The sequence below is a fragment of the Podarcis liolepis genome (genome assembly GCF_965112155.1).
Source record: "Podarcis liolepis genome assembly, chromosome: 1".
NCBI classification, from domain to species: Eukaryota; Metazoa; Chordata; class Lepidosauria; order Squamata; family Lacertidae; genus Podarcis; species Podarcis liolepis.
The window spans coordinates 112,692,613-112,815,727 of record NC_139554.1 but is presented as its reverse complement, the minus strand read 5'-3'; the positions used below and the strand labels follow the sequence as shown (position 1 = coordinate 112,815,727).

At 43.3% G+C, this 123,115-nt stretch overlaps 2 protein-coding genes across 2 annotated transcripts; one reads left to right on the top strand and one right to left on the bottom strand.

Moving 5' to 3' along the window:
• Positions 1 to 16,226: 16,226 nt before the first annotated feature.
• ITGA4 (integrin subunit alpha 4) lies at positions 16,227 to 78,704 on the top strand. The gene is made up of 28 exons (XM_083496006.1): positions 16,227 to 16,728; positions 17,853 to 17,974; positions 32,777 to 32,883; positions 33,161 to 33,287; positions 34,720 to 34,787; positions 36,509 to 36,638; positions 38,389 to 38,474; positions 39,969 to 40,031; positions 40,138 to 40,275; positions 41,952 to 42,063; positions 47,101 to 47,195; positions 49,379 to 49,469; positions 50,503 to 50,548; positions 50,962 to 51,116; positions 57,331 to 57,488; positions 59,687 to 59,836; positions 62,198 to 62,274; positions 64,503 to 64,653; positions 64,885 to 64,983; positions 66,892 to 66,971; positions 67,339 to 67,428; positions 69,369 to 69,459; positions 70,764 to 70,871; positions 71,730 to 71,849; positions 74,530 to 74,649; positions 74,959 to 75,057; positions 75,466 to 75,585; positions 76,740 to 78,704. The coding sequence occupies exons 1-28, from the start codon at positions 16,529 to 16,531 to the stop codon at positions 76,845 to 76,847; spliced, it is 3,111 nt and encodes a 1,036-aa protein (XP_083352132.1). The 5' UTR covers positions 16,227 to 16,528; the 3' UTR covers positions 76,848 to 78,704.
• On the bottom strand, positions 78,314 to 118,482 carry CERKL (CERK like autophagy regulator). The gene is made up of 14 exons (XM_083496600.1): positions 117,951 to 118,482; positions 103,396 to 103,638; positions 98,107 to 98,238; positions 93,510 to 93,573; positions 91,098 to 91,240; positions 87,925 to 87,999; positions 85,778 to 85,955; positions 85,165 to 85,224; positions 84,664 to 84,689; positions 84,479 to 84,587; positions 82,983 to 83,079; positions 81,483 to 81,655; positions 79,515 to 79,963; positions 78,314 to 79,183 (listed from the first exon to the last, which is right to left on the bottom strand). Exons 1-13 carry the CDS (start codon positions 118,261 to 118,263, stop codon positions 79,882 to 79,884), a joined length of 1,695 nt encoding a protein of 564 aa, XP_083352726.1. The 5' UTR covers positions 118,264 to 118,482; the 3' UTR covers positions 78,314 to 79,183; positions 79,515 to 79,881.
• Positions 118,483 to 123,115: the final 4,633 nt, after the last annotated feature.

Here is a 123,115-nt window from a genome sequence, read left to right as displayed (position 1 = left end):
GGTTATATATGTTGGAAGCTGCCCAGATTGTTGGGGCAACTTAGTCAGATGGGTGGGGAATGAATATTATTATTATTATTATTATTATTATTATTATTATTATTATTATTTAGGGCGTCCCTATTTTCCTCAGCGAAATGTTAGAGGGTATGCATGCTGATACCCTTTGGACCATAGGAGCCAACTCCTGTGGTCCAAAGCTTGAGGTCCATTCAGCCCCCTCAAAATAAAATATTTGAGGGGGCCAGCCCCCCACGTTACTAAGCATTGCCATTCAAATGGTGTGTGTGCTATGCATCTTGTGATCGATTATGCAGGGTGGGGCTTACCTGTTCCCCCCACAAATATTTTATTCAAGTTGCACCCCTGCTTTGGACCAGCATTCCAAATAAGGGACTTAAAATACTTCCAGGTAAGGAAATTAGATCTTCATCTTTGGGACATAGCAGAATGCCTTAATGTGTACCCAATGAAGAAAAATTACCCCCCCCCCTCCAAATTCTCTGAGCAATATAATAACTCAGTTTGAATTTGAGAAATGAAAGCACCTCAACCCCTCTCCCCCGGTGCCCTTTTCCGCCCTTGAACGCATGCAGACGGATTCCAAATGCTCCAGAGACGATGATTGAGCAAAAGAAATCTGACTTGATGGTACATGTTGAGGGATGAAATGGACAATGAAGTTTCCATATGTTCTTTTTGCACAGTAATTAGAAACTGTCACACACCGTTTCATTTTTAAGTTTCCCCAGGCTTATTTGCATGGATGAGGCTTCCCTTGGAGCAAAATCGCAAGCATCAGACTGGCACCCCGTTAAAAATCTGAGGCCCCGACACGTGGGCCTCTTCCACTGCATGGGCAAGAAGCCGGCGGCAGGTACCGCAAGAGCCCTGAGCACTGCTCAGCAGTAGCCAGATGCAGACAGGCTTTGTCCCTTTTCTAGGACGATATTCTTCTTGTCTACAATAAAATAAGATATGGCAACTATTGCACTAGGCATCTGGGTATCTTCAGAGCTAGCCCTGCTGAGCATAGACCTATTGAAATTAATGAACCTGTTAGTTACGTCCGTTCATTTCAATGGATCTACTCTGAGTAAAGGTAAAGGACCCCTGGATGGCTAAGTCCAGTCAAAGGTGACTATGGGGTTGCGGCGTTCATCTCGCTTTCAGGCCAAGGTAGCCACCGTTTGTCCACAGATAGCTTTCCAGGTCACGTGGCTAGCATGACTAAACTGCTTCTGGCACACAGAACACCGTGACAGAAGCCAGAGCGCACAGAAATGCCGTTTACCTTCCCGCCACAGCGGTACCTATTTATCTACTTGCACTGGCATGCTTTCGAACTGCTAGGTTGGCAGGAGCTGGGACCGAGCAATGGGAGCTCACTCCGTCGCGGGGATTTGAACTGCCGACCTTCCGACCAGCAAGCCCAAGAGGCTTAGTGGTTTAGACCACAGCACCACTCATGTCCCTGTCTAAATGGGTCTAAATGGGATCTGGTCTACTTAGGTGACCATGGGTCCTACTTTATATATTTATTTTAGAACATTTATAAAGCATTTTTTAAAAACCCCAGCTGTAAATGGCATGCACCAAAATAACTGTAACCAATATAACTAAAAGAAAAATATGACATAAAAACAGTAGTACAAAACTATGCAAAAGCAGGGTCTGGTCTTACGCGTTAAGGAAAGCAACGACAAAATGATATGTCTTTAGAAATAGTCCTTTATTTGAAGGACCATCCGGTTTAAAGCTAAAGAACCATAAGAAGGGAGACCAGGAACAACAGACAATGCAGGCACACAGGTCACCTGATGACCGCCCTCCCTCAGATGGTGGGATATGTTGTATACAGTGGTACCTCAGGTTACATACGCTTCAGGTTACAGACTCCACTAACCCAGAAATAGTGCTTCAGGTTAAGAACTTTGCTTCCGGATGAGAACAGAAATCGTACTCCGGCGGTGCGGCGGCAGCAGGAGGCCCCATAAGCTAAAGTGGTGCTTCAGGTTAAGAACAGTTTCAGGTTAAGAACGGACCTCCGGAACGAATTAAGTACTTAACCCGAGGTACCACTGTACAGGATTCTCCCCCCCCCCCAAAAAAATGTTTCTATACCCAGGTATGTGTGCTGTGTCCCACTGGTGTAGTGGTGGCTCTCATTCTTTTTCTGATAAGAAATGTTCTGTGGAGAGGGCAAAAAATGGGGGGGGGTCAAAGAGGGGTGGGGCGGGGAGTAAGAAAAGTCTCTTTTGTCATCTGAAGAATGCTAGAGGGTATGCCTTTGTGCAAGTACAGTGTTGACTTGAAGAGCCTATAGGTCCTTGGTTCAAGCTGCATGGTATCTCCATTGATGCTTTGGCTTGTTACAAGAGCTTTTCGTTTTTATATAAAAATCAACATGTCACTTTCTATCAGAAGTGGCCAACCCCCAATTTGTTTGGAAATATACCACCTTTTTGGAGTAATACCATAAAATTATATATCAATGGAAAGATAATTTAATGAAGAATGTAATGCAACAAAGTTTGTTCAGTTATCTGTATTCTATCAAAAGTTATGGCCAAATAACCAGAAAAAGGAAGCACAACTTGCTTAGGTTGAGATGCAGTAGCTTTCCTTCATTTGAATGTACCCAACGAGCAAGAGTGTTTAGAGAGCCAATCAGGTGTTAAAGGTAAAGGTAAAGGGACCCCTGACCATTAGGTCCAGTCATGACCGACTCTGGGGTTGTGGCGCTCATCTCGCTTTATTAGCTGAGGGAGCCGGTGTGTAGCTTCTGGGTCATGTGGCCAGCATGACTAAGCCACTTCTGGCAAACCAGAGCAGCGCACAGAAACGCCGTTTACCTTCCCGCCAGAGCGGTATCTATTTATCTACTTGCACTTTGACGTGCTTTCAAACTGCTAGGTTGGCAGGAGCAGGGACTGAGCAACAGGAGCTCACCCCATCGCCGGGATTCGAACCACCGACCTTCTGATCGGTAAGTCCTAGGCTCTGTGGTTTAACCCACAGTGCCACCATCAAACCTCAGAAATACACTTTTCCCAAAAGGTTTCCACAATTTTGGCCACTAGTGTATGCAGGAATCCCGGAATGTTGTATAAAGCACAGATGAAGTTCTGGGATTCCCTCTGAAGCCTTGGTGGGATTTGTATCCATGTAAACCTGCTTGGGACCATGCTGTTAAAGCTACGAATGAATGAAGCACTTTATAGAGAGACTAACGTTCGGCTCCGAGTGTGTTAAGGGAGATTATTGGTCAGCACAGGGGGACGGCATTGTCATTGTTTATGGCGCAGCTGTTGGAGGTGGCTGTGTCGGTATCTGTAGCATGTTGATGTGCAGAGTGCAAAAATGAATCTTATTTCTCAGGAGAGCCCTGCATATGTCAAGTATATTGTCTCATTAAGCCAATCCATTTATCAACCCACTGAATGCCAATTAAATTGCACAGGATGGTGCAGGTATATGGTGGGCCGTTGGTGCCAAACTTGATTACAGCGGAGATTTTTTGGCTCAGCACATGGAGGCGCAGCAAAATGGCTGTTCCTCCTCACCAGCCAAACGAGACATTCCCGAAACCGACCCTTTAAAATAGGAGGACAAGGAAAGGAGCCTTGTTGAAAGAGATGGGAGTGCAACGTCGCCGTTCTCGGTGTGCATTTCATTCCGATGAAGATGTCAAGGCTCGCATGCAGCCCATGCCAAATGGCTTCACAGCGTGCAAATTAGATCAGTGTAATTTCATCAGGCCCAGCGCCGGAGTTGCCTGTAGCTCTGCGGCTAGTTTTTTCACAGCTCCTGCTGCAGACAGCCATCACACAGCTGAGCTAATGTTGTCCTCCGCTGAAAGGGACAGACATTGGTTTTATATTGCTCTCTCCATGCCAAGGTTAAAAAAAAAGAAAGACATTGCCAAGTCCACTGCCTTAAATGTCTGCGTTCTTAATGCCAGCTCTATAAACCAGATAGTTCCATCCGTGGAACATCAATCCAGAGTCTACAACAACAGTACAATTTGTTAAAAAAAAGTTTCTGTGCCTCATTTTGTATTGGCATACTTCATTTGAAGTAGAGGGACTCTCAGTGCCAGAAAACATTATGCAGGAAAGGGGGATGTGCCTGTACTCTCTGTCCAAGCTCATCCAAACACGCAATTGCGACACAGCAGATGTTGCAGGACAGTCCAGCAAACCCAAGTTCAAAGGCAATAGAATTATGTCTCCACTTCCAGTAGTAGATGGCAGGGTATATGGAAGAGGCAGGTCAGTCGCTGCTGTTTACTAGGAGAGGCAGAGGGGCCTGGCAACTGGGAGGGTGCTGTGGTGCAAACACTCCAGCAGGAGTGCCAGATCGGCTTGGGAAATGGGAAGTGACATCACCAAATTTTGCCACTCATGATCAACCCCATTGGGCTGCCGCTTGGGGCTTGTAGCAGAGAAACTCTTGGGGGTGAGGATGGCATTACCATTACTGTAATATATTTATTATACATATTATGTGGAACACCCTCCCATTAGATGTCAAGGAGATAAGCAGGGCTGGATTTAGGTTTGATGAAGCCTTAAACTACTGAAGGTAATAGGGCCCTTTATATGTCCAGCTGTCCTTTGTCAACAACAAATTGTTGCTGGTTTTTTTGTTGAATATATGCTACGTATTATGGTAATTTATGGACCTAACAGGTATCATAGGAGCCCACACAACACAAAACACTTTTGCTGTATGCAGGTTTTATTTTGTTTTTTTATCTTATATTTTGGAAATTGACATCCAAGTGTTTTTTTCCCTTTAATTTTTTTGGGGGCCCCCAAGAGAGTGGGGCCCTAAGCTATAGCTTGTTTAGCTTATACATAAATCTGGCACTAGAGATAAGTAACTGCAACTTTTAGAAGACATCTGAAGGCAGCCCTGTATAGGGAAGTTCATAATTGATGTTTTGTTGTGTTCTTATATCTGTTGGAATCTGCCCAGAGTGGCTGGGGCAATCCAGTCAGATGGGTGGGGTATTATTATTATTATTATTATTATTATTATTATTATTATTATTAATTTCCTATGTGATACCTGGGGGGGGGGGAGAAAGGAGAGTGAAGCAGTTTCCTGGTTCCAGCAATTGTGCTGTATCATAGTGTCGTGGCAGCATCTTCTGCTGACAAGCTCAGCCCAAGAAACCACATTTCAAGGGTAATAATCACCATTGTAAAATATCAGAGTGGCAACAAAACACACTCACCTTTTCCCCCCTGACTCTCTGCACTAAAGTAGCTTGATTGCGTTGACAAGCAGACAAGCATTTGTCAAGGACTGTTTTACACTGGCAACATTTATTTCACTGGCTTCATCCCAGGTTTATTTATTTAGTTATTTACTTAACCCTTCCCAGTTAAAGAGCCGGCACCTCACGTAAGGGATGCTTTCAGATGCAGCTATTGGAAAGGAGTCAGTTTTCTCCGTCTGCATCTCTCCTCCTGCACCTCTCTCCGACAATGGGGTTAGCACCTAAGGCCTTTCTTCAGGCACGCTGGACCCCAGATGCCAAGCTCTGGAAGACTCCAGCAACAACATCTGGTTACTTTCTGAGCTGCATAGGCAGTTGTGCTCATAGATCTGGAATTGCCTCAGGGCATGTCACATGAGGAGACTGCTAATCTGATATTTGGTGAGGGGGGGGCACTCCCTTTCTCCTTTTGGAAATGTCTTTCTTCTGCTCACCTTCTGATTAGTCAAATGGGCATTTTGCCTGGCAAGTTAGGGGCAGTCCAGAAGAAATCCTTTGTTTGCAATGGACATTCTTACACAATAGCTATTGCCTTTATCACTAAAAGAAGCAACAGTTGCAAGCCTTGCTTTTAGTGTGTAGTGTTATTTTTTATTAGGGTTTGGGTGCGGGGAAGGCAAAACATTATTCTAAATTGCTTTTTTCCAGGTAACTGTTGTTCTAGCATGTTTGATGTTTGTGGCAGGGCGTAACAAAGGCAAAATTGTTATTTTCAAGTGCTTGGTATTATGATGACAAAAGCAGCTGAGAGTGGCATTCATTTTTTACTCAAAGCGAACCCACTGAAATTAATGAACATGACTAAGTTAGGCCCGTTAATTTCAGTAGATCAACTCTGAGTAAATCTTAGTTGAGTAAACTTAGATTTACAGCACAAGAGACATGTAGAAATAAATAACCTGCACTTTTTGATTTTCCTGCGTTTTCTGATTTCTGTGTGGACATGCATGGCAAAATGTTCTCAGCCTCATCAGCTGAGCAACTGCTTTCATGCTCCCTGATCAGTTTACTGCTAAGTCAGGTGAGGGAAGCCACTGGGTCTCAAACCCTCAGTGTGTTAGGGACTTACTCTGCATATGAAGACAGGCTCTGGCGAATGAGACCAATAGTGAGTCCAAGGTCAAGAAGGCGGTTTCTGCATGTGTTGTAGAGGGAAATGAGGAGCAGATGGGGCTCATCAATCTAGAAAGGTAACCCTTCAAGGAGAAGGAAAACTCTGATCATAAGTCTCGGCTGCCTTGCAGGATATCTTCAGAAGAAGAAAAGACTAAGAAGCAAACTCTACACAAATCTGGAGTGGAGTCCCTAAGATGGTTGGATGGAGCCTTGTACACCTCCTTCTAGCAATTCCTGCAGCCAAACTGGTTCCAAACACATTGCTCTGCTTTCCTTTGGACCACATCAGTGAGCAATACATTTGGCATCAGCTTGGCCACCCCCAGGAAAAGGTCCCACTGTACAAACCTGGGATTCACCAGGCAAAAAGTTTTGAAGTCAGGGTGAAACTGGCTTTTGAGAAACTGCAGAAACCAGTAGATTGTGGGTAACGCCACGTGTACACAGATTCAAAGAACATGGGTGAAAACTTTGTTTTCATTGTCAAATTAAAAAAATTCCTTCCTGTAGCACCTTAAAGACCAACTAAGTTAGTTCTTGGTATAAGCTTTCATTTGCATGCACACGAAAGCTTATACCAAGAACTAACTTAGTTGGTCTTTAAGGTGCTACAGGAAGGAATTTTTTTATTTTGACTATGGCAGACCAACACGGCTACCTATCTGTAACATTGTCAAATTAATTAATCTATTCCCTTTGAGGACTTATGTCAACTGCCTGATTAATAATGTTTTGTATTTCTTCTGGATATTCTGTCTCAGAAGATAGCCACCTTAGAACAGTTCCACCACATATGATGACACTCCCCAATATTTTTTTTGAAACCTCTGCAACAAAGTGGAGAAATATCATGTGCAATATGGTACGACTGGCATTACACAATGTGCCACCTCTTCAGCATAATTGGCTTCTTCCTCATTTCATGCAGTAGTTTAAGAGTAAACATCAGAGCACGTATCCCAAAAAGTATTTATTTTTATCCATAAGAAGTCTAATTAATTGCAGTACTTTTGAAACATAGTTCAACACATGCCATCTTTATAGCACAGATCTCTTGCAATATTTAGCACATTTTTTAGCACGCTGGCACATTTATTTTCCCTGTTGGATTTCTTTCCAATCATTTGCTTGCCTGTTTTGAAGCAACAGGCCCTATTCAAATATACTTCCTTAGTGGTCTTGATCAATTGTTTAAACCAATTCACTGTATCTCCTGGATGATTTTGGCAAGGTCAATTGCCAATTCTGCAGCCTGGATGTCTCCATAAGATGTGGTGATGGCCAAGGATCAAGAGAGAAGAATTTGACAAATTAATGGGAGACCATTCCATCAAAGGCTGCTCGCCATAACAGCTCAATTTGTCCTCCATGTTGAAAGGCAATATACCCCTCTGAGCAGTGGAGAAGACATGAGAAACACTTGATGTCCTCACCAATGTACCTTTCTTATGAATTTCCACAAGAATCTGTCTGGCCACCAGAGGTAACAGAATAGGTGGGGAACCTGTGGCAGCCTAGATGTTGTTGGATTCCAGCTCTCTTCATCCCTGACTGCTCATCTAGAACTGATGAGAATCAGAGTCCAACAACAAATAGAAAGCCACAGGTTTTCCATCCCTGGTCTTAACAGATCCTGTGCTGACCTAGCAAGACAGTTCTTAGGTTGTATGGCTATGGTGTGCTATGCTCCTAGGTGTGATAAGACCATATATAAAAATCTAGTAAAAACTGACAAGTGTGTGCAATGCTTTGAAAGAGAAGGGACATTTACTCTGTTGGGTATATTTTCATAAGTGAATGAGAACAGCCGTCTTGAATGCAGGAACAACTACCTCCAGCTTATACCAACGGGGTGATTTTCATTGACCTGGGCAGGCTCTACTGAAAAGAACCTGCATGCTTAATAAGGCAAACTTTTTGGCAGGCTGGGAAGTACAAGACAGCTCAGCAAACAGCAGGTGGGAAGAGTGCCTTGGTAAATGCGGCTTAAATCCAAGGAACTATTGTAGCCTTGATCAACGTAATGCCCTCTTTTTAATTAATACCATCTGTAGAGCACAGCTAACTAATTAGGCTCTGGGGCATTTGGTGGAGGAGATCTAGTATGCCCCATTTTGCGTGTGCCTTGAGTTGGCGTATCTTCCTATACTAGGGGTACCGGAAAAGAAAAACAACAGCAGCAAAACCATGCTTTAAAACAAAGAGAAAGGGGGAACAAATGTCTGGAGCAAACCTCCAGTCTTTACTGACTAACCCTTCCAATAATATAAATCAGAGCACCTAAGGACAGCCCCATCAAATGCTTTATGAAATAATCTATTTCCCCCAAGCTGAACTAGCGTCCTCTGTCTTGCCTTGTCTCATTAAAGTATAATCTCACTGAGACTGGGAGTTTGTCCTCACTGTAATTTGTTCCAGGTTGGGTTGTTGTGGCTTCGCAAAAAATGTTTGGGAAGAATCCACGTGTCCTTGTAGCATCCGAAAGGAGTCAGGGATCAGGCCATAATTCAAGGCTGCACACGAAGGCAATTTATTCTAGAATCAATCGAGATTGGGTACTTGTCTTTTTCTATGTAGCCCACACATATTCAAGATCAGTTGCATATATATTTTTTGCCCCTAAAGGCGTTTCTTGAGAAACTAGTTTGATTGTGGGTCAAGGCTGACAGACCAGCCCCTTGTTGAAATAAATTCACACGGACACAGAATATTTAGTTTAAGGTTATTGGCAAAAAATTAGGCCACAACTTTATTGAATTACAGAAATGTGAGCGGTATTGGCTTAGGCACTGGCATAAACTATATCGGACTCCTGCCTGCTTTGCAGGTAGTCAATAAGGGTAAACCAACCCCACAGGAAGCCACATCGGGGGAACCCGCCTGTAGCTTTCCTCAGTGTTCACAGAGGCCTGGTATGGCCCTAGCCCCTCAAGCGGACTTCAGACAGGAACCAGGCCCTGGCTTCCTTTAATGGAATGCCCTTGGTCAATGGAGGAGCAGGTGATGGCTGACCTCCCCTCCCCCACAATTCAATGAGCCAATGCCTAACTGCCAAACCTTACAGAGTTGTGATGATTGCTAAGAGGTAGGCAAAAACCAAGTGGCCCATCCAATTTGCCAAGTGGAAAACAGGCGACCAACCAACGTCCAAAGCAAGGCCAGAGAACACATAAAACACAGGGCGGGCGGGCGGGTGGGTGGGTGTCTGGCAGTGCGAAGCAGGTGCATAGCCATGTTGCGCTGCCACTTTTAAACTCCTCACAATCCCCCCTCTCAAAACCGATTGGCCAATAGGTCTGGGGTGATTGCGATGCCACCCTGGCATGGAAGCTTTACTCCACCCATGCCAGGGTGGGGGGAGGAACCGGGCTGGGGGCCTGCCCACAACCAGGACCATAATAAAGATTATCCCACTTCTGAAAATAAAAGCTAATTGCGAATTGATTATGTACAGTGTGTCCGTTTGGAAACAGATGAAAACAGATATAGGTCATCCTGGCAATGGGGTATGTGTGTGCCTCCATACCTGACCAATGATGTTGCGAGTTGGCATGTACCAAGATCGCAATCACAATTTCCTTCTTTGTTCACCTGGTGCATGTGGAGGGAGGGAAAGGTGTGGATAACCTAATCAAGGGAAGGCTTTCCAAATGTGTATCAGGTAACTACAAGCACCCTTGTGGACAGCGGAACCTAGAATGTCTAAACTGAAAACAGCATGTTGAGACTCCCTTCTATTGAAGGCCAAAAGAGGTGGGGGGGGGGGGTTGATTCTCTTATTATGGATGCCTTATTAGGATAAGGTTACCAGACGTCCCCGTTTCCCAGGGACAGTCCCCAGATTTACAAATCAGTCCCCTCACAAAATCCATCTATTTAGTAGGAAGTTGAAAAGTGTCCCCGGATTCATTGAAAAGAATCTGGTAACCTTATATTAAGAGAGTATTTAGTATATGGATCACCTCATTCATACTGCTGTCACAAGGAAAAAGTGTCGTCAGGAAAAAATGTCAGCAGAATTTCCCTTCCCCTAGAGAACAACATCTTCTCAGCTATGAAGACGTACTGCTATTTCCTTTCTGAAATAAATTTATGAAACCGTCTTTGCTTAGCGCTTTTGACAAAATTGTATCCACACTGGGAAATTACCCAGTTTCACAAGCATTGTGGTTTGAGGCAGTGCTGAATGAAGTTCAAGCATGCCATGCAGGACGTCGCTGGAACAATGGGAATTGCATGTTGCATCTATAGTAAAATATACGTGAATAGTTTCTTGTGCACTTCCCCTTCAATGAAAGCAGAAGTAAAAGGACGAAAAGCCACACTGTGTTTCTTTCCAAATTTGGAAAATACCAGCAGCCTCTTCACTGCTGTTTCATTTTTCAGCTTAACCCTTCTTAAACCTCAGCTCTTGCAAATGTGTTGATTATACATGCTAGTTCAGAAAATTTCATACTGGGATTAGTTTCCCAAACCATAGGGGGACATCAGAGAAGACAGAAGAAACTTAATGCCCACAGCTGGAGATGCATAGACTGAATAGATGATAGATAGATAGATAGATAGATAGATAGATAGATAGATAGATAGATAGAGATATAGAGCCAATATAGTTTGTTGATTATATTTGGTAAATATTGCTTAAGAGGGAGGCAGGGGACAGATCTCAAACATTTGATTCATGGTAAATTGGGATAAGAGAGTATCATTTACATAGTCCCTTGCTTGGAGGTATATAGGTTACATTTGCAAATCCACTTTGCAGAGATAAGTAAAGGACTGAACAAATGATGAGAATGTAGGGATGAAAGAATGCATAATTTTCCATTCTGCTCTGTATTTGTCACATGCAGCATTGTTTCCATTCTGCTGCAGTTTGTTTGCTGTATTTATTGTTTTAGTTTTATTTACAGATTTGACATCCAATATTGTTGCAGAATGTTGAAGGCTTCCTAAAATATTCTTCCTCTGTTACTAGGATCTTTAGGTCCTGCTCCCAAACCTCACTAAAACCTGTGGAATGGACAGTAAATACTTCTTACCTGCTGCAGGAAAAAGAATGGGTTGCCTTTCTGTCTGTCACTCCCCACTGATTCATTTAAGTAGCTACAGCCTTCTCCGCCCCAGGATCATCCAGGTAATCTGCAGTAATAAAAATAATATTAATAATAATTTTATAGGCAACAGAAAGAGCTTCTTAACACAGCACATAATTAGTATATGGAATTTGCTGCCACAAAGTTGGGTGATAGTTATCGACCGCTGTGTTCAGAGACAGCATCCTGCTAAATATTAGTTGCACCAGCAGCCTGAAATTGCCACTGCTTTACCCCAGTCACAGTGCCATGCAGGAAATCTGCAGCAATACTAGTGTTGCTATAAGGATAATCTAATTCTAGCCCAACCCCCTGCGATGCTGGAATCTTTCAGGGTTGTGGGGCTCAAACCCACAACCCTGAAATTAAGATTTTCATGCTCTGGTCTAGCAGCTCCTATGCAGCTGGAAGAATATTTCATTGAACCAAGCACTGGCGATGGGGCACATAGGTGTGTGTGGAGAATACTGAGGTATTTCCCAAACTTTCACAGACTTTGAAGGCTCTGGACTTTGAAGAATAGTTTTGCAGAAGATCTTCACGAGCAGTCCTTTTTATTATGCAACGGATCTCACCCCAAACACACTGATGAATGAGGTGGCAAATCTCAATTTTATGACTAAAAAGAAGAAGAAAGAGCTAAATCCAATAACTGGCAATTTCTTGCCTTTTATCTGCATTCCTATTCACTCTGATTTATTATATTATATTCTCAGGCCTGTTACACATTTTATCACGTCTGTAAAATACCTGTAAGTTTAAAATAAAAGAGCATGCATCTTGGAAAGGCAGCTAAAGGAGAGCATATAAATGAGGGGGTTGGAATCATACTGGGGGAAAATGTTGCTTTCATTAGGAAACCACAGAATAGAGTATTAGTGTGTGGATGTTAAAATCCAATAACCCAGAAGAGAATTGAAAATGCATTTTTCAATCATGTGTACAGAAGTGTTTGCTGTTTTCCCCATCACGTTCCGCAATCTGCAAAGCTTCTCTCTTGTCTTTAATAATCCCATCTTCTAGTATCTGATGTTGCCATTTACTTTTCATCATAGGAACCAACTCCTAGGGGCCAAAGTCCCTTCAGCCCCCCCATAAAATATTTTAGGGGCCACCCCCCAAAAAAATTGGTGGATGTTGCCATTCAAATGGTCTGCGTGTTCTACATCTTCTGATCAATTATGCAAGGCAGGGCTTACCTGCCCTCCCCCAATATTTTATTTAAGTTGGCACCCCTGCTTCTCATGAGACAGTCAGGACCAAGTATCCTTCATCTTCATCATCATCAGTATTATGGAACAACGTATATGAAAACTCCATTCTGCAGACCCCCTGATTCATGTGAACAGTGTTAATACAAATAAGTCACACTAACAGGTTGATGCCAGTAGAAAAGAGCTAGCTCCCCACCCCCATTTCACAAACCACAGACACATTTTAAAAACTCATTGTTTGGTTAAATACCATGGCTAAAGTTTCTGGGTGTGTTTGTATCAGAAATGTAGAAATGAAAGAGGAAGTGAAGCATCACTGAAGGTTACTGTGTAAGCACTTTCAGAAAGGATCACTGCTCAAACATGCCTTTTTCCTTTCCTTTCTAAAAATTGCATAACTCAGATTCATCTATGAAATTAAATCCCTACAAGCTAGTTTCAAACTTTTACTATGCACACTGAGAGCAGGGAGGGGGGAAAGGCATATAACATCATACAAATATGAGCATTATCACCTAATATTCACGTTGGTGGTTTAGCATGATATATGGCAGCCTTTCCAAACCTGGGGTCCCCTGATGTTGTTAGATTACAACTCCCATCATCCCTAGCTAGCAGGACCGGTGCTCAGGGATGATGGGAGCTGTAGTCCAAAAACACCTGGGAACCCAAGGCTGAGCAAAGCTGATATATGCTATAAGCTTTTTTAGCGCAGGGATAGAGAATTTGGGCCTTCCAGATGTTGCTAGACTGCTACTCCCATTGCCCAGTAGTGTAACATGGGTTGCCAGTGCCTGGGGCCATGTGGAAGGGAAACAAATGGAGTACGCATGTGCATTCAACTGCCTAACAGCATCCGTATTACAGCTGCAGAGATAAGAAGAGTTGTTCCGTTGTCTGGAGAGGTCACTTCCTGGTTTGCAGGGAGAAGCTGTTTTCAATGGAACCCAGTGCCAGAAGCACACAGGTGTATTAAGGCAGCACCAGACATTGAAATTTGGTGCCCCTTACAATTTTACACCCGGGACAACCACCCCTGTGTCCGTCTAATGCCACACCACTACCATTGCCCCTGACCATTGCCCATGCTTGCTGGAGGTAGATGAAAGTTTGACTCCAGCAAAATATGGAGGACGTCACATTGGCCGGCCCTAGCTTGGTGTTACACCAATAGTCTTTCCTTAAGGGATTCCTTCATACTGGCAGCTGGCCGCTTCCCATGCAGCAGCAGTGTGTCTGTGAATGCCACAACCACACAAGTGATGGATCTGGGTTGCCGCTTGGTCCCCCACCCACCGTTTCTCAGTTTGCACATTTACCGCAGCCACATGAGGCAACATCACAGGGAAGCAGTTGCAATGCAGATGGGTGGATGTGTGAAGGGTGGGGAACATTTCCTCACCTGGGCTGTGCATTGACAGCTATGCATATGGCAAGAACTACTGAACTCAAGTTAGGGCCGTGGGAACCTTACAGCAATTTCCCCTTTGATGGTGGCCTGCTGGGTGAATTCAGATGATGCATTGATTGATTGATTGATTACTGTATTTTAATATTTTGTTGGAAGCTGCCCAGAGTGGCTGGGGAGGCCCAGCCAGATGGGCAGGGTATTAATAATAATAGCAATAATAATAGTAGTAGTAGTAGTAGTAATAATAATAATAATAATAATAATAATAATAATAATAATTGATTGCATTTCTATTCTGCCTCTCCTCAAGGATCTCAAGGTGGCATGCATGGTTCTTGCCCGCTGTATCCTCACAGCAACCCTGTGAGGTACGTCAGGCTGAGAAATAGCGACTGGCTCAAGGTCACATGGTGAGATTCATAGCAGAGTGGGGATTTTAACCTGAGTCTGTCCTCATCCTAATTCAGCACCCACAGGAGCCAATTTATGGGTGTGTGTGTGTGAAAGCTGTGGCTCAGCTGAGGAGGCTGCAAACATTTTGCCATGCATCTACACAGAGAGATCAGAAGATGCAGGAGAATTTTAAAAATGCTTCTCACTTCTTGGCAGCCTACTGCCGCTTTTATCTAGTTGTTAGATTACAGGTCCTCTGTGCTAAATTACTGCTTGGTGATGGTAAGGTTGGTTCTCAGGCACTATAAATCCTGAATTCTCCATTTCAGATTTGTTCCTTTTCATGAAAGCGATCTCACGTTTAGTTCTGTGATGCCACCCCAACTTTCCTTATTTGCTGTATATGAAGCCCAACATCTTTGAAAATTAGACAGGACTTGTGCAAAACACATGCAGTTAAGACGAATGTAAATAAAGATGCAATGGGGGTTCTGTGTGTCTGCCTTTTTTCAAAGCATAAAAGGTAAAGAGACCCCTGACCATTAGGTCCAGTCGTGGACGACTCTGGGTGTTGCGGCGCTCATCTCGCTTTACTGGCCGAGGGAGCCGGCGTACAGCTTCCGGGTCATGTGGCCAGCATGACTAGGCTGCTTCTGGTGAACCAGAGCAGCACACAGAAACACTGTTTACCTTCCTGCCGGAGCGGTACCTATTTATCTACTTGCACTTTGACGTGCTTGCAAACTGCTAGGTTGCCAGGAGCAGGGACCAAGCAACCGGAGGTCACCCCGTCGCGGGGATTCGAACCGCCGGCCTTCTGATCGGCAAGTCCTAGGCCCTGTGGTTTAGACCCCAGCTGTTTTTAGGATAGTTCAGTAGTAGCACACTCATACTCCAGAATATGTGATAGATTACATCTCAGCAAAATGCCCCCACCTCAAAAACAAAACAAAAGTTGGCTAACTTTTTATGCATTGTCTTGATACAGTAACTTAAAAAAAAATGCTTCTGCTAGCATCAGAAATAGACAGCATTGGCCACAATTTTTTATCACTAAGAACTGGGGTTGAGGCTCTTGTTACCCTGATATCACAGTGCCTCCTGTTGGGAGAGAATATCCTTTACCTTTCTACAGTACTTCTTGTAAGATTCTTTTCGCTATAGATGCAGCACTAAAAGAACCATCTACCATTGCGCCTTCATGCTTCATCATGGGAACTGGGAGCTGTTGAACGGGAGTCTCTGACACAGCTGCTGCAGTGTCAAAAGGTTGTGGAAAGCAGTGCTAAATTGCTGGGTCCCTTCCAGCTCAGCTGGTAAGAGCCTGAGACTCTTAACCTCAGAGTTGCGGTTCGAGGCCCAGGTCGGTCAGAAGATCCCTGAATTGCAAGGGGTCTACAATTCTATATGAAACTTTGAGAGCGTTCGTCTTACGTGGGTTTCCCTCCGCCCCTTCCCTTATTTCCCACGCTTCTTCCCCCCAGTGTCGTCGTCGTCTTCTTCTGCGGGGCTATTTCCTGCAGATCCCCCCCCCCCGCGCGCCCCACTCCTCGTTTCAGCTAATGACTGCCCCTTCCTTCGGGTCGTCCGCCTGTCTCCCAAGCCCCGTCTGCGGCCAAGCTCCCCTCTCACCACCCCCCCCCCCCGGACTCGCATCCGCATTCCGAGCATCTGCTAATTGGTCGCAGCTGGCGGGACAACACCCCAGCCACTCTCGGGTTGACTCCGCCAGCGCCCCCTACAGCATTTCGCAGGTAGCCGCGCTCCCACGCCCCCCCATCCCCATATCAGCTGCAATAGCGACAGGCAGGCCGCCCTGCGCGCTCCGCTTAACTTTTCCCGCCTCGCCCATATACATAGCCCGTCGAGCAGCGCCGAGGAGAGTTCCCGCCCCGTTTTTGACTTTGAGGGAGTTTTTCCCAGTTTGCTAGGGGGGGGAAGCAAGCCCACTCTCTTGTCCTGCCTCAGCTGCCTCCCCTCCAAATATATATTTTTTAAAAAAACTGTGATGATGGTTGCTCGGAGAGAGTCGGAAGAGGGCTTTCTTTCCTCGACGGGGGCTGCCCGGTTGCTTCTGCTCCTGGGCTGCTGCGCGATGGGCGGGCAGCCCTACAACCTGGACCCGCGGAGCGCGCTCGTCTTCCCGGGTCAGAACGGGACACTGTTCGGTTATTCGGTGCTGCTGCACAGCGTGGGAAGCAGCAGATGGTGAGTTAGGGAGGGTGGGCGTGGGAGGGTCTCTCCCTCCCTCTTCTTACGACGACCATCCTCGACGTGTCTCCTCGGAAGCTTAGGACTTCTGAATCCAGCAGGGTTTTACTCCCAGGTTCATAGAACTGTGGGAGTTGGAAGGGGGTGCCGAGGGTCATCTAGTCTGACCCCGCGCAATGCAGGGGTCTTTCTGCCCCTATGTGGGACTTGAACTCGCAACCCTGAGGTTAAGAGTCTCCTGCTCTATACTCTGAGCTGTCCAGGGTTAAGGACGGCACCGTTTCTTGGGGAGAAGTTTCTTCCATGGACTTCTGTTGTTGCATTTCACCGATTTAAAATAACCGCTCGTGACCAGGTCGGAAAGTTTTAGGAATGCAGCGGTGGATTACCAAATAAGCAGGGGGGTCCTTTGGGGGGGGCCCCACAACAAACGGATTGTGTAATAAAATTGGTTTATTCAAATGGTTAGCCGGTAAAATAAAATAAGTATTAGGAGTTAATTTGAAAAGGGGCCCCTGATATTTCAACTGCGCAGGGTTTGTGATCTGGCACTGAGCAAATGTTGCACCCCTTCTCCTCTCGCACCTTGTACTGAGGAGCCAAGAGCGTGTCTTGGTTGTGTTTTTCTCATAGGTCTCAAGCATGGACGTAGGCGGGGGGGGGGGAGGCAGCTGCCCCTCCAAAAAAAAATCAAGTAAATGAATAAAAATGCTTAACTAAAAGTAGAAATTATAGAAAGGTTTTGACAGGTTTTTGCTGAGCAGTTGGAGTCAAAAGAGAATAATTTAAAACAACTGTTGTTGAGACATTGCATTCAGAATCTGCTAGACAGAGCCAGGCAGAGAAGGATGGTGGGTGGGTCACCCACCCCCCAAAATAAATCCTGGTCTCAAGCTATCCTTTGAGGTGCAGAATTTTTTCTGGCTTGCCCCCCCCCCCCCAAATATAGGATCCCGGGAGACAGAGACGCTTCAGTGTTTCTCTGCACCATGTGGACTAGAGGCGCTAATTTTAAACTCGTACCTCCGTTGGTCCCCAAGGGGATTGTCACTGAGTCTGCAGTAGGTATGATCCACTTGACGTTGGTTTAGCTTTTCTTTTCTTTTGCTTCCTTCCCCCAGGCTTGTAGTGGGAGCCCCGAAAGCCAGCTGGCTTACAAACAGCTCCGTGGTGAATCCAGGAGCGGTTTTCCGATGCCAAATTGGGAATAATCCTGGGAGAGATTGCGAAATACTCCAATTGGGTGAGTGGAGGTGACCCTTTCAGTGACTTGGCCATTGTTGGCAGCCAAACGGGATGACCCCAGCTTTGGTGAAGCTCTTTGGAAATCCTTCCCGTATAACGCTGTTTCTTATTCCCATCTGTCCTCGCTCAGTAACGTCTCCAAAGTCCTGAAATGATAAAGGAGTTATTGAAGACTCATTTCTTTTTCTTTCTTCTCCTCCTCCCTGCTCCCAAGAAGGTAGGATGTCCGCTTGCCAGTTGTAATAGCGAGATCGGCACAAGATGAGTTTACTTTTCCACCTTAATTTATTTCATCAGTATTCAAAGATGATGGCTTTCCTTGCTGAATATGCAGAGAATGATGTGTCTCCCTTTTATGACACATCAGCTCTCAGTTTGTTTATATTCCTCTACATCCTTTTTTTTTTAAAAAAAAGAAATAATTGCAGCTGATTAATTTAATGTTTGCATGCCACTTCCCCCAAGAAGGTGCCCAATGCCAATTAAAAATGGAGCTCAAGTAAGAGTGAAAGAACAACAAGCGGTGAAATCCTAAACATGTTTAATTGCAAGGCAGTCTCACCACAATCGATGGGACTTGCTCTCTAGTTGTGTTCTTAAAAACCTTGAAAATGAAATAAAAGCCAGCAAGTCAAAACGCAGGTAATTATTTTGAATCAAGCAGCTGGGCATAACAGCATTCACAGGAAAAACAACAACATGCTATGGCCCGTGAAGAAGTATAGAATTTGGCGTGCTTAAGCCCATTGAAATCAAAGGGGTTATGTTTACCTAGTTGCCTTTTAATGTGTCTGTTCTTAGAAGGGCTGACTCATTTAAAATTGCCAACCACCAAAATATCGTTTTTGTCTGTTTGCAGATGGAAAGTGAGTTTGCTGTTTTAAGACCGAGTTAGCTGTCCAGACTAAAAATGATACTTGAAAACCTAATGCATTGTGTGTTTCCCGCCTTTTGCTCCCAACACTCACGGAGCGCTTATTCATAATCTTGTGGAAGCCTAGCCTTTTAAGGCATTGTAGCAACAAGAGTCCAAGAACTTTGGAGCCAATGCCGTTTATAATGACAGTCACAGACGAGAGAAATGGGGAAACCCCATGTACTTCAAAGTGTGTGGGAAGAAGTGTTTAGATTGGAGAAAAATTCTCTTGCATAAATACATCCCATTCCTTGTGGATAGATTAGCTGAGGAATGCTGTCACATTGTAGTTTTGTAGAAAATGGAGTCATTCAAGAAAAAGGGTCACAGGGAGTGTTTTGGCTCCAGGCTTTTTACTGAATACAGTGCACTGTTGCAAACTTGCATGCTGATGATTTGAAGACTATGGTAGCTGAAAGGTCTACTCTTCTTCTCCAGTTAAGGATTCCTTAACATCTCATGGCCACGACATCGAGTGGTAACATGCATGTGTGAAGGAACCCGTACAGAGAGAGAGAGAGAGAGAGAGAGAGAGAGAGCTCAGGTGCAGTCCTTTTCAGTGGAGCTGGTTCACAGATTTGCACAGCTTCCAATTTATGAAGCAAATAAGTTATATAAGTGGGGCGATTGGCCATAGCTCATGCAGAAGTTCTTGGGTTCAATCGCCAACATCTTCAGCTAGGATTTGGAAGCCCAGAGGGTCCGAGTAAGCAATACTGAGCCAGATGGACCAATTATCTGACTTTGTATAAGGTCGGTTGCTATGATCCTGTGATGTGTGAAGCATTCCCAGAAAAAGACCATTTACTGAGGTAGGTTGAGGCACTGAGAGAATGCGCAAGCTTCTTAAGCATGGTGGTACTCTCTTTCCAAATGCTGCGCCCTTGACATCAATTTTTGTTATAACAGTAAAAGAGACCACCTTGAAATCCATGCGGCTGGAACCAAACCTTAACAGGTTATCCAGTGAAGGATAATCTTGTGATGTGTTGTGCCATGTATCCATGCAAGCAGATTTCTCTTCCACTTAAAATAAATCCCTGGGGACATTTTCGCTGCACTGCTGAGCAACAGCTCTCGTTTCTGTTTCTTGTTACTTGATGAATGGCAGCTGGGTGTGTGAATGGACTTCATACCATTCCTCTTGTCCAGATTCACCCTTGTATTGTTCTTCTGCACGTGCTGCCCACATGTGCAAAGTGCAGCGTTTTGATCCCTACTGACAGCCTCAGCCTGCCATGCTTACTCATGACTAGATCAGTTGTCAGTGGAAGGATGTTGTCCCACGTCACGTTAAGCAAGTTCCTTCTCCATACATATAATAATAATAATAGTTTATTATTTATACCCCACCCATATGGCTGGGTTTCCCCAGCCACTCTGGGCGGCTTCCAACAAAATAGTAAAATACAGTGGTCTGTTAAACATTAAAAGCTTCCCTAAACAGGCTGGATTTCAAGATAGATTTCCCAGCCTGACGTCTTAAGGGTCAGACTAAGGTGTTCATATGTAAGCAGCAGAGACTTGTGTAAGCTGATCTAACTTGCCACTTGAACATAAAAGGCTGGGGAGAATACTCATATCCCTACTGCTTACAGGGCGCGCTCTCTTGCTCAAGCTCCTGGTGACATGCTTCTTTGCGATGCCTGTCCAGGGATGGTAGGGAAGCTGGTACTTCATTTTTTGCAGGATCAAACTGAGAAACGTAGTGCTAGTCAGGGTCGCCACTGTGGATGTGGGGCTTCATTCCCTTTTGTTGTGTTCATGTCTCGTCAATTCAGGCCCTGGGCTTCAGCAAGCCTCTGGACACAATGCTTTCGGTATGCCACCTTACTGAGTGAGCCTCCCTCCACATCTATGCTTTTGCAACCAACTATTCATTTTTCAATAGACGATGTTGGACTCACCATTCCCCATCAGCTCCAACCAGTGGGAACAAGAATGACGGACATTGTGTTGGCTATACCCCCGACTTGGCATCTTTGGGGTCCAGTCCACACAGCTGCCCAGAGTGGAAGAGGAGTCTGTCGTTCCTGCTACTTGCTCCTGTTCCTGTTTACTTGGCTTTTCAGTGGAGACAAGTGAGCAGGCAGCATTAGCAAGGAGGTCCATGGCCAGGGGTTGGTGATAAGCTCCCTGCTAATCCCACCCTGTGGGATGGGCCTTGATGCCAACCCCTGATCGCCATGGCAGGGTTAACGGTCTCTCAACACATTCACTTCTTTCAAAAAGCAGCAAAAACCTAGTTCTTGACCCAGCGAGGATCCAAATACTGGGGCTGTACTAGCAATGGATTTGATCTGTCATGAAGCATGTTTGAGTTGGAACTGTTCTCTGATCGGCAATGTAATAACGAGCTTCAAACATCGTTCATGAAAACTGCTTTCCCCAAGAATAATTCATAAGAATAAGCTCATGGTGCTGAAGAACTTGCACTTGTAAGTGTTCTGTCGTGCCTTAGCTCAAATGGATGAATACAGAGTTCTGTGTTCTGGTGATTGCTGTTTACTAGGAAGTTGGTGTACCTGCAGGCTGTGGATCCCAGGCACTTTCAGATAACTGAATTGAGCACTGAACTATTTTAACCATGCCTGTGAAATGCGGAATTTATCTTTGTGGGGACAAAAAAGGGACCATGGTATACCCAACTGTCTAGTGGTGCCGCGATAAAACTGCTAGCACGTTTGGGAAGCTAAGCAGGGTCTGGTATGGTTTCAAACTGGATGGGGAACAAAGTGTTGACATTCCTGCATTGTAGGGGGGGTTTACTAGATGACTCTTGGGGTCCCTTTCCAAATAATCATGCAAATTCAGAACTAACAACTAGAGAACCCATAAAGGCCAGTGATGGAGGAGAGCCCCCTAACACCCCTAAGTCCTTGGGACCTGATTTGGTTGGTCCTCAGGGGCCACCTCATTTGCTGAGCTTCCTGAGGTCACATGGCAAGCTGCCATTCCATGGAGAGGAATTCCAGCTTACCGTATTTTTCGTCCTATAGGGCAAACCGGCCCATAGGACGCACCTCGGGGTTTTTTTAGGGGGGGGGAATGAATAAAAAAAATTACCCCCCCCAGCCGCAGCTGCCGCCCCAAGCCTTGCGCACACCTGCCCGAAGCACGGGGCGCCCTCCGGAGGGCTCCCCGTGCTTCAGGCTGCAGGCTGCCGCCCCAAGCCTCGCGCGCCCGGCAGGACCTCCCGCCGGGCGCACAAGGCTTGCGGACACCTGCCCGAAGCACGGGGCGCCCTCCGGAGGGCGCTGCATGATTCGGGCTGCAGGCTGCTGCCCGCAAGCCTTGTGAGCCCGCGGGAACTCCCACCGGGCTTGCAAGGCTTGCGGATGTCTTCCTGAAGCCTGGAGAGCGAGAGGGTTCAGTGCGCACTAATGCCTCTCGCTCTCCAGGCTTCAGCGAAAGCCTGCATTCACCCCATAGGACGCACACACATTTCCCCTACATTTTTGGAGGGGGAAAAGTGCGTCCTATGGGGCAAAAAATATGGTAAATTGTGCCAACCAGACCAAGCAATCAGGCTAGCTATCCCTCCATCCACGTCTGTCTACATGTCAGCTATCATTATGTCCCTAAATGATGCCAAATTATGTTGCCCATCAACTTTGGATAGTGATGAAATAAAAACAGCAAATTTTGACCAGTTAGAATGTTTGTAAGCCATCCTGACCCTAAAGCAATAGGGAAGGGATTGTTAGCATACTCAACACGCCCAGTTGTGCCAAATCTGCCTTCCTGGGTCTGAAGATTTGATTTATTAGATTTCAAATGAATCACAAAATGGCTTACAAACAACAGATAACGAAAAGAAAATAGAATGTCACAAATGCAGCACAAATCATTTAGAAGAATTAACAAATCGCTGGTAAAACCGTTACAACCTGTAAAACATCATCGACTGAACAACTAAAGCAGTACAATTGCAACAAAGTTCATATTGTAGGATTCGCAAAGTACTACAGCATTCATTAATAAATAAAATAACAGCAACAACATTAACAAAATAGCACCCAGAAATAAACAAAGCACTGCAAAATTCATACACTCTCTCTCTCCCCACCCCCATGACTCATAACCTTTCACTCTATTCATTCAGTTTATTATTGATGACCCCAAATTGGGGCTTAAGGTGCAGAAACAGGATAGGTGGGTAACCGTCTGATGCCAAAATGCTCCACAGCCCTGAAATGACCTGCGTGGGGTTGTTTAAATACTCAAGCCTCTCACCCTTTCAAAGTCACCAGTCCCAGAGCAACAGGATCCTTTTAACCAATTGTAGCTTCCCCATTGGCCATGTCTCACATGCTGCCCCCACCTGGCAACAAGTGCTTGGATGAAGGGCCCCTTTGAGCATAAAAATCTGTCCATTTCCCCAAACATTTCACAGTCTTTATCTTGCATGCACCTAATTGCTACCTCCCAAACCAAGCTTCCAAAGAATTAGGCAGTTAAACTGTTACGTTATTTTTAATCACTAGGAGCAGGGAGAGAGACTGAGAGAAAAGTTGTTTCCATTTTATAGTTCTGAATTCCTTTGTGATCTTAGAAACAACTTTGAAGGTGACTCGGAAACTACAGCTAATCCAGAATGCGGCAGCTAGACTGGTGACTGGGGGCGGCCGCCGAGACCACATAACACCGGTCTTGAAAGACCTACATTGGCTCCCAGTACGTTTCTGAGCCCAATTCAAAGTGCTGGTGTTGACCTTTAAAGCCCTAAACGGCCTCGGTCCAGTATACCTGAAGGAGCGTCTCCACCCCCATCATTCTGCCCAGACGCTGAGGTCCAGCGCCGAGGGCCTTCTGGCGGTTCCCTCATTGCGAGAAGCAAAGCTACAGGGAACCAGGCAGAGGGCCTTTTCGGTAGTGGCGCCCGCCCTGTGGAATGCCCTCCCATCAGATGTCAAAACGATAAACAACTACCTGACATTCAGAAGACATCTTAAGGCAGCCCTGTTCAGGGAAGTTTTTAATGTATGATATTTTAGTGTTTTTTGGTTTCTATGGAAGCCGCCCAGAGTGGCTGGGGAAACCTAGCCAGATGGGCGGGGTACAAATAATAAATAAGTCATCCAGAAACCAACGGGCAGGCGGAAAGAGCAAATGGGGTTCTCCAACAATATTTGCGGTGTTATGTTAATGACAGAGAGAATGATTGGGTGGAGAAGCTGGCGTTGGCAGAATTTGCCTACAACAATGCAGAGAACGTGTCCACGGGGATGAGCCCCTTTTTGGCTAATCACGGGTGCCATCCCAGAGCCTTCCCAGGGGGGGAGGGGGAGAACTGGAGCGTTCCAGCTGCAGAACAGTTCGTTGAAGAAATGGAAGCGATCCATCGCCAGCTCCAACTCAACTTAAACAGGGCTAAGGAGGAATATAAGAGGCAGGCAGACAAAAACAGAAGGGAAGGTGAAAGCATCAGGGTGGGGGACCAGGTGTGGCTGTCAACCCAAGGGTTGCCGTTCAAAGGAGGTTGTAAGAAATTACGACCCAAAAGGCTGGGTCCGTTTGAAGTCATGCAGCAGGTCAATCCAGTGGCTTTCAGGCTCCGGTTACCGAACCACATGAAGCTGCACCCAGTTTTTCACAGGTCGTTGCTGTCACCGTATAGAGGAGACAGTGAAGGGAGGGTCACTAGGGGACCAGCAATGGAGGAGAAGGAACACAGCTACCATGTAGCGGAGATCCTCGATTCCAGGTGGAAGGGAGATCAAGTAGAGTATTTGGTAATGTGGGAAGGGGAACCGGAGACGGAAAACACCTGGGTTAGGGCAGAGGATGTCAATGACGAAGTTTTAATAGAGACTTTTCATCAGAGGTTCCCACGTAAACCTCAGCCTGTAGCGAGGTTCCGAAGGGAATACTTTGCCACCACCGACGAGGAAGAGGAGTTGGAGGGGTTCCCAGATTCTGAAGAGGAAGAGGATTCAGCGAGCCAGGACGACGATCGATGGAGGGAATTGTTCGAGACGTCGGAAGATGAGGAAGATTCTTTTCGGGGTTTTAGCCCTTCACCTCCCAGGGGAGAGGAAATGGGAGGGGGTGAGGGGGGCCCTGGAGGGGAGGTGGATGTCAGGGAACTGCCATCGGAGCATCAGGTGGTGGAGGGGCTCAGGGAGGAAGAAAGAGACTCAACAGCTGAAGCAGGGACCAGCAGGGGGAGGAGTGGATCTCTGAGGGAATGCGAGCAGGAGGGAGGGCTCAGGGACGCTTCCAGCGAGAACAGTGGGGAGGTATCTGAGTCTCCCATAGGGAGACCCACACCTCGCCGGAAACTGTCACGCCGTGAGTCCAGGAGACGCGTTTCCGTTAAGGAGCTCCTTTGCTGGAAACGCTTCCGCAGACAGCCACTGTCGGACTCTACTAGTGACTAGAGCAGACATGTCTGAGGAGCTCCGTCACACACGGAGGTTTGTGGGGTCGCACAAACTCTGAGGGAGCACGTTTTACGCACAAGCAGCTAATCAATCCCTAACAGCAGTCCGACAGTCTCTGTACGCTGCCTGTGCAAGAGAAAGCATCATGAGCGAACCAACCGGAACCGGAGGAGCGGGGGCTGGAGCTGGTCCAAGCTTGGAAGATAGATACCGAGCGTTGGAGGTCCAACTGGTGCTGCAGACGGCGAGGCTGGAGGAGAGAAGGGCTCAGGATGCAGACAAGAAGGGGAGAGCCACTCAGTTCCCCAGAAAGGTACCAGGATTGGTGCAGAAATTTGGGGGGGACCCCAAGGATTACCATGCCTTTAGGACAGAGATGCAATATGCCATTAATGTGCAGTTTGATGAGTTCCCTGATGAGGAATCGCGAGTTGCTTTCGTAATTGGGCATCTTGAGAAGGGGGCGAGAGACTGGGTTCGACCCCTAATGGCAACGCACAATGACGTACTAAAGGACACGATGAAGTTCTTTCGTGCAATGGATATCATGTTTTCCAGCGATATTGAGGAAGGGGTGGTGCGCAGACAGCTAATGGCTTGCAAGCAGGGAAGTCGATCTGTCCGTGAGTACTGGACTGAGTTTACCATGCTGATTCACAGACTGGGTTGGGATTTATCGGCGCCACCCATTCAGATGCTATTTGAAGAAGGTCTTTCTTCGGCGGTGAAAGACGAGCTGTCACGGAGCCCCAGGGCGGGGTCTATGGATCAGCTGACCAAATCTGCGCTGACCATAGGAGCGCGGCAGGAGGCAAGAGCCTTGGAGAGGCGGGAAGGGAGAGGGGAACGTTGGAAGGAGTTCCGCATTCCAGACATTCCTGAGCCAGCTTTCCCGCCGGCAGAGCCGATGGAAATCGGAACAGCGCGCGCGCGCGCATTTTCAAAAACCAGCGAGGGGGCTAAGAAGGAGGGAAAGGGCGCCCGGAAATGCTATCTCTGCCAACAGCCAGGCCACTTTGCCAGAGTCTGCCCCCAGAGGAAGGAATGGCAAGGGATGGTGGGAGCTGTTGAGGGGGGAGAACAAGGGGGAACGGAGCAGGTAAAAGCCAACGCCTGGTTGCCACAATCGGGGCACTGCAGCCAGGCCAAAGAGCAGTGAAAGTGCCCGTGCCAGAAGCTCCTCGACCTGCTCTAGTGATTGAAGTGTCGCTAGAGCTGCAAAATGGGCACCCCCTAAAAATAAAGGCGCTATTGGACTCAGGCAGCTCCTGCAATTTTATGAGCAAGGAGTTTGCTGCTGAACACCAGATACAGACTATCCCTTTAAGCAACCCCCTGCAGGTGACCACGATTGATGGCAGGGAGTTGTTGGGAGGAGGAGTCAGCTTGCAGACTGTCCCAATGATAATGAGGGTGGCAAGGCACACAGAACTGATAGCGTTTAATGTGGCCACCCTGGGAGGCGCTCCCATTATTTTGGGAATGAGCTGGCTAGCTCTACATGATCCGCTGGTTGGCTGGCATCAAAGAGTGGTGTCCTTTGGTTCAGCACATTGCTTAGAACACTGCAAAGGGGAAAAGGGTTCAGCAGGGGCCCAAGCCACCCTAGCAGGGACTGAAGTAATGGAGAAGGTGAAGGTACCACCACAGTATGCAGATCTCAGCGACGTGTTCAGCGAGAAGGAAGCTGACCAACTACCACCTCATAGGCCCTTTGATTGCCAGATCAATTTACTCCCTGGAGCACAGCTTCCCGTGGGCAAGTTGTATGCCATGTCAGACAGAGAAATGCAGGAGTTGCGAGGGTTTATTGACAAGAACCTGAAGAGAGGCTTCATCAGAGAGTCCAAAGCAGCAGGGGGTAGCCCAGTGTTTTTTGTGGACAAAAAAAACGGGGACAAGCCGAGACTTGTATGTGATTTTAGGAGGTTAAATGCAGTGACTGAACCAGTGGCTTTCCCTATGCCCAGGATTGATGATATTTTGACCAGGGTGAGGAAGGGAAAGATTTTTACAAAGCTGGATCTAAGGGGGGCGTACAACCTGATACGCATAAGGAAAGGGGATGAATGGAAAACCACCATGTTTACCCCTTTGGGGGCATTTGAATACCTCGTTATGCCATTTGGATTACAAGCAGGCTCAGCGTGTTTTCAATCTTTTATGAACCACGTACTGGGCCCTTTGCTCTACAAGAATTGCGTTGCTTTCCTAGATGATGTGTTGGTGTATTCGGAGAATGAGGAGCAACATGTGAGAGACGTCAGAGAAGTGTTGAGCAGACTGCAAGCCAACAGGCTGTGGGTGAAACTGGAGAAGTGTCGGTTCCATACCAAGGAGGTGGAATTCCTGGGGTACCGCCTGTCAGACAAGGGATTGGCCATGGATCCCGGCAAGGTACAGGCAGTGCTGGAATGGAAAACACCCAAAACCAAGAAGGATGTGCAGAGGTTCCTAGGGTTTGGAAACTTTTATCGTAAGTTCATCCGCAACTTCGCCCATCTGACGGCGCCCATCACTGACTGTCTCAGCAGTAAAAAGAAGTTTGTATGGACGGCGGAGGCGGAGCGAGCGTTTGAGGAGCTGAAAAGGGCCTTCGCCTCTGAAGAACAACTTCTGCATGTGGATTTACGAAAGAAGCTAAGGGTTGAAACAGACGCATCTGACAGAGCCATAGGGGCGGTGCTTCTTCTGCAGCCGGGGAAGGAGGAGTCAGAGTGGCGACCGTGTGCCTTCTTTTCGCGAAAGCTGAACAAATCCGAGAGGAACTACACGGTGTACGACCGAGAACTTCTTGCTATTCATGAGGCGTTCCGGAGATGGAGGCATCTGCTAGTTGGTGCACAACATAAGGTGCAAGTGTGCACGGACCATAAAAATCTAGAGTACTGGAGAACTGCGCGAGTGCTCAACCAAAGGCAGTTGAGATGGGCCCAGGAGTTCTCCAAATTTAACTTTGAGATTTGTTACGTACCAGGCCCAGAGAATGTTAGGGCGGACGCTCTCTCACGCAAACCTGAATATTTGGAGGGGGAGGGAGCACCCGAAGAAACCCATATCATTCCAGAGGACCGCTGGGTGTGTGGGGCGACTTTGGTGGGGCAAAGGGAATTGGTAGAGGGTACGGTGCATGATGCATACGCCCAGGACAAACTCAGGGGTCTCAGGAGGGAGGAAGACAAATCCGGTGGTTTTGAGGAGAGAAACGGGGCATTGTATTATAAGGGAGCGTTATATATACCTGAAGGGGAATTGAGGGAGAAGGTACTCAAGCAGCTGCACTATAGCCCCACAGCAGGGCATTTTGGGCAACACAAGACCATGTGGCTGGTTACCAGGGAATTTTGGTGGCCCAAGGTCAGGGAAGATGTGCGGGAGTATGTGAGAGGGTGTGAACAATGCCAAAGAGCCAAGGGGGAGAGGCGGGCACCGGCTGGTTTATTAGAACCACTGCCCACACCTGAAAGACCGTGGGAAGCAGTGGCAATAGATTTCATGACTGATCTGCCAAGGTCTAGAGGGAAAACAGCCATCATGGTTGTAGTAGACCTGTTAACTAAAATGGCCCACTTTATAGCCTGCTCACATGCGGTCACAGCAGAAGAAACAGCCAAATTGTTTGTAGAGAATGTGTTTCGGTTGCATGGCGCCCACTTGAGGGTGGTCTCAGACCGAGGGAAACAATTTACTTCCAGGTTCTGGAGGAAGCTCATGAGCTTACTGCATGTAGAGGTTAATTTTTCAACGGCCCGTCATCCAGAAACCAACGGGCAGGCGGAAAGAGCAAATGGGGTTCTCCAACAATATTTGCGGTGTTATGTTAATGACAGAGAGAATGATTGGGTGGAGAAGCTGGCGTTGGCAGAATTTGCCTACAACAATGCAGAGAACGTGTCCACGGGGATGAGCCCCTTTTTGGCTAATCACGGGTGCCATCCCAGAGCCTTCCCAGGGGGGGAGGGGGAGAACTGGAGCGTTCCAGCTGCAGAACAGTTCGTTGAAGAAATGGAAGCGATCCATCGCCAGCTCCAACTCAACTTAAACAGGGCTAAGGAGGAATATAAGAGGCAGGCAGACAAAAACAGAAGGGAAGGTGAAAGCATCAGGGTGGGGGACCAGGTGTGGCTGTCAACCCAAGGGTTGCCGTTCAAAGGAGGTTGTAAGAAATTACGACCCAAAAGGCTGGGTCCGTTTGAAGTCATGCAGCAGGTCAATCCAGTGGCTTTCAGGCTCCGGTTACCGAACCACATGAAGCTGCACCCAGTTTTTCACAGGTCGTTGCTGTCACCGTATAGAGGAGACAGTGAAGGGAGGGTCACTAGGGGACCAGCAATGGAGGAGAAGGAACACAGCTACCATGTAGCGGAGATCCTCGATTCCAGGTGGAAGGGAGATCAAGTAGAGTATTTGGTAATGTGGGAAGGGGAACCGGAGACGGAAAACACCTGGGTTAGGGCAGAGGATGTCAATGACGAAGTTTTAATAGAGACTTTTCATCAGAGGTTCCCACGTAAACCTCAGCCTGTAGCGAGGTTCCGAAGGGAATACTTTGCCACCACCGACGAGGAAGAGGAGTTGGAGGGGTTCCCAGATTCTGAAGAGGAAGAGGATTCAGCGAGCCAGGACGACGATCGATGGAGGGAATTGTTCGAGACGTCGGAAGATGAGGAAGATTCTTTTCGGGGTTTTAGCCCTTCACCTCCCAGGGGAGAGGAAATGGGAGGGGGTGAGGGGGGCCCTGGAGGGGAGGTGGATGTCAGGGAACTGCCATCGGAGCATCAGGTGGTGGAGGGGCTCAGGGAGGAAGAAAGAGACTCAACAGCTGAAGCAGGGACCAGCAGGGGGAGGAGTGGATCTCTGAGGGAATGCGAGCAGGAGGGAGGGCTCAGGGACGCTTCCAGCGAGAACAGTGGGGAGGTATCTGAGTCTCCCATAGGGAGACCCACACCTCGCCGGAAACTGTCACGCCGTGAGTCCAGGAGATGCGTTTCCGTTAAGGAGCTCCTTTGCTGGAAACGCTTCCGCAGACAGCCACTGTCGGACTCTACTAGTGACTAGAGCAGACATGTCTGAGGAGCTCCGTCACACACGGAGGTTTGTGGGGTCGCACAAACTCTGAGGGAGCACGTTTTACGCACAAGCAGCTAATCAATCCCTAACAGAATGTTACTGCTATGAGCAATGAATTTTTATTTTTTTAAAAAGCCTGACAGCTTGAAACTGGAACACCAAGAGTGCAGCTGAGATCTTAATACCTTATTTTTTGGATGGTTCCATTTTGTTTGCAAACAGATAGGCATATAACTACCCAAGTTCACTAGTGGATATACTCATACTCCCTCAGCATAGGCAATTTTACCCGCAAAATGTGGTATCCCACAGAAGTGAATCACAAGTAGGGGAACGCACTGTTGTGCTCAAGTCCTGCTTCCATAGCCATCTAGCTGGCCACTTATGAGAACAGGATGCTGGGTCAATGGGCTTTGGGCCTGATCCAGTACGGTGCTTCTTAAGTTCTTACAGTTCCTTACCTGTCAAGTGTTTTTATGTTGGAGGCAGCTGCATGCCCTTCCTGTTTTGTCTTTCTGTGCTACTTTGTTCTGTAAACTTACTCTGAAAATGATAGGTACTTTGGAATATGTTTTCTACAAGCAGTTGATTGTATTGGTATAAAAAAATGGGGAGAGGGCAACCCCGTAAATTTGCCTCACATTTCATTAGAGAAGTCATTGTGTCCCATGTAAAGGTAAAGGTAAAGGGACCCCTGACCATTAGGTCCAGTTGTGACCGACTCTGGAGTTGCAGTGCTCATCTCGCTTTATTGGCCAAGGGAGCCGGCGTACAGCTTCCGGGTCATGTGGCCAGCAGGACTAAGCCACTTCTGGCGAACCAGAGCAGCGCACGGAAATGCCGTTTACCTTCCCGCCGGAGCAGTACCTATTTATCTACTTGCACTTTGACGTGCTTTTGAACTGCTAGGATGGCAGGAGCAGGGACCGAGCAACGGGAGCTCACCCTGTCACGGGGATTCGAACGGCCAACCTTCTGATTGGCAAGTCCTAGGCTCTGTGGTTTAACCCGCAGCGCCACCCGCATCCCCTGTAGTTGCCACCAAAAACATTTGTACATTTCTCTAGAAATCCAAGAAACCCAGTTCTTGTTTTCTGTTAGTTTTGTCCAGAGGATGTTTTTTTGTTATGCAGGCTGTGAACTTGCTGGGTTTTTGCACACAGTTAATGAACTAAGGTGGTAAAGATACATCTGTAATGGCTTTGCCATGAACACAAGTGAAATGATATCCACATGCCGTTTGTTCTTTGTTAGCCTCACCTCTCTGTTTACAAAAAAGGGTTTCCTTTCATCAAAGTTCTCACCGGTACTTTTCTAGACAGTAGAGCAGAGTAATATAGCCCCATGCTGCACATCTCAATATGTGAGTTTGTAAAACTCTTCCAACAAGCCTTCTGAGTTGAGATCTTTTCCAGATCTGCATTGAAATTGTTTGAATGTGTTTTATTGTTTTATCGCTTATTGTTTCCTGCCCTGGGGTGCTTTGAGAGGAATGGTGGGGTATAAATTCAATAAATAAAAATATATAAAATAAAACTGTTCTAGACTGGCTGATCAAACCAGCTGGTAGGTGAGTTTCTACCTGTAGCTAAAGCTCTAGATGGGTGGGTGTGTCTCTGGTCTCCGGTGGTAGGAGAGCCCCATGATGATGGAGTAAGTTCCTTCATAGACTACTATGGGGCTTGTTGCCATGTTTTTATCCTGGGATCTCTTTCAGTAGTGAACTAAGAGTTTCCCTCCTTTTTGTGCTATTGCACTCTTATCACGTGTTTTCCTTTGAGTATAGAGGTTTTCTAAAAACGTGAATCATCACAGCAATGTAGAATGCTTTTGTTCAACCAGGCAGCCACGTCCTTTCCCAGAATATTACCCTGGTTTTCCATTTCCCTCTACACTCCCTCTGCAACAGTTCAGGCATCATTCTGTGGTGAGCAGATTGTGCTTGGCCTTCATTGGGTTATTTTTCTCTCCCCTCAGAAGCATTTATTTTGTACTTATGCAGGTTTTGGGTGTTTCCATGGGCCTGCTGATACCTCCTCCTTGTGAGTGGATGGTACAATGATTTTCCTATTGTAATACGGGAAAATAAATCCTTTCCTCTACCACCCCTGTTGCCTCCAATAGGAGTGTGTTTGCTTATGCCATTCGTTTTGTAAGTGTGACTTAGGAAGCTGGAACAAACTAAGCAAGAAGCAGCTCACTTCATTGCTCATCTCTCACCGTGGCCTGAGACCACCCCTGCTTACGTTGGCTTGCAATCACCTTAAAAGTTATCTAGTGCAATGTGAATGTTGCACTGTCATAACATCGCTATGCTGGCTGAACTTTGAATTATGCCCATTAAGGGTAGGAAGGCAGTGGACATGTGGTTCATAAGTTCTGAAAGATGGCTATGCGTGTGCTAATTTTTCTCTCTTTCTGGTTTAAGGTGACCCAAAAGGAGAGAAGTGTGGGAAAACCTGTATAGAAGAAAGAGATGATCAGTGGTTCGGGGTGAGCTTGTCAAGACAGCCAGGAGAAAATGGATCCATTGTTGTAAGTACTGCCTTACATTCCCCAATATTTGGGGGAAGGATAATATCTCAGTGCTTTTCGTGCAGATGTTTCCTGGTTCGATTCCTGACATCTCCAGGGAGGTCTGGGTAAGAAGCTTAGTCTGAGATTTTGGTGAGCTGCTTGCCAGGTTGTCTAGATGACATGGAGCCAGATGAGTTAATGGTCCCATTCAGTGAAAGGCAGTTTCTTGTGTCTTAAGTGCTTTCTCTTCAGGCGACCTTCGTGATCATCACACTTTCTTTTTGTCTTTAATTAGGCCTGTGGACACCGATGGAAAAATGTATATTATATCTCAGCGCACAAATTTCCCTACGGCATTTGTTATGAGATACCTTCCAATTTTCGGACTCTGCTGAGTCGAAGAATATGTCCTTGCTATATGGGTAAGTGTCGGTGCGGCTGGACAGATAGAAGTAAATGATGCTTTATGAGAAACACTCATTTGCAGCAAGCAAATGCTCAACATTCTATAACTGGGAAAGCCAAATGCTGGCCTCCAGCTTTTAAAAGCTTTTTTGAGGCTGCCATGATTGCTATGAAAAACAAAAAAAAAAATCTTTAACAAAAATGAGGCAAGGTCTTTTAAATGCACTGTTATAATGGGTGTTGATTATGATTATGATTACAAACATGGCTTTATCGTTGTTATTTTTTAAAAAATCCTCTTACCCAATGATTCAGGCATCATCTATATAGGAGGCCATGTTGGAACCTTTAGGGAGATTGAGGGAGAGAGAAGCAACCCAGCTATTCTCCCCCTGGAGTGGTTTCCTGCATGATATCCCCAAGGCAGGACAGGCAACAGCCTCAGAGACTTGGTCAACAGAGTCTGATTCTCCCTGAAAAAAATACTTGCCCTGAACTTTGGTCCAAAGTGGAGTTGAGCTGTTGACAATACTAGACCACCATTGCTTTAGATACAGCACATGCCCTGGAGAAATCATGTCCTACCAGTTCATTGTGCAGGATGGAAGGAAATTGATTCCTTCTATTCTGCTTCCCACATTTGACTCTAGACCAGCCTCCAGATATTTTGAACTATATCTTTCATCATCCCTAACCGACATGGCTACTGGCCAAGAATGACAGGAGCAACATTTGGAAGGCACCAGGTTCAGGAAGGGTTGTGACTAGGAATGAGCAAAGTGTTTCTCACTGGGACATGTGGTGGCTTGCCAAGGCACTCCTTGACTTTCTTTAGATCAGTGTTGGGTCTCCAGCTGTTTTGGACTACAACTCCCATCAGCCCTAGCTAGTAAGACCAGTGGTCAGGGGTGATGGGAATTGTAGTCCCAAAGCAGCTGGAGACCCAAGTTTGGGAAACACTGCTTTAGATCCATACTTTGACATTGTGCCATCACTTCGCATAAAGTTCTCTAGTTCTTCCTGCCAGCGATTTCCTGAAATTATAGATGGGAGGGGAAGAAACAGCAGTGCTACCAACACATCTTATCTGCGAAGCCTGTTAAAAACAGTGACATTGGCATTCTAGCTGATTAGAACGAACTGTGTCAAAAATGAGTTTGCCAGTTTTATTGGAATCCTTTAAACCAGAGCTTTGAAAGCAAGGTTGAGCAATGACAATACATTTCGAATAGGACCCTTTTCAAATCCCTTATTCTTCTGATATCATTAAGTGGGATATTGCCTTGCAATGTTGGATGCCAGGAGTTCTAGTTAATCCCAAACTCCTTTATCAAACAGCTGTGGAGAATTTGTGATATTATTCATGGAGGATTATTGTTTTCAGTTGCTTGTTGTTTATACATACTCTCCGTCCCCACCCCCACCCTATATTTTGTTGTGAATATTCAGATTACTGGAGCAAATACGGAGACAAATACGGATCATGCCAGGCTGGGATAATGTCATTTTACACAGAGGTGTGTGTTTTAAAAATATTGCTTTTCTGTTAAAGCTTTGGATATGTGTGTGTTTTATCCTTTCATTGTATATTAGTCTCCTTGTAGACTGAGGGCCACATTGCCTTCTGAGGAGGCATCCAGGGTCCAGAGGCAAAAGGAAGTGGAACAACACACTCCTCTCTGTCCAGGCAAGCAAGAGGCTTTGTCTGAGTTCAAAGGCAAATTTCAGCCTGGCAAAAACACCCAATGAAGGAGTGAAGCAGGGCCAATGAGGGCTATGCCCGGGGAGATTTCTGTATGTGGGGAGCACCACATACCGAGGCCAGGAGGGCTGCCTTTGGGCTCTAAACTGAGATTCCGCACAACTGCATGTCAGGAGTGAGCTGGCAGTAAACAACACCGTTCAAGTTGTTGGCAAAAACACAATCTGCACATACTTGGTGGAGTGTCTGTGCAAAGCACAGTTGCCGAGACTGAAAGTCCCCTCCTCCCCATAGCCATTTGCTCCTTTCCTTTCCCCAAGCAATTGGAGACTGCGCCTATGTGAAACCAACCTCTCCTCCACCCTTTTCATGCCTCTTCTGGTTCTGGGAGATGAGGAAGGGGGCTCATCGCAACAGGAGACACCCACGACTCTACACCAGCCTGACTCAACTTTGCCTCTTGGCTGCCCTCATCCTACTCTCCTGCTTCAGCTTCTGCCTCTGATTCTGGACTTCTCTCTGCCACAGACTCTCCCAGCTCACTCAACCCTGTTACCCCTTCAGCTTCTGACACCACCTCCTCCAAAGACCTATCCAACCAATAATCCCCCAGCTCTGAGCCTTCTTCCTTTGGGGGTTCCCCAGCTGGAAACTCCCACCATTCCTCTGTATCCAATCAGTCTGTGACACTGCACTATTGTCATGTTGCTATGCCAAAGCTCTCCCCCACTCACACACACACACCTTGTGTTCAACACACAGGTCATTGTGTCACATGGCTGGGGCCCTTATTATGCAGCAGCTACAGCTGCTATTTTATTATTTTTTTGGTCCCATAGCTTCACCTTGTAATTGCAAGGGAGTCAGGGTTGACCTATGAGCTGGCTCTGCTCCATTTCTGAAGAATGCAGTCATGCTTCAGGTGCAGTCGTATAAATGACTACTTGCGTCATTGCCAGTGTAAGCCAAACTACAGACCACTGTTCCAAAGGCAATGTATTTTGGAGCAGAATGAGTACTCCACAGCACAATTTTTAACACACACCATGAGCTGTATTTTTTTTTTAATATAGTCTTACCTTCTTTATTTCAAAAAAGATATAAATAATATAATGGAACATAAGATTTTATTGCCTGATTCAGATTTAACCTATCCATAGCAGTAATAAGTTCTGAAAGCATTCCCTTTGGGGTTGTAAAGATCACTGTACCTCACTGCGCATCTTTATGTTCTGTATAAGAACTATGAGTTCTTAAATAATCTGCAGAGGAGGGCGGTTTTTCATTAGCTTGTAGCCCATTTGGAGTTGCTTGCAGACTTAATCTTTAGCAGAGGAAGAGCTGGTATATTTTCAAATATAGAAAAAGAAAGATAATGGGCTTTGACTTGATTGTACCTACTGAATGACGTTACCAGTTGAACAAATGTGTCTAGGGCTAGGTAATGCTGCAGGCTTTAAAGCAGAGCAGGAATAAATATGAATCACTCTGATTATCTTTAAGAACTTAAGACTTAAGCTTTTTGTTTTCTTCCAGGATTTAATTATTATGGGAGCTCCAGGATCATATTATTGGACTGGATCCATCTTTGTATACAATAAAACAGCAAATACCTTCCTTTCGTATGTAGACGACAATAATCAAGTAAAGTCTGGGAGTTATCTAGGTAACTGAAATATGTTTTGTCAATATGCTTTCATATGAAACTTTGGCTTAATACAGTTTCTGAAAGCATGCTATCTATGATTGTTTTTGCTATTCATGATAGAAATGCTAGGGGGGAAACCTATTAGCACTTGTTTGTGAGAACAGAAACAAGGGCTCATCCAGACTTCTTTTTATTCTGGGGTTCTAGACAGAGGAAATATAAAATATAAATATATTGTGATTGTTCTGACATGAAGGCTTTGAGTAAGTTTCACTTTTGTAGTCAGAGATGGTTGTGCATCATGAGGTGTTGACCACAACTAGCAGGCCCAAGAGGGCAAACTGAGAGGATGTTAACATCCATACTGCAGGAAGGGCAGGAAAGGTCATCCCAGTCTGCTCTGTGGAGGGAAAATGGGGATTGCATTTGGAAACCTTGCATCCCAATGCATGTCTGACCTGATCCAGGAGAAAGAGAGAGAGAGAAATGCCCACATGCATCTTCCCTACTGGATTACAGCATGTATCTTCGAGATGAGCAAACGTGCCTTGACCCTTCTGAATATGCTTAGTGTATCTTAATAAATCTCAGTGATATTCTTCTCTCCCTTTCGTTCTGTATAAGCACATGCCCAATTCATTTCACTGCATTTAGGCTTGTTGTTGTTTAGTCGTTTAGTCATGTCCGACTCTTCATGACCCCATGGACCAGAGCACACCAGGCACTCCTGGCTTCCACTGCCTCCCACAGTTTGGTCAACCTCATGCTGGTAGCTTCGAGAACACTGTCCAACCATCTCGTCCTCTGTCGTCCCCTTCTCCTTGTGCCCTCCATGTTTCCCAACATCAGGGTCTTTTCCAGGGAGTCTTCTCTTCTCATGACGTGGCCAAAGTATTGGAGCCTCAGCTTCAGGATCTGTCCTTCCAGTGAGCACTCAGGGCTGAATTCCTTCAGAATGGATAGGTTTGATCTTCTTGCAGTCCATGGGACTCTCAAGAGTCTCCTCCAGCACCATAATTCAAAAGCATCAATTCTTCGGTAATCAGCCTTCTTTATGGTCCAGCTCTCACTTCCATACATCACTACTGGGAAAACCATAGCTTTAACTATACGGACCTTTGTTGGCAAAGTGATGACTCTGCTTTTTAAGATGCTGTCTAGGTTTGTCATTGCTTTTCTCCCAAGAAGTAGGCGTCTCTTAATTTCATGGTTGCTGTCACCATTTGCAGTGATCATGGAACCCAAGAAAGTAAAATCTCTCACTGCCTCCATTTCTTCCCCTTCTATTTGCCAGGGGGTGGTGGAATAACCTCCTTATAGCAGTCCTAATAGGAAAGTAGTTCCCATTTTACAGCTGGAGAAATAAAACTGAGGCATGAACTTGCAGCTTTTTTGACAAGTGTTTTTAAAGGATATGTGCCTGTTAGCTTTCAATAGGTAAGGGCCAGTATGTGCCTTTACCCCCAGCCACCGTGTCGAGCTTTCAGCAGAGCAGCTTGCAAAATGGCATTAATGGTGACATGCCAAAAGCTGGATTTTCCACAGAGTGTTGGGTGTGCACAACCAGATATCTAGTGATACACAGCTGAGCCTGCTTTGGCTTTTTCAAGCCATTGTCTTGATCCAAGATAGCTGTGTGAATCAACACTGAAGTATTTATTAAATGAAATAATTTCCTTAACTTCATTCATTTATTGGGGATTGGGTGGAATGTTGCATAGAACCCGGGACCTTTACCGCGATCTCTCACTGCTCTCTTAATGGACAGGCTACTCTGTTGGAGCTGGTCATTTCCTGTCGTGGAATAGTTCTGAAGTAATTGGCGGTGCACCCCAGCAGGAGCAGACTGGTAAAGTAAGAATTAATATATACATGTATACACATCTCTCACAATGATGAGAAAGGAATTTGCACTTTGCAGCGGCAAAAGAGAGTTGGCTGTCAGAGCTTCCATGACAGCCAAGTAACAAGAACCAGATTGATATGTATGACTTGTTTGTCCCTATGACCACAGCTCTCAATGTTGCATTTGAGCTGGGAAGTGGATGATGGCATTCAAAACTGTGTTCACTTAACAACAGAAGTTGCAGGAGCTGACACCTCTGAGCTGTCAGCCATGTGCTGCTTTGCTGCAGTAAAGGAAGGCAGTGGATGGAGGCACACCTGCAGGGCTATACATTTAGCCCTGCCTCTACTGTCATGCTGAGAATAACTTCTGTGCTGCAAGTCTCCCTCCACTTTCCCAGGCAAGGAAGAACCTTGGGCAGCATTACTTGCTGCCCTGTTGGCCCCACAGCTGCTTCCTCCACACTTGTCCCTCACCTGTGCATAACACATGAAGAGAGCTGTAGTTAACCCAAGGTGGAGGGAGGCTTTTGCTGAGCTGCAAAGCAAATCTGATAAGGGACAGCAGGGAATGGTGCAGTCTGTGAACAATCGTACCTTGGAAGTCGAACGGAATCCGTTCCGGACGTCCATTCAACTTCCAAAATGTTCAGAAACCAACGCTCGGCTTCTGATTGGCTGCAGGAAGCTTCTGCAGCCAATCGGAAGCCACAGGAACCTCGTTGGACATTCGGGTTCCACGGAACATTCACAAACCGGAACACTCATTTCCGGGTTTGCGGCATTCAGGAGCCAAAATGTCCACCAAGTCGTTCGGGATCCAAGGTACGACTACTGTATTCCGTGGTGGGGGTGGATAACTTTTTTTAAAAAAAACAAATTCAGCTTAAAAGTCCAAGCTCTGGACATAGCTGACCTTGCAACAAAGCCCAGCATCAAGAGCAAAAAGACGCAGTATGAAAACACTGGTCTTGTGGGCAGAGTTGCCTTGTGGGCAGCTTTCTGGGGAATGTGTACCAATGATAAATGGAGCCTATCAGAGGCAAAAATGGGCAGAGCAATTAATGCAAATTTGTACAGCAGGCTAGTTTCTACGCGTGCTCACACATCCCTCCACCCAGGCAAGCAAGGGGGCATCGCCGGATTTCAAGGACACATTCCAGCCTGGTAAACAAACATATTCAAGGATGGTGCAAAGTAGGGCTGGTGAGAGGTGTGACCTAGAGACAGTGGGTGTGGGTGAGGAGAATCAAGAGGCCGTGTGGGGAGGCCAGGAGGGCCACATTTGGTGCCCTGGCCTGAGGTTTCCCATCCCTGCTATTGGAGGTGACCAGATGTTGCCATTGCCAAAGGGAGGGTATTGAGTTGATAGCTCCTTGAGCTTGAATGCAGAGTTGAAGTGCTGTTCTTGGCCAGCTGGTTTTGGTTTGCCTCTTTCTACTGCATGCTGAATGCTTCCCCCTCACCCCACATACCCAGTTAACTTCCTTATCTTTATTTTAGGCATACATTTTTAAAATCGAACGGAAAAAGCTTTCGATTTTGTCTGAATTGAAGGGCAAAAAGGTAATGCATTGTTTAAACGTTGAGACTGTTGCCTGCAGCGGTTTCACCTTGAGGACTAGCTAATTATTTCTCTCTCTCTCTCTCTCTCTCTCTTGTGTATGGCCAGCTTGGTTCTTATTTTGGAGCTACTGTCTGCGCTGTGGATCTCAATGGGGATGGGCTCTCAGACTTACTGGTTGGCGCCCCAATGCACAGTAAAGTCCGGGAAGAAGGAAGAGTGTATGTTTACATCAACTCAGGCTCCGTAAGTATTGCTTTGTTGGTAGTTTGATTCCAAGGGGTGGCTGATGTTCTGTTCATAGGACCAGCTTTTCTCCACAGGGCTCTTGAGCCTTTGACAACTTCCTATAGGGGGAAATGTAATGAGCAAAGGTTTTTCTGGCATCGGGATGTGGTGATGGGGAAAGCGTCCCCTGATGAATTTCACTCATTTTATCACAGAAAACCTACCAGAAAAAATAGCAACACTTGTGCATTCATTGTCCCATCATATGTTACGAGTAAACACTTTATCTCATTGATACCTGCATGTATTGAAAAGACTAGGACCAATTTAAGCAAGGGCAAGGAACTGAAGCCTGTCTGGAATATGGAGTCACACGCGAGTAAAATGCGTGTGAGTGGGGGGGATTACCTGTATGACAGGGGGAAGTGTGAATAAAAATACTTTATGTTAAGGAAAATTGCTGGAAAACCATTTTAAGCAAAATTGCATACAAAAATTGCATGAGGCAAAATTTGTCCTGAAATGCTGACAAGCTTTTATGATACCTTTCTAGAAAATACTAAGTTGAAAACTGATTCAGAAATGTGGAGAACTCAAAAAAGACCATAGAAATGAGAAACAGAAATTCATAGATTTGTTCATCCCTACCTGCAGCCCCTCCCACCCCAAAAACAAATATATTAGGTGTTGAATGTCTGTAGTGGTGAACTTCTCTGTTAAAGTTGACTCTCCCCATGATTATTGTTATACCCCGCCCATCTGGCTGGGTTTCCCCAGCCACTCTGGGCAGCTTACAGCATATCTAAAAACATAATGAAAACATCAAGCATTAAATACCTCCTGATACTGTAGAAGATGAGCATTGTAAGTTGCACAGGAAGCTTGCTTTTATAGAACAAGTTCCCTGATGCAGACATTCTTCCCCCACCATACAAAGAGGGACTAATGACAGGGACATTCAGGAAGTAACAGGGCTAAAGACTTGCCCCTGCTCTCCCCCTCACACAGTACAGGTATGGAAGGGAGAGGGATTGAGTGAATAAGGCTGTTGTGTACCATATAGTGCAAACAAAACAAAACAAAAAAACCCAGTTAACCTGGCTTTGGTAGAACAATATATGAAGAGTAGCAGGTTTTCATATGAATCTGTCAAAATGAGTCAAATAAAGGCTTTATGCTGATGGCAATACAGTGGTACCTCGGGTTACATACGCTTCAGGTTACACACTCCACTAAGCCAGGAATAGTGCTTCAAGTTAAGAACTTTGCTTCAGGATAAGAACAGAAATCGGGCTCCGGCGGCACAGCAGCAGCAGGAGGCCCCATTAGCTAAAGTGGTGCTTCAGGTTAAGAACAGTTTCAGGTTAAGAACGGACCTCCGGAACGAATTATGTACTTAACCCGAGGTACCACTGTACAGAAACAATAATATATTGCTCTATTAATTTGAAGTATGCAATTAATTCTCTTGCTCCAAGTTTCACTGGTTTCCAAGTAGTTAACTTCGGCTCACGTTCCACACGGAAACACTCTTGTGGAGGTAATGTGTTGTTCTTGTGTGTGTAGCATGTTGGTCTCCCATATGCTGAAGATTTCAACATGGACTGTTTCTCTTCTGAAGTGTTTTCCTTAATTGTATCCCCATACAATAGGAGCCCTGCTACAAAGTAGAATTATTATTTCTTTTCCTCTAGGGAGGAAATATGCTGGAGCTGGAGACGGCACTGGCTGGGAGTGATTTGTACGCAGCAAGGTTTGGAGATGCCATTGCCAATTTAGGAGACATGGATAACGATGGCTTTGAAGGTATAATGTCCTAATGATTTAAAACTAGGTATTATGGAACTTAAAATGATTTGTGTGTGTGTTTATGTCATACAGAGTTCAGTATAGATTACCAAAGTTTGTATATGATTGCAGCCTCCTTTAAACTTAACCTCCCTTTGCCTGGCTTGTGTCGTGGGCTGTGGGATGTTCACTTGTTTAATTGCTAAATATTTTCAGTTTCTGCATTTTGTGTGCATAATGCACCATTCTGGAGATTGAAAAAATTCTTTCGTAAATAAAAGCCCTGTTTCTGCTTTGTTTTAAAAAGCGCGATGCATTTTGAAGCAACACATTCCAGTTCTCTTTCTGCTTGGATCATTTACTTTAGCTATTCGAACAACAATCTTGGAGATTTAGGTAATCGTGAAGACTATTATTCTTATGTCTCTGAATTTTCTGTAGGAATAAAACTGCTCAGGCGCATAAATAAGTTTCAATTTACTTAAAACTAGTTACCTTCATTTACCTTTTAAGTGCCCTACTCATAACAAAAGTTCTAATTGGTTGCTTAGAGATTTTTAAAGGAGAAAAGAAGTGCCAGGTGTAAAATGAATGCTAACTAAGTATCCTGTCTCATACTAATGAGAGCGGAATCCACCAGAATTGTCACAGAGATTCCACTGACCATTTTTCAATCATTTCTGTGGACTTCAGGTATCCATATATGAAGAACAAATTCTGAAAGTTCATTCAGAAATGGAGTTTTGGAAGACCTGAAACCATACTTGTGATTATAACACTGCTTATTTTGGAATCATAGGTTATAGATCAGCAGTGGACAGTCCTCCCAAAACTTGTGGGGTACTACTATACTTGAAGCAAGCTTCCTGTGGCTTCACCTGTTAACCTCATCCAGAGTTCCTCTGGGCATGTATGGAAGGTTTAAATTCAGAGAGCGGTGGCAAACTTGGGTTCAGCTGGTGCCACCAAGCAGCTGGCCTACAGGGGCTACATACAGCTCTTAACGTTCTCCAGTTTTAAGTAGGCTGCAGAGCTGATGGCCATTAAAACATTAAAACACCCAATCCTACTTGTGGAAGCTAAGCAGTCCCTGGATGGGAGATAGCCTAGGAATCCTTGGAATGTTGAAGAGGTGGAGATGCCTTAGAACAGAAAGCAAGGGGGACTTCAGTATGCCAGCATGCATTCCTGAAGGGGGCAGCAGGCAAGGCACTTGGGGAATCTAGCTTGGTGGGCAGGGATGGGTGGCCAGCGATTAACCTAAGCAGCATGCAGGGTTGCCAAAGAAATCCTGTTTTTATTTTAAGAAGGAAAACTTGATGGTTCTCCCGATTTTGGGGTGGGGGTGGGGTGGTAACCACCAAGGCATAAAGATTGAGACCTACTTTCCCTTACTTTTTAATAGCTCAGCTGAAGAGCTTAGATCATGCGTAGGCAAACTAAGGCCTGGGGGCAGGATCCGGCCCAATTGCCTTCTAAATTTGGTCCGCAGACGGTCCAGGAATCAGTGTGTTTTTACATGAGTAGAGTGTGTCCTTTTATTTAAAATACATCTCTGGGTTATTTGTGGGGCATAGGAATTCGTTATTGTTGTTTTCCCCCCAAAAATATAGTCTGGGCCCCCCACAAGGTCTGAGGGACAGTGGACCTGCCCCCTGCTGAAAAAGTTTGCTGACCCCTGGCTTAGATGAATAAAGGCTAGGGGTGGAAGAGAACTTTATTCAGTCTGCACTGATCTCTTCACATCCTCTTTATGTTAGACTCTTCTTCCAGCTGCCCCCAGAACATTCAAGACACCTTTTTAATTAACCCCCCCCCCAAAAAAAAGCAGGGAAGATAAGTAAAATTTGTTAAATCAAGTTCAAGCGAATCTTTTGCTCTAGAGAGAGGCTGCTGTCTTCCCTGGGCTTGCCTTAGGATATACCTGCATTGATTGTACTGCCGCAGTCAAAGTCCTTCATCTATCACTCTCTTCAGAGCCCCATTGTTGTTAATAGTTCTTGATAGGCCCGTCATCCATGCATCTGCCTAATTCTGTAAAAGCGTATCTAAGCTAGGGGGAAGCACAGCGCTTACATGACTATCGAATTCAATAACTCATGGACATTTCCAACAAGTCTGGTTTTTCAGTAACTGTGCTTCATTCAGCTGGTGGTGATGCTTCAGCCTCTGCTAAATAAATGTGTTTTTGTTTGACATTGTTTTTAATTTGCTTTAATCTGTACTACTTGCCATTTTGATTTAATCATATCCCTTAGGCATCACTTGCATAATGACTTTCATTCTCAGCCATTAATGTTTCTTATCGTCTTCAGGTTTCATGCACATTAATGTACTGAATATCTAAATTTATTTGCTAGGCAACTCAAACAACATTTACATTTCACACTCTCCTCTGGATCTGCTTAATTAACATTTGTTTTGTAGGTAAAACTGCGTGATATTGAACTAGAGCTACTTCCTGGAAATTATTGCCCTCTTCTCTTTTTTCTACCAAACCTTAGTCAAGTTAGAAATGTCTATACACACCTCCTTTCACCACCTCTTGCAGGCTTTTTAAAGTGGAATGATAAACTATGCACATGTGTTACTTTTAATATTTTAGGTTCCCCACTTTCAGATTTTATTGAAATAATGGAAGCAGAAAAAAAATGAACTATATGTTAAGGAACATGCCAAAAACCCAGTGAATTTTTTACAATATACAGTAATCCTTAATATTTAAAGATACCCGTGGGAAACATGAGTAAACTTAGAAACTTTGGGATGTTAACTGCAATATGTACTGGAAAGAAATCCACATACCATCATCCATAGGCATGAGAAGGTGTCTGCATGGTTTGTACGTATGGTGGAAGGGAACCATGAAGGAAGTAGCAAATTATTTGGGGGATGGGGCTTTAGAGAGAATAAGGAGAAACTGAAGCTCAGTGATGGATCATCTGCTTTGCATGCAGAAGTCCCAGATTCAGTGCCCAGCATATTCAGGTAGGGCACAGAGAGTCTGCTGTTGGAAATTCTGGAGAGTTGTCACCAGCAACGTAAGCCAGGCAGACCAACAGTCTGATTCTGTATAAATCAGCTTCTTAACATTCCTGTGAGAATGCAGCATTTGCAGCCCTATTTGCTCTTATTACTGATAATCACTGACATAGACACCAATAAGATACATTTCAGTTAGTGGCCAGCACTGTCAAGCTAAGACTAGGAAGGGAAGGACTTGTACATGTGATATACGTATATGCACTGCAAAGTTGGGCTTATGAGAAGTGACCTATAGTGGACATCACTTGGTCTGCACAGGCTGTTGGAGGTGTGCGCCTGCCCTGTGCAAACTGACCCCTTTCACCAGGGACCACTTAGTGGTGGAGGGCAGGGGTTTCAATTTGCAGCATGCATTTGTCTCTCATCCATTTGGTCCATGTGGCGACTTGATAAATAGATGCACAATTCTGAAGGCCTGTACGATTGGCCCTCCCATGCTATACCATGTGATTTCAAGAGCCAACCATGTAAAGGAGGATTTTTCAGAAGCTGCAGTAGCCTTTAGGCAATATTTGAATTGGGCTCTAACTAGATAAGTGGGAAGCTTTTAATGTGAAACATTGTACTTGAAGATGGCAGGGAGCATTTGTTGTTGTTTAGTCATTTAGTCGTGTCCGACTCCTCGTGACCCCATGGACCAGAGCATGCCAGGCACTGCTGTCTTCCCAGCCGCTTCATCAGCTCTGAATCTACTTGTACGTGTCCTCCGCTCTTCCTGAGTAGCATGTTGGACGCCTTCTGACCTGAGGGGCTCATCTTCCGGCGTCATAACTTTTATATGCCTGTTGTCTTTGTCCATGGAGTTATCTTGGCAGGGATACTTGAGTGGCTTGCCGGTTCCTGCTCCAGGTGGATCACATTTGGTCAAAACTCTCCACTATGACCTGTCCATCTTGGGTGCCCTGCTCGGCATAGTTCATAGCTTCTCTGAGTTATTCAAGCCCCTTCGCCACGGCAAGGCAGTGATCCACGAAGGGGGCAGGGAGCATAGGCAGAGATTTTTATCAAGGAAGGGGGAATGAGAAAGTTGAAGGCAAAAGTAAGTTTTTGTCTGACTGATGATAACGATGTCTAAGTTGCTAGTTATCCTGTTTTAACCTGGAGACTTGGGACAGGTTGCAGCATTAAACTAGAAAAACACAATTTTGGGGGCTTGTGGGTAAAGAAATAGAATTACATTCTACAGAAAACCACAGTGGCTTTGACCACAAATGACTTGCAGAAGTCTAAGCAAGAAATGGCTGTGGTGTTCTGTTTTTGAAGATTGCATGGCTAAAGATGCTGGCCTCGTCCAGGGGTCATGAGGAGTGTAGCTGAGCTGATGATTCTATTGGGGGGGTGTTGGCATGGCTCCTGCGAAGCCTTTATACAAAGATAGCTCTAGCTATCTAGATAGCTCAGTTATGAGACCATAAAGAGCTATTGCAAATTTTGTGTGTGTGTGTGTGTGTGTGTGTGTTGTAATCCCCAGCTGCATTTACAACTGATATAAGACTAGGAATGTTTCCTGAATAGAAATGTAGTGTTTTCAAGAGAGGCAGCTACTCTCTTCATCACTTTCCCTTCATTACAGGCCAATAAGATCAAATTGTGAAAGCAAAGCTGTGCTTCTTAGAGAGAAACAGAGCAAACGAGAAGTGTGTCCTGAAATCCTGTCCTTACACGAAACTACAGGGAGAAGATGGCAATACAAAGCAAGACAAACAGAAACTGAAGCATGCTATGTGCTTCCTCCACCACCCTGGAGCTTCTTTGTCCAATGTTGCTTTCCCTCACTCCCACCCTGTCAAGCAACTATCCTTGCACTAATTTATGCCACTGTTCTGTGAACAGCTAATAGTGATGAGATATTGCCATCTTTCCACTTGGTGTGAGCAAATCTTTACTTTCCTGTCAAGAAATCCAAACAAACCATGCATTGGAGTAAACGTTATTAAAATGAGTATGTAGCTAATATGCTAATGCGTCTTCATAACGTTGCATTGAAGTATGTCACATCTATTTTAACAGATGTAGCCATTGGGGCTCCACAGGAAAACGATTTGGAGGGCGCAATTTACATATATAATGGCAGGAAAGATGGGATATCACCAACCTTCTCACAGGTAGGTCTGTTTTAGCCACTACTACGACTGTTTTAAGGGACGCGGGTGGCGCTGTGGGTTAAACCACAGAGCCTAGGACTTGCTGATCAGAAGGTCGGCAGTTCGAATCCCTGCAACAGGGTGAGCTCCCATTGCTCAGTCCCTGCTCCTGCCAACCTAGCAGTTCGAAAGCACGTCAAAGTGCAAGTAGATAAATAGGTACTGCTCCGGCGGGAAGGTAAACGGCGTTTCTGTGCACTGCTCTGGTTCGCCAGAAGTGGCTTGGTCATGCTGGCCACATGACCCAGAAGCTGTACGCCGGCTCCCTCGGCCATAGAGCGAGATGAGCGCTGCAACCCCAGAGTTGGTCACGACTGGACCTAATGGTCAGGGGTCTCTTTACCTTTACCTTTATGACTGTTTTAGCAGAGCTGCTGTCATCATAGCGAGTAGGAACATAGAAGTGACACTGTCTCTGCCTAGAAGGCTTGCAATTTTTGAGGCAATGCTTTTGCCAGCAACCCAAGAGGTCACTGGAATACGAAATGACAAACAGATGGGGTGGGAATGGGAAGTCACTAGAGGAGGGAAGAGATAGGGAGAAAGGAAATAACTCACTATAGCTGCCGCCATTCATTTGTTAGAAAGTATTTGTTAGAAAGTTAGAAGCTGCTGTTGCTTCAATCTTCCTCCACAACTTGGTAGATTGTGTAGCAAAAAGACAGAAAGCAAATTGTATGAGTCAGGACTGGAAGTATCTGGGACATTAATAGAACTCTGGGTGAGTGGTTCCCATGTCTGAGAAATTGGTTAATTGCCTAAACTGAATGTGCTTACACTCCTTCTGAAGGACCAGGTGTGCAGTCTGGGGATGCTTTTGGATCCATCTTTGTCACCGGAGGCCTCAGGTTGCCTCAGTGTCTTGGAACATTTCTTAATTAGTTTTATAACATACATTTTTAAACAGTCAATTTCAGTTATATATATACAGTCGTACCTTGGAAGTCGAACAGAATCCGTTCCAGAAGCCCGTTCGACTTCCAAAACGTTCAGAAGCCAAAGTGCATCTTCTGATTGGCTGCGGGAAACTCCTGCAGCCAATCGGAAGCCGTGGAAGCCCTGTCGGACGTTTGGGTTCCAAAGAACTTTCTCAAACTGGAACACTCACTCCCGGGTTTGCGGCGTTCGGATGCCAAGTACCAAGGCGTTTGGGATCCAAGGTACGAGTGTGTATGTATGTATATATATATATATGGTCAACTGGTCAACATGTTTTTAAATTCTGGCTATCAATTCATTTTAATGTATCTTTTATGTAAGCTGCTTAGAGCTTTTTATGATTAAGCAGCAGGCAGATTCAACCCAAGATGTTGTCTGGTCCAGTGGTCCTTTTAATGGGGCCCCAGTGAAAGCAGCACATCATGCCAGGCCTTGCTGCAATGTTGTAAGGTTAACACTAGCACTAAGCCACAGGAGAAGCACCGTTCCCAGTGAGGCACATGCAAGCCCTCCAGCTCCCATCAGTCACAGCCAGTAAGGAATGTTGCCAGGAATGGTAGAATGTTGAGGCTTGAGCAGCATCTAGAGGGCTCCTGGTTCTCCATCCCTTATTTGTTGGCAAAATTGATTTAACTTACAGTGGTACCTCAGGTTACGACCAGTCTGCTTTCGAATGCTTGGAGTTATGAACTCCACAAACCTGGAAGTAGCTGTTCCGGGTTGCAAACTTTGCCCCGGGATATGAACGCAATCCACTTCCGGGGCCGCGGGAGGCCTATGTAGGGAATGTGCACCTTGGGTTAAGAATGGACTTCCAGAACAAATTAAGTTTGTAACCCAAAGTACCACTGTACTTTCCGTTGTTGGTTAACTGTAGTCACTAATGGTACTTAACGGGGGGGGGGGAGTATTCCTCCAAAACTTTTTTTAGATATACAGTGGTACCTCAGGTTACATACGCTTCAGGTTACAGACTCCGCTAACCCAGAAATGGTGCTTCAGGTTAAGAACTTTGCTTCAGGATGAGAACAGAAATAGTGCTCCGGCGGTGCAGCAGCAGTGGGAGGCCCCATTAGCTAAAGTGGTGCTTCTGGTTAAGAACAGTTTCAGGTTAAGAATGGACCTCTGGAACAAATTAAGTACTTAACCCGAGGTACCACTGTACTAAAAATATCTGTCTTTTTCTTTTAAAAAAATTTTTTTAGAGGATACAAGGACATCAGATCAGTAACAGTTTACGAATGTTTGGTCAGTCTATATCTGGGAGAATTGATGTAGACAACAATGGATATTCAGGTGAGTTGAGCATTTTGCTTTGCTTTTTGTTTCTTTAAAGCAGTAGGAATGAGCTTTGCTGTATTTCGTACCCACCCTTCTTTAAAACATCCTTGAAAGCAGGATGCAAACTAATAAAGCAAAACAGGAAAACAACATCACCAAAACACTCAACCACCCACAAAACATTAAAGTCCATAAAAGATTAGTAAAACGAAACAACAACAGAACCAGTGAAGGTTACAAAATAATCAGAATGCCTGAAAGTGAATTAGTTTCAGTTCCCAACTATCCCACTATCCCTAAAATTGTGGGAATATTCTGTGATGTTTCATGCTGCATTGGTAGTGATGGTGCCTATGAATGATTTCCTCTCCCATTGCCCACTGTTGACAGCATTGAATTTGTTTAAAGATAGTAGCAACTTGTCAGATGAGAAGGCCATACATTTCCACTCAGAAGTGAACTCTATTTAATGGGATTTAGTCCCAGGGAAATAAGTACTGGGTTGCAACCCAGTACTGTTACCCTGCGTTCTTCTTGCTCAGGAACATGCCCTGTTGAACTTAGCAGAACTTACTTCTGAGTAGCTATGCACAGGCTAGGCTGCTTATCATAACAGAAATTTTTTTAAAAAAATGTTTTCAGAAAGGGAAAACACAGAAGAACAAGGAGGTCAGCCTTTCAGTTTTTAAATGTAATTCATTCTTTTCTTTATTAAAATTCTTTCCCACCCTGTCTCCAAAAATGCTTGAGGTATAAAGAATGGAGATTGAGCAGCCGCTTAACTATATGGTGTGATGCAATGACTGTGGAATTATTTTAATGCCAAGAATAAGAGCAACGCAGCTCCATCTCTATGACTCTGTTTAGGAAGTTCCGATAATATATGTTGGCTTAATGTATCCTCGTATCCCCTCTCATTAATAATGTGCAAAGAGTGACTTAATGCAGCCCAGAGGTGAATAAGTAATAAGGGGATTGTGCATGAGAGAAAGTTTTCTGGTGACTAATGATCATCTTCAATCTGTGGGGCGCTTTTTTCCGTCTACAGATGTGGCAGTTGGTGCTTTCCTGTCAGACTCTGCCGTGCTGCTGAGGTGAGTCCAACACACACACACACACACACACACCGCATACCATAATTGGAGACATAATGGTGAATTATGAGATGCAATTAAATAAATTTGCCATGTGCTGCTGACCTCATAAAGCTCTCAATTAAGCTCTGAACTTGGTCATTAAGCTCTGGAATGTGACTCCAGAATGCGAGTTCTGTAGAACACTGGAATCGCACAATGTGTCAACATCTCTAAGAAATGATCTGAGCGGCGAACATCTCTGAATCTTGTGCCAAACAATATTTTACCATCGCAAGCTTGGCTCCTAAGTCAATTAAAGTTAGGTTTTGTTTTCTCAAAACTTGGGATGTGGAAATGATAAAGCAGCACGCACGAAATTATAAACATTACAAAATACAAAATTGTGACTATGAATTCTTCTTGCTTTTCAGGACAAGGGCAGTCGTCATCGTTGAAGCATCCTTAAAACATCCTCCCTCAGTAAATCGAACTAAACTGGACTGTGTGTTAAATGGACAGCCAGCTGTGTGTGTGCACCTGACACTTTGTTTTAGCTATAATGGCCGAACAGTTCCAGGTTACATAGGTAAACTATTAGCTAAATTCTGTATCATTATTTCTCAGCATACTTTATTGATGGTGTATGTGCCTCAATTGCTCTGCTCTTTTTTCTTCTTCTTTTAAATGGCTTACTGCTGATGGTTAAATGGAATTTAATTACCTACTAATCTATCAAACTGAAGCCAATTGGTTTCTATTATTATTTTTGGCACTGAATGATGTGTTCCAAATAGGAGAAAGCATCGCACAATAGCTGTACTGCGTAGCTCAATAGTAGACAGGATCAAGAATGGCTGATAAAAAATATTGGAATATGCAGAGGTGGCAAAAATGACAGCACTGATAAAAGATACAAATTTAGAATCTTTTAAAGAAGACTAGAAACCATTTCTAGTCTGTATTAAAAGTTGTTTTTCATATGCAAAGACCACAGTGGGGTTTGAAGTGTAAGAAAACAACAGCATATATTAAGATACATGTCAGAGAGGATGAAATTAGATAATTTTACCCAGCCTGTGGAATGCCATCCCATCAGATGTCAGTAAAATAAACAACTATTTGATTTTTAGAAGACATCTGAAGGCAGCCCTGTTTAGGGAAGTTTTTAATGTTTGATGTTTTATCGTGTTTTTAATATTCTGTTGGGAGCCGCCCAGAGTGGCTGGGGAAACGCAGTCAAATAGGTGGCACAGAAATATTAATAATAATAATTGTTTGTAATGTATGTATATGATTTAGGTTATAAACATTGATGAGTGGGAAGTCACTAGTTTTGCTGAATTGGAATATAATTGTTGAGTAACAAATGTAATTTTCTACATTGAAAATAGAATAAAATTATATATATATAGAATAAAATTATATATATATATAGAATAAAATTGCAGGTTTTGGTGTCTTCGGGTGTCTTCCCGTGTAAGAGTTGGGGTGTCTAGGCGACGTTTCGACGAGGTCTCACTCGTCATCTTCAGGCTGGTGCTTTCGGCTTCTTGTTACTGGAACAGAGCAGGATCTCAGTGTTTGAGTTCCTATAAATACTGTTGAGGGGGTGTGGTGTATAGCCTCCAACGTTCTGGGCAGAGAGGAAGTTCCCAGGTTAGTGTGCCTTTTCTTCTTTTGTTCCTTAATTACTTGAGGGATATCTTGAGCGATTTCTTGAGTGATATTCTGAGTACCACTTAGGTGGGTCATTAGGTGTGGATTAGTTGCTAAAGCTTTCGTGTCTTGACCTCTTGAGCTTGTGAAGAGTTTTTCTGAGAAGATGGCTGTACTGCACTTAGTTGTGCTCTGGCTTGGCTTCGTGTATAGGGGCGAGCTGTGGTTTTGTGCCCTGTGCCAGCCAGATCTGTGTAGGGATTGCAGGGGGGTGCAGCATCCGGAGGTGCCACTATGGTTTGGCTACTGGATGGTGTCTGTAATTTATCTGTGGAGAGGGTCTGGGTTTGGGTCTGGTGTGGTTGATTGGTGATGGCGTTCTGTGTGCCTCTGGTTCTGGTGTCGGTTTTTGTGGGGAGGGCTAATTTCCAGATGTCTGGCAGGCGGGACGTGTCGTCACGCTTGTTCATGTTGTGAGGGTGTTTCTCTATCTCGATGGCTTCCATGATTATTCTCTTGTGGTGATGTTCCATGTTAAAGAGCAATTTGGAATCTGCAAAATTAATTTCGTGTCCTGTTTCTTTCATGTGTTGGAAAAGAGAGGAAGTTTTTTCTTCTTTTTTGACGGCATTCTTGTGTTCTGCGATACGTGCATTTATTCGTCTGTTTGTTTGTCCAATGTACGTGGCTGGGCAGACTTTGCAGGGTATTTCATAGACCCCTTGGTTTTCCAACTGGATTTTATCTTTGGGGTTTCTGAGGATATTGGCTATTTTTTGGTTGGTGCAAAAGGCTGTTTTGATATTGTGTTTATGGAGGATTTTGCTAATTTTATCTGTAGTGCCCTTGATATAAGGAAGGAGGGCCATGCCATTGTTTTCTTCTGTGTCTTGGTTTTTGGGGGGTGTTTCTTTTTGGATTAGCTTCGTAACCCTGTTTTGCTGGTATCCATTGGCGATTAACACATTTGAGAGATTCTGTAACTCAGTTGTCAAGTGGTCTTTGTCAGCCAGGCGTTTGGTTCTGGAGATGAGAGTCTTGGCTACGGAGTTTATTTGTGCAGGGTGGTGGTGTGATTGTGCATGTAAGTAGCGGTTGGTGTGTGTTTTTTTCCGGTAGATAGTGTGTCCTAGTGAGCCATCAGGTTTTTTGTAGATTAGGACGTCAAGGAAGGGAAGTTGGTTGTTGGCTTCTATTTCCATAGTGAATTGTATTTTGGGGTGTAGGCTGTTGAGATGTGTGAGGAAGCTATCTAGTTTTTCTTTCCCGTGTGGCCAAATTACAAAGGTGTCGTCAACATATCTGAGCCAAAGTTTGGGTTTGTGTTCTGACTTGTCTAAAGCATTGGTTTCAAAGTGTTCTATGTACAAATTTGCGATGACCGGTGAGAGGGGTGATCCCATAGGTGCTCCTTCTATCTGTTTGTATCTTTGTCCATTGTGGATGAAGTACGTGTTGGTTAGGCAGTGGTTGGTCAGGTCCAGGATGTATTTGGGGGGATTGTATTTGTTTTGAATGGCTGTCAAGGCTTCATTAATGGGCACTTGTGTGAAGAGAGATACAACATCGAAGCTCACAAGTAGGTCATCGGGATGTAGGTTTTGCTTCTTTATTGTTTCTATGAACTGGAAGGAGTTTGTAACGTGTGAAGCGATGGATTCTGCATAGGGCTGAAGTTGCTTAGCGAGGAATTTAGCGAGATTTTGTAGAGGTGAGCCTATGGAGCTGACTATTGGTCTGAGTGGTGTTCCTTCTTTGTGTATCTTGGGGAGACCGTAGAGTTTGGGGCATCTGGATGATTTTTCTCTGGGGATGATTCTTAGCTGGATTTCTTCACTGATAGGAGAGGCTTTTATTTTGGATTTGGTGGTTTTTTCCAGATAGGTGGTGGGATCTGTTTTTATAGGTTGGTAGGTAGGGTCTTGGAGTAGATTTGATAGTTTTGCTTGGTAGTCCGATGTGTTCATCACAACAGTGGCATTACCTTTGTCTGCTGGGAGAATGATTATGTTGTTGTCTTTCCTCAGGTTGGTGAGTGCTTTCTGTTCTTCTTTGTGTAAATTGCTTCTGGGTGGTTTGCTGGAGCAGAGGATGTTGGTGACTTCAAGTCTGATTTTATTGGCTTCATCTGGGTTGATTTTGGTTAGGCTAGCTTCGACTCCGCATATGATGTTTTCCGTGGGGATGCGTCTCGGGGCGACTGCAAAGTTGAAACCTTTGGAGAGTACTTTGGTTTCAGTTGAGGTGAGGATCCTGTCTGATATGTTATGTACTGTTTGTTTCATGGGTTGTTGTGGAGGGTGGCTGGGCTTCTGGCGTTTCTCTAGTTTGTGGAGTTTGTTGGTGTGTCTGTCTGTCTTATGTGAGGTCTCAGTTTCAGCTCTCCAGACGGCTAGTTGTTTGCATTTGTCCCAGAGTGCAGGGTGGATTTTGTTACAGAGTTTGAGGTGAAGAGTGAGCAGATCTTTGTTGGTTTGGTTTAGTAGGTATCTTTTCTTATGTATTTCGTTTCTGATTAGGGATAGTTCAGTTCGTTTCAGGATCCTTTCGGTAGCTGGGGTTTTAGAGTGGAATTTAAGTTGGAAGCATGTGGGAATTAAGTTGTTGTCTCGGCAGTTGCGTAGGAACAAGAGATCACATAAGATGGTGGCTCTTCGGATTTCTAGTTTCTCGTAGGTTCTTGTCAGCTGGAAGGTTTCCTCCCCGTAGAGGTGAGATATTTGCTTTCGTAGATTTTCACGGGTACAGGAATGCAGGTTTTGGTGTCTTCGGGTGTCTTCCCGTGTAAGAGTTGGGGTGTCTAGGCGACGTTTCGACGAGGTCTCACTCGTCATCTTCAGGCTGGTGCTTTCGGCTGGCACAGGGCACAAAACCACAGCTCGCCCCTATACACGAAGCCAAGCCAGAGCACAACTAAGTGCAGTACAGCCATCTTCTCAGAAAAACTCTTCACAAGCTCAAGAGGTCAAGACACGAAAGCTTTAGCAACTAATCCACACCTAATGACCCACCTAAGTGGTACTCAGAATATCACTCAAGAAATCACTCAAGATATCCCTCAAGTAATTAAGGAACAAAAGAAGAAAAGGCACACTAACCTGGGAACTTCCTCTCTGCCCAGAACGTTGGAGGCTATACACCACACCCCCTCAACAGTATTTATAGGAACTCAAACACTGAGATCCTGCTCTGTTCCAGTAACAAGAAGCCGAAAGCACCAGCCTGAAGATGACGAGTGAGACCTCATCGAAACGTCGCCTAGACACCCCAACTCTTACACGGGAAGACACCCGAAGACACCAAAACCTGCATTCCTGTACCCGTGAAAATCTACGAAAGCAAACATAGAATAAAATTATATATATATGTGTGTGTGTGTGATATGCTTTCGTAGATTTTCACGGGTACAGGAATGCAGGTTTTGGTGTCCTCGGGTGTCTTCCCGTGTAAAAGTTGGGGTGTCTAGGCGACGTTTCGACGAGGTCTCACTCGTCATCTTCAGGCTGGTGCTTTCGGCTTCTTGTTACTGGAACAGAGCAGGATCTCAGTGTTTGAGTTCCTATAAATACTGTTGAGGGGGTGTGGTGTATAGCCTCCAATGTTCTGGGCAGAGAGGAAGTTCCCAGGCTAGTGTGCCTTTTCTTCTTTTGTTCCTTAATTACTTGAGGGATATCTTGAGTGATTTCTTGGGTGATATTCTGAGTACCACTTAGGTGGGTCATTAGGTGTGGATTAGTTGCTAAAGCCTTTGTGTCTTGACATCTTGAGCTTTGTGAAGAGTTTTTCTGAGAAGATGGCTGTACTGCACTTAGTTGAAAGCACCAGCCTGAAGATGACGAGTGAGACCTCGTCGAAACGTCGCCTAGACACCCCAACTTTTACACGGGAAGACACCCGAGGACACCAAAACCTGCATATATATATATATATATATATATATATATATATATATATATATAATGTATAAACAGGATCAAATTTACCTAATTAGTCTCTTATCCTGAGTAGCTGTTTAATTTTCAAAGTAAATGCTTGTATTATTTGGTACATTAGCAATTAGTATACCATGGAACAAAACAGATGCTTCTCAGAAATTTTACTACATGGTATTAAGAGACACTGGATTTCTGGATTAACCCTTTAGACTATGGGTAGCCAAACTGGTCCGTTTCAGGTGTTGCTGGACTCCAACTTTCATCCCCCTCCCCTGACAATTGGCCATGTTGTCTGCAGGTGATGTGAACTGGAGTTTCACAAATATCTAGAGGTCACCACATTGACCTGCACCTCCTGTAGACTTTATCAGAATAAAACAGAATGGCTTTATTCTGATAATCAACCAGCCCCTGTTGCTGAGAGCACAGAGTATAATGCTAAGGTTGCCAAGGCTCAGATTGGGTTCAAGCCCAATGAGAGAGGACCCAGCATTATGATGCTTACAGAGAGCCAGTGTGGTGTAGTAGTTAAGAGCGGTAGTCTCGTAATCTGGGGAACCGAGTTTGCGTCTCCGCTCCTCCACATGCAGCTGCTGGGTGACCTTGGGCCAGTCACCCTTCTCTGAAGTCTCTCAGCCCCACTCACCTCACAGAGTGTTTGTTGTGGGGGAGGAAGGGAAAGGAGAATGTTAGCCGCTTTGAGACTCCTTAAAAGGAGTGAAAGGCGGGATATCAAATTCAAACTCTTCTTCTTCTTCTTCTACTGTAGAGGCAGAAGATGGCATCTAGTAGGTTGAGAGAAGACCATAGCTATTCCTGATTATCACAGAGGGTGGATTGAATAGCAGAAGCTCTCCAGGCAACAGCAGTGGCTAGACCAACAATATGGAGAAAAATTCACTAGAATAAGATGGTGGGAGCAGTATACAAAAGAAAAGAATTGGGGGTTTCCCCATCAATTCATTCATGAGAACGCACAATTGTTGTTGTTTTTAAGTGTGCAAATGATACTGCTGACCACCTGAAGGTATGAAAGAAAATTCTGCAATACTTTTTAGAACGATTTGAAAATGATTCTTTTGAAAGCCTGCCTGGCATTCTAAAGCATTCGCCATCAATTTAATAAATTTGAAAAGCCTCTGTGAAGTTACTTTCCAAACCCTTCCTCTTAATGTTGTCCTTTCACCCCTCTCTTCCACTTTTTTACAGTATTGCTTTATAATCTAAGCCTGGATGTTAGCAGGAGGCCAGATACCGCAGCAAGGTTTTATTTTTCCTATAATGGTACATCTGAAACGACTTCTGGAAGCCTCAGCATTTACAACAGCAACAACGTTACTTGCACAACTCACCAAGCATTCATGAGGGTAACATGTGTGTTTCTTTCTCTCTCCTAAATAGAATTGTTGAAGTAAAATAATTGCACCAGTATTTGAACAATGATGGGAGAAGGATTGCCAAAAACTGGCTTGTTCTGTTTCTTTGACGAGCAAGACATGAGCAGAATAGCTCCTCTCTGAAATGGATAGCCTTATCCTTCATGAATTTGCCCAATTCCTTTTTAAAACCATCCAAGCTGGTGGCTATCAAAAGATGTAAGGGTGGCCATCAACTTGGAAATCTTCAAGAAGGGATTCTAAACTTTTGAACCACCTGTCTTGCACAAATGCTTGTGTCATCCCTACTTCTGACGCAATGTCCTTCTCTGTTTTGAAACATTAATACTGAAAGTGTCTCCCCCTTCTGTGACCTTTGAACTTAAGTCAAGTCGTTCAAGTTCAATAAATCCTCAGCGTCTGTCGAGCATAATCCTTGCATATTCAGTATCTGAGAAAATAATAATTAATAGCTAATTGGCATAATGGAAAGTAATGAAGAGCAGATGTAGGGAAACCCTGGTGGAAAATTATATGAATTGGATAACATACGAATTGGTGGCAGCTTTCTTGTAGATAAGAATTAAGAGCAGGAGACATGTGGAAGGCAATCAGTGCCTGCCTATCTCACCCATCCAGGGAATAATTTAATCATCTTCGCTATTGTAATGTTCAGTGTTTCAAGCAGAGTAGCTTGCTTGGGAACTTAACTTTGATCAAGAGCCTTACTACACAGTGTGGTCTGGCATTAAAATTTGTATATCTTACAAAGACATGCAAGAGAAACAGAGTAGACTCAATCCCAATTTACTTATTCCAGTGCAGTGCTGGGATTTTAAGCAGAGGTCTTTTTCCTGGAAGACCCTGGCTATGATACCTTGAGCATGCAGCACCATCCTCAGAAGAAAGTTCCATGGAACTTGCACCCTAATAAGCAAATTTGTTTGCAGCCTTAAGCAGAAAAGAGAAAAGGTTACATCAACTATGTGTGAGTGTAGCCCTACTCATCCTTTTCATGACTGCCAATATGTGGCCCCACTTTGAAGAATTAGCCAAAGTGGAATGTGGTCACCAGGCCTTTAAAGGTTCCATACCTCTGGTCCAGCTTTGTAGCTGTTTCCTGGCCACTTCTATGAATGAATGAATGAATGAATGAATGAATGAATGAATGGTATGTTCATTGTAGTCACAGACCAATGAAACTTCTCTAAATGCATCATTAGAATGTTATGAAGAAATGCAACATTGGAAGCACCTTTCAGTTTGCTTTGGCCACATCTAGTTTACTATAATTTAAGCCAGGCATAGGCAAACTCGGCCCTCCAGATGTTTTGGGACTACAACTCCCATCATCCCTAGCTAACAGGACCAGTGATCAGGAATGATGGGAATTGTAGTTTCAAAACATCTGGAGGGCTGAGTTTGCCTATGTATGATTTAAGAAATATACAGTGGTACCTCGGGTTACAGACGCTTCAGGTTATGTGTTTTCAGGTTGCGCACCACGCTGAACCCAGGAGTACCGGAATGGGTTACTTCTGGGTTTCGGTGCTCATGCATGCGCTGTGGGTTGCAAACGTGCCTCCCGCACGGATCATGTTTGCAACCCGAGGTTCCACTGTAACAAGCTTTAGAAGGTAGCTCAAAATAAAATACAAGGTAACTTTTCTTTTTCAAGAAATGAATGAAAAACAAATGAAATTCCAACATGTAAGATTTTGGAGAGAGACAGAGGAAGCAGCTTTTATTTGACAGGTAGGATGATCTTGTGGCATTCATCCAGCAGTGGGCAGCATGGTGGTGATGCAAAGCCACCCTCTTGACACTGGTGTCACTCCAGATTCCCTGGACGGCACTGGGGCAGAGCAGGGGTGACAATGCAGTCAGGTCTGCATGGACCCACTAGCATAGCTGGTCCACGCAGCCTTGCTATTCGCTCCCTGCAGCCTCGACCTCCCTGCCGCCCTGCTCCGTCCAGGTACGCTGAGCAATGGCAATGCTGGTAGGGTGACTCCACCCCACCGTGCTGGCTGCTACTGGATCATTGCATGTTGACCGTGTGGCCTTTCACATACTTAGAAATTCTGCTATTTCCATTCATGTAGCGATCTAAGGTAGGCAGGGTTTTCTTTACATGCACACGTGTGTGTTTTTATGTTGTTAACTCATTAGGTTTCCAATTTCCGTAGAAAAATGTGAGGGATATCTTGACTCCTATACATGTTGAAGCCACCTACCACCTCGGAGAGAACGTTCTAAAGAATCAAAGTTCAGATGAACTCCCACCACTCCAGCCAGTTCTTCAGCAACGAACTGAGGATGATGTCATACGCAGCAAGGTATGTTTGTGTGTGTGAAAGTAGCATATTTGCACCTGAAACAGGTCCCCCCCCCCATACTTATTGCTATTTGTTTTTCCTCCAACATATATGCCTCTCTGTAACGTAAAGTTTTCTGGACAACTTAAAATAAGTAAAAACAGTTGAATTGCAAAATAAGTTTCCAATTGCGTTTGTGTGTATGTTGTTTTTCCCCCTATGTTTATGTTTTGCATTTGTGTATCTTTGGGGCCACTGTAGCAGCTCTTGAGAATTGGAGATGTAGAGCATGAATTTATTAAATAAATGAATGATCCAGATTTAAGCAGCTTGCACTGTGTGTTCATCTAAGAAATGCTACTTTTAGGACTTTTTTGTTTTTTAAAAAAATGTTTTTATCGAAATATTTTGCAAAGGTACATTCAGTATCTGTTTTTAAATCGTAGCACCCTTCATACAAATCAATTACAGTCAGTTTGAGACACATTTTTAGCCTAGAGAGAATGGCTTCAAAAATATTACTTGTGAAGACAGTCCTATGGATACAGAGCCATGAGAGTAAACCAGGGGTCAGCAAACTATGGCCCCCAGGGGGCCGGCTCACTGTTGCAGGCTGGACGGGAAGGACAAGCTGGGGCCTTACCTGCAACTGCAACCCCGTGTGGGTGTTTCTGCCCCTTCGTCCTCCTGCTCCCTGGAGTTGAAGGCCTCCGCCTGGGCCACTTCACCACCAGCCTCATCGTCCTCCACCGTCACGTTGGCTGCCAATGGGAGCTTGGCAGCTGTGGCCCCGCTGAGCCGTAGCCCAGGCCGGCTGTCCTCCTCCAGGATCGCCACTGCTGCCCCACTCATGGGGATGCAGAGCGGCAGCAGCCACAGCAGCACCAGGGCGGCGGGGGGAGGAAGAGGCCAAGCGGCAGCAGCTCTGCCAATCAAACGCCGCGCCTGGTTTACCTCAGCATGGTGTGGGGACGTCTCTGCCAATCAAACGCCATGCCTGGTTTACCTCAGCGCAGCGCGGCATTTGATTGGCAGAGACGTCCCTACCCTACCCTGAGGTAAACCAGGCGTGGCGTTTGATTGGCAGAGATGTCCCCGCGCTGAGGTAAACCAGGCATGGCGTTTGATAGGCAAAGCCGCCGCTGCTCAGTCTCTTCCTTCCGTCGCCTTTGCTGGGAGTCTCGGCTTCGTGGCAGGTTCTTAAATGGCCAGGCTGGATTTAGAAGTCTGCTGGGCCTGATCCGGCCCAGGGACCGTAGTTTGCTGACCCCTGGAATAAACTATTTCCCTTGCTCTATACGAAACTTTGAATAGCAGTTAATTTATAAGTGTGCACAGCCTTCTGCTGCTGGCATAGTTTTCCAGATCCGGGCAAATATATTCATTCCCTGATCTAATTTTAAGTGCTCCTATGCAGTGCTTAAGAGCCTAATAAACCCCTTCAAAATAATAAATGTTTCCCTCGGCAAATACTGTTGTGATGAAAGGTCAAATGGATTTGTTTCCACACCTCATGAAGCATCTTAGTTAGCATCAAGCCAGTCTGAAAAAAAATCAAATAAAAAATTGCCTGCACTACATCAGTCCACTGACAGTATATTGTGCAGTGGGATCACAAGTGGGAAGATTGCTGTTGCATTCGTGTCCTGCTTATAGTGACCATGGTGAAAACAGAAGATGGGGCTAGATGGGCCTTTTGTAGTCTCTTTTTATGGTCAGTAATACCATGTGTATGTTTTGTAGGCTGGTGTTGTGTTAGGAGCCTCCCAGAGGTATCTTGAGGGGTTGCCTAGAAAGAGCTGTTTCCTTTTGGGTCCCTTGCTTTGTTGTTGTTGACAGTGGAAGGTACTAGACCTGTGTGTAAAGAATGAGAGAGAGGAGTGAGGATCTGCCAGTAAAATACTGTTTTAAATTAACGGTCTGAGTTTCAGGGTGAAAAGGGATTTACTTCTGAATATGTATGGATATGGGATGCGGGTGGCACTGTGGGTTAAACCACAGAGCCTAGAACTTGCTGATCAGAAGGTCGGCAGTTCGAATCCCCGTGATGGGGTGAGCTCCTGTTGCTCAGTCCCTGCTCCTGCCAACCTAGCAGTTTGAAAGCACGTCAAAGTGCAAGTAGATAAATAGGTACAGCTCCGTGGGAAGGTAAACGGCTTATCCGTGCGCTGCTCTGATTCACCAGAAGTGGCTTAGTCATGCTGGCCACATGACCCGGAAGCTGTACGCCGGCTCCCTCAGCCAATAAAGCAAGATGAGCGCCGCAACCCCAGAGTCGGCCACGACTGGACCTAATGGTCAGGGGTCCCTTTACCTTTAGCTTTATGTATGGATATGGTGTTGTATTTGACCCTAAATAATTGTTGTTTTCCTCTTTTATAGTTCATGTTTGCAAGATTTTGCTCTCAAGAAAATTGCTCTGCTAACTTGCAAGTTTCTGGAAAACTTGCATTCCCGAGGTAAGTAACTAGTGATTTCTATGTGGTAAAAAAAAAGACTGGCTATGCTTTATTTATTTAATTATTACACTTATGTCGCACCTTACTTCCAAGGAGCTCAAAGTGGTATATATACTTCTCTTTGCATTGCACAATATGCCACATCATGAAGAACCCTTTTCAGCAATTTGTGTTGCAGTGTTCTGTATATTTGTACAGATGAGAACTTTTATGGACATTGATATATCTCCATAAAAATGGGCTCCTGCACTGCTTAGTGTGATACACACACACACACACACACACACACACACACACACACTATGATTGCTAGTGAAAAATCTAGTTTAGCTTTCTCACATTCCCAGATGTTCACCTGGTGATTTTATTATATGTGCAAATATCATACTCCGCACTGGCCATCTTTTTTTGTCCGGGCTCCCCTTTCCAGCTTTGGTGGCACACTGGCAATGAAGCAAAACGCAGCATCACACACAATAGGGAAGGGAAGAGCACCCCATTATTTAACTTGGAAGCATACTGTAACCCCAAAATCCAGCCACTGGAATGTTAACAGTTGTGTGTTTCTCCTTAATTTGAAACTTAGCTTCTTACGCAGAGCTTCTACCTTTTGCTGCCTGCCAAAGTGCCAGCTTGTCTCCCCAAGGTGTTCATTGACTAATGTGTTGGTCTCAAGCCAATATATTTGATAAATGTCTATTTCAAGGCAGCTCTTCTGCAAGTCTTAATTAAACTTTAATGTCAAATTGAAGTTTACTTTTTAAATCCTCTTAGGAATCTTTTTTTTTTTTTTTGCTTGTTAACGTGATTAGAGAACACCAGGAGGAATGCAAGCTAGATGTGCTCACTCACGTGCAGGAGTCCTGTCTATATATTAACCTTGACTTGGAGTTTATAAGATGAGAGCTTGTGTGCAGCATAAGGTGGCCATAAAAGCAACATTAAGCACATACACACCTAGCCATGTGCTTTTCTTTTCTTTTTTAAAGTGGAAACGCAAAGAGGAAGCATATAAGGCAGTCATTGCTAACAATATGAGACAGAGCAATTACAATCAGCACAAAAGCTACAAGAGAGATGTGTGTGTGTGTGTGTGTGTGTGTGTGTGTGTAAAAGCACTTGCTAGGTCATCTAGGCTTGCCAAGTGGTAAGGACAATCATGCCCCACACCCCCTTGATCAGACAGGGAATAGTAAAATGCCCACCACCAGGTCATAGGACAACAGAGTCCATAAAGATGTGTATTTTGCTACACATTTGTATGTGATAGAATGGTGCTTCCCCTTTGGTAGGAAGATGCAGATGCCCAAGGTCCCTCAAGAAGACATTACCTTAGGAGAGATGGCCATTTTTATCCTGCCATCCTTCCTTCCAAGGAGCTAAAAATGGCATGTGTGGTTGTCTACCCATCCACTGAAGGAAACTTTATGCCCCAACAGCCCTGTGAGATAGGTCAGGGTGAGAGATAGTGTCAGGTCCAGCAGACTTCATCAGATCTCTTTGGTCCTTCTTTGTGTAAAATTCTGGGGTAAATTTTTTGTCACCACTTGGCAAAATGACATAAGCCCTGCCCAGGTGTTAGCTGTTCACATGTAGGGGCTCCAAGGGATCAGGACATCTGCCTGGCCAGGTGTCCTGATTGTGTGAAAGCCCCTATATGTGGTAAGGAGCTGATCAGTTTGGGCTTTCTTGATAGACAACACTGCAGTGACACGCAGCTTTTGAAAAGAGGACATGACATTGGAGAACAGGGCTAAATGTGTGGGCAACAGACAGCTAAGGTGTCCTGGAGGGAGAACCATATGATGGCAGGGAGAACCAGCAAAAGTGATCAAATCACATTTTTGTACAGAGCAGGTGCTTTCTGAACCCACAGGCCTAAACATCCTGAAGTAGTCTTGTGTAGCAGATTTATTTTGGAAGAGTTGGTTTACTCTCCTAGGAGAAAATAGCAGTTCCTCCAGTGGACTTATTTCCCAGCTGTGAGCTTATAATAGCAGAAAGGGACCTTGTGATCCTCCAGATGATGCTAGACTCCAACCCCCAGCATCCCCAGCCAGCATGGCCAAAGGTCAAGGGTTGATGGCAGTTGGGATCCCAGCAACATCTGGGGAGGGACACAGGCTTCCCGTGTATGGCTTGGCACTTTAGAGGGAAGCCTGAGCATTTCTCTTGTACTTGAGTAACATTTGAAATTAAGTCAAAAGCAATCTCTTCATTTCCAACAGGCCTCATGAAAAGAAGCCCTACCTTGTGGTGGGAAGTACAAGGGTACTAATGTTGAATGTTACCTTGTACAATGCTGGCGATGATGCCTATACAACTGCCCTCCATATCCAGCTCCCCAAAGGGCTTTATTTCACCAAAATTCTACAGCAGGTAAGAAAGGAGGGGGTCAGTTTTCATCAGAAAAATAATAATAAACACACCCAGCACCAGTCTCTATCCAGACTTGAGCGACCAATGGCTTCTTTCTGCAACAATGTAATGATATCCCATTGCAGCTCTCCATTACCTTGTTACGTTGGTCTCTCAGAACATGTTTGGTTTTTTTAATATGTACTTTGGCAAAACATCCATATTCCTGCTTCTTGTACATTGTTACCACAGGAGGAATCCCAAATACATTGTGAAGTGTCGGAAACAGAAAGTCATGCGGTGAGACTTGACTGCAGTGTGGGGCATTTATATGTAGATCACCTGTCAAAGGTAAAATTAAATATCAACTTTTAAAAATATATATATTGTACTTTCTTTGGCATCATTTACATTGGGGTGGGGAACTTATGACCCTCCAGATGAAGTTGGACTAAAACTCCCATTATATCCCTGACTGGCCATGCTGACTGGAGCTGATAGGAGTCCAAAAACATCTGGAGAGCCACAGGTTCCCCACGCCTAACTTACACCAAAGAACACACCTTGTGTCCTATGGCAATGGAACAGACACATGCATGTGTTTTTCTTAAGTGCCCTTTTGATGATTAACTAATAGCCTTGCAGTTAGGATCTGTGTCAGCACACATTTGAAAATAGAATCATAGACATGGAAGGGACCACTGGGATCATCCAGTCCCCTGCGATGCAGGAATATTTTGCCCAACGTGAGGCTTGAACCCACAACCCTGAGATTAAGAGTCTCCTGCTCTACCATCTGAGCTAGCCCAGAGCTCACACCTCTCTGGAAACAGAGTTCTTTGGAGAACTAAAAACTGTAGACAAGCTGGCAATGTCAAAATGAAGCATTCATGGGTGACAAGCATGGCAGTCAATAGGATTCTGCCAGCATATGTAGTACTTTGGGGATTGTTTGCCAGGGAGATTCTTAAACTATTTTGGCCTAAGGGCTTCACTCACCCTTGCCCAAACCTCTCCCACAGCCAAGTGCCAGTGGTGGCTGTGATCAGAAGTGGGTGTGGCCACTCCACAACACACTCTTGAAGACACACCACATGTTACACACTCAGCTCACACACATTACATGGGCATGCACACACAGAGGTGTGTGGACAGGCACAACGCCTCCCCTAGCATCTCGACTGTATTGTGCACATCACCAGAACAGAAGTGGAGTTTTCCTCCTCATCACGTTCCTAGGCTGGGTAGGTAAAGGTAAAGGTAAAGGTAAAGGGACCCCTGACCATTAGGTCCAGTTGTGGCTGACTCTGGGGTTGCAGCACTCATCTTGCCTTATTGGCTGAGGGAGCCGGCGTACAGCTTCCGGCTCATGTGGCCAGCATGACTAAGCCGCTTCTGGTGAACCAGAGCACAACACGGAAAAGCCGTTTACCTTCCTGCCAGAGCGGTACCTATTTATATACTTGCACTTTGAGGTGCTTTCGAACTGCTAGGTTGGCAGGAGCTGGGACTGAACAATGGGAACTCACCCCATCGTGGGGATGCGAACCGCCAACCTTCCAATCAGTAAGCCCTAGGCTCAGTGGTTTAGACCACAGTGCCACCTGCGTAGAGAAGTTTAAAACAGTAGCCACAATGTTTTCCCTCACCCAGCTCAATTTGCCATCAGCAGCAGTGCTGAACAAAGTACCTCCCGCTTCTCAGTGCTGTCACTCAGAGTTGATTGGAGTGTTCTGATGTTTCCAGAGAGCTTGGCCATCACCAGCACTTGGGAAACAGCTGAACAAATCATTTCTCTAAGTGCCCCCATCTTTTTTCAGTAGCAGCAGGAAGAGGAGAGGCATTCAGCACTGCTGCCAGTGGTGAAATGGGTGCTGGTAGTGGGGCAGTTAAAACGAAAGCAAGAAAACCCTCTGCAAGCCAGTTCTGGTCCAAAATGTGGTGGCTTACCACTCCTGGTTTACCATGTGCTGTGGACTTGATCAAATGGATGAGCCACAAAAATGCAGCTTGCCTGGACAGCAAGTCAGACTGAACATAACAATTATTCTAAGCACACTTGCTAGGAAACGAATTCAGTAGTACCCATTTCCCAGCGGGTGCATAGAAGACTGGGCTGATGATTAAATGAGTTACAAAGGCAGTATGCAGTTCAAATGCCAATAATATAATTTCTACTGATATTACTAATATAGTATGCTTGCTGATAGAATACAGATGCATTCGTTTAAACCCTAAAGCATTTCATTTACTCCACAGATGGATTTCAGTTTTGGGTTGGATGCAAGCTCGCTTAGCAGGGCAGGAGATGACCTCAGCATCAGCATTAACGCAACCTGGTAAGTGCTGTTTGCTACAGACTGCCGTTTTAGACTAATATTGTCTCTGCATTTGAATGGCAGAACCGGGAATTACACAAGGAGTTGCTGAAGCATGGAAAGCATATATTACATAATGTGCAAAAGTCCTAACAAAAACCAAATAAAACCTGTTTTTAGTAGTTTGGTTGCAAAAATAAGACTTTAGGTAAATTGCAGTGGAAATGTGCTTAACTCTTTCACTCAGACCAATAGGACGTCTTGGGTTGGCTCATGCTCTCTCTTAGTGATACTAAGTGTGCAGTTCAGAAAACTTTATCTAACCAAATCTGATCTTGTGTGTTGTGCATGTGTTGTGATACACTGTAATCTTTGTTTCCTCCCATAGTGAAAATGAACTGGGCACTGACATATTGTTGGATAACAGCCTAATTTTAACATTGCCTCAGAAGCACGAGGTTGAGCTGAGTGTTCATGGGTAAGCTAATGAATGTTCAAGTGTGTATCTAGAGCTGATAATGAACTGCTGCAATCAGGGTTTTGAGGAAGACAGCATGAACCCTTTCTAGAGTCCAGCAGGTTTTTGGATAAGGTGGTTTAAACCACCTTCATATTTCTGGGAGCAAAATATGAATCCCTGTGGCCCATGTGTGAGGGCTGAATAACAAAATGATTGGCTGGGTGCCTGGATTCAAAATGTGGGGTTCAGCAGACTCTTCAGCAGGAGAGAGTCCCAATGGGCAGAATTTAAACTCACAAAGTCAAGCAGCACAGTGAAGCCTAAGGAGTGTAGGCTGTTAAACCTTTTGCATAACCCATTTAGTCTACTTGCAAAGCGCTCCTCTATTTCTACCCCTCTTGCAATGAGCAAGCCACACAGTGTTAAGTAAGTTTAAAAATGCTTTACTTATAGATTCAAAGGTCTCGTTCATGAATTTATTTAAGCAGAAGCAAGGAGAACATGGGCAGAATACTCTTGGGTAGAAAATGCAGAAATATGGTTTCAAACATGTATTCTAAGCTTATTACAAAGCTTTGCCATATCTGCCTTGGTCAGTTACATGGCACGGAGAGAGAAGGAACAAGAAGAGGCTTCACTTCCTCTCTCATCAGGGAAGAGGGAGCATGACTTAACTGAGTCTATGAACCCCTTCATGTACTGAGTCTTAACCCCTTCATGTGCTAACTAGTTCTTATGAATAGTTCTGTTTGACTTCCATCTCCCACATCATTTCCATGCCTTTAGGATTTCACTGTCAGTGTTTCTGCAATCTTGTTACCTTTTCATGGCTTAGAAACTCTCAGAAGAGCTTAGAATATTGAGCTATTTGGGAGATGGGGTACTCTTAACAAACAAGGGCAGATGGGCGACGGAATGCAGTTGAAACAGGAAGCCTCTGTAAGTAGAGGGACCAGAGGGTTTATGAAAGGGAAGAGAGACTGGATGGTAGAACATCCAGAAGGCCTCCAGTTCAGTCACCGGCATCTCCAGCTAGGGCAGGAAAAGAATTCTCTTTGAAATCCTAGAGAGGCACCACCATCCAGTGTAGAGAATGGCTGATTACCCCCTTTCCCGGGTGGGGCGGAGGTTGCGGCTCCTTGCATTCTGTGGCCATCCATGCTAGCCAGGGCACATGTGTCCAGCTGGCAATTTGGGGGATTTCCCCAGCTGCAGAGTGGGCTGAGACAGGCCAGTCGGAGCCCCCCTCAATTGGTCAGTGCCTCACTGGCTGAGCGGGATTGCCTCCTTGCCTGCCCAGTCAGCAAGCAGTGCATAAACACCAGCTGTGCCCGACTCCCTCAGCACAGTTGGCAGAAGAGCCTGCCATCCTAGAGTTGGAGACCCTGTTATACTTGCCTCTTGCAGGCAGCTAAAGGTAAAGTAAAGGGACCCCTGACTGTTAGGTCCAGTCGTGACCGACTCTGGAGTTGCGGCGCTCATCTCGCTTTACTGGCCAAGGGAGCTGGCGTACAGCTGCTGGGTCATGTGGCCAGCATGACTAAGCCACTTCCAGCAAACCAGAGCAGCGCACGGAAATGCCGTTTAACTTCCCGCTTGAGCGGTACCTATCTACTTGCACTACCTATTTATCTACTTGCACTTTGATGTGATTTCGAACTGCTAGGTTGGCAGGAGCAGGGACTGAGCAATGGGAGCTCTCCACGTCATGGGGATTTGAACCACCGACCTTCTGATCGGCAATTCGTAGGCTCTGTGGTTTAACCGACAGCACCACCCACGTCCCAGCTACTATAACTAGAATTAGGCTGCCTGTGAGCTGACTTCCATTCTTATGACCTGGGATTCCAGATGTGTAGCAAATGGTACTTAAGGAAGCTAATTGACAATGGATGCACTGGTAATGATTTCATCAAGATTTATTTTCTATCATTTCTTTTGGGAAACACTTTTTGTAGATCTGTATCTCCATCATCATTTGTTTATGGACCCAGTGAGGAAAATTCACCAGTTACCTGCATAAAGGAGACGATAAACTTCACTTTCCATGTAAGAGATATTTCTTACAGACACATTTTCTGTTCTCGGCGCTTTCAAAAAGTGAATTAAATGAAATTTATCACTTCATGGGGAGGGGGGCTTTTCCTTGTAGGTTTAGCTGATTTCAATAAAGCTAGACACTCTCTGAGCCAGTAAGGCTATACCTGAGGTGCCTCTTTCAATGATATCTCCTTGGATTATTCTTGGAACACAATTCCTTCAATAGTTCCCCAGATGAAAAATTAACTGTTCTGTCAAAGTTGCTTTCTAAGGTTAAGTAATAAAAACATGCAGTTTTGCCATTATTCCAGTTACAAATATGGTGGTTGAAAAGGCCACATTTGCACTGAGCAAAACACAGAATAATTCTGCGGGGGGGGGGGGGCTTAAAAGGGGTGTGTGGACTCCTATATAGCCCCAGAATGATTTAATTTTGAGATAGCGAGAAAAATAGAATGTATATTGTGACGAGACGAGTTGTAGCCCCTGCACCATGAGAGGGAAAGGAGGCAAGCAAATCAGCCAAACCTCTTCCTGCTCACTACTGCCACTAAGTGGATCTCTGCTCACCCCCTCCCACCTCACCCTCTGGATTCCTTCCCTAAACAGCTCTTTAACCCTTTGGATTTTTAACTGACCCAACCTTAACTTCCTACACCAAGTAGACGTATGACGCATTAGGCATGGGGTGCATTAATAATTATTGAATTTTGTGCCACCCTTCTTCCCAAAGGTCGCTTCCTGAAAAGGTGGCTTCCTGATTTACAGGGGCAAACTCTTTTTAAATGTCCCTTGGGACAGGGGAAAAAACATTGTCCACAAGGCCTCAATGGAGACATTAAAGAATTTAATGTAGCTGTGTTGTGACAGTAGTGTGTCCATTCCACCTCCTAATTTTTCTCCTTCCAAAAAGAAGTCCAGAGCAGTAGGTACAGAATGCTGACGGGCTGTTGTAGGAGGGAGGAAAACTGGGAGTGGCGGGGAAGAGAGACACACAGAGTAGCTGGAATCCTGAACAGCACTTTCAAACAGCAACATTTTGTCGCAGGCCGCTACTCCTACTTGTATAATCTCTGATCATCATTTCTCCTTCAAATTTACCTCATTTCTGGAAGTCTTATGATGGCTCACCTCCTTTAAAAATGATTTGAAACATAAGATATATAAGCCTTTTAATATAAAACTTGGATACGTGAACATATCTTTCAAATGTTTCAGAGAGCAAAAATAGCAGGTATTATGTAAGTTAAGAGTCTGGTTTGATTTCCAGTTTCAGATGAGATTCTACCATAATTGTGTTCTTTACTCCTTAGGTCAGCAATCCAGGACTAAGTATGGCTCCTGGTGTAAGCCTGGTGATACAGATACCCAATTCTTTTGTTCCTAGAGAAATCAAGTTGTTTAATATTCTGGATGTCCAGGTATGCCTGGTTTACTCTATGTATGGCAAGTAGGAAGGTTGTATCAAAGCAGTAAAATACTGAGAAGTTTGCAGCTGTGCAACCAGTAGGGACTGGGCTGCTGTGTCACACAAGACATCTTTCATGTCAGCTGTACAGGTGCAAAGATCTGCATGTGTCAGACATCCTGAGTCACCCAGTTGTGTCCATCCACTTTGTGTCCTTTCCATAGCCATAAAACACAGCTTGGTAAATAGTTGTTTAAAATCCCACCAGTAAGGACTGAACATTCTCCTCCAGCTGCCTCATCCCTATTAGCTGCGGTGGCACAGAGCCCACATATCAGCTAGTTTGGCCCTACATTTATTTACAAACCCACCCCCCCACACCCTTCAGCATAGTTTGAGGAAAAGATGGGGCAAATTTAGCCATGGATAAAGGTTATACGCTGGACCCATTCTCTCTCTCTCTCTCTCTCTCTTTCTCTCTCTCTCTCCAAAGCTATCTGTATTAAAACTTATGCTTTAGTTGAGATTCCTCCATTGCAGAGGGTTGGACGGGATGACCCTCTGGGTCCCTTCCAACCCTACAATTCCATGATTCTATTATTTAAAGGACTATTAAAAACAATGTGGTTTGGTCCATTGAGTTCAGTAGAGTTTATGAGCAGACAGGGTTAGGATTGCAGCTTAAATGTGTTTATAGAGTAAAGGTGTGCACAAGGGGCAGTAATTCAACTCAGAGAAGGCCTATTGGAATAAATGAATATTTTAGCCATGTCCATTAATGTCAGTGAGTCTACTCTTGAGTAGGACTAGTGTGGACCACCACCCAAGGTTTAGAAACTACAATCTAATTTTGCTTTTGTTCCTTTTTTAGACGACTGATGGAAACTGTACATACACGAAGTATATAAGAGACTGTAATGTGCCAGAGACAAATGGAAATATATTGCAAGATCTCATTACATTCTTTACGAAGCTTGATAAGAGGGGGCTGGTAATTTCTTGACTTTATTCAATCAATTTTGTTAGAGAGATGGGTTTGAATCCAGAATGTCCATGAGCAGAATCCATTCATGGGATGCTACCAATGGAAGAGGAAGACATTGTCTCTTGCATCCCTGTAGCCCCTTTAAAGCTGTTGTAAAAGATTTGAGGAAAGGGCTGCAGAGGGGAGGGGGAATTGGTAAAAATAATTTCCCACCCTGTTCTTCCTTTCCTGGATCTCAGTCCCTTCTATTTGCAGGAGCGGACACTCTGGATCCATTATGACTTCCTATTCCACAATTTTATATTGCATGTTCATATTAATTAGATGAGCACATTTTGGTATCAGAAAACTGGGTTTGATCATGTATGGAAGAAAGAGGTGTTTGTGGCAAGACTGGGGTACATAATAGTTAAAATAGTAAACTTTGGACATAAAAAAGCAAAGCATAAGAAAAGATGGTGCTTATGCTTCAGCAGCTTCTGATGGCGAATGTGAGCTGTGAAAAGAATTAACAAAATGAGAACCAGAGCTTCATTTTGAAGCATTTTAAAATCAATTAAGGATTGAAATCAAGATTCCTCAAAACATCGCAAGTTGGTCATACATTTAATTAATCCCTTCAAAGTGGTGAGAGCCAGATAATGAGTTTACTCAGACCCTGTAAATGGTATGCTGGAACTGTAGAATATTGAACTTCCTAACCTTTTGTGATGTGGGTAGCGCTGTGGTCTAAACCTCAGAGCCTAGGGCTTGCTGATCAGAAGGTCGGCAGTTCGAATCCCCGCGACAGGGTGAGCTCCCGTTGTTCGGTCCCAGCTCCTGCCCACCTAGCATTCAAAAGCACATCAAAGTGCAAGTAGATAAATAGGTACTGCTCCAGCTAGAAGGTAAATGGTGTTTCCGTGCGCTGCTCTGGTTTGCCAGAAGTGGCTTAGTCATACTGGCCACATGACCCGGAAGCTGTCTGCAGACAAACGCTGGCTCCCTCGGCCTATAGAGCGAGATGAGCGCCGCAACCCCAGAGTCGTCTGCAACTGGACCTAATGGTCAGGGGTACCTTTACCTTTAACCTTTTGTGACACCTTTTTTCTTTTTTTAAAAGGAAGGTGTAATCAACACACAAACAAGTTTTAAAAATCCTTGGTTGCTGATTTCTGCATGTTTTGCTTTTTGCATTTAAGTGGTTTTTAAAGCTGCAGGCCTGCCAGCCACTTTGGCTATATAAATATACTGAAAAACCCAGTCATATTTAGGGCTTTAGTAACTGCCATGTAGGGACGTGCCATAATATCTAAAATCATGTTGCTGTCCATATGTTCCCTGTTTATCCTCTAAAAGTAACATCCCTCCAGCTATCTGCAGTAGCTAGCAATGGCAGGAAGGCAGGTTTATGTCTCTCTTGACAATAGTCCTTAATATGCTGTAGCAAGGGACTCTGGGTAGTCCTGGCTCATCTGCTGCCTGTCTGGAAAGCCCCCTGTGTGGCTATTCTGTTTCCAATCCCTGCATCCACATCTTAACAGTACCCATGCTTTTAGCTTCCTCGGTGAATGTGATGGGTCTGGTTCCCAGCTCTGGTGCAAAGCGAAGGAAGCACTCAAACTCCATGTAGCCAAGTTTCCCTACGTGGCCAAACAGTAAATGCAATGTATCTACCATAAATGGCTTGACATTTGCAATATTCATTAAACTGGTGTTTCAAAATTAAGCTAACACTGGGGCATCCATGTCTGAGGCACTTTTGGCATAACCCCTGGTGCTTCAGAAATGTTTTGTGAGAAAGATCAGAAAGTTGGTGTCTAAATCAGCCCAACTATGGTTAAGAAATCACACTGCCTCTTCTTCCATGCGTAAGTTCCCCACTTCTCCCCTTTAAGGAGGTGTAATCAGAATATGTAAACCAACTTTTATAACTTTGGTTGCAAACTTTGCTTCAAAGCTAACCATGGTTAGCTCCAGGGGAGGGGAAGAGGAATGTGTGTTGTATTCAGTCTCCAAACCACGATTTTAGGAGATGGAGAACCTTATGTGTGGATGAGGCCTTCATCAGAAGTTTACCAAAACACTGAAATCCCTGGGAAGGAGGGAAGCTTAGTGGTAGATCATCTGCTGTGCAATCAGAAGGTCTCATGTTCAACCCAATCACCATCAGATAGGACCAGGAGAAAATCCAGCTTTGTGGGGATAGATAAAAATGACAAAACCACATTTGTGGATGCATCTAAAAAAGCTATATTCTAGCAAGCTAGCAAGAGAAATAGTGCGGAAAGATTTAGAACAATGAACAGCATTACTGGTAGCCTTTTATGAGAAACAGCATAACCAGGCAAGTCCTTGCTGAAACTTTTCCAAGCAAACTCCAAAGTAACAGAAGCAGAAAGAATTGTAGCCTATCTCCAAATGTCTCTGAAACTGTGACAATTGCTCAGAGAAACTTGTTGACCAGTGGCGTAGTGTGGGTTGTCAGCACCCGGGGCAAGGCAAGTAATTTGCGCCCCCTAACCCATGGATTTGCGCCCCCTAACCCTAACCCCCAGATGTTGCGCCCGGTGCGGCCGGCCCCCCCTGCACCCCCCACGCTACGCCACTGTTGTTGACCCCTGCATAAGGCTGGTCAGTCTATTTAAAAAATAAATAAATAGCTGTGTATAAGTTGCATCTCATACAATTTTTCTTTCTTCTGAAGTACTGTATGAAAGATGACTCACTCTGTTTGCAAATATTTTGCAATTTTGGAAACATGGAAAACGGGAAAGAAGCAACTGTTCACGTTCAGCTGGAAGCAACTCCTTCAGTGTTGAATATGGTAAATATTTTCATCTTTGAATAATCGTAATTAAATGCATTTACCCAAGGGTCAGAAGCCTCACAAAGAGCAAAATCCATTAATGGTTTTGTGCTTATAAGACTCACTAATTTCAGTGGCAGGGACTAAAGCATGTGCTTAATTTCTTCCTCCCTCCCGCTCAAATCCATGGGACTTGAAAAGGGCTTAACATTGCCCGCATGGCCTAAGTGGGTTCCTGAGCCTATATTTATAAATTCAATTTAACATTTCATAGTGTCATTTGTGTGTTCCCTCCAAGTGGTATAAACCTATCTTTTAAAAAAACAGGATGCAGCTTCTGCACTTACATTTGAAGTAAAAGCGAGTGTCTCAGCAGATCAGAATCCTAAAGTCATTGAACTGCACAAGGACAAGCAAACTACATATGTAAGTATTTTTAAACACAGCATTTGATTGGGGAAGCAGTATTTAGGCCAGTCGCATGCGAGCTTCATTCAGGTGGTCCATGATGTGTCTGTAAAAATACAATCAACACACAGCCGTTGCTACAACAGGGACAAAAATGGTTAAGCGACCCGGCAAACCCTTAGCTGTTTTCAGCTGGGAAAAAGTTCATCTGGTTGTGCTGATGGAAGTTCACCATGGTGTTTCTTCTTTCTGTGCTCCTCCTAGCTGCCGTTCCTCCTCTGGTCACTGCTGTGGATACAAAACCTGACTGTCTAATTTATACACCCTGAAGGATACAAGCCATATGAGTTCGTGTGTATGAGAAACCTGGTACAGTCTCTATAGAATCCTTGATGGTTAACTTCTGAATGTTCTTTATTTGTGCAGGTCATTCTGGAGGGACTTCATAACCAAATACCAAAACCTAGTGTAACAATGTTACTCATTGGACTGGGTTCCCTAGTTGGAATTGCTTTGCTTTTGATTCTTGCATATATTTTATGGAAAGTAAGTACTGCAGATTTAATTCATACATCTATTTGCTTTTTGGACTGTTTTCCCCCCTAGATCTCATCACAATGGAAGTGTCACAATTGCTTCCCCACTGCCCACAAATTTATTCTAAAGTGCAGCTTTTATATTCATTTTTTTTAAAGTTCTTTTTTTCATCGGAGGGAGGCTTTGGTCATTACATGGGTTAAGGAATGAGAAGTTTTTCTTCCCTGGAAAAGCTCCCACTTTTATTTCTAAAAAGAGTCATTGATAAGTTATCACATTTGCAGAGCCAGACTTTTGGAGTAAAGTTAGGCAACAAAGCCTTTAACTCATTTCTATCTTACCAAATAATGGCCTTTGATGCATGATAGACATCCTGCAGTTTACAGTGCCATTTGTGTTGGCACTGTTGTGATTATTTATTGGCAACAGCTGAAGAGAATGCTTTCTGGAAACGGATAGTGCTACTTCCTGAACAGCCACCCCCAAAATTTCCTTTTTGTTTAAATCATGTGGCCCCTTCAGCTGTTGTTGGACTCTATATCCCATTAGCAACCGTCAGTGGGAGTTGCAGTCCAGGAACATCTGGGGAGGGCACACATTAGTTACAGTGTTAGAAACTGATATATGAAAGCTAGGAGCTAAATGGCACCTTAAACCTAGGTTATAGGCGCAAAAATGGAATGTCTAGGCACACTTTTTTATAAGAATACAAAGCTGAAAATGAATGAACTGCAGCTAAAATATGTTCATTTTTCACATGGTCTGCTCTAGTCCTTCCCCTGCCCACCCCCCTAATATTCTTAAGAGGGTCTCTTCTCCAGTCTTCACAGAGTAGCTGGAAGTGGAGAGGCAGAAAAAGGTCCTCCTTTCCTTTCACTCTGCAGTTTTAATCTGAAATCTTAGGTGTAGCACTGCACCCAGAGCTCAGAAACTGCTTGCATTAATGAAATTCCCTGTTGCAAAATGCACCTAGAGCAATGGGAATTTCGAACACTAATTAGTTAGCTCAGCTTTGGAAGAGGACTCTGCTTACACAGACAATTGCAGTGGAAGAGGGCTCTGTCCACACAGATAAGCAGAGATACTACTGTATAGTAGAATTGTAGATTTTATTTTTTAGTTGCCAACATCTTCTTCATAGGTTCTGAAATTGTGTCTTCTAGGTTGGTTTCTTTACAAGAAAATATAAACTTCTTCCTCAAGAACAGAATGGAAGGGAAAGCTGGAGCTTTATAAACAGCAAACAAGAGGACACCAGTGACAATGATTAAAAGTTTTTCTACATAGTACATGGATAATATTTTTTTTAATTGAAGGCACCATTTGCAAGAATTGACATGTCATAAATCCTTGCCATAGATATATCCAAGTGAAAAGAAAGATTTCACTTTTCTCAGCTTCCTACAATACAAATCGTAGAATGTTTGAAGAAAAATGGCAAATATAAGCGAGACCACCAAAGATGAAGAAAAACCAGCGAAAACACTATGAAAGAGCTACTACTTGCTAAAACGAATTTTGGCCAGTTGAATCATACTTGAATTAAGAGTGCATAGCTCCACTGCCCAGGGATTCAGCTGAATATAGAAAAAGGAACAACATTATGAACAGGCTTGGGATGCAGCAACCAACAGTACCTTTTTATATGATTAAAAACGCACACCCTTCGCCCCCCCTCATCTTCATCAGAGCTTATCTAATGTACATCTGCATGAAAGGGGGCCCTACTAAATTAGATGAATTTGGTCATCTGTACAATCACTGTATGGCCTTTGTCTTTCCCGTATTATCGTGGACTTTTAGGGCTACAAACAAATAGGGCATTTTTCCAGGGCAAACCTGGACCCAAGACGCAACATGAGCACAGCTGTTTCACCCTCCTCTATACCCCAGCATATGCATGTGAAATTGATATTTGTGCCACAACACAGCATCTACTTTCTGAAGGTGACAGTGGTTTAGGAGTACAGTGGTACCTCGGGTTACTTAATTCATTCCGGAGGTCCATTCTTAACCTGAAACTGTTCTTAACCTGAAGCACCACTTTAGCTAATGGGGCCTCCTGCTGCTGCTGCACCGCCGCCGCGCGATTTCTGTTCACATCCTGAAGCAAAGTTCTTAACCCAAGGTACTATTTCTGGGCTAGCGGAGTCTGTAACCTGAAGCACCTGTAACCTAAAGCGTATGTAACCCGAGGTACCACTGTAAATCCAAGCCCTGGGCCCTTTCCCTGGTGATGGTGGATGAGATCCAGCACAGGATTTTGAGATGGCCCTGTCCCCAAACTCCCTCATTTCAGGGTTTCTGCTGGCTACCCCTAAAAGGAGAGGTTTCCATCTCTCCAGCATTTCAGAAGCTTGGATAGGTCTGCCCCTTATGAAACTCAAGACTGCAGGATCCTTTGCGAATAGGAGTTTCCATTCACAAGGCAGCTGCCTCAACACCTATGCGGAGCTCACCTTCTGTGAACTGAAGCTGCATGTGTTCATGGAACAAAATCATCAGAACCAGGAATCTATTATATATATATTTTTTAATGTGCAGTCTTTAGATTCCAGTTTGCTAGATTTTTTTTTTGTAGCTATATCCAATTAGAGCATCCAAATTAATATTATATTGAAGTAATTCTTCTCCCACTGACTTCTTTGATTGATCAGCAGTCGTATTCCTTCTATTCTATTTATTTTGTTTAAGAGCAGGTTTATATAAGGAAGTCTGAAATTATATTTAGAGCAGATTTTGTTGTTCAATATATTTTAATTCTCATCTTTTAAAATAGGGTTCGAGACATAGGTGAAACACTGCACTTTAACCCCCAAATCATTGTGCTGTCACAAAGTATACCTCAAAGTTTAAAACAGCATTATACACTCTGAAACATAACACAAAAGTGAACTGGATCTACATTTTTTACCAATTCAATGACGCACAAATATTTAGAAAGTTGTCATAATTTAACTTACAAACAAGGATAAAAGTGTCGTTATGAAAATAACAATAAAAGTTTGCATACAAATAGGATCTGATACCATGTCAGTTCAAAATGCTCTGCCAGTTAAAAATAACTAAATCCACATATCATTTGTAACTGCTCAGAGTCCAACTTCAATAAATTCACTTTTTTTGTATTTGAAGTATTTGTCAAATTATTCCAGAATACTTAGGAGAAGTAGGAATTACACTAAAATACTTACTTGGCAAGATTAGTTTTGTTGACTCGCCCCCACCTTGAAGATTACTGGTGCAATCATATTCAATAAGAAGAAAATCCTACTGTATTCAAGTGGACTTACTCTCAGGTAAGCATGCACAGGAATGCAGCCAAAAGGTGCAAGTACAGTTATGCTATAACATGTTTACTCAACTGTAATTGGCTCTTACAGGGCCACAATCAAAAAATAAGCATTTTTCTTAATTATTTGCTTTAGGGAGGGACTGAAGATGGCATAAAGTTTAAGAGTCTTCTTAAATGTTTAATGGAACACACTTTTTTCAGCAGTACTGAAATGTGCAGAATGGTTTGCAGAACTGAAACAATGGAAGTCATAAAAAGTAATGGGAAAAGCTAGACTCACTGAGCAATGCATGGGAGCTTGGATGAAGAATGCTACCCAAATCAAATCAAATATCTTTAATACAGTCAATGACCAGGAAACAATTTATAAAATATGACATTAAGAGTAATATTGTGCTAGAAGTAGCGGTAAAAATATGGCCAATTCTCAGAGTTGGTGCTTATATTTATGACCAGGTTTCGAGTTTTAAGTTTTTAAAATTCAATTCAGGAGTCGCTACTGTTTAATATCGTTCCTTCGATGTTTACAGTTTGGACTCCTTTGTAGACATCATTGCTCGTCTTATTCTTGTTGCAATGTAACAGTACTTTGCCACGGACCTGTTGATTTCGGGCTCTTTGTCAGCTAAGAGGTGAAGAATGCTACCCTGCCTAAAGTGTGCTTAGGTGGAGAGGCTTAAATGTTCTGCCTACTGCCACTTTGAAAGAAGCAGAAAAACAGCCACAGAACCCAATTTCCAGGGCCTCTCTCTTCTGGTGAAGGGCACACACAAACCCACATCCTCCCACGCCTTCCTTATCTGAGTAGCGTATCCCTGCAGCCCCTCTCCTCAGTCTCTGAAAAATGTCAATCAAGTATATAAAAATCATTCAGTTTTCCTGCAGAAATAAGTATGTGTTGGGGATTTGCTTCATCCAAGCTTGGGTTTCAATCTGCATCAGTCATATCCTATACAACTGAGTTGTTCGATTTAGCAGCAAAATCCATAATTTCTCTTCCTAGATTGTTTCTAAAGACAGCTGCATGATCCTTTTGGATTATCCACTGCATCAACACTCTTGCCATATAGATTAATTAATTGGGGATGTAGCCTGGTAATAGGAAGAAAACAGGAAATCCATTACTTCTCTGTGGTATTGCTATGGCATTTTATCTGAGCACTGATTTACACACAGGATAAACTACAGAAAATTTAAAAATCCTCTTCCTATTACAATCTAAACATTTCTCATAAAGTTACTTTCCTAGATTATATGGGTCTGCCTTAGTGCCTGGGATATTTGTGTATGGAATTAATAAGAATGGGTCATTCATTCAGCAAGCAAGCTCGGTAAAACTGAATTGACTCTGAACTATGTAGCATCACTACTAAATACAGCACAAGTGAAATTTCAAGGACAGAGATTTTGAAGTCTGTCCTTCATGAGAAGTAAACCAATGTTATCAGCTAGAACTGGAACACAGCATGAATCTCATACTGGTTTCAATGGCCTGCTGAAGGTTTTGCTATGCAATCACAACAGGCACAAGAACAGAATGCAGCAAGGAAGTAAAATCCAACTGCAATTTTGTGACATTTTCTGGCCTACAGGGCTATGCGATTTGCTTAGATATGGCCTAAAGCATTTATTAAAGAGAACAATGTATCATAAAATGATGTTGAAATGTGTCACTCAGCATTAAACTCTAGGCACATATTTCCAATGTGCATAATAAGTGATTAGTATAATGTTAAGTCTGCACTGCCCAATTCTGGCGCACTGGATACAGGCCTAATATCCACAGAACGCAGTCTGTACCCTACAAAAATTCACATGTGGTCAACAATGGCAACATACAGGTGCGAGCTGGTGTGATTCGACTTCTAGTTATTGTGAAAGCTCTCCCCATTCCATGTACGGTTCTAGATAAAGGCGGCAGAGGAAAAGGCACTGAGCAGGGTTCAGCCAGCAGCATCAGGCTGGAGTCAGAAGCAAAGACCCCAGCCAAGGATCCCAATATTACCAATGTCCCAGGAAAAAGGCAAAAGTACTTTGCTTAATGGAATACAGTGGTACCTCGGTTTAAAAGCAGTCCTGTTTATGAATGATTTGGTTTAAGAACTCCCTAAAACTGGAAATAGTGTCCTGGTTTGTGAACTTTACCTCAGTCTAAGAATGGAATCTGAACGGTGGAAGGGCACTGGCGGCAGGAGGCCTCATTAGGGAAAGAGCACCTCGGTTTAAGAATAGTTTTGGTTTAAGAACGGACTTCCGGAAAGGATTAAGTTCGCAAACCGAGGTACCACTGTAGTGGCTAAAGAAAGACTCATGCAGAAGCACAGTGTGGAATTCCAGTATTGCATTCTGTGTGTGCACCTGCAGAGCTACAATAGCATCAGGACTGTACAGAAAATGGAGCAAAAACGCAGGGATTAAGCAAAAAAAAACACATGGTTTTTGATAAACTTGCCAATTCTCTAGTTCAGAGTCTTGAACTATAGCATACTAAACTTTAAAAAGCAGAGGAACAGCAGGTATTGATTAATGGACTACTTAGGGCTTACAACAATCAATCATAATCAATCAATCAATCAATCAATCAATCGCATATCACTACACTTCACCCTACCGGACACAAACTTCCGATGGCCATTCCATTAACTCTCCATCTATATTCCATGGATAGTTCTTTTCTTCAGGATCTATGGAATTCAAGTTGTCTCTAGTGATGTGTTCCTTTCTAGTTCTTGATTGGACTTTTACCTCTTCAACAATGAAAGCTTCAACAAATGGAAAATTGAACTAACACACAAAAACAGAAGATACAATTTTGTAAATATAACAGGACATTCCCCCTCTCCTTATAGGATTGGTGTTACCTTATGCTTTCATTTCATTAAAGAAAAAAGATGGAGTAATAATCTCAAATGACTCCATAGAGTTTATCTGCATCTCCTTAAACATGTAGTTTTAAAAGCAAAAGAACCAAGAAAGCCTATGTTCCCCCTGCTCTCATGTTTCCTGCCACCGATAACTCCTAAAGAAGACTTGTCTTACCCACTTCAATAAGCTGAAGGAAAGCTCATTCTTTTCCTTTGGATTTAAAGCAGCAATGCATTGCACCAAGCCCCACATTACAGTTCACTTTATCAGCCAGAATTTGTGCCCAAAGACAATGAGCCTTAGCCTGGAGACTCAACACACTGGTCATTAATTTAGAATAGTACTTCATCCCCTGTAACTCTTGAATCCCATTTTCCAAATCTTGGGGTTGGGCAGGGAGAAACCAGCGGTCTTCCGGATGGTGTTGGGCTACAACTCTCATCATCCCAAACCATTTGCCTTGCTGGCTGAGGCTGCTGAGAGCCCCCCAAAAAATATGGATTCCCAACCCAATTTAATGTGATGTTCTTCATTGCTGAGCACTACAGAATGAATCTGGATAAGCACCAAGGCTCCAGATCTACTGAACTGGAGGAGTGCTGTGTGTCTGTGTGTTTGTGTGTGTAGATATGCACACATGTATGCACTCTCAAACATGTACATTGAAGCTTTGTGGATAAAGTGTGGTGTTTGATACTGGGTTGCCTGCTGCTTCTGTATGTTTGTCCACCTGTGCTCTGCATATAGGTGAAACTAAAAAAAAAAAAAAACCCCACCCACAAAACGTAGGGTCTCCACTTGCCCTTAATCTCAGTGAAGTCTCTGTTTAAATACAATAGTGTTTCTGGTTTACCACTCCCACCCCCACCCCCCTTTTAAAATCAGTTTAGCAGCTTTACACTCTAGTAACTCCTGTATATAAGAACCATATATAAATAACCACAACAGATGGGTGGAAATGGGCTAATCGGTATTAGTCTGATTGGTGATTTTCAAAAATCAGATAAAAGTGGGCTAATCTACTCTGACAGGAGGTTAAGTCTCCTTACCAAGGCAATACTATCTCCTGGAGCATTTACTTCCCATCTTAAAGTTTTGTCTGCTTCATCATGTTATGTTTTAGATACTCTTCCGGGAGGGAGGGGTGATGTATTGTGCACATTTCCATCTTCTGTGCCCTCTGTTGGGCACAGCGATTAAAGAAATCTAATCTAAACAAGTTTGGGTTGCAGAAGTAAACCTTTACCTGGTTTTTCACACTAGCATATCTTTTCAGGTGCTTAACAAACTCCGGACGAGAAGTGTTCCACACAACAATAAGCGCCATGCTTCCATCATTCAATCTAAAAATGGCATAGTTCAGTAAAGTATTGAATTAACACAATTATCTTTGATCTCATTGTTGACTCATTCAGAATCATCTATTTTTATTATCAGCGAGGTTACGGGTTATACTTATTTTCAGAATTAAATAATAACACAATTTTTTAAATAATGGAACTACTTCATTGGCTCCATTACTTCTACCATGCGAATATTTTAAAATTAAAATGCTCAGTCCAAGCTCCTCTACAGTGCTGAATGTCTTTCCTTCGCTCTCATTTGGGGCAGCCTTTAGTAATTGACCTGTTGTGATTTGCTTTGATAACAAAACACCCTTCTGGTAAAATCAGAGGTGGGAATAGGAAAACACTGGCACACTCTTTAGTTCTGTAAACATGTTAACCAATAGTTTCTGTTCTAAACTTCGAAGTCTCCTGTATCCGTACAATTTTGTATGTTAAAATACCATTCTAACTTTATTTCTACATGACCCTTTTTACTTTGATACTAAATCCAATGCCTGCCGCAAATTCAGCCTAGGCAAAACAGACACTCTACCCAAAATGAAAGGTAGGAGGCACTACAAGAAAGGAAAAGGAAACACATGCTGGATCAATTCCTCAACTGTATGTACAGCGGGAGTGCAATCATATGCAAGTCAGTCCCACTGGTGGCATAAGATGCTGGTGTTGTAACATGTAGTGGCAGCTACTAGCAAGTCAAACCCTTAAGGGCTTCCACTTACTTGACCTGAAGGAAATGCAGTAATTTTGTGGATTGTGGCAAGGATCCTACATTGGCCACATTGAGGAACACTAAAGAGACTGATGAGGGCCCAAAGAGTTAATTCTCACAACCAGAGTTTGATATCTACCCTGAGATTGTGAGCTCCAGTAGAAAATCTTAAAATTGCTTGTCTTCTGCACCATAAAAATCTTAAAGGTTTTGCAAATACTGCAGTCAAACTATGTCAAAGAATCTCCGATAATAAGATCTGACTGATTTACTGTCATGATGACATTACTGTAGTAACGAATACTGAAAACTGCAAAGAAAGAAAAGTATTGAAACAATCAATCAGTCAGATCTAAAGAACTAGATTTCCTATCAACAAGCCCCAGGGAGATTATTACTTGATGACTACCACTTAAGTCAGACTTGTAAACTAATTTAATCACTGTAATTATCCAATGATTATTTCTAGGTGGGTGACCTCAGCTGCCTGCTCCAAAAACTGATTACAATTCCTGAGATTAGGGAGTCAATGGTAGTCCAACTCAACTATCTTCATCCCCCCCATGAACCTCAAAGGGTCTAGACTGTTCATGACACAAGCACGCATTCTTGGGAAAGCCAAGGCATTAGAATAAGTTGTCAGAATTTAGAGACATTACTCTAATTCTGTAAATCCTTACTGACCTGGTATTAGGTGCCAAGCCTCTTGGTGCCATTGAGCAGAGGCAAGGGATTGCCATAATGCTCACGTTCAGGAAGTGACCCTGGATTCTGCGCCAGTGATCCCTGCTGTCTAAATATAACACCACACCGTATTACTTCAAGTAAAACCTAATTCTCCTGCTAAGTGATTAAACTTGGAAACTTACCAGATTTAAGTCTCTTTTGCTGCTTTCTAAAAATAAACGCATCAGATAAAATAATTAACGGGCACGGAACGATGTGAAACAAAAAATAAAAACAAGCACAACATGTTTGTGATTTAATTGAAGATTGAACACTCAGCTAGGAAATGCAAATTATTGTTTGAAAGAAAAGTGGGATTTCATTTTGATCTTAAGCACATTATTTCTAAAACAACAGGAATTCTGATTAAAGCTTTCGGGGTGGAGTGTGCTGGTGACAGCTCTGAACTACTTATAATAAAACCGGAAACAATAATATCTAAGTGCATGGTTAATCATTTTCTTTAAGAAAACATGATCTGCAATACAGTGGTCCCAATCCAACTAATGCTTGTCACATTTAAATTGCATTGAAATCAAACAGTGCTTACATTCATTACAACTTAGCTGAAGTTGGGTTGCAACTGTTATGGGATAAAGTTTGGAATACACAGACTTGTGGCTGTTTGTCTGAGTCTTACTTACTTAACCTCCCCCTGAGCATCTTGTTCCAAAGGTAGAAATGATAATTCACAATATTCTGGTCTAAGGACAGAACAAGATGAGTTATTATATCTTATCTTATGTTTATTAGGTGTGCACACAACAAGGTTTAAACAATTACAATTTTTTTCTTCACGTTACTATGCTGTAAGGTTTACAATGCAGTCCTATACATATCTATGTCACAGTAAATCCCACTGGTTTTGGAGAACTGAATTTGGAGAGGTTTACTGACACGAAGCTGGGTATGATTGCAGCCCGACAGTAGTTATTAGTCTAGATCAGGAGAACCTAATTTGAGTCCCTCCAGATATTGTGGGATGACAATTTCAGCCATCCGTGACCATCAGCCATGCTGGCTGGGGCTGATGGAAAATGACCCAACCACAGCTGGAAGACCACTGGTCAGCCACCACTGGTCATTATTATCTACTGATGCTACCCAACTACAATCATTAAACTTTTGCAAACTGATAATAATATGAAATCATGTGTTTTGGTCCAAATGGTACAACGTGTTTTTTTAAAAAAAACCTAAACTAAACTAAAAACTAACACAAACATAATTAAAAACAAACAAACAAATTCATCGTACTTCAGACTTGCCAGTGTCTTGAGCACAGCAAAATCTTTTCGCTGACTTGATGGCATCCAGCGATGCTTTTCAGCCAAAGCCAGAGCCCTTGATCCAAACCCAAACATTGATGAAAACCCAAAGCGAAGTAGCTTGGTTGGACTACTGAAAGTGCACACGTCCACTGACTGTACATGCCCTGAAATGGTACCATACACATATTATTTCATTTTTCCTCAACTTTCATCACAGGGCTCAAGGTGGCCCACAACCAAATGAGAGTCCTCGGTATTTATCAATTTTAAAAGGCAATTAAAATATCTGCAAAGTCAGGACCCCTATATACTTTCCTGTCAATATTAAATTCCTAGATGAATGAAAATGTTCTGTTTTCTAACTCCAGAAAGTTACTCCAATTAACCCAATAAAGGTGGAAAATCTGTAACCTTCAGCTATAAAGTAGACAGTTTACTTAGAATTTGGGTAAAACAGCACAAACACAAAGCAAACATGTGAACATAACATAATAAACAAAGAGCACATTGATTTAAATGTGCCTTTATTACACTGAGTTGCCTTTCCCCTTGCAAATAAACAAAGCTTATTTTGAGCAAAACTTGTACTGATTGCGGGCATTTCTACCCTATCTTTCAAACATATTTCTAGGGCAGATCTTAGTAATACTAATTACTCCCATACCCACTGTTTCCCAATAAAGTGACAGTCTTATGTATAAGCCAGTAAGAAATTTCCTTTCCTAGTTAAATGTTTACCCACCAATTATTCCTGGAACAGACTTTGGCACAAGGCATACAGAATGTGAGCATGAATCTGGAGTACTCTGTGATTTCAGACTCAAAATTCAGAGAGAGAGAATCAGAGAATTGTAGAGTTAAAAGGGACTATGGAAGTACAGTGGTGCCTCGCAAGACGAAAAGAATCCGTTCTGTGATTCTCTTCGTCTAGCGGTTTTTTCGTCTTGCGAAGCAAGCCCATTGACGGATTAGTGGATTAGCGCTATTAGCGCTATTAGCGGCTTTTAGCGGCTTATCAGATCAGCTGATAAGCGGCTTAGCGGCTTAGAAAAAGGGGGGGAGGAAAAAACCCTGCAGGAACTCGCAAGACATTTTCGTCTTGCGAAGCAAGCCCATAGGAGATTTGTTTTGCGAAGCACCTCCAAAACAGAAAACTCTTTCGTCTAGCGAGTTTTCCATCTTGCGGGGCACCACTGTAATCTAGTCCAAACCCTACAATGCAGGATTTTTTAGCCCAAAGTGCGGCTCAAACCCACAACCCTGGGATTACAAGTGAGACTGCCTCCAATGCCCTCCTAGCAAGATTAGCAACTGCTACAGCCTTTCACAAGAGGATATGAAACAATAGAACAGTAGTAAGAAATGGGGGCAGGAAGAACACACAAAATAAGAGCATTCCTTAGTCCTTTGAGCCATTGTCACAGTGGGACAATGAGTCAGTGTCACTTAAGTGGGAGACCAAGCTGTGAAAGAAAGAGTATGCAGTTCTCAATAGGCCAAAGGAAGAATGTGAGTGCAAAGTGGACCATTTGTCACAAACTCTCCTTCCAAACAATGGCAAGAAATGTTCAAAGTAATCCTCTCTTCGAAAGGCAGGTGCCGTGCTTAGCAGTAATTATTATGCCTAGAAGTGGTCCTCTCTTTAACTGTAATGCATACTGAAAACAAAGCTATTGTTCGGTTTTATTCCAGAAATTAACAAGTAATGGCATTGTGCATTCATGTTGAGAAAACAGTGTCAAGCATCTTACTAAGAAGTGTCACATCGTTACTTGAAACTAATATTACTAAATGTAAAAGGGTTCTGAAATAACTTGAATGCAAATGTTAGTCTTCCTCAACCCACATTCACAAATACAAGAGGACGAAAGAGGTAGAGCTAGTCACATGCTACCAGAGGATATTGTAAACTGCCCTGTGATCTTTGGACAAAGGGTGGTATAGAATTTAATAAAATAAAAATAAAATCATCCTGCCCAGCAGATTGGAAATTAATTCCTTCCACCCTCCTCATGCAAATGCAGTCTTTTCACCTTTGTATATTAGAAGAGTGAGTGCTCCTCCTAATGGAAATTAGCATTTTTTTAAAAAAAACATTTTCCCCCTAAAGTATTTCAGATATAGGATACGTACCCATTATTATGTGCAGTGTTGCAGTTACCGTGTGTTGTATGCCATTCACAGTATATGCCAAAATATTTGTAGAACCTGTAAATATTCAACAATGTGTCCAAGAATGAAAGCAAAGTGAATAAGATAATTCTACAAAAGAGAATATTGCAAAATGAATCCTCTAAGCCAGTGGGGAGCTGAATTCCTTTAGTAAAAGCATTTGCCCAAGTCGATTGATTTCTATAATGTAGGGTTATGGCAGTGTCTCACAACCAGATGTTAAAAAAGTATACAATTTGAAGCATACAGTGCTACCTCCGGTTACGAACTTAATTCGTTTCGGATGTCCATTCTTAAGCCGATACCGTTCTTAACATGAGGAGCGCTTTCACTAATGGGGCCTCCCGCTGCTGCCATGCCGCTGGCACATGACTTCCGCTCTGATCCTAGGGCAAAGTTTGCAACTAGGGGCATCTACTTCTGGGTTAGCGGAGCTCGTTACCCGAAGCATTCGTAAGGAGTACGGTACGTATCCCGAGGTTCCACTGTACCTCCTTGTGGAAGACAATTCTTGCCCATTTACTACTCTGGCTTTAATCTAGGACAAGAGTGAGTTCCAACAGCTAACTTGTCTGTTACACAGATCCTAAACATGCACCTGGAAGAGCTCCAGTTGTGTTTTTTTGACATAAGAAGTTATGCTATGTCAAGGTCAAAGTACATAAAACCTTTGGATCTCAGCAATCCTTGTGTGAAAGATTCAAAGTCTAATTAAATATTTTGCACTATGCAGCCTCCCTCCACGAAACAAAGGCTCCAGGTAATGTATTCTTTTGATTATTTCTGCAGTCCCATGATATTATTATTGCACTGATGCTCAACATGTATTTGGTCCTAGCAATAATACTAGCATACAAACAAATAACTGTAACTAAAGGCTACTTATTCCATGGAAATAAAGGATTGGATCTAGGCTAAATTATAATACAATCCTAACATACATGTATACTCATAAGTCACAGTGAGCTCAGCAGGGCTTACTCCCAAGGTGACTATGTATAGGGCTGCAGTCCTAGTTGCACTAAGGTCCATTAAAATCAATCTAAAAATTTAATCACAGCTATGTTAAGTTCCACAGATTTCAATGGGAACTAAGCACAACTAACGTATCCTGGATCCAAGCCAATGGATTTCTCATTTCCCAAGTGACAGCACTGTGCAGAGGTAATTAAAAGACTGCTTATTATTGGCAATGTTGCGGCTTCTTAAGTTGTGGTGTTTCCCAACATATTACAAAAGACACATTTTTAAAATGGACAACACTACCAATAAAATGAAACTTCTATTCCAATGCTTCTGTTCCTGCTAACCAAACCTTCTCCTAAAGGGTGCTAAAGTGTGGGAGAAAGGGAAAACGTACCAGTTCACGTAAAGCCTGACTGATGAAGGTACCAGACAGAAATTGTGGGGGGAAATGTCTTTGGAAGTGCAAGCACTCCTGCAGAACAATTAACTTAATTAACCAGACAACATGAATATTCATAAGTCTGTTAATGTCTCCACCACATCCAAACAGATAAATGTGATGTAATGACTTCCTAGTCAAGCATATCTAAGAATCTCACGAAAGCTGAACCAACACTGTGGTTCTTTGCCCAAAGTATCATGGAAATTGAAAATCTCGTTAACAATATATTATTCTCCACAAATTAATTGGAAGCAGGAAATAACATAAATCTCAGGGCTATGAGATTTACGGTCAATATATATAAAATTCCTCTGTTTCATAACAATTTCATAACAATTAATCTGCTTTCCCCCAGTCCTTCCAGTTTTCTTCAAATCCCTCTGTACAGTTCCTGAGCTGTAGTTCCCATAGCAACAAACACTATTCCTAAATAGCCAGCAGTACCACCACAGGCTTCCTCCACCCGACTGGTTTTATTTTGACCACAGTATAGTAGCTTGTTATGTTGGTCTAACGAAACCTTTCTTCCGCTTTTTTCTCAAGGAAAACTACAATTTAGCACAATGCTGAAGGACTGTTAACATTCTAGAACTGGGTGTTAGTTTTCTACTCAGAATTGATTTTAATAACCAGCTAAGTTAAAACTCGGGTTTTGTAATTCTGCATAAAACTAACATTCTTATAGCATGAAGCATGTCACTCAAGACTGACTGTAGCATATCCATGATAAAATAAGTAACACTTGAGTTAGATACCAATTTAAATTAGTCACATCAGCTTGCAGTATCTCTCTCAGTTGTAATACCCAAGTTATATTTAATATAGAGAATAGGGCAGGCAATATATCATCCAAAACCGGTTTGAAATCCAAGTTGCGATATTGGTTTCATTATTTTTGGTTTGTGTGTGTTTGTGTGACGCAAAAATCACAGTGTGGGGAAAACGGTGAAGCCAGCCATTGCCTCTACATCAGGCATCCCCAAACTCAGCCCTCCAGATGTTTTGGGACTACAACTCCCATAATCCCTAGCTAACAGAACCAGTGGTCAGGGATGATGGGGATTGTAGCCCCAAAACATCTGGAGGGCTGAGTTTGGGGATGCCTGCTCTACATTGTTCCATCCTTATTTCAGACACGGTGATATATCAGTATATCACGATGTTTAGCTTGTGATATATCACGATGTTGAAAAACGGGTATCGCCCAGGCAACATCTCTCACTGATTTCCCCTGGGAATCTCTTGGGCTTCCTGAAAGTCTGCTCTGGAATGACATGGCATGAAACATCTTGTACCTACTGGTAGACCAGAGAGGACTTTTCCACTCAGGGCTTCCACCCCCTTTAAAATGCATATTCCTCCATGGTAACCCAGCATGGTACATGAAGTCTGCCATGATCCGACCACTACTCAGAAAGATAAATGGAGATCAGCAACTTGTCCATGCTCCCATAAACAGTTCTCCACTTAAGAATCAAAGTTGGGTTTACATAGGCCATACTTATGTCAGTGAGGAAAAGATGGGCATCTTCAGAGTGCCATATAAAGAATATGGACTGTGCCAGGAGCAAAAATAAATAATTGGGGTTTTAGAAATAAATCAAACAATAAGTAGAGAACAATATAACAGAACCGAAGACAGTATAAAATCTGAAAGTGATTCTGTCACAATACCATAAAAACTATGTGTACCATTTTTTGTATTCATTGCTTTATATACTCTCACCTGCTGGTATTATTCCAAGAGGAACTTGTGCTCTTACTGGTGCAATTATGTCATCACCATCCCTCCTGGCATCCATCTGGGCTCTAAGCAGAAGACCATGAGCAACTTCATGGGCAGTCCCATCTCCACCAACGCAAACCACCCTGCAGCAAAACAGTGGCAAGTCTGTCTTCATTACAATTTAGTTCAAAAACCATTTAGTTTTAGGCTAAATATAGTGCGAGGCATTACATATGATCAAGCTGAAACAGATTATAATCTTTCTAGGACAGCTTATTGAACTAATATGCTCCAGAACAATTTTCTACATAGCTTTGACTTCTTTCGAGCTTTACAAATATGATAAGTGTGCTGTTCTCATTCCCCACCCCCCTTGTTAATATGTTGTTGGCGTCCGTCTGTCTCGGGAGATAATGGAAGAGTGCACCTTTGGGGGTAAAGTCAAACCGTTTGAGAGTTACAGTGCCTGCTGTCAATATGGGAGAGACTTGTTTCGTTGCAGGTGGGGCTGATGAAGGCATCCAGATGTGCTGCTACAGGTGCACCATGGCGTTTCTGCTCTCTGCACTTCTCCCAGCTGCCATGCAGTCAACGGACAATATCCCACATCAGTCAAACTACACAATGCTATTTATGCAAATGAAGACTATTGATTTCAATAGTTCTGTGTGTGACTAAGTTGGGTATCATCCAATTTGTACTAGTGTGTGTTCGTAGCATTTATTTAACCATTAAAACGACTTTCATCACATTCCCTTAAACTATTTATTTAACTAATTTCTATGGCAGTGTTCAAAATATAGTATAGTGGTACCTCGGGTTTCATACGCTTCACGTTACAGACTCTGCTAACCCAGATATAGTACCTTGGGTTAAGAACTTTGCTTCAGGATGAGAACAGAAATCGCGCAGCAGCAGTGCAGCAGCAGCAGGAGGCCCCATTAGCTAAAGTTGTGCTTCAGGTTAAGAACAGTTTCAGGTTAAGAATGGACCTCCGGAATGAATTAAGTACGTAACCAGAGGTACCACTGTAACTTCCCCACTGGAGCTTACAGAATAGGAAAAACCATACAAAATAGGAAACACTAATATACCAATAATAGCAGCAGTAAAAATGTCTCTGCTGATCTAGTTGCGTCATCCAGCCTTCCCAATAAAAATTGTTTGCATCTTACACATGCAAACAAAATGCAACACAAAGCAAGAGTTATTAACGAAGACACTTCGCTATCTTACCCAAATTTCTGGCATCTGTATCTATTCAAGGCAATACTTTAGAGATTGTAAGCTCACTAGGGGACATTATGGGCAGTCTCGCAGCCTATCTTACCTTCACTGTGTTCATGGCAGAAACAAGATTCAAACCAGGGACAGCCAGATTAGTAGCTTGGTCTCTTAGTGGCTGTACCACATGAACTGTCAAATCCCATACCTTTTGCTTGCGGATTTTATTCCACTTCTGCCATTAGCCATATTTGTGTTGCCTTTAACAGCTATGTTAGAGAGTAGCCAGCTTGCTTAATGTGGCCACAGTATGGAACTAAGGCTTCAGAGGCAAGGGCCGAATCCTGACTTACCCATGAAGCTCATTAGGTGCTTCTGAACCAGTCACTGTCATCTCTTAGCCTAACATACTTCACAGAGTTGAGGGAATGAAATGGGGAGTGGGAAAGCCATTTACAATGTCCTGAACTCCTAAAAGGAAGGGGAAGATATAGCTAGACAGCTAGAATTAGAACTATATGCACAGCTATCTTTAATGTTGGCTTGCTGATTCCAAAATTTTGAGCAAGCTTATATGCTTTCTACTCCCAACTCTTTTGCATAGCATCCAGAAGTATAAAAATTAGTGCAAGCTGGTACAGCCTATCTTTAAAAGGCCTCAAGTAGTAATTTATTGAACACCGCTAACTGTTTCATTTAACTGGCTATTTGAAAGAGAAATTTATTTTGTTGTCTTGTTCAAGTTTGAGGGTTTAAGAACATTTATTAAGATTCTAAATTAATTAAAATATTCTAAGAAATAAATAAGAACAATAATGTGCTTAAACTAATAAAACAAACCATAACTCAGAATTGCTTGAATTACATATGATACCCTACACCTGTTTCATCTGGGGAAATCTGAAATTAGCCAGCTCAATAGAAAAGCCTGTGGATGCTATGATACAGAGAGCTTCTGTAAACCCAGACTGATTGATTTGGTAGGGAGTCAAATGGTGGCGGGGTGATTCTGGGTGTGCACAGGAATGCCTGCATTGAATAACGGGTTTGTAGCAAAACTCTGAGACATGATGCATGGGATAGAACCCCAAGATTAAAAATAAGCTGTGTGCCTACGCCACTGATTACCCTTTCCTTGAATAAGCAGCATCCTTGCAGTAGAAGAAAGCAGTTAAAAGTTAAACTTACCCATGAAATGACATCAGGTCACATTCCTTAAGTAATTTAAGGGCATGTCCTTCATATTCTGTAACTATGAAATATAATGCACAAACAGACAATTTCAGCAACATTCAACTTCTCAGTGTAAATTGACAAATCTGTCTTGGAAGTCATAATTCACAATTCAGAGATCTATTCAGTGTGCCCAGGAGACCTTTGGGGGTTTTCACTTAGATTAGGAGATCCTTCTGCCATCTACTAAATTCTCCTGGATATCAAAAGCACATTTGCCACTCAGTATGCCAGAAACACAAATATATTCTAGAGCCCCAGTGGGTAGACAGAACTAATCATTTTTTTGTTTCTGGATTGTGATCATGGGCACTATTTCTCCCTTATATTTTGAACAAGAAAAAGTCAGTTACTTGTTTGCAAATTCGTAAACTAGGATTACGTGGATACTCAGTTATATACATTATCTGCTCTTTCCATAGCGATACAATGGTTATGTTGCGATTTATAGTTGTAGATGTTTGAAGTGCACAAGAATAAACTGGCATCTTCTACTAGATGCAATCATATCACACCACACAGAATTGAATTATCTGAAAACAAAATGGTATTTGCATCAGTAAATGCACATCTCTAACTTGGACAAGTTAATCATGGAAACAACAAAGACCGGAGACCAGTAACGAAAGAATATAACACAGGAGGGTGGCGGTACAAGTATACACCAGAGTCTGTAGCCTCTGGAGAAAAGGAATCTGTCACTCTACATCGCTGTCTCTGTTTGTTGATATCCTACGCAGTACAGCAAATCCGGCAAAGAAAGACTAAACTGGCATAATGCAGATGGCATCAAGCATCATAACCACATTTAGCATTTTCTAGGGCATCTTTGCCAGAAGAGACAGCCCAGCTGCATCCGCTCATCAAAGATTTCTGCTGACTGACATGACACCTCCAGATGGATTTTTTGTGTAAGAATGTGCATTATTATATGCAAGATTACATTAATCTTTCATGCTTGTCTGTCTTTGGTGAGAGTACATTCTCACTCTCCAGTGCTTTTAAATATTGTTGCGCTCACTCGGTGGTTATTTAAAAACAACTCATAAACACATCATTATTTGTATTTTGCCTTAGAGTTAGCCTCCTGTCTGCTTCATTAGGATGGGTAGCAAAGTCCTAAAGCAAAAAACAACAACAAAAACGGCGCAGTACACCATAGCACAGTTTCTCACCTGGGGCTGCAAATGGGAATTCCAGCCACAAAACAGCATAACATGTTGTCTCTACATATGCTAAACCCTTGACCTTTAGTCTTAAAAGGTCAAGAGTGCAAAGTGAAGAGCCCAGAAGCAGCTTTGTAGCACTGTCACTAATGTGTAAACAAGTTTCTCACCCCTCAAAGCTGTAGAGATGGGTAGAAAGAAGGGCCCCCTGCTTATATATATGCCTGCAAAGCTAGAATCGTGCCAGAAGCTACAGATTTTTTTGACAATCCTTGGGAGTCAAGTTTGAAATGCTCTTATAGCTCTACGCATCCCATTTTTAGCATGACTTAACAAGGCTCAGGAATCATGTACTCAAAACATGCTTAGGTATACATTTCCCCTGCTTCTTTGACACTCTCACAGGCCAACATGAAGGGCAAATGTGACCCAATAAGCTCGAATGCAAATAGTCAGAAGCCAAGAGGAAAGTGAGAGTGAGATTATGTCTGAATCCAGTTATGGTCTCGCCTTGTTTAGGGGCGATATGTAGACAGAAGTAAGATATCAGAAGCACTGGCTTTCTTTTTTCCAGCTAACTGCAGTTTTTCCATTATGGCTGAATCAAAATGGTGGGTGGATTTAACTATGGTTTATCCAAACAAGCCAAGCCCATGCACAATGGCCAGCTTGGATATGCAATAGCTAAAAACTAAGCAAAGCCTGACCCAGTTTAAACATAATGACAAACCACCATTTACTGAAAACAGGGGCAGGTGCTTTGATTTCCCCCTGTGTGCCACACCCAAGGAGGAGAGGAGTGGAGGAAACAAGTTAAGGTCTCTTCTCATAGCATTAAACCATAGTTTAGTGTTTCATTCAACTTTAATTTTTTTGAATGTTGGTTTGAGTAGCAGCAAGAAAAAGCATCTAATAAATGTAATAATGATGATGTTGATGCACGGCAAAATTTAGCAGCATTGTGTGCAACAGAAGTATGAATTTTCCTAAAATCATTCTTATTTATTGAAGTTATATTCTGCCCTTGCTCCCGAAGGAGCCTGGGACAGCAAACAGATCCACAATTTTAAAACAAAAATGCCTCAGCAAAATCAAAATAAGCAAATATAGCCAAATGCTTAAATTATGCAGGTTGCAGAATTTAGCTTATAGTATGGAGTTTTCATTTTAACGAAGGACCCTCACAAGCCTTACTTTCATCTTAGATTTGTGAAGAAAGGTTTTGCTCACATAAAGACTGAAGGGGTTTTACCACAAAAAAGATTCTGGCAGTCTACTAATTAAAGTCTTCCTGCTCTACTGAAATATATCTCAGCTTTACAGACTGTTCCTCTGATTGGCTGAGCAACATAAACTCTATGAAGGATGAATTAATTTAAAGGTAACACACTTATTTTTTTAATTAAAAAACCAGTAAGCATGTTTTTTCTTGATGCACGGTTCTGCATAAATTCCTAGTGCACATTTTTATGATTTTTACTATTAAAAATAAAATTCCATATATCCATGTGCAATCTGTGTCAGTTGATACACAGCAGAAGAACTTCTTGGTTTGATAAAATTCTATCTGACAAAACCGAAGTACATGTCATTTGCCAAATTAACCTGCAGGAGGAGTGTTAACCACTAACCATAGCAATATGCTATGAATAGACTTTACGATAAGATAGTTTGGGATTTAATAATAAAAGGACACAATTCTTCAGCAAGAATAGTGTGAATGCATAAAAACTCTTCCAGATTTCTTCTGCATGTCCTTGTCACGGTATACATTTATCTCCAGAGTACATGTTTCGTACACATACACCAGGCATGTACCAGAAAGCAGTTTTTCAGCTCTGAAAGCACTGTTCACCTGTCTGGAAAGGTAGGAGGACCGAGCCAAAAACACTACTGGGCCTGTCAGAACTGAATAATCTATTCAGCATCTAAGCAAGTGGAAGAGCTAGTCCCAGAGATCTCTGGATGGAGCAGTCATGGGGTACCTCTGACCTGTAGGTCTAGTTAGGTCCACCAGGTCTCTGAATTTGACCAGCAAGGCAAACTTCATCCACCTGCCAATTACTTGATATCATAGGTCAACAGCAGCACAGTGCTAAGATGAGAGATAAGCCCTCTGCCTGCCCTTCGACAGTAAATGGCAGCCTAGGGATCCTCTCTAAAAGGTAGGCAGAGTGAACTTTCTAGCCATTCCTATCTCAGTGCTGGAGCAGAGAGGAAAGGATATGTTCTTTGTGTGTTTGCATACCTACTAGGAGCCAGCATGATGGGTCAGAGCTGCTTACCTGACCTCCTGGCAGGTAAGTCACTGCTACTTACCAGAAGGGGAAAGGGCAATGCAGTGGTGAGGTTGGCATGTTGCAAACACACCAATGAAGCCGATTCAGTGGTCCTGCAAGTATATTTGCACCATCTTCCTTGCTTTACCTCTCCCAGGTCTGGTGGAACTGCCTCTGCCACAACACACAGTCTACTACTGTTTGTGCCTGCAAACCCATCTCGGGTGTGTATGAGTGTGACTGCATATGTTGATTTTTATGAGAGAGGAACAGAAAGAAAGTGCTGTGCACCTGATAGAAAGGTGCTTGTGACAATGCGTAGGTGGGGAAATATAAGTGTATAATATAATATTTGATACTACATTGGGGGCACGCATATTTGGAATGCAACTCTGTATAAGGTTGGACAAGTTCCACTCCCCACCCGGGATTGAGTAATTGATTGGACTGCTTCCATTCTATCACTGTGCAATCCTACGCATGGCTACCGAGAAGCATGTTTCAATGAGTTCAATGGGGCTAACTCCCAGTTTGATTGTGTACAGGTTTGTTGTCTTACTCCCTAGAAAGTCTGCCTTTTGCAGGGTTAGAGAATAACATACAGTGGTACCTCGGGTTACATACGCTTGAGGTTACAGACTCTGCTAACTCAGAAACCCTTGGGTTAAGAACTATGCTTCAGGATGAGAACAGAAATTGTGCTCCGGCGGCATGACAGCAGCAGGAAGCCCCATTAGCTAAAGTGGTGCTTCAGGTTTAGAGCAGTTTCAGGTTAAGAATGGACCTCTGGAACGAATTAAGTACTTAACCAGAGGTACCACTGTATTGTACTAATTTTTTCATTAATTTCCTATAACTTCAGTAACTAATAAACAGGATGGAGAAAGGTATTTAACAAAGCAAGAGCATATGAAAATATTTAACTAAAAGATAAACCAATGACTGCACATCAACACAAAATAATTTTTGCTAACAAGGAATTTATTTCTTTAAAATCGTGTGTGCTAAGTGATGTCATTAAAATAGAAACATTAAATGCAGACTGACCCATTTGCGGAGATGCTACCTCCCAAAATGGATCAAATCATGTTCCACAAAGCATCTTACCTGTAACGTCAGCCCTGATGTCAGCAAGCTTAAAGAGAGGTGCAACTTGTTCATGATAAATGTGAGCAGCCTCTTTTCTATGACTATTTGGATTGACAAACACCTTTAATGACTTTGGCCTATTCGGAAAACCTTTTAAAAAAAAACACAAGGAAAAAACCACATCAGGGTTTTTAAGGCTAATTCAAACCACTTTGAACACACAGCATTGCAAAAGAATAAAAGCATGGATTGCAAACATTAACACCTGCAGATGAATATGCATCCTGAAAAGGTACAGCAAATTCTGGTTTGTGTCTGTGGACATCTTTTTTTCTTTATTTTTTGCACGAAGCTGCTCATTACTTATATATGCCACCTACGTAATCCTGAAACAACTGGAGCAACTGACCTGTTTGTGCATCTCTACTGCTAAGAATAACTAGTACAAATGAGTCAGTCACCCTCATCAAGAGCATTATGTGACAGCTATCACGAAAGAGGTTTTAGGTCATGGTTCAAACCTGAAAGAAGGAGGGAGATCAAGTGAGAAGAGAATATTCTCCTGAGAATTTAAAAAAAGGAAGTGCCTGTCAGCAAGGATTTGATAATAGTACCCCTTCACATTTGCTGCGGAGATTCGATACTACAATTTTAAGGATTTACAGATTATGTTTCATGCCACACAGAAGGTGCACAGGTGCAAAAGAAATCTGCCCTTGATTAAAAGGATCAATAAAATAGAGGTATGAGAGTAAGGGAGGGGGATGAAAGCCAAAATACACATTTTGAAACAACATGTCTTGTTGATAATCTTTTATCACTACAGCATTTAAAAATAAATTATCTTGTTAACTTTCACCAACCATACAACATTATTTATCATCGATTCTAATCATGTACACATCAGGTGATAATTCAAAGGATCATTTGTTTAGCAGTTATTTGCCCCTCTCTGATATCCCCATAATTTTCAGTGAAAAAACACACACACCAAAAATAAAACAACAGCTACAATTTTTTTTTTTACAACATTGGCATTATCAGCACCATGCTCTAACCAACTGAGCTATCCGGGACTCTTAACTAAGGACTATGGTTTATCACACCAAAAATAAACGTTGTTTTGGTGCACTGTATTGTTTCATTGGGACTTGAGGCTTGCAGGGGAAATGGACACACTCAGGTATGATCTTCCTGGACAGGCAAAATAATGTCAAGTCTCCAAGCAGAGATCAGGGGTGTCAGGACCAAGGACAGATCGCTCTAGGGCTAGCTAGTTGGAGCTCTCCCTCCTACTGCAACTATAGAGGGATGCTGCCAACCGAAGCCTTATGTAGGCTAACAAGGCCTGTGATACGATGACTATCTACCTGAAGGGGGACTCTGCTTTTCTAAAGGCCTTTCCCTAATTTTGTACCCATTAGCTACTTTGGGGTTAGGGGTGTGCTGCTGGGGTTTTGTCTTCAGGTCCACGTTCTCCGGCAAAGAAAGCTAGAGAGAAGCTACTGAAGATTATTCCCTGGAGTCAGCAGCATGTACCTCATCTTCCTCTGAATCTTCTCAAAGTACTGGAGGCCCCTGGGGTCAGGGGCCCTGGCATGCTCTCCCCTGTCCCATCACACTGTGGATCCAGATTTAATGAACATATTAGAGTTTGCTAAACCAGAGTTAACCATAACATCTAAGTGGAGAAACCATGGCTTAACAAACCACATCTTTTCTAAAACTGGTCATGCATTGTGTACACAAGAGGGTGGCAAAAGGACATGCATGGGTACAAGGCTTGTTCTCAGTCTAAGAACCAATGGTTTATGAGTTGGAAGTTGTTCTATATGAAACCAGCAAAATGATTTGCAGAAACATCAATAAAACCTTAAAATGATTTCCCAAAGGGTTTGGAAAATTTGCTTCGATATCTCGATTCACCAGGGAATTTGTTTTCTCCTTCCCAAAATATATTACTCAGCAGTCTTATAGAAAACAACTTTATAATCTAATAATGTTAAATAGTTTCAGGTCTCATTACCGGCATATAAGTGCTGTAGCCTTTGGCATCATTAGAGCCTATGTTCTATTGAATTGCTCATTGTAGCTTCCTTTGCTAAAGTGAACTAGGACTTTAAAACAAAATAGCCAACTGTTCCTCTGGTAGTAACAAATGTGCTAATATGCACTAGTTTAAACTTGATCTATCAGTGAATCAATGAACCATGAAAGGTAGGGGTTAATCAGGGAGTTCTGAAAACAAAAGCTCATAGGGCAGCAGAGACGCTATCCTCAGACACACATCTGTGCTGTTTTCACTGTTTAGTTTTATGGCAGCAGGCTTATGTTTACAAAAGTTAAGGGCTTGAAATGATGTCACTGTCACATACGTTATTAATATTTTATACAACAAGCAATAAGAAAACTGCTACATAAAGACAGAAGTAATGATGTGAATAAACATTTTTCATGCTAACTAGAGATATACCACTGTTGATGCTACACTGTTAATGTATAACATTAATGGGATAATTAAACCTTCACGCATGAAGCTTTCGATGCTCACATTAAAAACTTGGTGTGAGATGCATGTTGTAAAAGGAGCTTCTGTAACAAATTTCTTCTATAAAATAGGCACTCTTAATTTTTATACTGAAAGCATAGTTCTATATTGCTCACTGCTAAAGTCAAGCAAAAATTTAGACTAAAAATCTTTCCTAAGAGATTGTTTAAATTATGTAGTTTTAATTTAAACCAAAAATTATCACAGGGTTTTTAAAAAGGAAAATATGGCTGTGTTGAAACAAACCTTATCTGGTTTTCGACGCTTTATCTTACTATTTCATAAAACCATAGAATTGTAGAGTTGGAAGGGTAGAGAACCATAGAATTGTCAAGTTGGCAATGCAGGAGTCTTTTGCTCAATGTGGGGCTCAAACCCACAACCCTAAGATTAAGAGTCTCATGCTCTTCCAATTGAGCTATCCCAGCAGTCATGCAGGGATGTTTCGCCCAATATGGGGCTTGAACTCACGACTCTGGGATTAAGAGTCTCATGCTCTATGGACTGAGTTATCCTTGATTTATATTACACAGTATTCTTTCGAATACTACAACAAACTAAAGTAACCACACCAATCTTCCCCACTTCACATAGATTCCTGGTTTGTTTGGGAGGAACCTGGCTACCATATATACTTGTGTATAAGCTGACTTTTTCAGCACTTTTTTTATGCTGAAAAAGCCCCCCTCAGCTTATACTTGAGTGAGGGTCCCACCCGAGCGCATTTCCAGCAGCCCCTCATCGGAGCAAGCTGTTTGCTGCCGCCGCTCGTGCTGCCACTGCTCTGCCAAGCGTGGCTCCTGTGCCTGCCCTTGTGAGCGGCAGAGGCTGTTGTCGGCGGAGGAGGATGAGGAATGAGCAGCCCGAAAGCAGCCCTTTCAGGCTGCTTGTTCTTCCTCAGCCACTGCTGCCACCAGCCTCTGCCTCTCGGCAGCACCCTAGGTAGGCAGGCAGAGGTCAGGAGGCGCTGGGGGGGGGAGAGAAGCCCCCTCTGCCGTGTGCGCATGAGCACATGCACACAAGCACTCTGACCCACCAGGAGTTTTGTGGTGTGGTGAACTGGGTTATACTCAAGTCAGTAAGTTTTCCCAGTTTTTTGTGGTAAAATTAGGTGCCTCAGCTTATATTCTGTTCGGCTTATACTCAAGTATATACAGTAAGCATGGAAAAACAAACTGGAACCAGAGGAGAGAAGGAGAAAGCATTCTCATGACTCCCAGTCTCCTACTGTGTCATATGCTTTTAACACTGCTGTCTTTGTCTTTAACTGCTGCTGGTTTTCCTTGTTTGTTTTGTTTTCTGGTTGCATTTTGTTTGGGTTTTAGGCTGTACTTTTATATTATTTTGTACTATCTCCATTTTGTATACATTTTCCTGGTGTACTTTTATAGAAAAAAGCGAGGTATAAATCCACGAATAGCAATAATAAATCATATTTGCATTTCTAAACAAGAGATCTACTGCAAACCAGAGTTAGCACAAACTCATCATTTCAGATCCTACGTTGTCAGCTCCCAAACAAATCACAGTTTGAGGGCAGCTGCAAGCTTAGAAAATAGCCTGGTTTGGATCTGTTTATTAATTCAAGTTATGAACAAGCCTTTTCCTTGAAACCCACAGTCAAATCACTAAGCATCTAATTAACAATAGTTTCTCATTTCATCCAAACCAGGAAACTATGGTAACCAACTTTAGAGCAAGCTAGTATGCTAAACAAACTTCAAATCATGGTGTATGAGACTGGGTTGTTCTGAAATAACACACAGAGCTTTACTACAGTCCATAGATCCAAAATATGGTACAATGATAGTATATAAAATGTTATTAAGGTGTAATATCGGCCTTGCTAGCCAACAGAGTAGCTTTAGCTTGTACATACTGATTTCTGACTTTTACTGCCTCCAAGAGGAATTTTGCTATGGCTAGAGTAATAGTATCAATCTTATCCTCAAAGAGGACATTGCTTCTGATGAAATGGAAAACTCTAGTTAATTGGAGATTTGCTGGTTTAATTGCTGCATGCCACAAAGGGAGGAGTGAAGTAGATGCATATGCAGACGAAAGAGTTCATGCATATATTGGCCTGGTAAGCCAAATTATGTTTATCCAAGCCCAGGCATTGGCAGTGTTTTGATGTGACATTAAACCAGTTTAGCAGTACAAAAACAACCAGTACAACCCCTCCCTCCAGCACAGTTGCAATGAGATCAGAAGTTTTTGCATTTTACTTCTTTTGTCCAAACCAATAAATGTGCTTAATGTTAATTACAATTTAGAGAAACGGGTCAGGTTTGTAAACCATGGTTCAAAATTTGCTTGCTTCTGTAAACCACAGTTAAGAATAACCACAGTTTGAGTTCCTGCAAAACAAGTAATTATAATTAGTTGAAAACAGAAGTGAAAGCTTCCCATCTCATCCTCACAGATGTGCCAAAGGAGGAATGGTAAATTGAGTGTGCAAGCCCTGAAGCTTGTTCATGTAGTGATAAATCAGACTTTTATTGGCGAGCCAGGCCAGTAAAATGTTTGGTTTCTTGTTACATATTAACAGAGGCTTAGACTAATTTAAAGTCAGCTAAGTGGGATATGTCACTAACAGAATAAGATGGCAATTCTAAGTATACTGATTTGGGGGGAAAGTCCTACAGAAATCAATAGGACTTATTTCTCAGTAAACATGTTCAGCCTCATACTGTAATTTTTTAAGGTTAAGAATGTTTAGAAAATATAGAAATAAAGTCTTTCTGAAAAGTGCTTACCATTCAAAATTTCTTTCAGATGCTTAAACCACAGGTAACAATGGTCCTCACTTAAATTACTTAAGTTGATGACAGAATCCTTAAGTTTGTTTCCTTCTTTTTTCAGGCAGACAAAAACTGTGATACCTAATAATAGGCCACCTTTTTGCTGCCCAGCAAAACGACGGCGTTTCAGTTTTACGGAAAATACATCTTTCATTTCGACAGATTCCTCTTCATTTGTCAAGCCCACACTGGAACCACCTGCCCAAAGGAGAGAGAATGTTTATTTTCATACTACATCACTGTTTAATCCCTTATGGTTCCATCCTAACTAAAAGTGCACATACAAAATATCTATTATCATCACTTTTTTCCTGAATGCATCCCTGAAAAAATAGTTTTAGAGATACTTAAGGGCTGTTCATGAACTGTGAAGAGAGGACCAGACCCTACATTGCTAGCAACCATGTGGGACTTACAGCAGCTGCTTCCATACCACACTCAGTAATATTTAAAGTTGTTTCCTCTTCACAGAAAGAACTGTGCTACTCTCCTCCACATTATGTTATGCTCCTTCTCCAATGGTTCACAAGACCAAGAGATGAATATCTCCCTTTACATTTGTAAAAGAAATTTGAGGGCAAGTCCCATCCTCCCCCACCACTGCCTAATTTTGATAGCAGCTCCCCTTTTACATACAGTTCCAAAAGTGCTTCTTTAAATCCCTCACACAAAATCTTTTTTTTTAAAGCAGTTTCAGGATATATCATGGAAGCTCCACCACAGGTTCACTACCTTTCTCCCATTCTTGGTTTTCCCTCACAAAATGGGTTATATGCAAGTCAATATGTCACTGAGTAACTTTGTCAGAATGGCTAGAATTCCTTGCACCACAGAGACACAGTGCTTATTTGCATGTCACAGTAAACCATAGTTAATTTTACGTATGTCTGAACCAAGGATAATTGTCTTGTTTCACTCCCAACATGATCTGTAAACAAGGTTTGTTCATAGCTTACAGGAAAACAAACCATGAACCTTGGTTTGGACACAACACTAAAGAATTGTAGCGTGTTTCCTTGGTATGCCATTGTGGAGGGGCAAAGTAGCCAAATCATCATTTTGGTAACAATGGGTTTACCATGACATGCAACCTATTGGCTCCTTTCTTTGCTCAGAAGCAAAAAAATCAAACAAGACTTGGCTGCCTCTGGGACTCCAAATTGGATAGCTGACTTTAAGAGAGTCATATTTCTTCTAGAAGGACTGTGATAGGACTTTATGATTTATTCTTGTCCTTAGCCACAGCAATCCCTCCCCATCAATGTCACCATTAAACAATGGCCTTTAGTATGAACAGTCTCATCATTAGGAAGCCATTCTTTTAATTGTCTTCCCTTAGGATGAAATTAGCAAAAACAAGCAAATAGACTCCGGGACCAAAAGGCTGAACCTCCTTTATCACCTTCTGTTGCACTGTGGACACAGCCTTCAAAATGTGGAATAAAACATGATCACAGCAGTTGCAGTAGACTATCAAGGTGGCCACGTACCTCTTCTTGAAGCTTTCAAGGGAAGTAACCTATTCTATAAGCTTCTCTTCACATGCATGCCTCAGAGGTTCTGGTCTACCTTGCAGTAGATGATAAAGTATCCATGTAGCAGGGAAGCCACCTGCTCCTGAGTAAAATGGTTTTCATGTGTCCTTTCAGCCATTAAGGCTGGTATTGCAGATGGTGAAATACCACGGCCAAAGGCCCATGGCCAACAAATCAAGGGAGCAAAGAGAGCATCTTGAACAAATCCCTCTGGTTACATGCCACTTATAAGACAGACAAAGACTGGTCAACCAAAAGTATTTCTGCTTCCTTTTCTTTGCTTTTATGTTGTCTTACTATAAAAAGCTATCTTACAGCTATTCTGGTTGCTGGTGCTGGAATGTAAAAATAAATAAATGGCTGGTTGCATTCCTTGAAACTCTAGATTGACATCTTATGGAGAAGCCTTACTAGAATGGATATGTAGCCTTTCCTCCTAAGCACCATGGAAATCACAGTGCATTGTTTCTTACAATTCTAAAATCACTTTTTCAATGCAATGGGTGCTCATGGCGAGGTACAACGATTATATGTCAATAACATTAGAAACACATTTTCAACTTTCAAACTTTTGACTTCATCTGCATCTATGGAATTTTGAACACCTGCTTCTCACTACGTTAAAAAAAGAAACTATTTTATTTCCCATATTCAAAATCTTCTAAATAAGCTAAACTTGCCTTTTTTAAAAAAAACCCACACAATAATTCTTTCCATTCAAGAACTATGCATTCATTAGTATCATACTGATTATTCCTAGCTGTTTCAAAACATTAACTATCCTCTCATATTACCTAGAAGGAAACTGGGTACCATCTGTTCTTATAAGGGGTTTAAGTATACATTAGATATCATGCTATTTATTTAATTCAGCACCCACTTCCCATTGTATTCCCCCCCCCCCAAGTCAATTTAATTACAAGGAATAAAGATAATCTTTCCTGCCAGGTTGTTCCATCACCATAAGAGCAGAACAGGGACCTTCATAAAGTAGGCTTCACTTGTTAGGTCCCCTTCCATTTTTAACTACACTTAATGTTAAGAAAGGTCTTAACAAAAACAATACTACACAGCTCTTAAAAATATTATTATAAGCCAAGAGCTTGTCTACATCAATTTTGGCACATCTGCTTGATAGAGAGCATAAACAGGATTAGCTGGATTTATCTGCTTGACGCTAATTGTACTCACAGTTTCTGCACATGTCCATTTCCCCCAAATACAGCATGAAAAATAAGTATGGCTAAGATAGTTATTTCTACCAGCATGTGTTACGCACTTGGATAAGGCATGCTATATTCTTAAGTAAATGAGTGCTCCTAAAATGGGTTCAGACGTGCATTTTCCTCTAATTACTATCTATAATTACCTTTGAAAAATTCTTCACCCCTTTGCTAAACCTTAATTCTCTTCAGCCAGAGAGTGAAATGAGGGGGAAGAGGATTTCTCATTCTTTTCTCCTTGCTTCCCCCTTCAGCTTTGGGATGCAAACCGAGGGGTAGGGGGAGAGAGAAAACTGGCCCCACAGAATATGTACCTTAGATACATATCATCCGAGTCAAAATCCCAGCCTTCACAAGAGTCTTTTAAGTTGAAGGGCAGTTTTTTCCTTCATAGCTGAGGTGAAGTGTGAGGAGAGATTGTATTAGCTAAGCTTGACATTGGCCAAAATGATACCTGCATTGTCTTCTTGTTTGGAGGCTATGAGAATATCCCAAGCTTTGAAGGCCTTTCTTATTTCTGGATTCCCAAAGCTGCCAGAAAACAGAAGTTATCCAGGAATTGCTAGGGCTGTAATCCCACAGAGATTAAATAACCATGGGGTGGTCTGGCCTCACAGGATTGGCCTCAGAGAAGATACACCCTTGGGCCCACATTCTCTAACCATCCAGAGGACTTTGTTGAATACATAATGCTAAAGGTAATAAACGAGACCAGCTCATTACTGTCACAGAATTGAATTCAAGAGAATGCTAATTACTTGTTTGGGAGATGTGCTATTCCAGCCCCTCCCTCAGCACCCAAGGATCACCTTTGTTATGAGTTGAAAAGTGCTATCTGTTGAATAAAGCTGAACATCTCATATAATGATTAACTCTGGAGATTTTCAGTCTCTGGATTTAAACACTTCTCTTTTCTTGTGTCACAAAGGGCACAAGTAACAATGTGGCCAAACTGTGTGTCTTAGGGCAAAAAATACCCAGCTGAATTCTGATTAACTTTAATGTATATCATGGCCACATACATGGCTATTAAAAAATAGAGGTATGTCTAACACTGCATTCTATACACTTAGTTCAAAGCAACTGGAGGCAAACCTCATTGTACAAAGCAAATATGCTCAATGTTCCTGTCAAATATTTTCCAGACAAATTTGACAGCAATATGATCTGATCCATTTGAACCAAACCTACTTTTCACTCACAGCAAGAAATCACAGTATTAAATAATACTGTGCAGTCTCTTAGAAAAGCCCATTTCTTACGGATGAATGAAAGTTTCCTTTCAGAGGTATCTTCTGTATAAACAGTAAAGCATCACTGAATATGACCCAGCACTCTGTTGAACTGCAGCAAGTATAGCTGCAGGATTAAATGATAAAGGTCAGAAACTTCAAAAGATACATAGCACTGAGGGCTTATTCACACATGCACACCAATTTACTGATACAGTATTTCATACCATTTTGATTCCCAGTTTCGCATATGAACTACCACCATTTAGTGTGGGGAATACTAATATGTGAATATATAAGTTCTTTCTCGTGATCAACACATGCCACTCCTTGTTTTATGCTGCAGCCATTAGGCAGTGAGCATACATGTGTGAATTGACCTGGAGATATTCAAAGATGTGGTGAAATGAGTTACTGAAAGTTCCTATTGCAGGATGCAGACTGTAGTTACTATTAGGATTTTAAAAAATAGGGTAGGAGTCAACTAATGAGTCCTGTCTGTAGAAGTCCTGTGCAATATGGTTTTCCCCACCTCCTCTCCCCTGTGTCCCATGCCTCCCAAACTGGCTCAAGGTGGAGTTGGGAGAACCCCAAAACAGCATTTAGGGGAAGGATAGGGAAATTGTTCCATCTGGAAAGTCAAAATGCTTGTAGTGACAAAACTCACATTTTAGTGCAACGTTTAATTCCTCTCATAGTGTCCATGGGGTGGGGGTGGGGGTGGGGTTCAACTAAATTTTACTCAGAGTAGACCCATTGAGCTCAATTGACTTAACTTAGTCATGTTCATTAATTTTAATCTGAGTAAAACATTGTTGACTACCATCCTTACAATAATATTAAGCCCTAGTATTCTCATACCCAATATTGCTTGGAAATTCTAGGTATCTAGTGGTTAAAATCAGTGCAAAATGGTGCCCATTTACCGTATATCCACACATAGACGAAAGCCTGCTCCTTGATCACAGGAAGAAAATTAGGTTGTGCTATCTGAAAAGGTGACCAAATCCGATAACAAATAAGCAAGTCTCCAAAACATATAGTAAACATGTAAGAATCTGTATGTGCTGTAATATTTTACCAAAGTTTGTGTATGAGTGTACATACACACCCTAAGTGAAAAAAGTTTTATAAGTGTTTATATACTATTGTATGTAACATCAAGGCAATCTGTGCTTCGTATGAAGCAGACACCACACACAATGGGCAAGCACACAACATTCAGACCACAAAACTACTTTCAGTTCAAACTGTGTATTCTTTCCCCCATGTTGTTTTGTGCCATGTGTTGCACTGTGTGGTGCTTGTAATCATTATATCCACCTGTGAATCAGATCAGTCAATCAGGTCAAGAACAGTAAGCTGACTGGTCAGAAAAGTAATATAAAAACCTCACATTCCTGATAATACAAGATGTTGCACACAAGTGAAAGTGCATCAACGCAACACAATCAGTCAATGCAGAACACAAAACCATACAGTGCTGACTTAGGATGAGTCTGGAAAAGCATTGCCTGTGTTCTTCTTTGTAATATACTTGTCAGCTGCATAAGGAGAAAAGCTAATCCTGTATGTAGATTTCATTATTACTCTGCAGCCTTTATCCATGGTAACCATAATTCTTAATCCTACCATTCTCTGCAACTGTAGTCTTATTTCTATCTCATCTTATTCCTACCAACTATATCCAAACAAACAAACAAACAAACAAAGACCACATATTCATCAAGAACTGTATTAAGCAGTGGGCACAAAAGAGACAGTGTCGTACATAAATTTTGGTTAGGAATCCGATTCCTATAAATACACAACAACTCACGATAATAACGTCCCCCTTCCCTCCCACCCTTGTCCTGGCATTGTAGAGCTAAAATCCCTTCCCCACCCCCAGGCATTAGACAGCCATGGGCACCTGTACATCCTGCCCCTGCTTGAAGTGTGATGAGGAAATCTTATGGACCACAGACTAAGGGTGCCAACTATCAAGCTGTGGTCCAGCCAGGTGGGGAGTACAAGCACCCTTCTGTTGTTGACCAAGAGGGACAGAAGAGACTTCAGTTAATTACTATATTGCAGCAGGGGACTGTGAGGTAGGGGGCTCCACCAAGTCCTCATTCACTAGAATCATCCCAATTATGACATTAGGTTGGCTTGTGGAGGGGGGGGGAGGGAGAACACACAAAAGACCAGCTTACCCACCCCCACTATTATATCACAGCTACCCAACCCAAATTGTTGTTGATTGATAAGAGGGGCCTGGTACTGGCCACTTAGCAGTTGTTCATCTATGTACAGAGATCAGGATAACCAATAGGGCTATTTCAAAATCGGGGGGGGGGGGCAAGTTCAGGACATGGATTTGTTATTACACTTCAGTTATATTTCTACTTTAATATCACTTTAATATTTCTACTTTATATTATCACTTTAATATTTCTTATATAATCTTCTCTCTCTCTCTCTCTCTCTCTCTCTCTCTCTCTCTCTCTCACACACACACACACACACACACACACTGTCTATAAATACATCACATCATAGCCAATGACAATAATTTATTCCTGGTATCAGAAAGTATGTCATTGGCTCAGGTTTTTTTGTTTCTCTAACACTCTCTCTGTTTCCAAGATACACACTAATATGTAGAGCGTAACATCTGTTGCTTCAGAGATTGAAAGGTTTGCAGAACCTGCCTAAGCATACTTTCCTATACCCTGCTATTAGGTCAATTTACAGGGAAGATATGCGGTCTTAACTCAAATCAATTAGAACATGGCGAGTTAGCTGTACACCGTATACAGCTCTGTCATTTAAAAGCTGCACTGATCAGTTTCTGCTCTAATCTTCTTGTCAAAAAGCAAGTAAATATTGCATCTATTTTTAAATCAGTTTCTTTTCTTTGTAAATATATTGCCCACTAAGTTATGTTGTGTTGAAATATATTAATTTATTAATGCAATAAAAAATAAATGTTGAATGCATACAAAATCAGATCATTAGAAGTTTACTTATCAAGGGAATGCTTCCTAGTCTAACCAGAGAACTAAAAGCCCCCAAAGAAAACTAAATTCTCAACTGATACCTGCAATCTTGCAGACTTCCAAACATGAATGCAAACATGCTATTTTCAACATTTCAAGAAGCATTAGTTTATACAATTAAATATTATTTACTTAATATATTTCTTATCCACTCTTCACAATCTCAGAGCCTGGTGTGTTACATTTTAAAAAGAAATGCGACAGGAAAAGCCACCATGGTTCACTAAGGGTTGTATTCCGACTCAGAGTAGACCCAATGAAATGGATAGATATTAGGGATGTTAATTTTAATGTGTCTACTTTGAATAAGTTGAATATGGCCCTATGTTAACAACCAGTAAGCTAGTAAATCACAACAGGCTCCAGCCTTCATGCCTAGCAAATGCCTGAGCAAAAAATTCAAGCTTTACATCAACAATAGTAAATTTTTAGAAGTGTTTGCAACTTATTCAGTGTTCTATGCAAACAACTGTTGCCTTTATCTGAAAGTTACCCAGCACACTGACAGGTAACAAAAGGGTTTCAAAACAAGGTAACTGTCCAAAAAAACCCAATTTTGCTCTTTTCAAGTGCTTTGGATCATTAGCGGGTAAAAACATACGCTCATGGGACTGTGCCGTGCAACAGTAACTTTCCACCAGAAGTCGGCAGACCTATGATGGCAGTTCTAGCCATGCAACTTGGAGGCATGGATTAACCAACAACAACATGTGCTGATATTAGCTCTGCCTGTTATTATACTTTATGGTGCCATTGCCAAACAACACTGCATATTTCTTCCAGAAGTCTGTTTCTCCCAAGGTAAAGGTAAAGGGACCCCTGACCATTAGGTCCAGTTGTAACCGACTCTGGGGTTGCGGCACTCATCTCGCTTTATTGGCCGAGGGAGCTGGCGTACAGCTTCTGGGTCATGTGGCCATCATGACTAAGCCACTTCTGGCAAACCAGAGCAGCACACAGAAATGCCGTTTACCTTCCCACCAGAGTGGTACCTATTTATCTACTTGCACTTTGACGTGCTTTTGAACTGCTAGGTTGGCAGGAGTAGGGACCAAGCAATGGGAGCTCACCCCGTTGCAGGGATTTGAACTGCCGACCTTCTGATCGGCAAGTCCTTGGCTCTGTGGTTTAACCCACAGCGCCACCCACGTCCCTCCCAAGACTTCACCCCAAATGCATCAAATACTAGTATGATGTGCAATGAAAGCTGCCATAGTATCCCTGCTTCACCCTTGCTTTCACCGAAGCATTACACTCATACAGAATAATTTATTTTGAATGAATATGTGGCACTGGAATAGAGTCTAACCCAACTGCAACTTGTGAAGGTTGTTACTTTAGATGGCTGCTCCTTTGAAACACCCATAGGACAAGCTGGGGAATGGCAGGCAACTCAGAGAAATGAAAAACAAAACAAACAAACAATAAAGCTTCCACAGTTCAAATAACTTTAAAAATATTAAGGGAAAAAGGGAGTGATCTTAATCCTGCACTACTGGGGGAGGTTTGGAATTGGCAGTGAGCAAGTTCTGACACTGGGAAGTCCCCATCGTGCCCACGGAAAGAGTAGGCTGTTGTGAAGCTACACTGGATGGTGTTCCTGCTGGCAATAGCCAGAGTAAGGCTTCAAAATGCAGAGGCAGAGCAGTGTTAGACAAGGATCCCCGGATCCCATGTCAGTCTGTTTGCAGGAGACGTAGCTTTGCTGACCAGCTGGGAGTTAGCGTAACCAAAACTGCACGTGCACAAAACACACAATGCCACCCCCCCCCAGCCCCTTGCACTCAGACCAGCTGGAGCTAATGGATCTTCAAATGTGGCAGAAGCTCTGAGCAACGGTGGGCTCCTATTACAATTGCTCTGCCCAATAACAACAAAATAACCATGCCCATTTAACAATTGGGTCTAATATGTAGATACGACAAAGGGAGACAGAACTCAACTATCTTCCTACAGTTAGCTGATTAGTACTAAATTTTTTTTTTTTTTGTTTAAGTCACACAATACTGAAAAACTAGAGAATTGTAGCTGCAATTAACCAAAAGGTCAAATTCTAAAAGGAAACAGCAGATACCACCACAAGAGTAACAGATGTTCTTTGAGTTCATCTGAACAAAAACATAAGCATATGTGAAAGAAATCCAATACTATCATAAAATCAGTTGGTGTCTAAAATAATAGCAGGCCCTTATGGCAGAATGGTAATGTATGTATCAAATGTACAACACATTATGTTTCAACAGAATGTTCCGATAAGAATTCATAACCAGCAGAAATTAATGCCAGATTCCCCTCCCCCCCCCCAACAAGGAGAAGCTACATAAAGATTATAGCAGGCTATTAAGGCATGCAAGCACAAACTGCTCAGAATTCACAGCTATTCAGATTTGATCTGTAAATGCAATATAAAGGTAACGATTAAGTTCCACTATCAACAAAAATAGAACTTCACAAAATAACGCAAACACAAAGGACTTTGCTAAGGTGAACTAAGCAGCAAGCCAAGATAACGAACAGTCATTTTGCTACTGCTTTAGAGTTTTTCAACATACAGTAAAATTCTTTCACACCTCAGTATGTTTTTCTTAATAGGACACCATTATGCAAGAAACATAGACCAGCCACCACAAGTTAAGGGTATAATTAAGTGGAAGATTCTAAAATGCACTAAAATTTTGATATCCCTTCCATTCTGTCTCATGTGTTCAAGCTGGGGGGGGGGGGGGAGAGAAAATAACCATGAAAATAATGCTTGCTACAATTTAATCAACCTGGGAGAGTTGCACCTATTTATTCTTAAAACTTGAAATCTGCATTTCTGCAAACTGTATTCAAGGTAACTTCACAAATAGTAAAATGTAATAAAAGTGCAGTGAGTTACAGAGCAATCCTAACTCCCCCCCCCCCCCCATGCTGTCCTGAGCTCAGGACAGTACAGTGTACAAAACTCAGCTATATAAACTATTCACCAAATGGCACCTTACAAATCAGTGACCGTCATCACAATGGAGTGTCTAGGTGCCATAAAATAAAATAAAAACCAACAAGATTACAAAGCTGAAAATAAATTGTGTACATTGTCAGCACAATAAAATTCAAAAAGTATATTGTGTCCCCCCCCCCTTTTTTTTTTTTTTTTGCTGCTGTTTTAATTCCCTTCAATTATTTCAGGTGTCGTTTGTGGCCTTTTGAAAAATGGAAGCAATTAACCAATCCAAAAATAATGCATCAAGAATAAAAAGAACACCCCAAACCATATCTTTGTATTTTGAGCAAATTAATCCAGAGTAACTACCATTTCCAGCCAGCCAGATGGAGATATCAGTCACGAAACCTGGTGACAAGACATCTCAAATTGGTCACAAGTAAACCACCCAAAGTCACAAAATGTGCCTGGAACCCAGGGAATTTTGGACATTGGGACAGTGTTACATTAAAATGACAGTATCTAACCACCTCATAAGGACGCAGGTGGCGCTGTGGTCTAAACCACTGAGCCTTCGGCTTGCCGATCAAAAGGTCAGCGGTTCGAATCCCTGCGATGGGGTGAGCTCCCATTGCTCGGTCCCAGCTCCTGCCAACCTAGCAGTTCGAAAGCACATCAAAAAGGCAAGTAGATTAATAGGTACCGCTCCAGCAGGAAGGTAAATGGTGTTTCCATGCGCTGCTCTGGTGTCGGTGTTCTGTTTTGCCAGAAGTGGCTTAGTCTTGCTGGCTACATGACCCAGAAAAACTGTCTGTGGAGCAGACAAACACTGGCTCCCTCGGCCTGTAAAGCGAGATGAGCGCCACAACCCCAGAGTCGTTCGCAACTGGACTTAACTGTTGGGGGTCCCTTTACCTTTACCTTTACCTTTAACCACCTCATAAAAAACATACATTGGTTTTCTAAAAATAAAATCTATGTAAATTACAAAAATGCTTCGTGCTGTTTGTACTAAAATAGATTCATCCTCCAAAGATTTGCGTAAACAGATGTGTTTTTAATTGACACTTGAATATCAAAAGTGAAGGGGACAAACACACTTCCAAGGGAAGTGAGTTCCACAGTTTGGGTGCCACAACAGGGAAGACTCTGTCCCATTTCCTCACACAATGAAATATGAGGTTTCCCCCACCCAAAGATCTTAAATACTGGGTCAGCTGTGGGGCTGTTCTACCAAATACCTGGGTCCCAAACCATTGAGGGCTTTTAATTAATACCAACACCTTGAATTGGACCAGGTAGCTCACTGGAACCAATAACAGTGATTAGCCGAAAGGTGGCTGTGTGGGTGACATCTAGCACTGTATTGGTAACAGCAGACTTCAAATCTATTAACCTATCCCAGTCATTTCATGGATATATTAGAATCCCACTAAAAGCCCCAGTAGGTCTTTAAGAAAGATTCCATGGTTGTGAAAGCCAATAAAAAGTCCAATAAAATCAATGAAGGTTAACTGCACATGTCTGTCTTCCAGCAACAGGCCATCAACCAGAATAAGCAAAGCAGTTTCAGTCCCAAAACTAAGTCAGAATCTTGAAAGAAATGGGTTTATAACCCTTAATCTCCATCACACAAAGATGTTTGGACGTGGGTAGCTATTACCCACTTGAGTACCTTGCCCCAAAAGGATAAACTTGCAACCAGCCTGTAACCTTGCAGATATTGTATTCCATCTCCCAACACCTCTGACTATTGGTCATGCCAAGTCTGGCTGGGGGGAGTCAGGAATCCAAAAACTTTTGGAGGGCCATAGATTCCCCACCCTTTAAAGCTTAACAGAGTTAATGTGTCCAGAGAAGGCTGCTTTGTTGTAGTATCATAACAAGCTCTTACAACTGTACACTGTAGGAATCCACCCTTATAATGCATTCTTTCTTTTTCCTAATCAAATATTTCACTTTTTAAAACTTTTGGGTTTGGGGTATTTATAAGCGCGCACGCGCACACACACACACACACACACACACACAATGTAAAATGAGCATGACATCCTTTTTTCGTTTGTTTACTAAATATAAGAAACATGAACATCATAAATCAGATCCAAATGGATTTTGCAACATTAGAAAAACCTTCCCATATCACTGGGCAAACTAATGCCTAGGTTGGGAGGAGGTGAGAAGAGGAAACCCAATGATGGCTATAGATGTTGTGCAATTAGAAAGACAGGGGACACAGCACTGTCTCCCGCACAACAACCAGGTCACCAACTCATCTACAAATGCTTTGAACTGAATGTAAAACAATAAAAAGCATTGGGCATGTATCTAAGCCCAGCAGCCAAAACATACATGGACCATTGAGCTCTTGTCACATACAACAAATATTAGGATTCCCTTTCAGACTGTTGTGTTGTGAGCAACCAGTATGTTAGACTTTCATATTTTATGCCATTGTGTCATCATCTTTACTTGCTTTCCTATATAGGACTTTGCTGAGTTTTACATACCAGTTCCTTTATTGGCTGACTAATCAACTCACGACTATCACTTCCTTGTAGTGCTTGCTCTGCACACAGCATCAGCAACCACACTCATGCCTCTTCCTTACTCTCCTAAGTATGCAACCAGAGTTGCAAATTTCATGAACATTTAACTCATTTCCCAATAATCATGCACAGGAAGGATGCCATCTCGTCACCCTGTGCATTCAGTTGGCCAAGCAGAAAGGGGCTTGTTTATGTTTTTGCACCTTTATTCATTCTGAGGACTGCAAGACTGTGTGTGGGATTCCAAAGAGTATCAGTAGCCATTTGGAACCATTAGTGTTACAATATTACTTCCAATCGTACCATACATTCCAATCTTGTGCCACTTTTCACAGCCACAGCTTCCGCCAAAGTATCCTGGGAACTGTAGTTTGTTGAGAGTTGCTGGGAGACCCCTCGCAAAGCCACAAAACCCAGCAGTCTTAACAAAACAAAGTTACAGGGATTCTTTGTGTGGGAGAGCGATGACTGTTAAAGTGTGCATGCATCAAAAATGTGAGAGACTGGGTGAACAAGCACAACCCATTCCATGTTTCCATGGCTATTGGGCAGCCCCCAACTTTTTGTTTGGCCTCTATGTGACGTTAACATATGAGAGTGCTGGAGGTGAAATAGTTAAACAAGTTACCCAATCAGAACCCAGGGGAGTGGAGTCAGAGGGACTATAAAACCAGCTTGGGGGGGGGCAGAAAGGAGGAGTTTGTTGGGAGTTGGGTGGTTGGTTGGAGTGGGAGTGAATTGGGATAGAGTCTGTGGGTAGGTTGAGTTAGTGTAGCGAAATAAGCTGAGTCAGGAACAGTTAGGAACTAGGAAGACAAGGTGGTTTAGTGAGTGAGAGCAGGTAGCGGAAGTTATAGGTCTGGATAGGCCCCCCATGATTGTAATTGACTGAGACCGTTTATGAAACCACACACTTGTTAAACTGCAATAAATAAACAGAAGTTTATGTTCCAATTTAACCCTGACTGGACTCAGTATTGTACCAGGTAGGGCCTGGGTAGTGGCAGCGAGAAATAAAGTGGTGGCACAGGGATCAATAGACAGTGAAACATCCGGGGACGCTTGCAGTCAGTGCCTAAAAACATTACCCTCTCTTTTATGCATTCCAATGCTCATTAGGAAAGAACCAAATTCTTTCCTGTAGCTATTCCCTGCCAAAATGATCCATCCTGATGTCAGCTTGAGAGACAGCAAATTCTTCCTCATTTCAGATGCTCATGATCCAGCACTCAAGAAAGAGTATCATTTGCTTCTCAGGTAAACAGAGATGTCAACTTGACTAAAATATTGGTGGGGGAGGCAGCCCTGCCTTGCAAAACTGATCCCATGATCTGGTTCACACACAGTATTTGAATGGCAATGCCCATCAACTGGGGGGGGTGGCTGGCCCCCCAGAAATATTTAACGGGGGAGGCACACAAAGGAATACCAGCCCCTTCTATCAAGGATGCCAACTTGAATAAAATCTTGAGAGGGGGCAGGTAAGCCCTGTCCCACATAATCGATCACATGATGCGGTGTACACACCCAATTTGAATGGCAATGCCCATCAACTTTCTGGGGTGGGGCTCAAATATGTTATTTGGGGGTGGGCAAAGGGACATCAGCCCCTAGGAGGTGGCTCCTATGCAAGTAACCCACGCATCGGTTGCACGCCAGTCCCAAAGTTAACAAAACTTTTCTTTCGCTAAGAGAGGCAGGCTACCCTCTGACGTCACGCCCTGCCCACCTTGGCGGCACGTCTTTGAGTGACACAGCGGAGAGGGGGCGGGATGGAGGCGGAGGAATGTGAGGGCAGGAAAGGAACTGAGGCTGCGCTGCACCCGCTGTCGAAGCGGGTTCGAGACCCGTTGTCAACTCAGCAGCCCTTCCTGCCATGCTCGGGCTGTAGCTCCGCTTACACGGCGGTAAACCCCGCCGAATTCAGCAGAGGAAGCTGTGCACGGAGCAGAAGAAAAATCCAAGCAGCGTTTGCTGTTGTTCCTCACATTGGCTCGCTCTCACCTACGGGCCTCTCGGGCTGGATGGGGCTCCAGCTGAGCCTCCGCGCGCTCAGCACCACGTCGCAGCTCCTCTTGCCGACGCCGAAAATCCCCCTCAGGAGGGGCTGCTCGTCTTCGTCCCCCGCCTCTGCCTCCCGCACCGGGGGCGCCCCCTTTGCTCCCTCCTCCTCCGTCGAGGAGGAGGAGCGGGAGGAGGGGGCGCCGTCGCTTCCCTTCCACCCAGCGCCCGCTGCTGCTGCTGCTGCCGCCGCCACCCCGAAAGGGTCCTCCGGGCTCTCGGCGGCCCAGGCTATCCTCCTCCCGGGGCGGTGCATGGCAGGCAGGCAGGCAGGCTCCTCCAGCTAGGAAGGAGAAAGGGAGCAGGAAAGGCGCCTCAGCGCGTCGCCGCCGCTACCAAGGCAGCGAGCCGCTCTCCTCCCCCTTGTCCCGGGTCCAGCTGGAGGAGGGAGGGGGAGCGCGCGCGCATTCGGCTTTGAGCTTAGGCGCGCGACCTCTGCCATCTCCCCGCCTCCCTTACGACCAACTTTTAAGCCCGTTTCCCGCCTCGCCCTGGTCACGGGGTCGGGCTCATAAAGAAGGATGAGGAGAGAAACTTTATGAAAGGCGGGGAAAGAGCCGCGAGACTGAGAGATGGTTCTTTTGAATTCCTCCGCACGGAAAAGCGCGGCTCGGTTGCCTCAGAGGCAGTGGCGTAGCGTGGGGGGTGCAGGGGGGCCCGGCCGCACCGGGCGCAACATGGGGGGGGCGCTCGCACTCGCAGCTCTCTGCCCCCTGCTAAAATCCACGGGTTAGGGGGCGCAAATTACTTGCCTTGCCCCGGGTGCTGACAACCCACGCTACGCCACTGCTCAGAGGGAAAGGGGTGGGGAGGACACAGGTGTTATCCAATAGCCAAACTGTCTTTTGGTTTACTTCACGCAGCGGTTCTCAACCTGTGGGTCCCCAGATGTTGTTGAACTACAAGTCCCATTATCCCTGAGCTCTGGCCTTGCTAGCTAGGGGTGATGGGAGTTGTAGTTCAACAACATCTGGGGACCCACAGGTTGAGAAGGGCTGCTTCAGAGCTTCCCTAACTTCGGTCTCCAGCTGTTTTTGGACTACAGTTCCCACCATCCTTTCACTGCTGGTCCTGCTAGCTAGAGGATGATAGGAGTTGTAGTCCAAAAAAGTTTGGGAACCATTGGTGTGATGGATTAATTTATAAACCACTTGCTCAAAAGAATAAAAGCAACGCCCTTCCCCAACCATTTCTGCCAATGCATCCTCTTCGTTTCCCTGCGGAAGTTATTGGAGAGTCTTCTATTCATTAACTTGTATTGGGAGTAAAATGACACCCACACCCAGAAATGTTCGCAGAGAATCTCTACAACCACAATTACAAAAGTCTTATGTTCCCAGGGAAAGTGAAGTCTTTGGCTTTTGAATTGAGGACAGCTGCGCAGAAGCAACAGCCAAGTATTGGCCCCTGGGATATATGGCACCCATGAAGGCATGTAAGGCAATATAGGCCAAGTTGAGCACTGAAGTGGCAGTGCCCATCAACAGTTACTAAACTGGGGCACATGATTGTTTAGAAATGCTTTCTTGAAACCTAAAATCTTGGCACTGTTACCTGATCTGAGTCATCATGGTTAGAGTATGCAAGTTTGTCATCGCTGAAGCCAATTGTTACATTTCCTTAAAGAGGTCAGTATGTAGCTCGTTTTCGAAAGTTATTGCTACTCTCTCACAAACACAACAAACCTAAAAGATGGACCTATTCCTGCCTCTTTCCCCCTCAGAAGGATTAAATATGACATTTACGTACACACCCTGTTTCTGAAAAGAAAAGAAAAATATTGGGAGGTTCGCTACTCACATTAATGAATTCCTGGTTTCGCCGCAATATTCACACCAAAAAGCCACTTCTCAGTGCATGTTTTCTATCCATACAGTGAATGCAATATTAGCACAGTATGAAAATTGCTAACCTGGATTTTGTAAACATGTTCAGTGCTTTTTTCTGGGGGGATGCAGGGGGATGCATACCTCTAAACATCTTGTGAATCTAGGTTTGGCCTCATTGAGGGGCAGTATTTCAATATGAGTAGGAAAATAAGAGTACAGTGGTGCCTCGCAAGACGAAATTAATTCGTTCCGTGAGTTTTTTTGTCTAGCGAATTTTTCGTCTTGCGAAGCACGGTGTCGGGAAAGTTTTGGAAAAGCTTCAAAAATCACCAAAGTCTTCAAAAACCTCAAAAAAGGCTACCACACCGCGTTCTATGAGTTGCTCCTCGAAGTCAAGTCGCAACTGTATTAACAGTGTTAAGAAAAAGGAAACAAACTTGCAAGACGTTTTCGTCTTGCGAAGCAAGCCCATAGGGAAATTCGTCTTGCGAAGCAGCTCAAAAAACACAAAACCCTTTCGTCTAGCGAGTTTTTCGTCTTGCGAGGCATTCGTCTTGCGGGGCACCACTGTACCCCTAAACATTTTTTTTTTAAAAAGCACTGGATATATTCATCTCCAACTTGATTGCTTGAGCATAGGGCAATAAATTCTCCTCCTTCTATATTGTTGTTGTTGTTGTTGCTGCTGCTGCTGCTGCTGCATTATGATCCTAAGCCCAAGGAGACTGGGGTAGCAACCTTGGTGATGTGAATTTTCCTATTTGTTTATTGATGCAAACAGCCGGGCAGTTTATAGAGAGCCAGGCTAGTTGAGTGCAGGGTTGATGCAGCCTTTACTAACCCAACACCTTTGGGCTACAAAACATCTGTTGTGATCCAAAGCCTTGAGGGGGTCAGGGTGGTGAAGGCTGGTATTATAGATAAGGCTGTGCAGAACCTCAGGCCTGGGAACCAAATATGACTCTCCCAGCCTCACAGTCGTGTCCTCAAAAAAGTTCCCAAGCCACAAACTTCACTGGCCCTGCTTCACAGTCTTGGTTGTATCAGGTGTTAGGGGAGGAGTAGTACTCTGATGGGGTACCTGTCATGCTCCTTCTGGGGTGGCTTGTCCACCTTTGCTCCCCATTCTGCACTCAACTCTCACCTGTGACCAGGTGAATTAAGAATTAGGGGACAGGTAAGCCCAATTCCTGCCCCCAAGATGCAGCCCCTACATACCATTTAAATGGCAATGCCCATTAACTGAGGGGTGGGGTGGGGATTCCACCTTGTAGGATGGTGTCCCCAGAATGATGTTACAGGCTACATACCACAGGTATTCATTTATGCTTTCCATCTTAAATATCACTCAGTCTGTGATGCAAAGTGCCCAGAATCTGAAAATTAAATGCAGCAATTCAATGCCTTGCACACCCTGCCAACAATTTAATAGTATAAGTGAATGCATTAAGAGTGATGTCAGGCTTAATTTGGATTATCTTACTTGTGACAGCTTGTTAAGTACATATTTCAATGTATGTATGTATTTTTAACTAGGGAAAAACACATATGCATTTAAACAACAGCTCGGTTGCAAACCAAATTTCCAACCCACCACTCTAATATATATTAATATATTTTATGTTGTGGGAGAACCAGTCATAGTAGCGGTCTTCCAACTAAGTGACCTATTTAGGCTATTCTTTTGGGCATGGTAAATTCCAGTCACTTGGGGCACAATCTAGTTTGGTAGAATATAAATAGCTGTGCCTTTCTTTCTTTCTTTCTTTCTTTCTTTCTTTCTTTCTTTCTTTCTTTCTTCAAGTACTTTTGTAAAACTAAACAACAAAAGTATCGTATTTTTTGCTCTATAAGACGCACCAGACCACAAGATGCACCTAGTTTTTGGAGGAGGAAAACAAGAAAAAAAATATTCTGAATCTCAGAAGCCAGAACAGCAAGAGGGATCGCTGTGCAGTGAAAGCAGTGATCCCTCTTGCTGTTCTGGCTTCTGTGATAGCTGCGCAGCCTGCATTCACTCCATAAGATGCACACAAATTTCCCCTTACTTTTTAGGAGGGAAAAAGTGAGTCTTATAGAGCAAAAAATACGGTATGTCCTTCTTTTACAATAAGGTGCCTGCTACTGATACAGTGCTAGGATTATGTTCAGGGTCAGAGAACGCGTAGCCCTCCAAACACTGTTGAACTTCAACTCCCATATCAGCCCCATGCAGCATGGACAATTGTTAGGGATTGTGGGAATCAGAAGAATAGAATTGTATAGAGCTGGAAGAGACCCGAAGAGTCATCTAGACTTCCAGCAACTGGCAGGACACGGTTAACAACCCACCCACTACCCCACTCTTGATTGTTGATGATTATTAAGTAATAACTTTTGTTAAACAAGTTTCTAAGGACTGAAACAGATTTTATTCTGTTTGTTTGTTTGTTTGTTTGTTTGTTTGTTTGTTTAAGCCACCTCTCAAGAGCTGATATTCCCCCCACACACACCTGAGGTTAACTTGAGTGGACAGGAGTTTGAGATGAAAGGTGCTTTAGCGTGGACTACCTTGCATCACTTCCCAGAACCACTTAAGGAAAATGGAAGAGGCTTGTGGCAGCCGTGGCAAGGAAATGCCTTCTACACAAGCTTGAGACAAAGCAACAGTAGCGACTCTATAAGGCTGGATTTGTAAATTAAGAGATTTACTCCCAGCCACCACTTTCCACCAATCGACAAATCAATTTACTGGCATTCTTCTTCCTTGTATTGCTGGTATCAGAGCTGTGCACCACTGCCAACTTCTATCAGTGTCATTAATAGTAATACCTGGAAACACAATTCTTATCAGCTTGCCTTTGCTAGTTAATAAAAAATATATATTCCAATACAAAATTCTTCATGAGAAAAATTACCGGCTTGGATTTTCAAAAAAATGCCCAGGTAATGTGTAAAGTTAATCATCTGCCCACCCAAATATTTCACCACCATCCAATTGAGCTTGTTTGTTCTTTTAATTATTATGTATTTTGAAGTACTACAGCATCAAACATTTGTCATAGCACAGTCAATTGCATTGGCTGGAGGAGGTGAAAATGATTATTAGCTGTGAAGAGGGGGAAATAATTGAAAAGCTTTCTTGTGGCTAGCAAATGCCTTCCAAATATTCATTAAACATTTAAGCGACTAAATTTGCAGAATATGTTCCTGACATTGGCACTGGTTCTGCAGTTTTCTCTCATCAGATGGAAGTACTGTGTGTTATGTGGAGTGCATTCATGCATAAACAATATCATT

Excerpts from the sequence above, each read along its gene's own strand:
- ITGA4 (XM_083496006.1), top strand. The coding sequence starts at position 16,529 with ATGATGGTTGCTCGGAGAGAGTCGGAAGAGGGCTTTCTTTCCTCGACG. Across the intron at positions 66,972-67,338 it reads ATCAGCATTAACGCAACCTG|TGAAAATGAACTGGGCACTG; the intron begins GTAAGTGCTGTT and ends TTCCTCCCATAG. Across the intron at positions 74,650-74,958 it reads CTCCTTCAGTGTTGAATATG|GATGCAGCTTCTGCACTTAC; the intron begins GTAAATATTTTC and ends TTAAAAAAACAG.
- CERKL (XM_083496600.1), bottom strand. The coding sequence starts at position 118,263 with ATGCACCGCCCCGGGAGGAGGATAGCCTGGGCCGCCGAGAGCCCGGAG. Across the intron at positions 88,000-91,097 it reads TCTTGGAATAATACCAGCAG|GTTCTACAAATATTTTGGCA; the intron begins GTGAGAGTATAT and ends GAATATTTACAG. Across the intron at positions 84,690-85,164 it reads GATGCTCAGGGGGAGGTTAA|AAAGCAGCAAAAGAGACTTA; the intron begins GTAAGTAAGACT and ends GTTTATTTTTAG.